General features: G+C 35.1%; 1 long non-coding RNA gene and 1 pseudogene across 1 annotated transcript; one reads left to right on the top strand and one right to left on the bottom strand.

Moving 5' to 3' along the window:
- Positions 1 to 19,382: 19,382 nt before the first annotated feature.
- LOC147911868 (uncharacterized) lies at positions 19,383 to 118,895 on the bottom strand. Its single transcript, XR_015550365.1, has 3 exons — positions 118,768 to 118,895; positions 115,853 to 115,952; positions 19,383 to 19,456 (listed from the first exon to the last, which is right to left on the bottom strand). It is a non-coding gene; the product is annotated as an uncharacterized LOC147911868 (long non-coding RNA).
- LOC101396127 (cytochrome b-c1 complex subunit 7 pseudogene) lies at positions 83,193 to 83,655 on the top strand (annotated as a pseudogene).
- Positions 118,896 to 144,179: the final 25,284 nt, after the last annotated feature.

Here is a 144,179-nt window from a genome sequence, read left to right on the forward strand (position 1 = left end):
GATGAGAACTTTTAAGATCTATTCCCTTAGCAATTTTCAAATTTACAATATAATATTATCAACTATAGTCACCATACTGTACATTACATTCCCAAGATTTATTTATTTTGCCACCATTCTTAATTAGCATTGAGTTCTGTAACTTATTGTTCGAAAGAAGCCATTTGAAATAAAGAAGTGCTGATATTTAATTAGAAAGAAAAGGCATGCACTGAGATCTGTATGAGAACTACTGGGCACCATGAAATTTGTCTTCCTGGGGGCAAAATCTATGGTTTTATAAATACTTATACCTAAACATCCTAGGTGTATACAATGTCCCAATTATATTTTAGACAGTTTCTGGGAGAGAGAGAGTGAAAGATTGTCTGGACTAGGGATCAATGAGATGAAATAGAGAAAGTATGGTTTAGTGATTAGGGTACAGGAGTACCAGAAGCAGTACAGGATGCTCAAAAAATTGGCTTGATTTTTGCCACTGACATGACAAAATTTACTGAATGAGATTTCCCCCTTTATTCTTGGTTTGCAAAATGGGCGGCAATAAGAAAAATAAGAACACCATTTGCTTGTTACTCAAGTCCTTGGTGTAAACAACTCTGCTGTTTTACTCTTAAAAATTTGATCTTGGGGCCAGCCCGGTGGCATAGTGGTTAAGTTCATGCACTCTGCTTCTGGTAGCCCCAGGGTTCACAGGTTCAGATCCTGGGCATGGAGCTACACACCGCTCATCAAGCCATGTTGTGGCAGGTGTCCCACATAAAGTAGAGGAAGATAGGTATGGATATTAGCCCAGGGCCAATCTTACTCAACAAAAAAGAGGAGGATTGGCAACAGGTGTTAGCTCAGGGCTACTCTTTCTCACAAAAAAAAAAAATTGATCTTGAACTGTACCACTCAATTCAAGAGTATTATCTCAAATATTTCCCCTGAGCTGGAAGGTACCTGAAGCCTAAGGAGGTGAAATTACTTGCCCCAGGTCACACTAGATTCCTTTTTATTCATCATAGCATGAAGAATTATCTTAAGATATTATCAATACAATAATCATTATGCTTAAATTCCTTATAAGAATGCTTTTAAATAATCCACCATCTATAACACTTCAATTTTATCTAAATACCAGGCATTTTTACTCTGGACACACATCAATTAATAAGAATGTATTGTCATTGTTTTTTTTTGTTGTTAATTTTTAGTTAAAGAGAAGAAATCTCTATGAAATTGTCCAAGTTCTAATTTTGTAAGGTTTTAATCTGGAATCACATGATTCCAGATTATTCTGGAAGTATTATTCCAGATTATTCAAGCAAGTATTCCCTATATTGCTTGGAATCTCTTGGAATAAGCTGTTTCACAAATTCCCATTTTAATTACATTGGAAGCCTTAATCTTAAGGATCAGTGACAGAAGTGGGACAAGACTACAATGAATGAAACCCTAGGTATATTTTAATAAGTTGATTATATTTACTTTTTTCCCTTAAATATATTGGCATTTGCATTCTCAAATTGCAAATATTATTAGAGTCCATTAAAAAATAAAATCACAGTTAATATATTTTGATTTTACATCAGTACTATGTGAACCAATCATAGCTCTTTAACTTCACAAAAAAAAATCTTCAAAATATTGCTATGAATGATATTTTATGCTCATAAAATACTTAACTTTAATAATACATAAAATACAGAATTTTTATTGACTCATTCCAGGTAAGTGTATCTTAATAAGAGATAACTTAAAGATTTTCATGCCCTTCAGAAACAAAAAATCAAAAGGACCATAAGTGCCATTTTTCATATTAGCATTCTTGGCAAAAAGAGGATTGCACCAAATATAACTATAAATTAGGGTAAGAAGTATTTTTATCAATTATATTGCAATTAACCCTCAATTGATTATGTCTAGCTCATTTTTCTCTGTCTCTAGGCAATCCTCTCCCACTATGACCCAGACAACATCATAAATGTCTCCCAACAGCAATTAGAGGAATAGCTTAAGCTGACTCAGAGTTTTCCAGTTCACAGTGTTCTAGAGTTTCACTTTCTGCATATTTTGTGGGGTTTCTCCATGCACTTTCACTTACTTACACATGGACTATGAGTATATTTCACCCAGTCCATTCACCTCCAGAGGACAATACAAGACTGGGACAAGGAAAGAGTCTGACCTGACTACATGTGCTTTTCTCCTCTGCAAAGAAGCAATCTTTTTAGATCTGGGATGACTCTATAAAGAGTGTTCATAAAGCATTCTGGATGTCAAATAGAGACAAAAAGTGCCTATGTAAAACCAGGAAGTCAGCTAAGTTGGTTTTCTGCTTCCTCACACCTTTATTTTAATCAAATCCTACTCCCCAACCCATCACTCAATGCTTTTTCTGTGCTTTCCACCTTCCCTTCCCCAAGTTACAGCTTGCATTAAATTTCCTGGTCCAGACCTCTTAGTTTTTTTCTTCGGTTTCAAACTGAATTTCCAAACCTCACCTAGCATGCTCCCTGTATTCTATTTAGTTACAAGATGCTGAAATTAAATCACAATGAGGTGAAAAGTTAGTCCATTGATACTCAGATTTTTTAATTTCATGGACCAGCAAAACAAAACAACAATAGCAGAAAAAAAAAATCAGGGTAACCAATACATGTTTGCAAACTTTTATTTTAAAATGCAAAGATATAAAAAACATGCACGCTTGTGCATGCACATACTGACACACATACACACACACTCAACCATATAAGTAACAGCTAATATTTATCATGCCATTATCCTGTGCAAGGCACTTCACATGTACTAACTCAGATTATCATCACAGTAATCTCATGAAAATGGTACCATTATTAACCACACTGTATAGTTGAGAAAAGTTTTGGAGAGGTTTGACCACTTGCATAAGGTTGCAGAGTTAGAAGTAAAATGGGTGCCCTACAACCAAGATAGCTTGAAGCCAGACCTCCACTTTTTAACTCTCATGCCAAACTGCTTCAGCCATGTTAGATGGAATATAGTATTTTACACTCAGATCATTATTTTATGAGAAACACACTTTAACACCAAATTAGTAAAAAGGATAATTTAGAATAATGAAGAATACTTCCAACCAACTAAATCTAACTTTATAAAAAACAACTGATTGATTACTTTTGCTTTGACAAGTAAAATTTTTGTTACAGACAAGTACTTACGGATCACTGTGTTAGCTCCTAGAAGGAGATTCTGAGTTGTTAGCACCTAGGAATGAATGTAATGGTACAATAGCAGGCCAGCAGAGTTCCTTAAGTGTACTTTCAATAGGCAAGTGCCTACTTAACTTATGAACATAGTGATGTTGAAACAGTAGTCTTTGAATCAAGGAACTTGGTTTTAATTCTGATTCTACTACCAAACTGCACTCCTATCTCATATGCTGTTTTAAGAATTGAGTGAGATGATAAAAGTGAAGTACTTAACAAAGGGCCTGGAATATAATAGTGTACTATTTTAAACATAACACTTAGGTTCAAGTCAATTAATCTCTCTGCACTTCAGTTTCCTAAAAGTTAAAGAGTCCATGATTTTGACTTTTGTTCACAAATGCCTCTCACAAACAGTAAATAAGTTTAAAAAAGAAAATAAAATTATTTTTTGATTGAGACAGTTTCCATTTGAGTCAAACGTAAGAGATTTTGAGAATTAATACTCAAATTCCAGGTAACCTGCAATGTCCAAATTGCAGATTAGAAGAGATTTCAGAAAAGATAGATTCCATCTCTTCCTCTTTATTGATGAAGAGACTGAGAACCAGAGAAGTTAATTGAGAGCTGGAAAGTGGCAGAGATAGGACTACTGAATCCCTATGATAATATTCTTTATGCTATATCACATCTGTTAATTTACCTGAATAGTGATATAAAATTCTGTCAGAAATTGAAGATAGTGAAAAATATTTTAGTCTGTAGACTTTTGGACCCCTGGATGATTCTAATTACTTTAAGGATAGATAAAGGTGGGTTGAAGTGTTTTCTTTTCCTTAAAAAACAATTTTATCTTTCATAGTATTTTAAGGATCTGTACCTGATTTATGTGGCTCTTATGTTTCATCCCAGAAAAATAAGCCTGGTACATTTACCTAAATACTTTGCCTCTTGATAGGTGTTTTAGTCAATTCCAGAGCACAATAACTACATATTATTGGAAAAATTGAATTGGACTGTGTGCATTTTAGCATCTTTTGAGTGTTTATATGGAAAATTTAAACAGCAATTAAAATAATTAAGGAGAGTGAAGAAATCTTTAGCATGCAACAAAGATTTCTGCAAAATGTTAATTTCTGTCAAATAAGTGAATCTATGCACAGATGCCTCCTGACAGAGGCTGTGATTTTGAAGTGCTTTGCATGCCAAATAACTTGTTTATCCCCTCAATGTTTGCCAAGTTTACTGTCAATTTACAAATAATTTCCATTTTGCTGTTTATTCCACTGTCTTTTGATGGATATGTCTTCCAGACTTATATCTTGCATATAGACAAACTAATTAATATTTTCCCTTTAGGCAAATATTTTTTTCTTAGATCTAAATGTGGGTTAGATTCGTCTACTTTTCCATATGCTTTGTTCTGTCAATCATCTATGTTCTGTGTTGCTAAAAATGTACCTCAGTGGATGTCAATTTCCATGTTTTACAGATTACACACACACACACACACACACACACACACACAGACACGGACCTTATCTAACAGTCTGACATACAGACGTATAGTGTGGCTTCAACTGGAAAAAAATACTTTTGTAATAACGTGGAAATTTGAGGAAAGAACTTTCAATTCATTTCAAAGTAGGAAAAACATATTTGAAATCGCCTTGTCGTCCCTATTATGACTCGATTTTGCTTGGATATTGACTTACTAAAACTCAAGTTTCCCCAATGTACTGAGGCTCCCAATCGAGATTATATAGTGTCTCTTAACACCTGTGTCTATTTTTAAACGTCTTTAAAAATAAAAATGAAAAAATAATTAGATGCAAACACAGACAAGGCACAGACCTATAGAGAAGAATATAGCAGACATCAGTAGAAAATATTTAGCCGAGCTTTAGAGGGTGAAATGAACACATTTTCTATGAGTAAAATTCTACTAGCTCCAAAACAGCTGTTATTTTAATGTCAAGAGCTTGTGTGTGTGTGCGTGTGTGTGTGTGTGTGTGTGTGTATGTATGTGCCTGCGCCCATGCCTGCAGTGGATTTTTATAAGTGATGGAAATGTCTAAGTGAGAGTGTTGCATACAAAACTATATAAGAAGAACAAATCTTAATATTCATACTTTTGGATCTAGAAAAATAATGACATATTTGTCCTGGTTATAGATTATGGGATTGCATCTTCTTTTAACATGCTATACAAACTGGTAAAAGAAATAAACCAAGAAAATATTGCTGATTTGTATTTTTGCTTATTTAGAATATTATGAAGAGATACAAGGTTATTAAAATAAAAAGAATGTCTGCTTAAGTGAAATTTATATAAATAGTAAAAGTGAAACACCTGAAGTTACTTTTTATGAAAATTTCCAGTTACCGTTGCCAGTTAAATTTCTGGAGATAGAACTACAACATTTTGAAAATTCAAACTTACCAGCTGCATAAATTAACAAATCTCTTTGGCAGGAGCCAGGAAATTTGCTGATCCATACAAGGAGGAATGCCAGTAAGACTTATAGCCAGACAGACTTGGGATACACTACGGTGAAAAGTAATCACTAGCTGATGACTAGCAAACAACCGTTCTTTCTCCTTTTACCTTTGCCCAGGTGGGCCTTTGCTCTTGGTTCTTGCATTGGTTATATCTAGATAACAAGGGGAAAATACATCTCTAATTATAGTAATGTATAGTACAGGTATGGTTCAGAGTGACAAAAGTTGTAGAGACTTGTAAGAAATGTAAGATTTTTAACATATTCTATCAGGATTTTGAAGTTTAAAAAGTCACTTCCTAGGTTGAAGAGAGGCCTTGTCAGAACTGCTTTAAAAGCACTGGGTAAAAGAACTAGGAAAGTAAAAAAATAAAATGAAATAAAATTAAGCCTCCTTTAATATATAACTTCTTTCTAGGGAATAGATTATTTTACCTCAAACATTAGAACAGATTATCTTAACTCCAGGCTATAAGAAAGAATATTGGGTGAAGACCCAAGAAATCAGGCAGCAAGCCTAATGGCCAATAGATAAGTGGTCTAACAGAAATGAATTATCCTAAATGAAATAAACTAGCTTTGTAATTTATGTTTGTCAGCTATTGAGTATGTAATGGCCTGAGATGCTGCTCCTACAGGCTCTCAAGATATCCTGTACCTATTCTGTCATGTTTGTTCTCATCTGTTTTCCTGCTATGATCAAATGACAGAGAGTTCTCATAGCACAATCATTTTTATGGGCCCATCCAGGATAATATGCAACCACCAACAAGCTGCACTGGACTCTGGACTCTGCCCTCTTGATAATTATCAATTTCTTGTAGAAAAAAACTTATATGATAATAAGAATAGCTAATGTTTATGTAACACTTACTACATGCCAGGACTGTTCCAAGCACTTTGTGTATATTAAGCACTTAATCCATACAGCACTTCCATGAAGTAGTACTATTATTATCCTTATTTTACAGATGAGGGAATTAAGACTCAGAGATTAATATATTTTTTTTTCTTATGGCTGCCTTTAATATTCTTTCTTTTTCATTGACTTTTGACAGTTTTATTATGCATCTTGGAAAAGGTCTTTTTGCATTGAGATAATTGGGTGTTCTATTAGCTTCATGGATTTGTATATCCAGTTCTTTCCCCAGGTTTGGGAAGTTGTCATCTATTGTTTCTTTAAATAAGCTCTCTGCTCCCTTTTTTCTCTCTTTTCCTTCTGGGATACCCCTTATCCTTATGTTGCCATTTCTCATGGAGTCAGATAATTCTTATAGAATTTCTACAATTTTTAAAAATCTTAGTTCTCTCTTTTCTTCTACCTTCACCATTTCTAGGTTTCTATCTTTGATCTCTCTAATTCTTTCTTCCATATGGTCTGCTCTATTTCCAATGCTTTCTAATGAATTCTTCATCTCATTTATTGAGTTTTTCACATCCAGAATATCTGTTTAGTTCTTGTTTAGAGTTTCAGTATCTTTGGTAAAATATTCCTTCTGTTTAATGATTTTTATTCCTGATCTCATTAAACATCATTTCTGTGGTTTTTTTTTGGAACTTTTTGAGTTTCTTCATGACAGTTATTTTGAATTTTTTATCAGTTAGATCACAATTTTCCATGATCTTATGTTTACTCTCTGGAGAATTGTTATTTTCTTTTTGTGATGCCATGTTACTGTGGCTTTTTGTGGTGCTTGCTGAGTTATTCTTCTTCTGGCACATTTGTCATAGCCAATACTTTTCTTATTTATGTATAGCTTTATTTGCTTTGTTTCAAACTTTTCAATTGGTTGGAGATTACAGGCCTTTCTTTTGTTTTTCAGTAGGTGGCACTATGGCACTAGATTTTAGTTTCTCTTACCGGAGCTGCCTCTGACTACATTTGAGGAGCTACATGTTCTACCCTCCCCTGTATCTATTCAGGGTATCACTGGCACTTTCATTGTTACCACCTCCACGTCTGGTCGTCACTAATGCCTTGTTGTTGCCAGCATCAGTGTGGCCACTGGCTTTGCTGACAGGGGTACAGGGATGGCTAATGCCTCTGCCACATCTGGAGTCAACTGGGTGAGAAGCTCTGCTGCTGTTGTGGGGGGAGGGTGAGGGTGAGGAGGGAGCTGGGGTCATGGTGCACTACTTCTGCTATTGCCCATTGCTTTGTGGTCAAAGACATCACTGCAGTTGAGATGTCAGAGTCCTATGTGTACCTCTGCTGCTGCTACCAGGCTCTGAGCCATGGCCAGTGGTCTGGGATCATGGGGCTCCACTTCTACTGCTGCTTCACTCCCTGTGGCTGCAGGTGCCACCACAGCTTCTTAGTCATAATTGCACATTGACCTCTACTGCTGCACACTTCATTCTCTGGGGCTAGGAGTAGCTGCCTCAGCTGGCATGACCAAGGGGCCATGGTCCTGGTCACTGCCTCTGCTGTTCCCCTGTGTAGCTTCCTCTATGTGTTCCAATCCACCCACCTTAATATGTACCCATGTGTAGATCTCTTCAGCATCCTAGTGTGTTGGGCAATGTAGCCTTTGTTGGGTTGTGGATGTTTTACTCACTGTAGATTGAAGGGGATAGACAAAGGGATCCTCTCAGGCTTCCATGTTGGTGATGTCTATCATGAAGAAACTTGAAGGAAGAAGAGGACTGGTGGAATAAACATTCGACAAGAAATTATAGTCAACTACAGCTACCAGGGAATTAGATATAGGCTCTTCGTCTTTTAATGTTTGTGGGCATAAGTGTAACAAAAATGCTGAAATTATATTATCCCTAATATCAAGAAAAGTTATTAATATCAAACACTGATTACAGATGCCCCCCAAAACATCATTTTATATTAGATTAATCTTTTTATAACATTCAGAATCTTTTACATGCAATAGCTTAGGAAAGTTAAAAAATTGGTTGAGCTTTCCTATGCTTGAATAAGAGTGAAGGGCAGTCATTATGTGGCCTATTTACCTTACAACTAACAGTCATGTCTCACAATAAAAATTTATACATTAAATGTGTGTCAGATCACTTTTCTTGCAAGTTTTATTTGGCTACAGAGTAAAATATATGCAAGTGTGCACATTTACAGTTTGATGCTTATTTCAGCATATGAAGTGACTTTTGATCTCTCAATGCAAAAAAAAGAGGAACAATTATTATTATTATTGTTATTACAGACACATTGTCTATAACCACTGAATCAAGTATTTTAAACAAGTAGCAAGGTACACCCTCCAAACTGTCCATTTTTTTTCTAAAAATTGATTAATGCTGCTTTGTTTTGGTTAAAAATATTTTTGACCAAAACTTTTGACCCAGTGGCCCTGGGCCAAATATCACTAATAATAGACTTCAAGTAAGTGAAGAATAGCAAATAGCTGTTGTTCATACCAGCAAAGAGGAAAAAATGTGAGTTTATCATGTAGCAGGAGACTTCCAACCTATGAAGAAGGAAAACCTTTCTTCTATCGGAATAAAATGCTTGGTGTGATTCAGGATCAATCATGTGCTGAGGCAGGGGATGGACTTAAAAATTACTTGAAGACTCTTCTAGTATCCTGATTTTACAATTTCCTAACATTTCAAACTAAGATATAAAATGCAATATACAACATAAATGTTCACTTTGAGAGAATAGTGGAAATAATTTCTTCTGAAGTTCATATGTGGATAAAGGTATAAATTCTAACAAATTTATTTAAGGCATGAATAATAATATATACATTCCTCATTAAGAGAAATATAGAATGAGTAATGACACTGATTACAGATGATGCTGAAGTTATGACAATGTTAAAAGCAGGGATTAGTTGGGGGCAAGGATAGAGATAAATTAGAGTATAACATTTTTCTATATTCTCCATATTTTAAATTAATTTTTATTGCATTAGAATTTTAAGTGTCTCTTCTAATTAGTTTTGATAAGCCAAAATCCATGGTGGTCTGTAAGTTAAATTTATGTGTGAAGTAGCAATTTTTTCTCACAAGTTCAATTAATAAACAGTAAAATGTAGCATTTTCTCTAGTAAATTTCAATGTCAGCCTCAAATTATTAAATATTACCATTGTGAAAATAGATTATACAATTTATCACTATAATGTCCTTCATTTCATGCATGGTTTTGTGAAATTACTTAAAACGTAATTATGGTATGGAAATTGCCAATTTTTATTTAATATAGCAAGTTTTAAAAGACTGATTTTTTTTAATTCACAATGTTATTTTCAACTGTCTCTTTCCATGTATTTCTATCACTGTTTCTGGCTCAGAGGAGGATGACTAAAACAGCCTCCTAACTGATCTTCCTGACTCGCATCTTTTTTTCCTTCTATCAACTATCCTATATATTATGGTGATCATGCCACTCCTCTCTTTAAAGAATGAGAGTGAATTCTGATTTTCTCTCACACCGTGTTAAAGCACTTTAACATGTTGATCAAGTGTCCTAAACCAACAGGAAACTTTTTTTTATCTAATTGCTTTTATTAAATATTCTTGGCCAGAGTAGACATTTGTCCTATTCCATTCCCTCTCGTTGCTTCCTTTTGTGGAATCAATGCCTATTACTCTTGCCTCAAAATCCTTCCATACCTCTGCATGCATAGATTTAATTCTCAATTTCATCAAATCATATACCCAGCCACCTCACAGAACTTAATATCACTCACAGCTGCTCCAACTCCAACATTTTAAAATATGAAAGCCCATATTTTACCATAGTTTTAGTCTTTCAACTTTATCCAAACCTTCACTCTCACTAAAGGTGCTCTTTGCTTTACCACAATCTGTTATTGGGACGATCAAGTCCTTCTTGCTTGAGCTTATGTGACTTCCTTCACTCCAAATATCTCTACCTTCACCTTTCTCTTCAACTTTCTTGTCTCAGGGAATGAAGTGTCCAATGTTGTTCCCAGGCTCAATCTCCCACTCCTTCATTTCCCTTCCCCTCCGGCAATTAGTCTTCTGAAGACTTAGATATCTTTATTTTGTTTTTCATTAACACATTTTCTTAGCCTAAAAAGCTGGTCAGATCTTTCCAAAACAACTAAAGAAATCTTCCTAAACTAATTGACAATGCCCAATCATGCCTTCCCTTCAGGGTACAGCTCTGTTTTTTCTTACTTTTAGTTGAATACCATCCAAAAAAGTGATCTGTATTCACTGTCTTCCTCCTCTTCTTCACCTACTGTGACCTTTCAACTGGTTTTACATTTCTTTCCTGTATCTTCCTTCTTCTTTTCCTTGAATGATAATAGTAATAACAGTGATACTCATAATAACAATTAAAATGTATTAAGTATTTACTAAGTGCTCCATGAGAATGCTATTATTATTATGCCAATTAATTGATGAGGAAACTGAGGTACAGAAAGGTTAAGTAATGTGGCCAAGCACATATATATTTTAAACAGTGGAACCCAAATTTTTGCTAAGTTAGTCTAGATTGATGCCTGCTTGTTTAACCATGACCTAAGGACTTCCTAGAATTCTACCTTTGTGACCTTTCTTATTTTATATTTCTTACCTGTTAGTCTCCTTCAATCTTGTCTCTTCAGTTGTATCCCCTGTGTATAATTACATGATTGTCAAACCCACATTATCAGCTGTGACTACTGTCTTAAAATCAAAACCCAAATTTTCAAATGACTATTAGAGATCTCCTTGTAGATATTTCATATACACATCAAATTCAGGGCCTAAAACAGAACTTATTTACTTCTCAACATCCATTGAAACCAATTCCTTTTTCTATGCTTCTTACTACAGTTAATAAAATTAAATTTAATTATCCAAGATGGAATTGTGGGGGTAGTTTCACCTACTCATTTTTTAGTCTCTTCTGCATCCGAGCCTTATAGATTAAAATTTTACATTTCTTGTTTTTGTTAACTCTATTCCATTCTGTCATTTTCCAAATTTAGGAACCCATCATTTGCTGCCTGAACTATTAAAATAGCTTTCCTAAGTTACCTTTGTTTCATCGGCTATCTTTATAAAGGGTAGTAAAACTGTCATTTTATGTCTTTTTAAGAAACTTTCAATCGTCAAGTAAATATTAAGTGAAATATGAAAACAAGTTCTCTTAACTTCTATTACTTGTTTCTTCTCATGCAAAAAGTTCTTATAAAAGTTAACATTGAGGCCTGACATTAGCATTATGGCAGGGTCTGCTATCCCCCTTAGACTCTCCACCCCTAAGATACAACAAAAAGGCCGTTCATATACCAACAGAGGATATTCACACAATTCAGAAGAGAGACAAATGCAGCCTTACATCTGAAGCTTGAGGTGCTGATACCCCGAGGAAGTGGAAGGAGGTAAAGAGAATTCCTCTCCTTCCCCAATGACAGTAACCCTGGGACTGGGACCATAAGGTTCTCTGAGAGAGAGGATGGAGGGGCAGCCCTCTGCAGGAAAACAGTCACTCTCCAAGTTCTCTCACAGCCTGTGGGAAATTCCAATATGGAGGGGACTGAACTATTGTGGGGGTGTTTTCTTCAATCTAGCACCCCAGGAGAGCAGATAGTGAGGGAAGAGCGAGAAGTCCCGAGGATCAGGCAGGTGAAACAAAGAGCCCCTCCCCTCTGGGACTGCATAGCTAACAGTAGAGAATGGGGAGGGGTGGCCCAATGTGGGAAAACCTTTGTTCTCCAAGTTTTCTCACAACCTGTGGCAAATTCCCATACAAAGGGAATAGAACTGTTGAGGGAGTTCCTTCATCAAGCTAGCACCACAGGAGTGCAGATAGTGAGGGAAGAGTGAGAAGCCCCCGGGATTAACTAGGTGAAAGAAAGAGCCCCTCCCCAACACCTGGAGCACCAGCACAATCAGTCAGCCAGAACACCCACAGATAATGGCAGGCTCATATTACACAGCTCTTCACCCCCACCCGATAGTGGCAGATGGAAGCTGCAACCAGATATTTTCAGAATGAGGAAAAATAAGCCCATGCCCACAAGCAGTATGCAAAAATATATTAAATCTCCAGACCAGAAGGAAAATGACAAACACCCAGAAATCGATCCTGAAGGCACAGAAATTTATAACCTAAATGACAGAGAATTTAAAATAGTTATCATAAAAAAGCTCAATGAACTACAGGAAAACAGATAGAGAATTCAATGAAATCAGAAACTTGTTCACAAAAGAGATTGAAACTATAAAGAAAAACCAATCATAAATATTGGAGATGAAAAACACAATGGAGGAGATAAAGAAAAACTGGAATCTTTAAAGAACAGAGCTGACAATATGGAAAAAAGAGTTATCAATATAGAGGATAGGAATGTAGAAATGCTCCAGATGGAGGAAGAGAGAGAACTAAGACTAAAAAGAAAGGAAGAAATTCTCCAAGAAATATGTGACTCAGTTAGCAAATGCAATATAAGGATTATAGGTATTCCAGAGGGAGAAGAGAGGGAAAAAGCAGCAGAGAGCTTGTTCAAAGAAATAATAGCTGAGAACTTCCAAAACCTGGGGAAGAAGCTGGAAATACAAGTGAATGAAATCAATAGCTCTCCTAAAATATCAACGTGAAAAGACCCTCTCCAAGGCACATAGTAGTAAAGCTGGAAAGAGTCAATGACAAAGAAAAAATATTAAGGACAGCAACACAAAATAAAATAATGTAGAAAGGAAGTCCTATCAGGCTCTCAGCCAATTTCTTGGCAGAAACTTTACAGGCTAGGAGAGAGTGGAATGATATACTCAAAATTCTGAAAGACAAAAACTTTCAACCAAAAATACTCTATCCAGTGAAAATATCCTTCAGATATGATGGATAAATAATAACTGTCCCAAATAAACAAAAGCTAAGGGAATTCATTGCCACAAGACCCCACTACAAGAAATGTACAAGAAGGCCCTCACACTTTGGGGTGAGATACAAAGCTTTGAGCAGGGATAAAAATAGGAAGAAAAAATCAGAAAAATTATAGCTCTCTATCAGACTAGGTGAGCAAATGATTATGACATCAGAGATTAAGGATTTATATCAGGGACACAGGGATGGTTCAACATCCGCAAATCAATCAATGTGATACACCACATTAACAGAATGAGAAATAAAAACCATACAATCATCTCAATAGATGCAGAGAAACATTTGACAAGATCCAACATCCATTTATGATAAAAACTCTCAACAAAATGAATATAGAAGTAAAATACCTCAGCATAATAATGGTCATATTTGACAAATCCACAGACAACATCATACTCAAGGGGAAAAAATTGAAAGCCATTCTTCTGAGAACAGGAACAAGACAAGGGGTGCCCACTCTCATCACTCTTATTCAACATAGTAGTGGAGGTTTTGGCCAGAGCAATTAGGCAAGAGAAAGGAATAAAAAGAATCCAAATAGGCAATGAACAAGTGAAACTCTCGCTGTTTGCAGACATAATTTTATATATAGAAAATCCTGAAGAATCCATTGAAAAACTATTAGTAATAATCAACAGCTACAGTGAAGTTGCGGGGTACAAAATCAACTTACAAAAATCAGTTGCATTTCTATACTCTAATAATGAATTAACAGAAGGAGAACTCAAGAAGACAATCCCATTTAATTGCAACAAAAATAATAAAATATCTAAGAATAAATTTAAGCAAGGGGGTGAAAGACCTATACAATGAAAACTATAAGACATTACTGAAGGAAATCGATGGTGACATAAAGAAATGGAAAGATATCCCATGCACATGGATTGGAAGAATAAACATAGTTAAAATGTCCATACTACAGAAATCAATCTACAGATTCAATGCAATCCCAATCAGAATCCCAAGGACATTCTTCATGGAAATAGAACAAAGAATCCTAAAATTCACATGGGGCAACAAAACACTCTGAATAGCTAAAGAAATCCTGAGAAAAAAGAACCAAGCTAGAGGCATGATAATCCCTGTCTTCACAATATACTACAGGGCCAGCCCCATGGTTTAGCAGTTAAGTGCGTGTGCTCCGCTACTGGCAGCCCAGGTTCGGATTCCAGGAACGCACCAACGCACTGCTTGTCCGGCCATGCTGAGGCCGCGTCCCATATTCAGCAACTAGAAGGATATGCAACTGTGACATACAACTATCTACTGGGGCTTTAGGGGGTAAAAGGGAAAAAAAGGAGGAGGATTGGCAATAGATGTTAGCTCAGGGACGGTCTTCCTCAGCAAAAAGAGGAGGATTGGCATGGATGTTATCTTAAGGTTGATCTTCCTCACACACACACACAAAATATATATATATACTACAAAGCTATAATAATTAAAACAGCATGGTACTGGTGCAAAAACAGGTACACAGAGCAGTGTAACAGAATTGAAAGCCCAGAAATAAAACCACACACCTACAGACAGCTCATCTTTGACAAAGGGGCTAAGAACATACAATGGAGAAAGGAATGTCTCTTCAATAATGGTGCTTGGATAACTGGACTGCCACATGCAAAAGAATGAAAGTGGACTATTTTCTTTCATCATACACAATCCTGAAACAATAAAACTCATAGAAGAACACATAGGCAATACTCTTTGACATTAGTCTTAGCAGTATATTTTTGAATACCATGTCTCCTCAGGCAAGGGAAATAAAAGAAAAAATAAACAAATGGGACTACATTAAATGAAAAAGCTTCTGCACAGCAAAGGGAACCATCAACAAAATGAAAAGACAATCCACCAACTGGGAGAAAATATTTGCAAATCATATATCCAACAAAGGCTTGATTTCCAAAATATATAAAGAACTCGTACAACTCAGCAACAAAAAAATGAACAACCCGATCAGAAAATGGGCAGAAGATCTGAATAGACATCTTTCCAAAGATGATATATAGATGTCCAACAGGTACATGAAAAGATGTTTAACATCACTAATTGTTAGGTAAATGCAAACCATAACCACAATGAGCTATCACCTCATGATCATCAGAACAGCTATACTTAACAAGACAAGAAATAATAAGTATTGGAGAGGATATGGAGAAAATGGGGCCCTCATACACTGCTGGTGGGAATGCAAACTGGCTCAGCCATTATGGAAAACAGCATGGAAATTTCTAAAAAAATAATAATAGGACTACCATATGATCCAGCTATCCCACTTCTGGATATTTATCCAAAGAACATGAAAGCACTAATTCAAAAAGATATATGCACCTTTGTGTTCATTGCATCATTATTCACATTAGCCAAGACTTGGAAGGAACCCAAGTGCCCATTGACAGATGAATGGATAAATAAGACATTGTATATATACACAGTGGAATACTACTCAGCCATAAAAAAGATGAAATTGCGCCATTTGTGACAACATGGATAGACCTTGAGGGTATTATGCTAAGTGAAATAGGTCAGACAGAGAAAAACAATAACCATATAATTTCACTGATATGTGGAAGATAAGCAAATAAACACATAATTAAGGAGAACAGATTAGTCGTTACAGAAGAGAAGGGGGTGGGGGGAAGGTGAAAGGGGTAAGGGGGCACATGTATGGTGATGAATGGAAACTAGACTTTTGGTGGTAAACATGAAGAAGTCTATACAGAAGCTGAAATATAATGATGAACACTTGAAATTTACACAATGTTATAGACCAATGTGACCGCATTAAAATTAAAATAAAGAAGAAAAAAAATAAAATGAATTATATAACATGACCAAGTGGGAATTAGCCCAGAAATTAAAAGTTGGCTTAATATATGAAATTCAACAAATGTAATGTATCATCTCAGTAGAATAAAAAAACAAACACCACATGATCATAACAATAGATGCAGAAAAATATTTTGACAAAAATCAAACACTTTTCATGCTAAAAACACTCAATGAACCTGAAATAGAAAGAAATGTCCATATCCTGTTCAAAGGCATCTATGAAAAGTTCACAGGTAACATTCTACTTAATGGCAAAAGACTGGATGCTTCACCCCTAAGATCAGGAATAAAACAAGAATACCTGCTTTTACAACTTCTATTCAACATCTTGCTTGAGGATCCAGTCAGTGCAATTAGGCAAGAAAATGAAACAAAAGACATCTATATTAAAAAGAATTAAGATGGTGAACATGATGTAATCTATGAAGAAATAGAAGTATAATGATGTACACCTGAAATTTATACAATGTTATAAACCAATGTTACTGCAATAAACAAAACATTTAAAAAAAATTAAATAAAAAAAATTTTTCTCTATTTGCAGATGACATGACTCTGTATATAGAAATCCTAAGATATTCACTAAAAATTATTCAAACCGATAAGTTTAACAAAGTGGCAGAATATGAGACCAATATAAAACTCAATGGTATATTTATATACTTAGAATGAACAATCAAAAAATAAAATTAAGAAAAGAATTTCATTTCCAATATTATCAAAAATCATCAAAAACTTAGGAATAAATTTAACAAAAAAAATGTAAAACTTATACTCTGAAAACTATAAAGCTTTTTTGGTAGAAATTAAAGAAGCCCTAAACAAATGGAAAGATATCCCATGCTCATGAATCATAAGACTTAGTATTGTCAACATGGCACTACTCCCCAAATTGATCTAAAGTTTCAACACGGTCATATTGGGATACCAGATGTCTCTATTGCAGAAATTGACAACCTGTTAGTAAAAATAATATGGAAATACAAGGAACATAGAAAAGCCAAAATGATCTTGAAAAAGAACAAAATTGAAGGACCCGTTCTTCTTGATTTCAAAACCTAAAGAAACTTTAATCAAGAGAAGGTGGTACTGGCCTAAGTGTAGACATGCAGATGAATGAAATACAATTAAGAGTCCAGAAATAAACCATTGTATCTGTGGTCAGTTAATTTTTGGCAAGGGCACCAAGACAATTCAATGAAGGAAGGAAAGGTATTAAATGTTGCTGGGGCAACTGGATAGCCACATGTAAAAGACTTAACTTCATACCATATACAAAATTAATTCAAATCAATCAAAGACTTCTTAAACATAAAAGCCAATACTATAAAACTCATAGAAGAAAATATAGGGGTAAATCGTCATGATCTTGGATAAGGCAGTGGATTCTTAGATATGACACCAAAAGCACAATTAGCAAAAAAGAGATAGATACATTGGACTTCATAAAAACTAAGAATGCTTGTGTTTCAAAGGACACCATCATACCATCAAGAAAGTGAAAAGACAACCTACAGAATGGGAAAAAATATTTGAAAATCTGACAAGAAAGCCATATCTAAAATATGTAAACGTCTCCTGACAGTAATAAAAAGACAAATAACTCATTTTTTAAAAAAATAGTCAAAGGACCCAAATTGATATTTCTTCAAATAAGATATACAAATGGCCAATAAGCACATGAAAATGTGCCAGCATCATTAGATTTCAGGAGAATACAAATCAAAACCACAAGGAGATTCTACTTCCCACTCACTAAGATGGCTATAATAAAAATTTTAGATAATAACAAATGTTGGCAAGGATGTGGAGAAATCAGAACCCTCATGTACTGCTGAAGTGAATTTAAAATGGAATAGCCACTTGAAAACAGTATGGTAGTATGGCTCCGATTTCCCTCTTAGGTATAGTCCCAAGAGAAATTAAAACATATGTCTGTAAAAAAAAATACTTGTATGCAGATGCTCCTAACAACATTATTTACACTATCCAAGATGAGAAAATAACTCAAATGTCCACCAATTGATAAATGGATAAAGAAAATGTGGTATATTTGGGCTGGCCCCCTGGCTTAGCGGTTAAGTGCGTGCGCTCTGCTACTGGCGGCCCGGGTTGGGATCCCAGGTGCACACCGAGACACCGCTTCTCGGGCCATGCTGAAACCATGTCCCACATACAGCAACTAGAGGGATGTGCAACTGTGACATACAACTATCTACTGGGGTTTTGGGGAAATAAAAGGAGGAAGATTGGCAATAGACGTTAGCTCAGAGCTGGTCTTCCTCAGCAAAAAGAGGAGGATTAGCATAGATGTTAGCACAGGGCTGATCTTCCTCACACACACACACAAAATATATGGTATATTTATACAATGGAATGCTATTCAGTAATTAAATGGAATGAAGTACTGATATATACTGCATCATGGAGGAACCTTGAAAACATTTTAAGTGAAAGCAGTTACAAAGACTATATTGTTTCTGATTCCATTTATATGAAATCTCCAGAATATGCTAATCTATAGAGCCAGAAAGTAACAATGATTGCATAGGGCTTATGAGTATTGGGATAGGAATGGGAGTGTGATAGTGGAAAAGATCAGGAATGACCACTAATGGATATGGAGCTCCTTTTGGGGGTAATGAAAATATTCTAAATTTGATTGTGGTGATTTTGCACAATTTTGTAAATAAAAACTATTGAATTGCACACTTTAAATGGGTGCATTTTATGCTATGTGAATTATATCTCAATAAAGTTATTTTAAAAATATGTTTTTCCTTTTTCTCAATTTGGGTATATTACAAGTGATATTTTTGCACTTGTCAGAATTTTAGTGTATAAATTAAACTGGAACAGGGTGTAGTGGTGAAAGAAGAGAAAACATTGAGTTCGAAGATAAGTAGGAAGAAGGTGTATAAGCAGAAAGCCTGTGCATGTGTTTACTTCTCCACTGAGAGTCAAGAAAATAATTGGAAAGGAATGAGGGTTCAAAGAGAAGTTTTACTAGACAGCATCAAAAAGAAGTGTTGGACGAAACAACATACCTATTGTTTGAAGTACTGTTGAGATGGATGGAATGAAGAAGAGAGACTGTGTTCATTTGTAGGTATACGAATCAGGGTCCCTGCAGAAAGAAGATAGCACACATAGATTAGGATAATTTGAAAGAGATTAATATAAAATTTTTCCCTAAAATACAGAGTGGATGTAGGGAAACAACAAGCGATAGTACCATAATAGCAAGATACCTGTCACCACCACCAGGTTTGAAATGATGAAGGGAAAAAGAAGTCATTGGAACTTTAAAAAGAGTCATGTAGAGAGATGTTACCTTCTGAGTACCAGTGCCCTTCTTTATTTTATTTCTTTCTAATTTTATTGAGATTATATAATTGACATATAACACTGTATAATTTTAAGGTGCACAACATAATTATTTGATATATGTATATATTATGAAATGATTACCACAATAAATTTAGTTTACATCCATCACCTCACATAGTTACAATATTTTTCCTTGTGATGAGAACTTTTAGAGGGTCACATTCCCATCAAAAAGACTCTGCAAGGAGGGAGCCAGGAGGAATACCTTCCCTGAATTCACTCTGTTTTCTCATTCTAATCTTGTACTGTGGCTCCCTGTTCGTAAAGGCTAACTTCAAGCCAGAGGGCAAGGGAACCCACAGATACAGTCTATGCAGGTAGACCTTGTGGAGAAGAAATGGTGAGAATGGATTTGGAAGAGTAAATGCAAGCTATCCAGCACAATAGTTATATGACAGTTTGTTATTCATAATTTAAAAAGTACAATATTTGCATTTCACCAGTGAAAGATTCTGATAGGTTAACTCTACTTTTGGTTGTATTTTCATTACAACCCTATCCACTCATTAACAGCTACAGCTCCCAAATCATAAGAGCATTGTTTCCAAAAAGGACAGATAATGAACTAATTGATAATTTTCACGTGCATAACATTGGTCAGTAAATATAACTCACCAAAATTACTGATCATATCTTAAAATCATCTCACATGCTTTCCTTATCTTTACATACAGAGCTTTCAACATCTTTCCAACACGCTTCTTGTATCTCTAATTCCTTCTTTCTAGACAAACTTTTCCTTTTTTATTTAAAATATTCCAGACTTTCGGTCTCTGTTAAAATAATAGGAATTATTCTAATGACTTTTTCATCCTATTCAGAAACTCCTATCTTCTCAGTTTTTTTAAAACTTCCACACAGGAAAGTTAATATTTCTCTAATGCTTCCCAACCTTTCTTGCCTTTACTCAAACAAAATAGCTGTACTTTACACCCTTCTAGTATTCTAGATCTTCCTTGTGTTCTCTTGGTGTCATCTCCTACTAAAATGTATACCAAGTTCCTAAAGACATCACAGTCTTTGATTTCTACTGAGGTGATTTTCAGATAAAAAAGAAAAACATTTTTAATATATGTTATGGTGGAAGAAATGAAATGCATATGTTCATTATGCTTGCTGTGCAAATCTCCAGCTGATAATTACAAATAGGTGAAAATATGCTATATATATTTTAGTTGAGGTATCTTATGTAAACAGTCGACTGTCTCTGATTGGAATCTTCTTACAAACACTATATTGTTAAAAGAATCTTACATATTACAAATTAAATTATTTTACTAACAAGACGTCCTGGGTAGTATTGAACATACAGCAATGGTCAATGTGTTTTAAGTGACCGATCATCTGCACTATATTCATTGGTGACTCTGATCTCTGATTCAGTGCTTTTTATGAAGTACCATGTTTAGACTGATAATTCAAAAGGAGCATCTTTTTAAAATTTCTTTTAAATTAAGAGTTTTGTGTTTGCCAAATATAATAAAATATTGTCAGATTTTGCCCAACCGTTGTATCTCAAAATTAAAATACTTGTAATGTCTGCTACTGAAGTCTTCATGCTAAACCATGGTTTATGGAGCAAGAGGCATGGAGTCTGAGGGGGAAACTCCTTGAGTTGACATCTTGAGATGATTAATCATGTTTACAATGCAATTCTGTAATAATTGTTTAAAACATTTATGCATAATGTGATGTCAGTTCAAAATAATAACTCATTCAACTATCAAACTTGTACACTTGAGTGTTCAGTTAATTGCTCTTTCTGTTACTCAGACACAGGAAATCTTCTTCCATAAAGAAATGTACTTTTCTCATAGCACTAGTATGTATAAATGAAGATATCCTTTCATAGTTGGCAATACTAATTCTTACCAAACACAAGTGATGTGACTCTTTAAGGGGGCAATATCCGATGCTAACATTCAACAAAGCCTCACAACAAGTTCTGACTTTTTCTTGGTACACTGTGATTTTGAATTTTTTAAAAGGAACAGCAAACTCTTTAAAAAGCCTTTTAAGGCTGAAAAAGGACCTAGTCAAAGCCAATCCCTAAAGCTCATGGTTAAGAGGGGATGCTAAAGTCTTTATGTCAGAAGAAATTTTCTTCTTTAATTAATTTTTATTTTCTTAGAGGGGGATTCAAATGGCAAGTGTTTTATATAAAGGTATGTGTGCCCTCCACAAAAATAAAAATTCCAAATTTTTTTCTCTACCTATTTGAACATTGTTTTTCCTTTATATCAGACACCTATTGCCCTTTCTCATTTATTGGTTAATTTTCTTGGCATGAGATTCAGTCATTGAAAAGGCACTTGTAGTTACGGAAAATGAGAGACTGTTACCAATTATATTGTACAATCCATTATTAAATTTTGCTTTGGACATAGCCATTGTGATTTGCATTCTTAATTATTCCTTTTCATCTATTTTTTTCCCAGGCAGTATGTTGGTCAGGATACAAGAGACATCAACCTATTTGCTACTTTAATTAAAGATACCAGGAAACTTCTGAAGGTTTGCCTGAGAAGAAACAGATTTACTTTCTTCTTTAATACACATTGTGGGATTTAGACATTTTGAGAGCTGCTTTAGTGATTTTTCCCATGAGATAAAGAGGATTAAGTAAAGTAGCTTCTAACTATAATTGGTTTGGTTTAAATACTTAAAATATACTTAAACAGCAGAGAGAGAGAGAGAGGTGAGGGAGAGAGAGGGAGAGAGAGAGGGAGGGAGACAGAGAGTACAAAAAAAGTAATGAAGTTTGATTTAACATTTTTGAATTCTGTTTATTTTAGTATTAATGTCACATTGTGATCTATAAAAGAATGTTGTACATAATATGTTTTTTAAAATGTATATTACTTGCTCTGAAAAAGCACTAGGAATGTAAAACAGATGCTCAAAAGAAAGAGAAAATCTAAAGAAGTGGGGGACAAGAGGGAAGAGACCAAGAAAATTGTTTCCATGATATTTCGATATGACATTTGTTCTTCTCAGATAAATTAATCCTCCTAGCATTTAAGGATTTCCAGAATGCCTGGCCAACTGTAGCATCTGGGGTGCTTGCACCAGAGAAATTTTCTGCCTCTCTCTCTTAGGTGTTACTGGCATAGGACCTCAGCAGCTGGCAGACTTGCTATTCTCTTTGTACTTGGTAAATCCTATGAGGAATATACATGAGGTAGGGCAGTAAAAGCTGTTCTATTTTCTAGTAAAACATATGAGGCCTCTTTTGGGTTTCTCTGTTTCTGAATATGTGGCAAGCAAAATTACCAGAACCAATGCCAAGTGCTTTATGTCATTCAGAATACCAGAGGAAATCTTGGCACATCTAACTCTATTCTCCTTAACCCAAACACACTCAAACCTAACATAATACTTCCTCCACCACCTCAATACCTTCCAACTTCTAAGCACTGTATTCTGATACTGTAGAAGTCTGTAATCATTACAGAAAATAAATACTTATGTTCTATTGTTAACAAAAATGAGATACCTCATGAGTTTGGTGAGTTTTCTGTTGAAGAACTTGCAAAATATAGAGTAGGAAAATACATACAAAACATGCACACAGCCTGTATAAGGAGCACTCAATTGAGTGAAAAACACTGAGTTCTTCTTTGTGCAGAAAAGATGTGAAAGATAGCATCTTGTCTATGTTTTACAAAGATGCAATAAGAAAAATGTATTACAACACTTCTATAAATTCAAGTGGTGTTAGTCATCAATAGAATTGGGTCATTTTGCTTTACCATATCACAAATTTATTTTCATCATGTAACATAACTTTTCTGTTCCTAATAACGGAGATCATTGAAGCAACATAATTTTCATGAAAAAAAATATCTCCATGCAGAGAGGAGGAAGTCAAGATGGCAGCATAGGCAGACTCTGAACTCACCTCCTCCCACGAACACAGACAATTTACAACTACTCGTGGAAAAATTACCCCTGAGACAGAATTGAAAACTGGATAAGAGGAACTCCTGCAACAACGGACAATCCTAACTGAGGTAGAAGACACAGAAACTCCCTTCTGGAGGGGAAAAATGCCACCTTCACAAGCTGCAGCACCTCATGGCCACCCGGGAACAGCCCACAGGTACGCAGCCATCCCTGGAGGCGAGGGGCCGTGAGCCAGGAGCACATTTTGTGGACCCAGCACAATTGAGACAAGTGGCATAATATCTGATGTTGCCTGCTACTAAAACATTGGGGAGTATCCCCTGAAATCTGGTTCACAAAGAAACTAAAACCAGCTCTAAAAGGGCCCTCACGCAAACTCACCTGTTTCAGAAAGCAACCTAAAATCACCAGAAAGAAAGGTGCACAGTGCTTTGCTGAAAAGAGACGCACCTAATAGGCCCTGTGTGCGTCTCAGTGACATGTGAGACCTCTCCAGGGACTGGGACATTGGCGGTGGCCATTGATGTTGCCTGGTGTGGGGGTGCTGACACAGACGCCATTGGAGTTCTCCCTGAGGCCTGCTAGCCCAGGGTCTACCCCACCCGCTAGAGCACAGATTTAATGCACCTCAGGCAGGGCAGGCAACCCACCCTAGAGACTGGCTCCACCCAACAACAAGCCCTCAGGCAACTTGTGGGCCTGCATAGATTGGTGACTGGATTCTCTGCAGCTTGGCAACTGAGCCGATTTCAGTGGGGCAGGGTGTGCACAAGGAACGGGTGGAAAGTGTGGGGCTGTGGTGGAGTGTGTGGGGCTCCAGCCGTGAAGAGACTAGGTCAGCTTCAGGAGGTCGGGGCGCTCACATGGGACAGGACTGTGTTGACTGTGTGTGTGGACCTGTGGGCAACAGGGCTTGTCAGCTACAGAAGACTTGTGCTTCTCAAAGGCACACATAAGGGGTTTGCCCCACCTTCCAAAATATGAAACTGTTGGGTGCTCCTGTGCCTGACGCCAGCCCCACCCAGCTGCAATCCTCAGAGAGCTGACAAGAGACCTAAAGGCTGGAGGCTTAGGCCCTGAGCCTAACAACCTGTCATGTTGGGGGCATACTCACTTAAAAGAAATACTGCAACACAAATGGGGTATTAGAACTTGCAACCAACTGTGCTGGGGCTCCCCACACCTGATAAAGAGAATGAAGGGTCCACAACAACTACAAACAGCTGAGCATTACAACAGCTGGCCAGGAGCATAGCTCAGCCTCACTGGGCACCTAAAGGGAGAGCAAACAGGCCACAAGAGAAGGACACATGTAGCCTACATAGGGGTCACCCCTGGAACATTGGGAACTGAGGGAAGCACACTGCAGGCCTCCTAAGCCATCACTTATATAAGGTCACCAATCCAAGAGCAGGAGACATAGCTGACCTAACTAATATGTAGACACAAGCACAGGGAAAGAGGCAAAATGAGGAGGCAAAGGAATAGATTCCAAGTAAGGGAACAGGACAAAACCCCAGAAAAGTAACTAAGTGAAACAGAAATGAGCAACCTACCCGACAGAGAGTTCAAACAAAGAGTGTTAAGGATGCTCACTGATCTGGGGAGAAGAATAGATGAACTCAGTGAGAATGTCAACAAAGAAATGGAAGATATAAAAATGAAACAATCAGAAATGAAGAATACAATACTGGAAATGAAAAATTCACTAGAGGGACTCAAAAGCAGAGTAGAGGATACAGAGGAATGGATCTGTGAGCTGGACGAAAGACTAGAAGAAATTACCCAAGCTGTTCAGGTAAAAGAGAAAAGAATTAAAGAGAGTGAGGACAGTCTAAGGGACCTCTGGGACAACATGCGCACTAACATCCGTGTTATAGGTGTCCCAGAAGGAGAAGAGTGAGACAAAGGAGCAGAGAATCTATTTCAAGAAATAATATATGAAAACTTTCCTAACCTAAGGGACGAAACAGACATCCAGGTACAGGAAGCACAGAGAGCCCCAAACAAGATAAACCCAAAGAGGCCCACACCAAGACACATCATAATCAAAATGTCCACAACTAAAGATAAAGAGAGAATCCTAAAAGCCGCAAGAGAAAGTCAAGTTACATACAAAGGAAACCCCATAAGGCCATCAGCTGACTTCTCAGCAGAAACCTTACAGGCTAGAAGAGAATGGCATGATATATTTAAAGTGCTAAAAGGAAAAAACTTACAGCCAAGAATACTCTACCCTGCAATGTTATCATTCAAAATGGAAGGAGAGATCAAAAATTTCCCAGACAAGCAAAAATTGAAGGAGATTGTCACCAAGAAACCAGTGCTACAAGAAATGTTCAAGGGACTGATTTAAGGGGAAAAGAGAAGACCACAAATAGGAAAAATTATCTATTTCCATGATAAGAGGCTAATGGATACAAATGCACAAAAAAGAGGTTAGATATGATATTAAAAACATAAAAGGATGGAGGAGGGGAGTTAAAGAGTAGAGCTTTCAGACAGAGGTCAAACTAAAGAGACCATCAATTTTGCATAGAAGAAAGGAACAGAGAAGGACTACTAAAACAATGAGAAAAAAAGTTAAAAAATGGCAGTAAGTACATACTTATCAATAACTACTTTAAACGTCAATGGACTAAATGCTCCAATTAAAAGGCATAGGGTGGCTCACTGGATAAAAAAACAAGACCCATATATATGAAGCATGCAAGTGACACACTTCAGACCTAAAGACACTCAAAAACTGAAAGTGAAGTGATGGAAAAAGATACTCCATGCAAATGGAAATGAAAAGAAAGCTGGGGTAGCAATAATCATATCAGACAAGATAGACTTTAAAACAAAAAGTATAAAAAGAGACAAAGAAGGGCATTACATAATGATCAGGGGAACAATCCAACAAGAAGATATAACACTTGTAAATATCTATGCACCCAATGTAGGTGCACCTAAATATATAAAGCAATTATTAACAAACATAAAAACAGAAATAGACAGTAAGGCAATAATAGTAGGGGACTCTAACACTCCACTTACACCAACAGATAGATCATCCAAACAGAAGATCAATAAGGAAACATTGGCTTTAAATGATACACTAGAACAGATGGACCTAATAGATATACACAAAACATTCCATCCAAAAACCGAAGACTACACGTTCTTTTCAAATGCACATGGAACCTTCTCCAGGATTGATCACATATTAGGCCACAAAACAAGTCCGTATAGATTTAAGAAGATTGAAATAATACAAAGCATCTTTTCTGACCACAATGGTATGAAACTAGAAATGAACTATAGGAAGAAAATCAGAAAAGCCACAAGTACGTGGAGATTAATCAAAATGCTACTGAACAACGACTGGGTCAATGAAGAAATCAAAAAAGAAATCAAATAATACCTGGAGACAAATAAAAATGAAAATACGACATACCAGAATTTATGTGATACAGCCAAAGCAGTTCTGAGAGGGAAGTTTATAGCAATACAGGTCTATCTCAACAAACAAGAAAAATCTCAAATAAACAATGTAACAATGCACCTAAAGGAACTGGAAAAAGAAGAACAAACAAAGCCCAAAATCAGTACAAGAAGGGAAATAATAAAAATCAGAGCAGAAATAAATGAAATAGAGACCAAAAAAAAAAATAGAACAAATTAATAAAATCAAGAGCTGATTCTTTGAAAAGATCAACAAAAGTGACAAACCTTTAGCTAGACTCACCAAGAAAAAAAGAGAGAAGGCATAAATAAGTAAAATTAGAAATGAAAAAGGAGAAATTACAACAGACACCTCAGAAATACAAAAGATTATAAGAGAATACTATGAAAAGCTATATGCCAACCAATTAGACAATCTGGAAGAAATAAATAAATTCTTAGAATCATACAACTTTCTAAAACTGGATGAAGAAGAAGTAGAGAATTTGAATAGACCAATCACCAGTAAGGAAATCGAAACAGTAATCAAAAACCTCCCCAAAAACAAAAGTCCAGGACCAGACGGCTTCCCTGGTGAATTCTACCAAACATTTAAAGAAGTCTTAATACATATCCTTCTCAAACTCTTCCGAAAAATTGACGGGGGGGGAAGCTCCCTAACTCATTTTATGAAGCCGACATTACCCTGATACCAAAACCAGACAAGGACAACACAAAAAAAGAAAATTACAGCCCAATATCACTGATGAATATCGATGCAAAAATCCTCTATAAAATACTAGCAAATCGCATACAACAATACGTTAAAAAGATTATACAACATGATCAAGTGGGATTTATTCCAGGTATACAGGGATGGTTCAATATTCACAAATCAATCAACGTGATACACCACATTAATAAAATGAAGAATAAAAATCACATGATCATCTCAATAGATGCAGAGAAAGCATTTGACAAGATACAGCATCCATTTCTGATAAAAACTCTGAATAAAATGGGTATAGACGGAAAGTACCTCAACATAATAAAGACCATATATGACAAAGCCACAACTAATATCATCCTCAATGGTGAAAAACTGAAAACTATCCCTCTAAGAAAAGGAACCAGACAGGGATGCACACTGTCACCACTCCTATTTAACATAGTACTGGAAGTCCTAGCCAGAGCAATCAGGCAAAAGAAAGAAATAATAGAGATCCAAATTGGAAATGAAGAAGTCAAACTGTTACTATTTGCAGATGACCTGATTTTATATATAGAAAACCCTAAAGAATCCATCAGAAAAGTTTTAGTAGTAATTAATGAATATGGTAAAGTTGCAGGATACAATATCAACATAAAAAATCAGGTGCATTTCTATACACTAACAACGAAGTAGCAGAAAGAGAAATTAAGAATACTATCCCATTTACAATTGCAACAAAAAGAATAAAATACTTAGGAATAAACTTAACCAAAGAGGTGAAAGAGCTGTACACGGAAAACTATAAAACATTGCTGAAAGAAATTGAAGAAGACACAAAGAAATGGAAAGATAGTCCATGCACTTGGATTGGAGAATTAACATAGTTAAGATGTCCATCCTTCCTAAAGACATCTATAGACTCAATGCAGTTCTTATCAAAGTTCCAACAACACTTTTCACAGAAATAGAACAAAGAATCATAAAATTTATATGGAACAACAAAAGACCCCAAATAGCTAAAGGAATTCTGAGAAAAAAGAACAAAGCTGGAGGTATCACAATCCCTGGCTTCAAAATATACTAGGAAGCTATTGTAACCAAAACAGCATGGTACTGGCACAAAAACAGACACACAGATCAATGGAATAGCATCGAAAGCCCAGAAATAAACCCACACATCTATGGACAGCTAATCTTTGACAAAGGAGCCAAGAACACACAATGGAGAAAAGAAAGTCTCTTCAACAAATGATATTGGGAAAACTGGACAGCCACATGCAAAAAAATGAAAGTAGACCATTACCTTACACCATACACAGAAATTAACTCCAAATGGATTAAAGACTTGAATGTAAGACCTGAAACTATGAAAATTCTAGAAGAAAACATAGGCAGTATGCTCTTCGACATCGGTCTTAGCAACATATTTTCAAACCCCATGTCTGACCGGGTAAGTGAAACAATAGAAAAAATAAACCAATGGGACTACATCAAACTAAAAAGCTTCTGCACAACTAAGGAAACCATCAACAAAACGAAAAGACAACATAACAATTGGGAGAAGATATTTGCAAACCATACATCCGATATGGGCTTAATCTCCAAAATACATAAAGAACTCATGCGTCTCAACAACAAAAAAACTAACATCCCAATTAAAAAATGGGCAAAAGACTTGAACAGACATTTCTCCAAAGAAGATATACAGATGGCCAACAGACACATGAAAAGATGTTCAAAATCATTAACTATCAGGTAAATGCAAATTAAAACTACAATGAGATGTCACCTCATGCCCGTCAGAATGGCTATAATTAACAAGACAGGAAACAACATGTGTTGGAGAGGATGTGGAGAGAAGGGAACTCTCATACACTGCTGGTGGGAGTGCAAACTGGTGCAGACACTATGGAAAACAATATGGAGATTCCTCAAAAAATCAAGGATAGAACTACCATATGATCCAGCTATTCTGCTGCTGGGTATTTATCCAAAGAACTTGAAAACACCAGTGTATAACGATACATGCACCCCTGTGTTCATTGCAGCGTTATTCACAATAGCCAAGACTCAGATGCAACCTAAGTGCCCATCAAGGGACGAATGGATAAAGAAGATGTGGTATATATACACAATGGAATACTACTCAGCCATAAGAAAAGATGAAATCCAGCCATTTGTGACAACATGGATGCACATTGAGGGCATTATGCAAAGTGAAATACGTCAGAGGGAGAAGGTCATATACCGTCTGATTTCCTTCATTAAGTAGTAGATAATAGCAACAATAAACAAACAAATAGAGACAGAGATTGGATTGGTGGTTACCAGAGGGGAAAGGGGTAGGGAGGAGGGCGAAAGGGATAATTCAGCACATGTGTGTGGCGATGGGTTATAATTAGTATTTGGGTGGTGAACATGATGTAATCTATGCAGAAATAGAAGTATAATGATGTACACCTGAAATTTATACAATGTTATAAACCAATGTTATCACAATAACAAAACAAAACAAAAGTTTAAAATAAAATAAATTAAAAACGTGAAATAGAAATAACAAGAAACAAATAATAAAATGAATACTTCAGCACTAATGTAGCAGTAATTATCTTAAATAGTTATGATTAAATAATAAAATATTTAATCATAAATCTTAATTACCTTATTAATCACTTTAATCCTACTGACTGTATTAAAATTTTTAATTATATTATTATTATCTTAATAATGTAAATGGTATAAATACACAAATTAAAAGATGGAGATTGGCAGAGTGGTTGAAAAAAGGATCCAAAAATGTGCCGTCTACAAGAACCTTACTTCACATACGATGTTATAGGTAAGTAGGTTCAAAGAAAAGGATGAAAAAATATATACTGTGCAAGCATTAATTAAAAAAACAGGAGTGTTTATATTAATATCTCATAAAGTAGAGTTCAGAACAAATAAAAACAATAGAGACAAAATGGATTATTACACAATGATTAAACAATCAATCCACCAGGAAATTATAATATTCCTCGTAGTTTGTGTACCAAAAAGAGCCTCAAAATATATGTAGCAAAAACTGACAGATCCGAAAGAAAAGATAGACAACACCACAAATATAGTTAGGGACTTCAACGCCCCAACCTCAGCAATTTATATAACTATTAGACAGAGAATCCGCAATGAGTTAGAAGAATGAAGTAATGTTATAAACCAACAGGGTCTAATTGACGTGTAGAACACTCCAGCCAACAACAGAACTCCTTTATTTTTTTTTCATTTGTCTATGAATCATTCATCTGTATGCTGAAAATTACAAAATAATGATTAAAGAAATCATAGAAGATCTAAATAAATAGAAACACATATCATATACATAAATTGGAAGATTGGACATAGTAAAGATTTTAATTCTTCCCATATTGATCTATAAGTTTAAAGAAATTCCTATCAAAATCCCAGTAAGGTGTTTTGAAAGTACATGTAGCTTTTTCAAAAATTTACATAAAGTTCATGTCTTAGGATAGCTAAAACAATCCTGAAAAAGAAAAATACAGTACAAGGAATCACTCTACCTGACACTGAGGCTTACTCTTGCTACAGGAATCAAGAAAGTGTAGTATTGGCATAGAGATAAACATATAGATCAATGAACAGAGTAGAGAATCCAGAAAAAGATCCACATAAACATGCTCAACTGATTTTCAAAAAGGTGCAAAGCAATTCAATGGAGGAAGAATAACCTTTTCAAGAAATGGTGCTGAAGCATGTGGACATCCAAAGGCAAAAGGAAAGACAAACTCAACCAGTTCACACACCTTATACAAAAATTAATTCAAAATGGATCATGGACTTGAGTGCAAATTGTAAAAATGCAGATCTTTTAGAATAAACTACTTAGGAGAAAACCTTTAATGTCTAGGGCTAGGCAAAGAGTTCTCAGAATTGCCAACAAGAGTGCAATCCATAAAAGAAAAAAAATGGTAAATTGGACCTCATCAAAATTAAAAACTTTTGCTTTATTAAAGAACATTTTAAGAAGATTAAAAAAAAAACAAAGCAAAGATTGAGAGAAAATACTTTCACAGCACATATCTGACAAAAGACTATTATCTATAACCTATATAAGAATTCCCCAAACTCAACAAGTAGAAAATGTGTAAAGGTCATGGATGTACATTTCACTGAAGAGGATATACAAATGGCAAATAAGCATATGAAAATATTTTCAAAATAATCAGCCATTAAAGAGATACAAATTAAAACCACAGTGAGATATCACTACTCAGCAATCAGATTGACTAAAAAAAATAGTGACAATATCAAGTCCTGGTGAAGATGTAGAGAAAGTAAATCACGCATATTGCTATTGGGAATGTATAATGATACAGGTCCTCTGGAAACAGTTTGGCAGTTTGGTAAAAATCTAAACATGCACATACCATATAACCTAGCAATTGCTCTCTTGGACATTGATCCCAGAGAAATGAAACTTTCTTTTACAGAAAAACCTATACATGAATATTCATAGCAGCTTTATTCATAATTGACAAAAAGTGGAAACAACTCAGATGCCCTCAAAAGGTGAATTGTTAAACAAACTATGGTTCATCTATACATGAAATTACTACTAAGCAATAAAAAGGTATGAATGATTGATACTTGGCTGAATTTGCAAGGAGTTAGGCTGAGTTAAAAATGACAATCCAAAAACTCACATACTTTAATATTCAATTTATATAAATTTCTTTAAATGATAATACAGAATTGGAGAAGAGATTAGCAGTTGCAAGGTATTAGGTAGGAGAATGGATGAAAGGAATTACATGTGCTTATAAAAGGGCAAGAAGTAGTACCTTTGTGGGGATTGAAGTGTTCTGTAGTTTAACTTTGTCAATGTCAATAGCATGGTTGTGATATTGTAGTACAGTTTTTTTTTTCTCCCATTCACTCATATAACAGCTTTACTTAGGTATATTTCACAAGCCATCAAATTCATCTATTCAAACTGAATATGATTTAAGAAACGTACTTACAGAAATGTGCAACCATCACAACAATCAATTTTAGAACAATGTCATCACACCTCAATTAAAACACCATATCCATTAGTTGTCATTCCCCATTTTTTCTCCAACTCCTCTAGCTCTAGACAAAAACTAATCTACTTTAGGTCTGTTGATAGATTTCCCTATTCTGGTTCTGTCTGATAAACTGAACTATTTATTTTTTCTTATTAATTTCATGGAGCTACCAGCCTCCTCTCAATTGCTTACCATCAAAATCTCCATTGTTTTTGAAAGGTTCCTTAGACTTGAACTTTCTCATACTCTGTTCCAAATAATGTCAGTTTCCTTAGGGAGAGTTTTGGATCTGTCTGATTGGCCTGCTTCTCTCCCTGGGTAGAATCTCTTCACCAATGCTTTCAGAGCTTGAGACAGGGACATGGCCTGTTCCTCTCAAAATGACACTCGTCTTATGCGGAGGGTCCTGGCAAGGGCGGTAACGTTTGGCCTTGGCATGGCCTTCTGGTGTGGAAACTGCCCAAATGAGCTTGGGTGAGGGCAATTAAGACCACAAGATTTTCTAACTGCTGCACCTGGGAGAGAACCCCTTCATATGGTTGTGGGCTGAGTGGACTTAAGGAGCCCCCAAACTCTTAGCCTCACTCATTTGTAATTTAACATCTGCTATACCGAGCAGTGTGTGAGGATGAGAAATGTTGGTGACCTCTCTCTCCTTGGGATATACCATTGCTCATGACTGAGTGTCGGGGGTTTAGGAAGTCCTGTTTTCTTGACCACACACATCTGGAGTGGAACTTACATACACTGAGCTGGGATGGGAGGTTTGGGAGGAAATATTTTGAGGGTAACGTACTACAGACTTGCTGTTTTAACTGAGATTTAGTGGTTTTTGTTGAATAGTTCTTCATTTGATGTATACCCTTAGGATAATTTCTAAAGATTGTAAATGGCTGAATTTATATGCATATAATTTTCACAAGTCATGGTTATTTCACTAGATACAAGGTCTGCATAGCTCCTCGCACTGCGAATTTGGAAGTCTTCTCTTGTTCTATAGTTTTGCAAGATATTAACATTTGTGGAGAGACATTATCATCGTGGTGGTGTGAGAGGATCCCTTTGTCTCTCCCTTTCTATCTGTAGAGAGTAAAACATCTATAATTCAACAAAGGCTACATTGCACAACACACCAGGACACCAGAGAGATCCATATATCAGTACGTACAAAGGTGGGAGGATTAGAGCACATAGAGGTGGCTAAACAGAGACACAGCAGAGGCAGAGCCGAGGATCCTGGATACCATACACCTTACACAAAAATTAACTCAAAATGGATTAAAGACTTAAATGTAAGATCTGAAACCATAAACTCCTAGAAGAAAACACAGGCAGTACTCTCTTTGACATTGGTCTTAGCAGTATCTTTTTTAATATGTCTGCTCAGGAAAGGGAAGCAAAAGAAAAAATAAACAAATGAGACTACATCAAATTAAAAAGTTTCTGCATGGCAAGAGATATCATCATCAAAACAAAAAGACAGCTTACCAGTTGGGAGAAGATATTTGCAAATCATATATCTGATAAAGAGTTAATATCCAAAATATATAAAGAAAACACACATCTCAACAAAAAAAGAAACAACCAGATCAAAAAATGGGAAGAGGATTTTAACAGACATTTTTCCAAAGAAGATATACAGATGGCCAACAGACATATGAAAAGATGTTCAACATCACTAATTATTAGGGAAATGCAAATAAAAACCACGAGATGTCACTTCATACCTATCAGAATGGCTATTACTAAAAAGACAAGAAATAACAATGGTTGAAGAGGATGTGGAGAAAAGGGAACCCTCATACACTGCTGGTGGGAACGTAAATTGGTGCAGCCAATTTGGAACCGTGGAAAGCAGTATGGAGATTCTTCAAAAATTAAACATAGAATTACTATATGATCTGGCTATTCCACTTCTAAGTATTTATCCAAAGAATATGAAAACAATAATTAGATAAGATATATGCACCCCTATGTTCATTGCAGCATTATTCACAATAGTCTAGACTTGGAAACAACCTAATTGCCCATAGACAGTTGAATGGATAAAGAAGATGTAGCATATATACACAACAGAATACTACTCAGCCATAAAAAAGATGAAAGCTTTCAATTTGGAACATGGATGGTCCTTGAGGGTATTATGCTAAGTGAAATAAGTCAGACAGATAAAGACAAATACCATACGATTTTACTCATATGTGGAAGATAAACAAATGAACAAACTCATAGATGCAGAGAACAGATTGGTGGTAGAGGGAAAGTGGGGTGGGGGAGGTTGAAAGGAGTAAAGGGGTACATCTGTATGATGACGGATGGAAGCTAGACTTTTGGTGGTGAATATGATGTAATCTATACAGAAAGCAAAATATAATGATGTATACCTGAAATTGATATGATGTTATATATCAAGGTTACCTCAATAAATAAAAGATATTACTATTGAGGGATATTAGCTAAAGGGTATAAAGGACCTTTTTGTATTATTTTTTACAACTGTATGTAAGTCTACATTTTTTTCTAAAAAGATCTTTAATTAAAAATACCTTTTCAATATCATAGAAATATGAAATAATTATGGATTAATTTATCAAAATACATACATGGCACGTACTTTGAATATTACCAATTTTGTAAAGATGGAAATTTTTCCCAAATTGATTTGTAGACTCAATACAATCCCACTCAAAATCCCAAAAGCCTTTTTCAAAGAACATGACAAGCACATTCTAAAATGTATAATTAGGAGCAAAGAAAAAAAGATAGAAAAGAAGAAGAAATTTAGAGAATTTATACTACCTGATTTGAAGATTTACTCTAAAGCTACAGTATTCAAGTGTGTGATATTAACAAATGTATGGACTTATATGTCAATAGAACAGAATAAAGTGTCCAGAAATGGACCACTCATATGTAGTAAGTTGTTTTATTTTATTTATTTTACAATTAATTAGAACAAAATAGACTTAATTTATGTATAAGGTGTACAGTTTAAGAAAACTTAACACTTGTATAGATTCAGGTAACAACCAGCACAATAAGGATATAGAACATTTCTATCACCCCAAAAAACTTCCTTGTGTTGTGTCTTTGTAGTTGCACTCTACCCCCAACACTAACCCTTGGAAACAATTGACCTTTCATCCATCACTACAGGTTTATCTTCATGAGATTGTTAAATAAATAAAGACATACTGCACTTCACCTTTTGAGACTGTCTTTTTTCATCTACGATAATTCATCATGCAAGTTGTGTGTACAACAGAATGTTTCTTTTTTATTTCTGAGTATTGTTCCATTGTATGGATATGCCAATGCTTATTCACTCATTGAAAGTAATTGAGGTTTTTTCAAGTCTTAGTGGAAATAAATAGAGTTGCTATAAACACCCATATGCATTTTTTATGTGAACATAAGTTTTCATTTCTCTGGGGTAGGTATCCAGGAGTAGGATTGCTGGGTGATATGGCCAGTGTGTGTTTAACTTCATAAAAGACTGCCAAACAATTTACCAGAGCAGCTGTATCATTTTAAATACCCACCAGCCATATATGAGAGTTGTAATTTTTCTACATCCTTTTCAGCATTTGATATTTTCTGATTTTTTATATTAGCCATTCTAATATTCATACAGGGGTATTTCATCATTGTTTTATTTTGAATTTTCTTTTTTTGTGAGGAGGACCAGCCCTGAGCTAACATCCAATGCCCATCGTCCTCTTTTTTTGCTGAGGAAGACTGGCCTTGGGCTAATGTCTATGCCCATCTTCCTCTACTTTATATGGGACACCGCCACAGAATGGCTTAACAAGTTGTGCATTGGTGTGCGCCCGAGATCTGAACTGGCAAACCCCGGGCCTCCGCAGCAAAGTGTGTGCACCCAACTGCTTGCACCACCGGGCCGGCCCCTATTTTGCATTTTCTTACTAGCTAATAATATTGAACATCTTTTCATGTGTTTATCTCCTATCTCCTTTGGTGAAGTGTCTAAGTCTTTTGCTTACTTTTTAAAAACTTTTTAAAGATAATTTTAAATTCACAGGAAGTTGCAGAAATAGTACATAAAAGTTTTGTGTACTCTTCACCCAATTTCTCACAATGCTTACAAACTACATAACTATAGTACAATATTAAAACTAGAAAATTGACTCGGGCCATAACGTATGTGTATCATTCTGTGCTATTTTATAACTTGTGTAGATTCATTTAAACATCACCACAATTAAGTGAGGAACTATTCAATCACCGTATATATTTTCCTCCTTTGACACCATTAAAATCACCCCAACCTTACCCACCCATCACACTTTCCCTAACACTTCAACATTATTAATCTGTTTTCCCTGTTAATGTCTTTGTCATTTTGAGACTGCTATAGAAAAGGATTCATATAGCATATAGTATTTTGAAGTTGCTTTTTAATCCAGCACATTTCCCTTGAGATCCTCCAAATTGTTGCATGTATCAATAGTCTATTCCTTTTTTTCTGGTGAGTAGTATTCTATGGTATGTACCAAAGTTTGTTTAATCATTTACTTTTTGAAGGATATTTTGGTTGTTTCAAGTTTGGGGCTATTGCAAATAAAGCTGCTATAAATAATAATATATGGGTTTTTGGGTGGACATAAATTTTCATATCTCTAGTATAAGTGCTCATGAGTACAATTGTTGGAGTGAATGGTAAATGCACCATTGTTTTGTTAAGAAACTGGTAACTATTTTCCATGATGGCTGTACCGTTTTATATGCCACCAGTGATGCATTAGAGATCCAGTCTCTGTACATCCTCACATAATTTAGTATTATCACTACTTTTTATTTTTGCTATTCTAACAGGTGTGTTGTGGTATTGGTATAATATTTTGCACTTGCCCAATAGTCAGTGATATTGAACAGCTGTTCATGTGTTTATTTGTGATCTGTATATCTCATCCAGTGAAATGCCTCTTTATGCCTTTGCCCAATTACTAATTGGATTTTTTAACTCTTGAATTTGGGATTTTGAAAATTTATTTTAGATGAATCATTTTCCACATATGTGGTTTCCAAATAATTTATTGCAGCCTTTAGCACAGCTAACATTTTTCATTTTGATAAAGTCCAACATACTGATTTTCTTTTTAATTTCATGGACTGTGTCCTTGTTTTCATGTCTAAGAACATTTTAACAAGTCCTAGGTACAGAAATTTTTTTCCTATGTTTTCTGGATGAGTTTTGTATTTTTACATTTCACATTTATATATATGATATATTTTGAATTAGATTTTGTGTAGAGTGTGAGGCTTAAGTTGAGGGTCTTTTTTTTCACCTGTGGATATCTGATTGCTCTAGCATAATTTCCTAAAAAGGATATGCTTTTACCATTGAATAGCTTTTATGCCTTTGTCCAAAATCACTTGTCTATAATTGTGAGAGACTATAGCTGTAATCTCTGTTATTACATTGATTTATGCATCTATGCCTCCACCAATACCACACAGACTTCATTTATGTAGCTATATAATAATATAAAAATTGGGTAGCCAGAGCAATTAAGGAAGAAAAAGAAACAAAAGACATCTAATTGAAAAGTAAGCAGTAAGATTGTTACTGCTTGCAGATGACATGATATTATATATAGAAAACCCTAGATTCCACCAAAATACTGTCAGAACTAATAAATGAATTCAGCAAAGTTGTAGGATACAAGAGCAATATACAGACATCTATTGCATTTCTATATGTTAATAAAATAACAGAAAAAGAAATTGAGAAAACTATCTCATTTACAATTTATAATTGTATAAAAAAGAATAAAATACCTAGGAATAAATTTAACGAAAGATGCAAAAGACATATATACAGAAAACTATAAGACGTTGATGAAAGAAATTGAAGAAGACATAAATAAATGGAAAGATATTCCTTGTTCATGAATTGGGAGAATTACTTTTGTTAAAATGTCCTTACTACTCAAAGTAATCTATGGATTCAATGTTATTCCAATCAAAATTCCAATGGAATTTTTCACAGAAATAGAACAAACAATCCTAATACTTGAATGGAAGCACAAAAGACCGAATGGTCAAAACAATCATGAAAAAGAAGAACAGAGCTGGAGACATCATGCTCCCTGACTTCAAACTATATTAAAAAGCTATAGTAACCAAACCAACATGGTATTGTCATACAAACAGACATATAGATCAATGGAACAGAATAGAGAGCCCAGAAATAAACCCACGCATATATAATCAATTTATGACAAAGGAGCCAAGAATATGCAATGAGGAAAAGAAAGTTTCTTCTTTTTTCACCTGTGGTGTTAGGGAAACTGGAAAGCCACATGGAAATGAATAAAACTGGACCTCTATCTTATATCATTCCCAAAAGTAAATTCAAAATGTATTAAAGACCTTGAATGTAAGACTGGAAATCACCATATTCCTAGAAGAAAACAGGCAGTAAACTCCTTAACATCAGTCTTGGTGATGATTTTTTAGATTTTCCACTAGGGCAACAAAGCAAGGGTAACAAAAGCAAAAATAAACAAGTGGTATGACACAAAACTAAAAAGCCTCTGTACAGCAAAGGAAATAAGCAAAACAATAAGACAACTTACCAGTTGGGAGAAGATATTTGGAAATCATATATCTGATAAGTGGTTAATATCCAAAATATATAAAAAATACATACTATTCAATAGCAAAAAACACAAAAACCCCTATTTAAATATTGGCAGAGGATCTGAATAGACATTTTTCCAAAGAAGACATATAGATAGCCAACAGGTATATGAAAAGATGCTCAAAATCACTAATCATCAGAGAAACGCAAATCGAAACCACAATGAGATATCACCTCACACCTGTTAGAATGGCTATTATCAAAAACATGAGAGATAACAAATGCTGGGGAGGATGTGGATAAAAAGGACTCGTGTGTGCTATTGATAGGAATGTTAATTGGTGCGGCCACTATAGAAAACAGTATGGAAGTCCTCCAAAAATTATAAATAGGTGACCAGATCAAGCTAGTGGAGTAGGAAGATTCTTGTCTCATATCATTCCATGGACACAACAAAACTATAACTACATATAGAACAACCATCACTGAGAACAACCTGAAGACTAGCAGAACAGATTTTTCACAACTAAGGATATAAAGTAAAAGCCATATTGAGATGGATTAGAGTGACATAGATTCAGTCTACTCAAGATTCACACACACAGCATGGCAATCCACAAGTGGGAGGGATGTTACAATTGTGGAGGTCCTCCATGATGAGCGAGGGGTCCAAGTCATACATCAATCTCCCCAGCCTGATGGACCTACACCACGAAGACAAGCTTCTATAATGTCTGGCTTTGAAAGCCAGTGGTGCTTGCATGCAGGAGAGCTGGAGGGCTTTAGGAAACTGAGACTCTGCTCTTAAAGGGCACATGCACAAACTCACTAGCTCTAAGTCCCAGTGCAGAGGCAGTGGTTTGAAAAGTGCCTGGATTACACATAAAGGAGATTCATTGACAATTGATAATTTGATGGTGTGTGCCACAGGGGCAGGAATCTGTTGATACTTTCTCTGGGGACAGAAGAGATAGCAGGTGCCATTTATTTTACTCTCCTTCTACCTAGCTGATCTGGCTTCTGTGGGTGCCATTTCTGATACTCTCCATCTACCTTACTAGCACTGCTTGCCCCACCCTGGTGTTTCCCTGCAGACCTTCCCCAGCTGACCACTTCCAAAGCAGCTCCCACCCCACCCCATCTGGCAGGCAGACTTGGTTAGCCCCAGAGGCCCCCAAAGCAGCCCACTCCCTGCCCTACCAGGTGGATGGTCCTGGCCAGCACCAAAGCCCCTCTGAAGTGATGCTTACTCCACTCCCACACGGTGGGTGGCCCAGGACAGCACCAAAGCCCCTCAAAAGCAGCATCCACCCTGCCCCACCTGGGAGATAGCCCCAGCCAACACTCGAGCCCCTCCAAAGTGATGTTCACCCCAGGGGACCAGTCCCACACAACAGCAAGCCTGCAGCAATTGCAGCCCAGGCACAGAAACAGGGTGCACACAGCCTACACAGGGGACAAACCTGGAGAACCTGGCTCTGTTGATCAGGGGGGATTGTGCTACTAGGCCCCACAGGATGCCTGTTACATAAGGCCATGCCTTCAAGACCAGAAGATGCAGCTGATCTACATAATACATAGAAACCTACACAAAGGGTTAGGCAAAATGAGTATATAAATGAATATGTTCTTAACAAAAGAACAAGACAAAACCTCAAAAAAAGAACTAAAAAAACAGAGCTAAGCAATCAACAAGATAAAAGGTTCAAAGCAACAATCATAAAGATGTTTACTGAACTTGAAAAAAGAATGAATGAACACAGTGAGTACTTCAACAAAGAGATAGAAAATATAAAAAAGAAACAATCAGAGCTGAAAAATACAATAATTGAAATAAAAAATACACTAGAGGAGAGCAAGAGCAGATTGGATAATGCAGAAGAACAGGTTAGTGATCTGGAAGACAGGGTAGTGGAAATCACACAGTCAGAATAGCAAAAAAAAAAAAAAAAGAAAAAAAATAAGAATAGTTCAGGGGATCTCTGGGACAACATCAACCATACTAACATTCACATTATAGGGGTCCCAGAAGGAAAAGAGAGACAGTAAGGGACAGAAAACCTATTTGAAGAAATAATGGTTGAAAACTTCCCCAATTTGGCAATGGAAACAGACAGCCAAATTCAAGAAGCACAGAGATTCCCCAAAAAGATAAACCCAGAGAGGCAAACACCAAGACACATTGTAATTGAAATATCAAAAGTTAAAGACAAAAAGAAAATCTTAAAAGAACCAAGAGAAAAACAACTGTGGTCATGTACCACCTAATGACGACTTATTCAATGATGGAATACATATAGGACAATGGTCCCATAAGATTAGTACCATATAGCTTAAGTGTAGAAGGCTATACCATCTAGTTTGTGAAAGTACCCATCTATGATGTTCGCACAATGACGAAATCTCCTAACAATACATTTCTCAGAATGTATCCCCATCATTAAGTGACACATGACTATAGTTACATACAAGGGAACCCCCAAAAGACTACTAGCCAGTTTTCAGCAGAAAATTACAGGCTAGAAGCGAGTGGCACAATATATTCAAAGTGCTGAAACTTACAACCAAGAATATTCTACTCAGCAGGGTTATAATTCAAAATTGAAGGAGAGATAAAGAGTTTCTCAGACAAGAAAACACTGAAGGAGTTCATTGCCATTAAACTGGCCTTATAAGAAATGTTAACAGAACTTCTTTAAGTGGAAAAGAAAAGGCTATACCTACAAATAAGAAAATTAGGAAAGAAAAAAATCTCACTGGAAATGGCAAACATGTAGTAAAGGTTGTATATCAATCATCTGTATAGCTAGTTTAAAGGTTAAAAGACAAAAGAAGTAAAATTGTCTATAACTGCAATAATTAATTGAGAGATACAAAAAATCTAAAGATGTAAAATTTGATGACAAACACATGAAACATGGGAGAGGAGTAAAAATGTAGTGTTTTTAGAATGAACTCAAACTTAAGCAACCATCAACTTAAAATAGACGCTATGCATAAAGGGTGTTATATATGAACCTCATGGTAACCACAAATCAAAAACTTAAAATGGATACACAGAATATAAAGAGAAAGCAATACTAAAGTAATACTAAATAATGTCATCATATCACAAGAGAAGAGAGCAAAAGAAGAGGAAAGAAACACAAAAGAACTATAAAAACCAGAAAACAATTAGCAAAATGGCAATAAACATATACTTATCAATAATTAATTTAAATGTAAATAGGCTAAATGCTCCAATCAAAAGACATAGGATGGCTGAATGGATTAAAAAACAAGACCCATATATATGCTGCCTACAAGAGATTCACTTGAGATCTAAGACAGACACAGACCAAAGTGAAGGGATGAAAAAACATACTTTATGCAAATGGAAAAAAAAATAAAGCTGGAGTAACAATACTTATATCAGAAAAAATAAATAAATAAGCAAATAGATAAATGAATGAAACAGAAACTGCAATCAGAGATAAAAAACAGCATTACACAATGATAAAAAGATCAAGCCAACAAAAGGATATAACACTAGTAAATATCTATGCACCCAACATAAGAGCACCTAAATACATAAAGCAAATATTAACAGATATAAAAGGAGAAAGTGATGGTAAGGCAATAATAGTAGGGGACTTTAACACCCTAGTTACATCAATGGATAGATCATCCAGACAGAAAATCAATAAGAAAACATTGGCCTTAAACTACACAATAGACCAGAAGGCCTTAATAGGTATGTATAGAACATTCCATCCCAAAACTGCAGAATACACATTGCTTTGAAGTGCACATGGAACATTCTCCAGGATAGGTCACATGTTAGGCCACAAAATGAGTCTCAATAAATTTAAGAAGATTGCAATTATATCAAGCATCTTTCTGTGGTCACAACACTATAAAAGTAGAAAGCAATTACAAGAAGTAAACTAGAAAAAATACGAACATGTGGAGACTGAACAATATGCTACTCAACAACTAATGAGTCAATGAAGAAATCAAAGAGGAATGTAAAAAGTACCTAGAGACAAACGAAAAGGAAAACAACTTTCAAAAATTTATGGAATGCAGCAAAAGAAGTTTTAAGAGGACAGTTTATAGTGATACAGGCCTATTATTTTGGGGAAGATGGGTAGATAGGGAGGAAGCATCAATATATTATTTCCTTCCCTCTATTCTTGGTAAATAATATATGTATATATATATTTTTAGAAATCTCTAATTCTTCTTGGCAATAAATATCTCTCTCTATTTCCTCTATAGACCATCATTCTTTTCTTTGTTCTTGCAATACTTATTATTTATAGTTACATTTTTGACAATGATCCCTTCTATCTCAGAGTTCAAAGAGACAAAATTGACAAACATTTAGCTAGATGAACTAAGAAAAAAGTGAGAAGACTCAAATGAAATCAGAAATGAAAGAAGAGACATTACACGTTATATCACAGAAATACAAAGAATCATGATACTACAATGAACAATTATATGCCAACAAATTAGATAACCTAGAAAAAATGCATAAATACTTAGAAACATGCAACCTACCTAGACTGAATCAGAAAGTAGAAAAATCTGACCAATCCAATAATGAGTAAAGAGATTGAATCAGTATCCAAAAACCTCCCAACTCAGAGAAACCCAGGACAAGATGGTTTCACTGGTGAATTCTGCCAAACATTTAAATAATAATTAACACTGGAGTGACATCAGCATCATGGCAGAGTGAATATTTCCCTTTGTCTCTTCCCTTTAAGTTACAACCAGTAGGACAACCATTGACCAGCAAAGGACTTTCCTGCACAGCACACCATAATGACTGAGAGATCCATACATCTATACATCTGAAAGTGGATAGACTGGACCTCCAGGAGGCAATGGAACTAGGGAAGCAGCCCCCTCTCCCTTCCCCTGTGGTGGCAACCCAAAACACAAATACATACAGTGGTGGTGTTGACCTGAGGTTTTGAAAAGCATTCTAGCTTGCACCAGCAACCAGATGCTGCAGGAGCATTAACAGCACTCATAGCTTAGCCCCTCCACCCTCCCAGCTGTGGTGAGTGGTGCCTATGACCTGAGGCTTTAGGAGACACAGTGGTGCCAGCAGCCCAGCTCCCTTTCCTTCCCCCAGCAGTGGTGCCAGTCTTTGCAGCAGTGGGGACAGCAGTCAAAACATGGAAACCAGGCAATGGTGGCAGTGCCCTGACCTTATGCTTCAGAAAGCAATCTGAGGTGTGCCAGAAACCAGAGTCTGCAGGAGCAGCAAGGACACTAGCAGCTTAGCCCCTGGCCCTCCCTCAGTGGTGTCAAGTGGTGCCTGTGACCTAATGCTTCAGAGAACACAGAAGTGTTGATGACCCAGCACTGTCCCCCTCCCCAGGCAGTGGTGACTCTGACCTAGGTCTTTCCAGTAGCAAAGGTTGCATCCAAAATGTGGATACCCCAAAAGGGGTAGAGATGCCCTGACCTGAGATTTTAAAAAGTGCACCAGAGCCAGAGACCAGAGGCTGCAGGAGTAGCATTAGCACTCATGGCTCAGCCCCTCCCCATCCCCCAGAAAAGGCAGGTGAAACCAGTGACCTGAGGTTTCAGGAGACACAGCAGAACCTGTGATCCAGCTCACAGTGGCACCACCTCTGACAAAGGCCATACCAGCAGTAGGGGCTGTGTACCACATCCCCAGTCCCTGGCAGTGGCAGCAACACCTGTAATCCCAGTACCACAGCAGCACTTGAAGCTGCCAGCACCTTCAGATAATGCAGGAGCAGTAGTGCAGATGGTACACAGAGAAGTAGCACCCTAACCCAGGGAGATCCCACAGGGAGCCAGTGGGGGGTTATGAGACCCAGGTGACCCCAAAAGAAGCAAAATTGCTCTCAGCCTGGTCACCCCACTTGTGGTACCTGAGACTACAGTGACATAATAAGCAGCAAGGCACCAGAAACCTCAAAGGCACAAGTAGCACAAGGAGGGCACTGACAACGCCTCTGGCAGAGGCAGTGGAGGGCAAAAGGGACAGGCTCTCGAATATAACCAGAAGCAGCTCAGAATCAAATTAACTAAAGCATTACCCAAATAAGAAAAGTGTTTACTACCACAAATGCACCACCAGAAGATAAACGCACCAAGCATGATGAAGAACTACAATAACACAGCAGAACAGAAAGAAAATGACAACTCTCCAGAAACCAGACTTGAAGTCACAGATGACTGTGATCTAACTGACAGAGAATCCAAAATAGCTGTCATGAAGGAACTCAATGAGTTACAAGAAAGCACAGAAAGACAGTTCATTCAAGTCAGGAATAAAATTAATGAACAGAAGAGATGAATTTCTAAAAAAGAACAAAACAGAAATTCTGGAGTTGAAGAACACAAAAAGTGAGATGAAGAATAAAATACAAAGCATTGGAAATAGAGCAGATCATATAGAAGAGGAAATTAGTGAGCTTGAAGATAGAAATCTAGAAATGATTCAGGTGGAAGAGGACAGAGAACTAAGATGTTTTTAAAGAAATGGAGAAATTCTACAGGAAATTTACAACTCAATTAGGAAAAGCAACATAAGGATAATGGGTATCCCAGAATGAAATAGAGGGAGAAAGGAGTAGAGAACTTATTCTAAGGAATAATAGTGAAGAACTTTCCAAACCTGGGAAGGAAATGGATGTACAAGTACATGAAGCTAATAGAACTCCTAATTATGTCAACACAAAAACACTTTCTCCAAGGAACATTACATTAAAACTAGCAAAAGTTAATGACAAAGAAAGAATATTAAGGGTGACCAGAAAGAAGAAAATAATTTACAAAGGAACCCCCATCAGGTTCTCAGTGGATTTGGTTACAGAAACTCTACAGGCTAGGAGAGAGTGGAATGTGATATTCAAAATATTGAAAGACAAAAACTATCAGCCAAGAATACTCTATCCAGCAAATTCATACTTCACATATGAAAGAGAAATAAAAGTTTTCCCAGATAAAAGTTGAGGGAGTTCATTGCCACTAGACCACCCTCCCGAGAAATGCTGAAATGAGCCTTCCTACCTGAAACAAAAAGTCAAAGGGTTAGAAAGCTTTGAGCAAGGAGATAAATATACAGACAGAATCAGAAAATTACAACTGTCTATTAGAATAGGTTAGAAAACACTTAATTATAATGTAAAGGCTAAAGGAAAAGAAAGCATCAAAAATCATTATAACCAATTCAATTTGGTTATGAACTCACAACACAAAAACGATAATTTGTGACAACAAAAACATAGAAGAAGAAGAAGAAAAGGGTGGAACCTGCATAGGCTAATGGAGATAAGATGCTATCAGCAGCAAACGGACTATCTCATCTATGAGATCTTTCATACAAACCTCACAGTAACCACAAAAAGAAAAAATTAGAGCAGAGTCACAAACCATAAATAAATAATAAGCTTAGAAAAATATCACAGAAAACCACCAAACAGGAATGGAAGACAGAAAAACAAGGAAAAACAAACAATGGAAATACAGAACAACTAGAAAACAAAAGATAAAATGGCAGTATTAATCATATATCAATAATCGCTCTTAAAGTAAATGGATTGAATTCAACAACCAAAAGACCTGGATGGGTGGATGGATTAAAAACAACATCCAAAAATATGCTGCCTGTAGGAGATCCATCTTAACTATGAAGACAAACATAGGCTCAGAGAGAAGGGATGGAAGACGATACTCCGAGCAAAAGGCAAGCAAAAGAAAGCAGATGTACTATACTCATATCAGCCTAAATAGACTTCAAGCCAAAAAATATAATAGGAGACAGAGGTAGACATTATATAATGATAAACGGGACAATACATCAAGAAATAACACATTGATATACATGCATCTAACATAGGAGCACCAAAGTATATAAAGCAACTATTAACAGACCTAATGGGAGAAATTGACAGCAACAAAATGATACTAGGGAACTTTACACACTACTTACATCAATGAAGAGATCATCAGAAAGTCCACAAGGAAACAGTGGCCTTAAATGAAACATTAGACCAGATGGACTTAATATATATATAAAACATTCCATCAAAAAGCAGCAGAATATATCTTCTTCTGAAGTGCACAGGTAACATTCTCAAAGAGAGACTACATGTTAGGAAACAAAACAAGTCTCAATAAATTTAAGAAGATTGAAATCACATCAAGCATCTTTTCTAAGCACAATGGCATAAAACTAGAAATCAATTGCAAGAAGAAAGCTGGAAAAGTCACATATATGTGGAGACTAAACAACATGCTACTGAACAACTATTGGATCAAGGAAGAAATCAAAGGAGAACTGAAAAAGTATCTGGAAACAGATGAAAATGAAAACACAACATACCAAAACTTATGGGATGCAGTAAAAATGTTACTAAGAGGGAAGTATATGGTAATACAGGCCTACTTTAAGCAAAAAAGAAAAAAATTACAAATAGATAATGTAACATTACACCTAAAAGAACTAGAAAAAGAAGAACAAATAAAGCCTAGAGTTAGTAGAAGGAAGAAAAATGTTAAAAATTAGAGCAAATATAAAATAAATAGAGACTAAAAAGACAATAAAGGATCAATGAAAATAAGATCTGGTTCTTTGAAGAGATAAAAAATTGACAAACCCTTAGGTAGACTCACTAAGAAAAACAGGGAAGGCTCAAATAAAATCAGAAATGAAAGAGGAGAAATTACAACAAACACCACAGAAATACAAAGGATTATAAGAGAATACTGTGAAAAGCTATAACAACAAATTGGGTAACCTAGAATTAATGGATAAATTCTTAGAATCCTACAAACTCCCAAAATTGAATCAAGAACATATAGACAATCTGAATAGACGAATCACAAGTAAAGAGATTGAAATAGTATTCAAAACTTCCCAAAAAACAAAAGTCCAGGACCAGAAGGCTTTTCTGATGAATTCTTCCAAACACTCAAAGAAGATTTAATAGCTATCCTTCTCAAACTTTTCCAAAAAATTGAAGAGGATGAGTGGCTTGCTCCCTCATTTGATGAGGTGAACACTACTCTGATACCAAAACCAGACAAGGAAAATACAAAAAAGGTAAATTATAGGCCAATATCACTGATGAACATAGAGGCAAAAATCCACAACAATGTTAACAAATCAAATACAGCAATACAATAAAAATATCATATACCATCATCAAGTTGGATTTATTCCAGCGATGCAGGGCTGTTTCATCATCCACAAATCAATCAATGTGATATACTGCATTAATGAAATGTAGAATAGAAATCACATGGTCATCAATAGATGCAGAGATAGCATTTAAACTAGATTCAACATCCATTTATAATATATACTCTCAATAAAATGTGTATAGAAGGAAAGTACTTCAACATTATACAGGTCATATATCACAAACCCACAGCCAACATCATACTTAACAGGAAAAATCTCAAAGCTATTCCTCTAAGAACATGAAGAAAGAAAGGATGCCCACTCTCACCACCCTTAGTCAACATAGTATTGTAAGTCCTAGCCAGAGCTATTGGGCAAGGAAAAGAAATAAATGTTATCTGAATTGGAAAGGAAGAAGTAAAACTATCACTAATTGTGGATGACAGGATTCTGTATATAAGAAACCTTAAAGAATCTACCAAAAAACTATTAGAAATAATTAAAAAATACAGTAAGTTACAGGGTTACAAAATCAACATACAAAAATCAGTTGTATTTCTATGTACTAGTACCAACTAGCAGAAAGGGAAATAAGAACACTATCCCATTTACTATTGTAACAAAAAGAATAAAATACCCAGGAATAAATTTTACCAAGGAGGTGAAAGACTTTTATTCTGAAAACTACAAGAAATTTTTGAAAGTAATTGAAGAAGATGTAAATAAATGGCAATATATCCTGTGCTCATAAACTGAAGGAATTAACATAGTTAAAATGTCCATATTACCTAAAGAAATCTACAGATTCAATGCAATCACAATCAGAATTCCAGTGACATTTTTCACGACAACAGAACAAAGAACCCTAAAATTTATATGGAGCAACAAAATGCTCCAAATAACCAAACCCATCAAAAAAAGAATGAACCTAGAGGTATCACACACCATGATTTCAAAATATACTACAAAGCTATAGTAATCAGAACAGAATAGTACAGGAGGAAAAACAGACACACCAGTCAATGGAACTGAATTAAGAGCCCAGAAATAAACCCACACATTTATGAACACTTAATTTTTGACAAAGGAACCAAGAACATACAATTGAGAAAGGAATGTCTCTTCAAGAAATTGTTTTTGGAAAACTGGATAGCCACATGCAAAAGAATGAAAGTAGACCATCATTTTACACCATACAGAAAAATTAGCTCAAAATGTATTAAAGAATTGAATGTAGGACCTGAAGTCATAAAACTCCTAGAAGAAAATGTAGGCAGTACACTCTTTGTCATCAGTCTTAGCAGTATCTTTTTGAATATCATGTCTCCTATGGCAAGAAAAACAAAAGAAAAAACAAACAAGTGGGACTACATCAATCTAAAAAGCTTCTGCCCAGCAAAGGAAACCACCAACATAACAAAAAGACAACCCAATAATTGGGAGTAAATATTTGTAAATCACATATCCCATGAAGCATTTATATCCAAAATATATAAAGATCTCATAGAATTCAACAAAAAAATGGAGAACCCAATCAAAAAATGGGCAGAATATCTGAACAGACATTTTTCCAAAGATAGACAGATGGTCAACCGTCACATGAAAAAATGTTCAACATCACTAATTATTAGGGAAATGCAAATCAAAACCACAATGAGGTATCACCTCATGCCCATCAGAATGGCTATTATTATAAAGACAATAAATAACAAGTTTTGGAGAGGATGTGGAGAGAAGGGAACCCTCATACGCTACTGGTGGGAATATAAATTGGTGCAGCCACTATTGAAAATAGTATGGAGGTTTCTCATAAAATTAAAAATAGCAATACCATATGATCCATCTAGTCCACTTCTGGATATTTATCCAAATAACATAAACATACTAATTTTAAAAGATATATGCACTCTTATGTTCATTGCAGCAATGTTTGCAATAGCAAAGACTTGGAGGCAAACTAAGTGCACCTCAATGGATGACTGGATAATGAAGACGTGGTATATATATAACATGGAATACTGCTCAGCCATAAAAACAATGCAATCTTGACTTTTGCAACAGCATGAATGGAACTTTTGATTATTATGCTAAGTGAAATAAGACACAGGGTGAAAGACAATTACCATATGACTTCACTCATATGTGGAAGATAAACAAACAAACAAACACATAGATGTAGAGAACAGATTGGTGGTTACCAGAAAGGGAGATGGTGGAGGGAGGCGAAACGTGGTAAAGAGGCACATGTGTGTGGTGACAGATGGAAACCAGACTTTTGGTGATGAGAACGATGCAGTCTATACAGAAGCTGAAATATAATGCTGTACACCTGAAATTTGCATAAAGTTATAAACCAATGTCATCTCAATAAATAAAAAAACATTAACACCAATCTTTCTCAAACTCTTCCAAAAAAATTGAAGAGGATGGTATACTACCATACTCTTTTTTGTGAGGACATTACCTTGTTAGCAAAGCAAGATAAGGACACTAAAAGAAAAGAAAACTGTAGACAAATATCTCTGATGAATATAGATGCAAAAATTCTCAACAAAATATTAGTTAATGAAATTCAAGCACACATTAAAAGGATTACGAATCATGACCAAGTAGGATCCCTGGAATGCAAAGATGGTTCGACATATGCAAATAAATAAATGTGATATGCTACATTAATAGAGTGAAAAAAAATCATATGACTATATCAATAGATGCATAAAAAGCATTTTACAAAATACAACATACATTTAAAATAAAAACTCAAGAAATTGATATGGGAGGAACATAACTCAACATCATAAAGGCCATACACAACAAAACCTGAGGCTAACATCATACTCAACACTGAAAGAAAGCTTTTCCTTTAAGAACAGGAACAAAACAAGGGCACGTGTTCTCACCACTTATTCAACATAGTACTGGAAGTTTGAATACCAGCAAGTAGGCAAGACAAAGAAATAAATAGAATCCAAATTGGAAAGGAAGCAGTGAACTTGTTGTTATTTGCATTTGGTATGATTTTGTGTATAGAGAATATCAAAGATTCAACCAAAAAACTGCTGGAACTAATTAACAAATTCAGTCAAGTTGCTGAATATAAAATCAACATTCAAAACTCATTTGCATTTCTGTACATTAACAAAGAAACGTTTAAAAAATTTTTAAAAAGTTATCCCATTCACAGTAGCATCAAAAACAGTAAAATACTTAGGAATAAATTTAACCAAGGAAGTGAAAAATCTGTACAATGAAAATTACAAGACTTTGACGAAATAAATTGAAGACACAAATAAATGGAAAGATATTCCATTTCAATGGATTGGAAAAATCAATATTGTTAAATTGTCTATTTTAGCCAAGCCATCTATAGATTTAATGTAATCCCTATCTAAATCCCAAAGACATTTTTCACAGAAATAGAAAGAACAATACTAAAAATTGTATGGAATCACAAAAGAGGCCAAATAGCCAAAATAATCCTCAAAAAGAAGAACAAAGCTGGAGAAATCACTCTTCCTTATTTCAAACTATACTAAAAGCTATAGTAATCAAAACATTATAGTACTGGCATAAACATAGACATATAGACCAATGAAAAAGAAGAGAGAGCCCAGAAATAAACTCCCACATATACAGTCAACTAATATTTGACAAGAGAACCAAGAATATTCAATGGGTAAAGATAATCTCTTCAACAAATGGTGATGGGAAAATTGGATAACCACATGCAGAAAAATAAAATTGGACTCCTAATTTACACCACTTACAAAAATTAACTGAAAATCGATTAAAAACTTAAACATAAGACCTGATACCATAAAATTTCTAGAAGAAAACACAGGAAAGAAGATATTTGACATTGGTCTAGGCAATGGTTTTTTAGATATGACACCAAATCACAGGCAACAAAAGCAAAAATCAAGTGTGACTACACCAAAATACAAAATGGAATACTACTCAGCCATAAGAAACGATGAAATCCAGCCATTTGTGACAACATGGATGGACATTGACGGTATCATGCAAAGTGAAATAAGTCAGAGGGAGAAGGTCAAATACCGTATAATTTCCTTCATTAAGTAGTAGATGATAACAACAATAAACAAACACATAGAGACAGAGATTGGATTGGTGGTTACCAGAGGGGAAGTGGGGAGGGAGGAGGGCGAAAGGGATAATTCGGCACATGTGTGTGGTGATGGGTTGTAATTAGTATTTGGGTGGTGAACATGATGTAATCTATGCAGAAGTAGAAGTACAATGATGTACACCTGAAATTTATACAATGTTATAAACCAATGTTACTGCAATAAACAAAAAATTTAAAAAAAACTTCTGCACAGCAAAAGAAATAATCAACAAAGTACACCCTAAAAAATGGGAGAAAATATTTGCAAACCATATATTAGATAAGAGGTTAATATCCAAAATATATAAAGTACTCATACAACTCAATTAAAAAAAACAACCTGATTAAAAAATGGTCAGAGGAACTAAATAGACATTTTTTCAATAAAGACATCCAAATGACCAACAAGTACAGGAAAAGATGCTCAACATCACTAATCACCTGAAAAATGCAAGTCAAAACCACAATGCGATATCAGCTCACACCTACTAGAATGGCTATCATCAAAATGACAAGAGATAAGTGTTGGTGAGGATGTGGAGAAAAGGGAACACTTGTTCACCATTGGTAGGAATGTCAATTGGTTCAGCCACTATGGAAAACAGCATAGGTTCCTCAAAAAAAAAAAAAAAAAAATAGAACTACCATATGATTCAGCAATCCCACTCTTGGGTATATGTCCAAAGGAAATGAAAACAGGATTTTGAAAACATATCTGCACTTTCATGTTTATTGTAGCATTATTCACAATAGCCAAGACATGGAAACAACCTACATGTCCTTCAAGAGATGAATAGATAAAGAAGATGTAGTATGTATATACAATGAAATATTATTCAGCCATGAGCAAAAAGGAAATCCTGCCATTTGCAACACCATGGATGGACCTTGAGTCCATTATGCTAAGTGAGATAAGTCAGACAGAGAAAGAAAGCTACTGTGTGGTATCACTTATTTGTGGAGTCTACAAAAGCCAAACTTGTAAAAACAGAGAGTAGAAGGGTGATTACCAGGGCCTAGGGGGTAAGGTGCAGGAATCAGGGAGATGATATTTAATTGTACAGCTTGCAACTAATAGATAAATAAGTCCTGGAGATCTAACATATATTATAGTAATTACAGTCAACAATACAACAAACTTCAAAGTTCCTAAGACACTAGATCTTAACTTTTCTCAACACACAAAAAAATGATAAATATCTGATGTGATAGAGGTATTAGCTAATGTTACAACGGAAAGGTGGTAATCACATTGCAATATATAAATGTATCCAAACAACATGTTCACATTAAACTTACACAATATTTTATGTCAATTAGGTTTCAATAAAAAAAGACTCATGAAATTGTACAATTATAATATGTGCATTTCACAGTATGTAATTTTTACGTCAATAAAAAAACATCAAATTGCAAGAAAAAAGGGAAATCATTTCCACTTTAACAGATTCATGTGATTAAACTGGTGCTAGCCAAATAATGCAGGGATAATTATTTCATCTTGATACCAGCTTGACACAAGGTCGACATAAGGGAAGCCATGTTGCAGAAAAGAAACCCTATTGTAACTTTGACCTCTGATTAACTAAGCCAGACATGCTCTGTAGATTTTATGTCCCCTCCCAGCTGCTATAAGTTGATAATTTTATTCTTTTGATTTCCTTATGAAAGTGATGACCCCTGGGCAGAGAGTCTATGCTGATAGCCATCATCAATGACAATTGAAAGATCAGGGTATGGAGCAATGCTCTTTTCTCTGATGCATGTCCAATAAAAAAAAGACTATTAGGAACTAAGACCAGATGTCTGCTCCCACCCGGAGATCAGATGGATGCCCCCACCCAGAGACCAGCTGCTTCCTCCACCCAGAGACCAGCCCCATGTATAACTAGCTTGTAGTCTTTGTTCTGTAAGATGGTTCTTTTGGACATTAGTAGGCCATCTTACCCCTTGCTAGCCAGCTGTAATGAAAATCCTTTCTCTCCTACATCCTTGCCTCTTGACTACTGGCATGTCTTGCGGCAAGCAGATGACCCCCCGGAAGGGCTGTAACAAATTTTGTATTCCAGGTGGGAGATTAAGTCCTGCTCATGGCAAGTCGACCTCAGATGGACAACTTGTTGGGTAAGTCCCTTGTGGCTGCTGAGGCTCTCTTTGTCTCAGGAAACTGCCCTTCCTGCTTTCCCATACTGACGCCAGCTGCCTCCTAACACTGATTGTGGTAGGAAGAGAAAGGGCTATATCAGGTGAGTGAACGGGCTCAATCTGGAATAGGGTAAGTCACCTCAAGGACACACGAGAACTCCCTTCCCCTCCATCTGGGCTCCTTCCATTTATGGCAGGGCCCTCTGGGGTCAATAGGACCATCTGGGCATGCACTTGGAATGGGAACAGTGGTAAGACTTTATACCCTAAATCTGAGAACTAGCTCATTATTGTCTGTTTTTTCTCTGTCTGTGTCTGTGTTGGTAAATAGCTTAAAATTGGCTGTTTGAGGACTGAGTTACTCAGTGATTGTAACAAACTCTCTTTAGAATTACCTTGTTTGTTATGGCCACCTTGAGAAAAGCCCCCTAAAATGGGGATAACTGTAAACAGTTGGCAAGATAATCTGGGATAATTTAATATTACAGTGGCCACTATGGGCTCCTTTTGAGCTTTTGAACTGAGAAACAAAGAAATCTTTAAAGAGTCAAAGGCTCCACCCCTGGGAGCTCTCCTCTGGTTTCCAGGCCTGATCATCCCAGTAACCCCATGTGAAGTGCTCTCCCTTGGCAGTTCTGGTTCTGTTAATCTTTCTGGGTACCTGGGGTGATTCCAGATTGGCCACAGGGTTAGTTATTTGACTGACAATATGGAACCTTGTTTTGTCTCCTGTCAAGAACCTGTTGAGTATTTTAGGTGCCTACTGAGTCAGTTATGTGGACAGGAGACCTGTAATTTATTCTGTAAACCGTCCTTCAGTGTTATGTGCCCCAGCATGGGAACTGTTGTGTGTGTGATCCTTATCTGGGTAATCCTTAGGAAGAGGCCAGGAGGAGGAGGCCTGATCACATATTTCCCTTCTTTGTCTCATTCATCACCTCCTCTTTTGTTAGCAACTCGAGGTTAAGTTCAGGCTGGACGTGAGCAGACCCTGGACCTTCTGTAAAATTGAAAACTTGAAAACCTTTTGCCAGGTACTTAACTCTCAACCTTGGCATTGGGAGCCCCAATCCCTGGCCCACTCCAGGCCTTTACATCTTGCCTCCCTGACTTGCCTTGTGCTCACTCAGGGACTAAGTGCTCAGGCTGAGTGGGACTTGACTAAATCTTATAACAATATTGATGCCTGCAGTCAGAATCTGCACCCTTCTCTGTGCCTACTGTCAGTCAGACACTGGCTTTACCACCAAGCATCCTTGGAGACTCACCCCTCGGGTACATTTTAACTGATTGGAAACACCTTTAATTATATGAATTATGCCCCAGAAACTCCATCTTGGAGAAAACTTGAGTGGATTCTCTGTGCCTGTATGATGTAAATTTTGTTTCCATCTTCTCTAGGACTTAAGAGACATTGTTTGAAATGCAAAAGTTTCTCATAAACTAGTGTTTTGTATTACACCTGATTCATAAAAATTTAATGGAAGTTATAAGGTCTCTGTGTCTATCTGTGTGCTCATGTATGTGTCCATATGTATCTGTTGTAAATGTGAGATCTCTTTTCTACCTCTGGATGGTATGGCCAAAATTAAGAGTTCTGCTTAATTTGCTTAAAGTAAGCACTTACATAAATTCTAAATGTAATAGAAATCAAACCAGATATATTTTAAGTTAACAAGATATAAATTAATCTTTGGTAACTAAAATCTTATTTAAGTTTGTTGGTTTTATTGAAATAGACATGTCCTCAGAGTTGTCAGTATTTGGATATGATGCACACATGAAACCTGGGTTTACTAGTCAAATAAGCTCATGTTATCTGTTACAAATTTGTCAGCAAAAATAGCTTTATATGATAGCTAATTTTGTGTCATGTCTCATGAAGTTTTAGTGGCCAATCAAAACACAACTTTTGGAAACAAATGATTGAGATAGGTGAAAATGGGTAAGAGTTTCTGGGTACAATAATTATGTTTTATCATCTGTATACTTAAAACAGCTTCCAAATTCTTTGTGGTGACTGAAAATTTTAGAGTTTTGCTAAATTAAATTAAATGATAAAAATTTGTTGAATATCTGGGTCATTTTCAAATAAGATAAAATACTGAAACATTATTGATAAACATATCTAAGTTTATCTACTTTTGGCTTCTTATTACAGAGAAACTAAAAAGTGTTTGGGTCTATTAGTAAACATGTCTTGTGTTTTATTAAAAAAATTGTACTATGAAGTAGCATTTTTCCAGAAATTATGAAAAGTGTTTAGAATGCTGATATAAAAGACAGTTCATGGTTGCTTACTTTTTAGTTTTAACTAAGTTCTGTAAGGGTTAAGAAATTCTAATTAATATATGTAATTAAAGCTACTAAAAATGAATAAGGAAAACAGCTCTATATACAAGGAAAGTAAGATATATTTTTTCAGTAAAGAAGATATAAGGAAAGGAAATATTTTTGTTTGTTTTATTAAAAAAAAGATAATTTTGTCCTAAAGTACTAGGAAAGAAAAAAGAAAAATAACTTGGGACAAATTCTGAATGTAAAAAGTAAGTGACAGAAAGTTTGTGACAGTAAAACCCTGAGAAGTTTTATTCCTGATCAAGTTGGCTAAGATTAAAGTAAATCCAATTAAGTAAATGAGTTTTAATGTCAAAAGTAAACTGGTACAAAATTAGAATTTTGTCTTCTCGCTCTTAAAAGGATAATTTTCTTGAACTTTTTGTCTGCTCTTGATAAAGAGGTTATAAAATGTTTTTCTTTACCTTTGAGTAAGTCTAACTAAAAGACAGAAAAACTGTTTTGCTAAAATAATTTCCAATTAAATTTAATAAAGACTGAGGACTCTCTATTAAGTTTTTTTTTCTAACTTTTTGGCTCTCTTTGCCTTCAATATCTTTGGTTGTCACCATGGTTAAATGAACAGTTAGGCATTGTTTCATGGGGACCTATGATATTGTGTTGGTGAATGCTGTTGATATAAGTGTTTTGCTTTTTTTTTAATTTTTTTGTTTATTGCAGTAACATGGGTTTATAACATTGTATAAATTTCAGGTGTACATCATTATACTTCTATTTCTGTATAGATTACATCATGTTCACCACCCAAATACTAATTACAACCCATCACCACACACATGTGCCAAATTATCCCTTTCACCCTCCTCCCTCCCCCCTTCCCCTCTGGTAACCACCAATCCAATCTCTGTCTCTATGTGTTTGTTTATTGTTGTTATCATCTGCTACTTAATGAAGGAAATCATATGGTATTTGACCTTCTTCCTCTGACTTATTTCACTTTGCATAATACCCTCAATGTTTTGAAATTGTATAACATTACTAAAATTCTGATCTGTCCTGGTTATCAGTCATAATTCTGGTTATTATTTTAAAGTGTTGTATACCACAAAATTAACCAAGTTTCTTTGTCAATTGCCATTTTTGGGTCTTGTTGTCTACAGAAAGTTATTATTTCACTCTGATGCTTTTGAAAAATATGTTTCATCTTCAGAGAAATTCATGGAAAGGACTCTGGCACTTATGCTAGGATACAGGTTTGTGACGAACTTTCAGATTGTAAAGCTGAACTGGGTAAGAAATTACAGAATTCTAACTGAGAAATTGATGACTTCATGAAATTACTAACAGAAGATGAAGATCAAGAACCTATTACACAGGACTGAATGAACTAATGAGGATGACCATAATTTTTATGACTTTTGTTTGAAACATTGTTGATTTTTTTAATGTTTTTTTTCAGATTTAAGGAAATCTTTTTCTCTTTTCTCAAGCTAACTGTGACTCATAGCAATTTACTAAATTATATTTTTTTAATCAGAATTGAAACATTTATCTTTTTGTCTCTACCTGATCCCCCCAGAATTTGGAAACTCTTAGTAAGTATTGTTATTTTCATGGCAATATAGTTTTTTGCATAAGTTCATTAGGAATCTGTTCTCCTCATAACAAGACATGATTGGAAACATTGGCTATATAGCCAAAGCTTTTACTGGAATGTCATATTTGAGAGAAAAATACATAGACTCAGATATGACCAGGTAGCTTTGGAGAGACAAAGATTGGACTTTATGGAATAAAGGCATTTGGAAATATTGGTCTGGTGCCTTGTTTACAGCATTCCCAGCAACCCTACTGGGTAAGTAAGGAAGGTCACTTATCTGGCAGTTGCCTGGAACCTCATTATTTTGGTGATCCTCAAGAGAAGATAGGAATTCATCCAAATCTGTAGGTATTATAGGCAAGTCTGATGACAAAGTCCTTGGCTTGGCTTTACTGGCCTTGAGAGGCCTTTAAAGTTCAATCTGAGATTCCTTATAAAAAGTTCCAGCAAAGCAGATTTAAAAGAGCCTATGTAATAAATTGCTATTCTTGCTACACTTATATAAATAATTGGGATAAGTTTTATTGAAACCAGTCTTATTTTGCAAGCCAGTTAATCTTAATTTGGCTAGCTTTGGTAAAAGTGAGGGTGATTTTAGACAGAAAAATTATGTTTCTATAGAAACTATAGTACACGTTCATGGATATTAGACTCTAGTTCTTTTAATTTTCTTTGAAGTTTTTGTTTTACATCTGTTAACTGGACTGAATCCCGAATTCTAGTCTCCTGAAATAACAGGCTACAAATCTCCAAACTAACATTTTCAATTTTTTCCATCATTTTCATTTGGAATCACTGAGAACTAAATCTTCCCTTTTTCCTGAAGCTTTGCAAACTGAAGCTGGAAGACTTGATATAAACTTAAGAGAGATTCATGTCTGCTGCTGTGTAAGCCACTCAGAAAAATACCTGAACACCTGTAGACATCATCAGAGATATTTCAAACTGCAAAAGATGCTTTGACTCTGACACCTAGAAATCTTTTTGACTGGCTGCTGCTTGGGCTCAGAAACTGGTTTATAATTTTCTCCCACCATTAACCTTGTTTTTCTTTTTGTCTCTCTAGAAATACTTCTTATTAAATACCTGGTTACTTGCTTATACAACATAGGCCTAATTTTTGGAGCCCATCTGCGTCACCGTCTTACTAAGAGACTGGATCAATGAGATGGAAAAACCTATGCCCCTCATCAACAGGATATCCCTCAAGATTGAGGGATTGAACAACAAAAGTGGGGAATTGATACCAGCTTAACACAAGGTTGACATAAGGGATTCCATATTGTAGAAAAGAAACTCTATTGTACCTTTGAATGACCTCTGATTAACTAAAACAGACATGCTCTGTAGATTTTATGGCCCCTCCCAGCTGCTATAAGTTGATAACATTTTTCTTTTAAGTTCTTTAGAAATGTGATGACCCTTGGGTGACTGTCTATGCTGATAGCCACCTCCAATGACAACTGAAAGATCAGGGTAGAGGGCATTGCTCCAGTCTCTGATGCATATCCAGTAAAACAAAAGACTATCAGGAAATAAGACCAGATGTCTGCTCCCACCTAGAGATCAGATGCATGCCCCTACTCAGAGAACAGCTTTCTCCTCCACCCAGACAGCAGCCCCATATATAACTGGCCTGTAGTCTTTGTTCTGCAAGACGGTTCTTTTGGACATTAGTTGGCCATCTTCTCCTGTGCTAGAAAGTTGTAATAAAAAGTCCTTTCTCTCCTACCTCCTTGCCTCTTAACTAGTGGCATGTCTTTCAGGGGCAAATGACTCCCTCACTTGGGCTGTGACAATCTCAAAGTCCTTAAATTTAATCATGTCAGCAAAGATGCTTTTGCTAAGTGGCAGTTTGCAGGTTGTAGGCATAGGAAATGCATAACTAGGTGGTTATTTTTCTATATACCATAGTTCACCCTTTGTGCTCCACATGCATTTCCATATACAAAATACATTCACCACATGGCAAATTCTACAAGAGTCTCATCTCTTTATAGCATCAGCTCAATGCCCAAGACCTCATTCAAATATTATTAGTTCAAAAGTCCAGAACCTCATATTCTAAATAATATAAATTAGGTATGGGCAAGACAATATAATCATCCTGGAGAACAATTTCTTCCCATATACGTATCTGTAAACTAAAGAAACATATTATATGCTCCCAAAATACCATGCTGGGGAAAGCATCGACCAGCAGTTATAAACAGTCTGGTTCAAAAAGGAAGAAAATGGAAGAAAGAAATCACCAGTACAAAGCAATTTTGATATCCAAGCAGGAAAATTTCTTTAGGTATCAAAGCTTGAAAAAAATCATCTGTGTTTTGTGACTCCATTCTCTGGGCTTGTACCTCTTTCATTTGGGCTGATAGTTCCATCCACTGAGTCATCCTTCCTATTTTATGAAAAGTAAGCACATGTTGCAACTAAATAGATTTATCAGCTTGTTTCCAGCCAACAGAATTTTGCAGGCCCAACAGACTTCTTTTTTTTCTTAAATTTTCTATCTCTTTCCTTCCAACCTGGAAGTGTTTCTGAAGATATTATATTCTCATGAAACTTGTAGGTCTCTCCTGTATGTCACAGGGATTCATTGTCCTGGACAGATTAGTCTACACATTTTTCCTAGATAATCCTCTCTGTCTCTCTCTTTTTTTTTTTAAGTTAGTAGAGATGGCTGAGAGGACACAACTTTAAGCTTTTGAGATGTTTTCTACTTTGATTGGAGGGAATCTATGAGTCACACCCTCCATGTCTTCGAAGAGTGTTTGTGACTGAATACTATGAACTTAACTCTTTCTAAAGTATTAACAAAAAGTTAGAGAGTCACATCCTCAGCCTTTTCTCTAAAGCACTCTTTCCTGACAGTGTATCTCTTAATTTCAGAATCTTCTATAATTAGAATAGGCTGTGATTTTCCAAGTCTTAATTACCTTTTATTTAACAGTTCTTCTTTCACTTTGTCTCTCATATCACATTTTGCTATACGATGTAAGAATAAAGCAAACAACACTTTCAACATTTTGCAAGGAAAATTTCTAATCTAAATATTTAAACTCATGGTGTAAAGTTTCTTTTTTCCATATAACTGTTGGACACAACTACAGTAAGATTTCTCTAACTATATAAAACAGATCCTTTTTCCTCTGGTTTCTGCCTGAGCCCTCACTAGTAGAATCATTGACATCCTTATTTCTATTAACACTTTGTTAAAGGCAAACTAAATTTTTTTCTATCAGGCTCTTCAAAATCCTTCCAGGGTCTTCCCACTGCCTAATTTCTCAATCACTTCCACATTTTTAGGTATTTAGTACAGCACTATTCCACTACCACATACAAAAACCTGTATTAGTTTTCTTTTTTAATAGTTTTATTCAGAAAAATTACACATACCATATGATTCACACATTTCAAATGTACAATTTTATGGATTTTTGTATATTCATAGTTATGCAACCATCACCATAATCAATATTAGAATGTTTTTATCACTCAAAAAAACCCCCAAAACCATTAGTAGTCATTTGCCATTTTCCCCCAAACTCTTCCCCTAGCCCTAGGCAACTACTAATCTACTATCCATTTGTACAGATTGACCTATTCTGGATATTTCATATAAATAGAATCATACAGTATGTGGTTGTTTGTGACTGACTTCTTGTCCTTAGCATAATGTTTTCAAAACTCAAAATTCATCCATGTTGTAACATGTATCAGTGTTTTGTTCCTTTTTGCGGTTAAATGAAATTCCATTAATGAATATAAGCCATTTTATTTATTCATGCATCAGTTGATGGCAGTTTCTAATGTTTCCACTTTTTAACTACTGTAAATAGCATTGCTATGAATATTCATGTAAAAGTGTCAGTGTGAACATAGGTGTCCAATATTCTTGGTTATATACCTAGGAGTGTAATTGTGGGATGATATGGTATCTTTATATTCAACTTCATGGAGGCACTGCCATACTGCTTTCCGCAGTGACTGCACCATTTTATGTTGCCACTAGCAACATATGATATTTCTAATTTTTCCACATCCTCACCAACACTTGTTATTAATCACTTAAAAAATTGTATTATTATAGCCATCCTAGTGTTTGTGAAGTGGTGTCTCGTAGTTTGGGTTTGTATTCCTTAATGGCCAATGATGTTTAGCATTTTATTAATGTGTTTAATTGTTTAGATTTATATCTTCTCTGGAGAAACGTGTATTCAGACTTCTTGCTCATTTTATAATTTAGATATTTGCCTTTTCATTATTAAGTTGAAATCGTTATTTGCATATTCTAGATATAAGTCCTTTATTAGATATGTGATTCACAAATATTTTCTCCCATAGTATGATTTATCTTTTCACTTCGTTGATGGTATCTTTTAAAGCACAAAAGTTTTTAACTATGGTGAAGTCTAATTTATCTCTTTTTTTCCTGCTTGTACTTTGGCTCTCATACCTAAGAAAGTTTTGTCTAACTTAAGGTCACAAAGATTTACTTCTATATTTTCTTCTAATAATTTTGTAGTTTTAGCTCTTACATCCTAGTATATGACTGATTTTGATTTAAGTTTTATGCATGTTGCAGGGAAGGAGTTCAACTTTATTTTTTGGCACATAGATTACTTGTTGTTCCAGTATCTTTGTTGAAAAGATTATTTTTGCTCATTAAATTATCTTGATGCTCTTGTTAAACTTGTAAATATTAGAGTTTGTTTATGGACTGTCAATTCTCTTCCATTGATCTAAATGTGTAGCCTTTTGTCAGTACCACATTGCCTTCATTAATGTAGCTTTGAAGTAAGTTTTGAAATTGGGAGGTGAAATTCCTTTGAATTGGCTCTTATTTTTAAGATAATTTGATTATTTTGGGTCCTTTGGATATTGCTATGAATTTTAGGATCAACTTGTCATATCTAAAAAAAGCTAGCTAGGGTTTTCATAGGGAATATGTTGCGTCTTTAGATCAATTTAAGGAGTATTTTAACAATATTAAGTTTTTGGATCCATGAACATGGGATGTTTGTCCATTTTTAAGATCTTCTTTACTTTCTTTCCAAAATGTTTTGAAATTTTTATAGTATAATTTTTGGAATTCTTCTGTTAAATTTATTCCCAATCATATTTTTCTTTTTGATGCTATTATAACAGGACTTGATTTATTAGTTTAATTTTATGACTTTGTACTACTTCTGTAAGAGATACAATAAATATTTTTATATTAATTTTGAACCCTGTTAAGTTGCTTAAATTTTTATTAGTTCATATAAACTTTTAGTAGATTCCTTAGGATTATTTGACAGACAAGGTCATGTCATCTTCAAATAGATTTTATTTTTTTCCTTTTGAATCTGGATGCTTTATGTGCATCTTCTTGCCTAATTGTTCCGTTTGGAACTTCCAGTACAGTGTGGAATAGAAGTAGGGAGAGTTATACATCCTTTTCTTGTTCCTGATCAGAGTAGGAAGGATTAAGACTTTCAAAATTAAGTAGGATATTTGCCGTGTTTTTTTTTTTTTTTTTTTTTGTAGATGCTCTATTAGATTACAGAAGTTCCCTTATATTCCCAGTTTATTGAGAGTTTATGTCAAGAAAAAATGCTGGATATTTTCAAATTATTTTTCCATATTTATTAAGAAGATCATGTGGTTTTCATCCTTTCTTTCTAATTATATGGTGTGCTACATTGATTGATGTTTGGATGTAAAACCTATCTTTCATTTGGGGGATAAATCCTACTTGGTTATGTTGGATAATCATTTTTATATGTTGCTGCATTCAGTTCACTAGTATTTTATTGAGTATTTTTGCAGCTGTATTCCTAAGAAATGTTGGTCCCCAGTTTTGTGTTCTTGTGATGTCTTTGATTTCATTAACTGAGTAATACTGACCTTATAGAATGAGTTTGGAAGTGTTCTCTCCTACTATATATTTGGAATAATTTTTGAAGAATTAGTATGTACATTTAAAAATATTTGGTAGAAGTCACCAACAAAGCCATCTGGGCCTATGCTTTTCTTTATGAGAAGCTTTTAATTATTATTCAATCTCTTTACTTTTTGTTGGTCTATTCAGTTTTTATAATTTTCTTTAGTCAGATTTGGTAATTTGTGTCTTTTTAACAGTCTGCCCATTTCATCTAAGTCAAGTAAATTTTTAATATACTGTTACTTATAATATTCCTTTATAATCTATTTCTGTAAGTTTCATAGTATTGTTCCCGATTTTGATAATTTGATTCTTCTGTCTTTTTTGTTTGTCAGTTTCTATAAATATTTGTCAATTTTGTTGCTCTTTCAGAGAACTATCTTTTGATTTTGTGGATTTTCTCTACTGTTTTTCTATTCTTTATTTTACTTTTCTCTCTAATTTTGATTTTTTTTCCACTTCTTTTGCTTGCTCTTGGTTCAGTTTCCTCTTTTCTAGTTTCTTCATGTGGGAGGTTAGGTTGTGTATTTGAGATTGTCTTTTTTATTATAGACATTTCCCACTATAAATTCCCTCTAAGCATTGTGTTAGCTTCATCCTAGGCATTTTCATTTGTTATATTTTTGTGACTCCCTTTCTCCATTTTCAAAGGCAGCAATGTTGCATCTGTCTTACCATTCTTCATTAGTCACACCTTCCTCTGACAAAAGCCAAAAATAATTCTCCATTTTCAAGGACCCTTTTTATTCAATTGAGTCCAACCAGGAATCCCAACTGATAGCCTCATTTTAATGTCCTTAACTTAATTGAATCTGCAAAGTCCATTTTGCCATGTAAGCTAATGTATGTGCAGATTCTGGGGATTTGAACATGATCAGCATTGGGACTGCATTATTCTGGCTACCACAAATGGTTTGTTCCTGAAAAATTGAGCTTTTAATGAGATCACAATGGAGGGTAAGTACTATAAACTGAATCCTTTCACCAAATTCACATGTTGAAGCCCTAATCCCCAACGTAATGGTATTTGCAGGTGGGGTCTTCTGGAGGTAATTAGGTTTAGACAAGGTCATGAAAGTAGAGCCTCCATGATGTGATGAGTATTTTATAAGAAAAGGAAGAGACAAGAGCCCCCTCTCTCTCTCTGCCATATGTGGACACAGCATGATATTGGCCATCTGCAAACCAGGAAGAGACCTCTCACCAGACACCAAATCAGCCAGCCTCTTGATTGTGGACTTCCTAACATCGAGAAATATGTGAAATAAATATTTGCAGTTTAAGCCACCCAGTTTATGATATTTTGTTGTAGCAGCCTGAACTAAGACAGAAATTGGGGAGGGGGCGGAATCAAGATGGTGGCGTAGGCAGACTCTGAACTCACCTCCTCCTGTGGACACAGCCAATTTACAACTACTCGTGGAAAAATTACCCCTGAGACAGAACTGAAAACTGGATAAGAGGAACTCCTGCAACAACGGACAATCCTAACTGGGGTAGAAGAGGCCGAGACTCCCTTCCAGAGAGGAAAAATGCCGCCTTCACAAGCCGCCAGCTTCACGGCCGCCAGGAGCAGCTCACAGGTACGCACCCTCCCTGGAGGCGCGGGGTCCTGAGGCGGGGAGCGCCCCCGCTGTGGGCATTTTGTGCACCCAGCATAATCGGGATGAGTGGCATAATATCTGACTTTGCCTGCTATTAAAACATTGGGGAGCACCCCCAGAAAACCCGGTTCACAAAGAAAGTAAAACTGGCTCTTAAAGGGCCCGTGCACAAACTCACCTACTCCAGAAAGCATCCTAAAATCACCAGAAAGAAAGGTGCACAGTGCTTTGGTGACAAGACACTCACCTACTAGGCCCTGAGTGCATCTCGGTGAGACGTGAGACCTCTCCAGGGACTAGGACATTGGCGGAAGCCACTGTTGTGGCCTGGTATGAGCGTGTTGACACAGACGCCATTGGAGTTCTCCCTGAGGCCAGCTAGCCCAGGATCTGCTCCACCCGCTAGAGCATGGATTTAATCCAGCTCAGCCAGGGCAGGCAGCCCACCCTAGAGACTGGCACCACCCAACAACAAGCCCTCAGGCAACTTGTGGACCTGCACAGATTGGTGACTGGATTCTCTTCAGCTTGGCAACTGAGCCGACTTGAGTGGGGCAGAGTGTGTACAAGGAGTGGGTGGAGAGTGTGGGGCGGTGGCGGAGTGTGTGGGGCACCCGCCGTGGAGAGACTGGGTCTCCTTGGGGAGGTCGGGGGGCTCACACGGGGCAGGACTGTGTTGACTGTGTGTGTGGAGCTGTGGGCAACAGGGCTTGTCAGCTGCAGAAGACTTGTGCTTCTTAAAGACCCACATAGGAGGTTTGCCCCACCTTCCAAAGCCTGAAAAAATTGGGTGTTCATGTGCATGAGGCCAGCACCACCCAGCTGCAATCCTCAGAGGGCTGACAAGAGACATAATAAGCTAGAGGCTTGCAGCAATTGTAAGGCCCTGAGCCTAACAACGTGCCACGCTGGGGGCCTACTCAGCTAAAAGAAATACTGCAACACAAATGTGGTATTAGAACTTGCAGCCAACTGTGCTGGGGTGCCCCACACCTAATAAAGAGACTGAAGGGCCAACAACAACTACAAGCAGCTGAGCATTACAACAGCTGGCCAGGAGCATAACTCAGAATCCCTGGGCGCCTATAGAGAGAGCTAACAGGCCACAATAGAAGGACACACGTAGCCCACATAGGGGCCACCCCTGGAACATTGAGAACTGAGGGAAGCACACTGGAAGCCTCCTAAGGCATCACTTACATAAGGTCACCTATCCAAGAGCAGGAGACGTAGCTGACCTACCTAATACGTAGACACAAGCACAGGGAAAGAGGCAAAATGAGGAGGCAAAAGAATACATTCAGAGTAAGGGAACAGGACAAAACCCCAGAAAAGGAACTAAGTGAAACAGAAATGAGCAACATACCCGACAGAGAGTTCAAGCAAAGAGTGTTAAGGATGCTCACTGATCTGGGGAGAAGAATAGAGGAACTCAGTGAGAATGTCAACAAAGAAATGGAAGATATAAAAAAGAACCAATCAAAAATGAAGAATACAATACTGGAAATGAAAAATTCATTAGAGGGACTCAAAAGCAGAGTAGAGGATACAGAAGAACGGATCTGTGAGCTGGAAGAAAGACTAGAAGAAATTACCCAAGGTGAACAGGTAAAAGAAAAAAGAATTAAAAAGAGTGAGGACAGTCTAAGGGACCTCTGGGACAACATCAAGCGCACTAACATCCGTGTTATAGGTGACCCGGAAGGAGAAGAGCGAGACAAGGGGGCAGAGAATCTATTTCAAGAAATAATACATGAAAACTTCCCTAACCTAAGGAAGGAAACAGACATCCAGGTACAGGAAGCACAGAGAGCCCCAAACAAGATAAACCAAAAGAGGCCCACACCAAGACACATCATAATCAAAATGTCCAAAACTAAAGATAAAGAGAGAATCCTAAAAGCCGCAAGAGAATGACAAGTTACGTACAAAGGAAACCCCATAAGGCTATCAGCTGACTTCTCAGCAGAAACATTACAGGCTAGAAGAGAATGGCATGATATATTTAAAGTGCTAAAAGGAAGAAACTTACAGCCAAGAATACTCTACCCAGCAAGGTTATCATTCAGAATGGAAGGAGAGATCAAAATTTTCCAAGATAAGCAAAAATTAAAGGAGTTTGTCACCAAGAAACCAGTGCTACAAGAAATGTTAAAGAGACTGATTTAAGGGGAAAAGAGAAGACCACAAATAGGAAAAATTATCTATTTCCATGATTAGAACGTAATGGATACAAATGCACAAAAAAGAGGTTAGATATGATATTAAAAACATAAAAGGAGGGAGGAGGGGAGTTAAAGAGTAGAGCTTTCAGACACAGGTCAAACTAAAGTGACCATCAATTCTGTATAGAAGAAGTAAGGAACAAAGAAGGACTACTAAAACACTGAGAAAAAAAAAAAGTTAAAAAATGGCAGTAAGTACATACTTATCAATAGCTACTTTAAACGTCAATGGACTAAATGCTCCAATTAAAAGGCATAGGGTGGCTGACTGGATAAAAAAACAAGACCCATATATATGTTGCATACAAGAGACACACTTCAGACCTAAAGACACTCACAAACTGAAAGTGAAGGGATGGAAAAAGATACTCCATGCAAATGGCAGTGAAAAGAAAGCTGGGGTAGCAGTACTCATATCACAAAAAATAGACTTTAAAACAAAAACTGTAAAAAGAGACAAAGAAGGACATTACATAATGATCAAGGGAACAATCCAACCAGAGGATGTAACACTTGTAAATATCTATGCACCCAATGTAGGTGTACCCAAATATATAAAGCAATTATTAACATACATAAAAATAGAAATAGACAGTAACACAATAATAGTAGGGGACTTTAACACTCTGCTTACACCAACGGATAGATCATCCAAACAGAAGATCAATAAGGAAACATTGACCTTAAACGACATGCTAGAACAGATGGACCTAGTAGATATATACAGAGCATTCCATCCAAAAACCGAAGAATACATGTTCCTTTCAAATGCACATGGAACATTCTCCAGGATTGATCACATATTAGGCCACAAAACAAGTCTCCATAAATGTAAGAAATGAAATAATACCAAGCATCATTTCTGACCACAACGGTATGAAACTAGAAATCAACTATAGGAAGAAAATCAGAAAAGCCACAGATACATGGAGATTAAACAAAATGCTACTGAACAACGACTGGGTTAACGAAGAAATCAAAGAAGAAATCAAAAAATACCTGGAGACAAATGAAAATGAAAATACGACAGGCCAGAATTTATGGGATACAGCAAAAGCGGTTCTAAGAGGGAAGTTTATAGCGATACAGGCCTATCTCAACAAACAAGAAAAATCTCAAATAAACAATCTAACAATGCACCTAAAGGAACTGGTAAAAGAAGAACAAACAAAGCCCAAAATGAGTAGAAGAAGGGAAATCATAAAAATCAGAGCAGAAATAAATAAAATAGAGACCAAAAAAACAATAGAAAAAATTAATAAAACCAAGAGCTGGTTCTTTGAAAAGATCAACAAAATTGACAAACCTTTAGCTAGACTCACCAAGAAAAAAAGAGAGAAGGCACAAATAAGTAAAATCAGAAATGAAAGAGGAGAGGTTACAACAGACACTTGGGAAATACAAAAGATTATAAGAGAATACTATGAAAAGCTATATGCCAACCAATTCGACAATCTGGAAGAAATGGATAAATTCTTAGAATCCTACAACCTTCCAAAATTGGATCAAGAAGAAGCAGAGAATTTGAATAGACCAATCACCAGTAAGGAAATCGAAACAGTAATCAAAAACCTCCCCAAAAATAAAAGTCCAGGACCAGACGGCTTTCCTGGTGAATTCTACCAAACATTCAAAGAAGACTTAATACCAATACTTCTCAAACTCTTCCAAAAAATTGAGAAGGAGGGGAAGCTCCCTAACTCATTCTACGAAGCTGACATTACCCTGATACCAAAACCAGACAAGGACAACAAAAAAAAAAGAAAATTACAGGCCAATATCACTGATGAACATCGATGCAAAAATCCTCAACAAAATACTAGCAAATCGCATACAACAATACGTTAAAAAGATTATACACCATGATCAAGTGGGATTTATTCCAGGTATGCAGGGATGGTTTAACATTCGCAAATCAATCAACGTAATACACCACATTAATAAAATGAAGAACAAAAATCACATGATCATCTCAATAGCTGCAGAGAAAGCATTTGACAAGATACAACATCCAGTTATGATGAAAACTCTGAATAAAATGGGGATAGAAGGAAAGTACCTCAACATAATAAAGACCATATATGAGAAACCCACAGCTAATATCATCCTCAATGGTGAAAAACTGAAAGCTATCCCTCTAAGAACAGGAACCAGACAAGGATGCCCACTGTCACCACTCCTATTTAACATAGTATTGGAAGTCCTAGCCAGAGCAATCAGGCAAGAGAAAGAAATAAAAGGGATCCAAATTGGAAAGGAAGAAGTGAAATTGTCACTATTTGCAGATGACATGATTTTATATATAGGAAACCCTAAAGAATCCACCATAAAACTTTTAGAAGTAATAAATGAATATGGTAAAGTTGCAGGACACACAATCAACATACAAAAATCAGTTGCATTTCTGTACACTAACAACGAAGTAGCAGAAAGAGAAATTAAGAATACCATCCCGTTTACAATTGCAACAAAAAGAATAAAATACCTAGGAATAAACTTAACCAAAGAGGTGAAAGATCTGTACACCGAAAAGTATAAAACAATTCTGAAAGAAATTGAAGAAGACACAAAGAAAGGGAAAGATATTCCGTGCTCTTGCATTGGAAGAATTAACATAGTTAAGATGTCCATACTTCCTAAAGCCATCTATAGATTCAATGCAATCCCTATCAAAGTTCCAACAACATTTTTCACAGAAATAGAACAAAGAATCCTATAATTTATATGGAACAACAAAAGACCCCGAATAGCTAAAGGAATCCTGAGAAAAAAGAACAAAGCTGGAGGTATCACACTCCCTGATTTCAAAATATACTACAAAGCTATAGTAACCAAAACAGCATGGTACTGGCACAAAAACAGACAAACAGATCAATAGAATAGAATCGAAAGCCCAGAAATAAACCCACACATCTATGGACAGCTAATCTTCGACAAAAAAGCCAAGAACATACAATGGGGAAAAGAAAGTCTCTTCAACAAATGGTTTTGTCAAAACTGGACAGCCACATGCAAAAAAATGAAAGTAGACCCTTACCTTACACCATACACAAAAATTAACTCCAAATGGATGAAAGACTTGAATGTAAGACCTGAAACTATGAAACTTCTAGAAGAAAACATAGGCAGTACGCTCTTCGACATCGGTCTTAGCAACATCTTTTCAAACACCACATCTGACCGGGCAAGAGAAACAATAGAAAAAATAAACAAATGGGACTACATCAAACTAAAAAGCTTCTGCACAGCAAAGGAAACCATCAACAAAACGAAAAGACAACCTAACAATTGCCAGAAGATATTTGCAAACCATACATCTGATAAGGGCTTAATCTCCAAAATATATAAAGAACTCATGCATCTCAACAACAAAAAAACTAACAACCCAATTAAAAAATGGGCAAAAGACCTGAACAGACATTTCTCCAAAGAAGATATACAGATGGCCAACAGACACATGAAAAGATGTTCAAAATCACTAACTATCTGGGAAATGCAAATCAAAACTACAATGAGATATCACCTCACGACTGTCAGAATGGCTATAATTAACAAGACAGGAAACAACATGTGTTGGAGAGGATGTGGAGAGAAGGGAACTGTCATACACTGCTGGTGGGAGTGCAAACTGGCGCAGGCTCTATGGAAAACAGGATGGAGATTCCTCAAAAAATCAAGGATAGAACTACCATATGATCCAGCTATTCCACTGCTGGGTATTTATCCAAAGAACTTGAAAACACCAATTTGCAAGTGTACATGCACCCCTGTGTTCATTGCAGCGTTATTCACAATAGCCAAGACTTGGAAGCAACCTAAGTGCCCATCAAGGGACAAATGGTTAAAGAAGCTGTGGTATATATACACAATGGAATACTACTCAGCCATAAGAAATGATGAAATCCAGCCATTTGTGACAACGTGGCTGGACATTGAGGGTATAATGCAAAGTGAAATAAGTCAGAAGGAGAAGGTCAAATACCGTATGATATCCTTCATTAAGTAGTAGATAATAACGACAATAAACAAACACATAGGGACAGAGATTGGATTGGTGGTTATCAGAGGGGAAAGGGGGAGGGAGGAGGGTGAAAGTGTTAATTCGGTACATGTGTGTGGTGATAGGTTGTAACTAGTATTTTGGTGGTGAACATGATGTAATCTATGCAGAAATAGAAGTACAATGATGTACACCTGAAACTTTTACAATGTTATAAACCAATGTTACTGCAATAAACAAAAAATTAAAAAAAAAACACAGAAATTGTTATTAGAAGTGGAGTGCTGCATTAACAAATACCTCAAAATATGGAGGCAGCTTTGGAACTGCATAATGAGTAAAAGACGGAAGAATTCGGGGGGGGGTGCATGCTAGAACATCCAATATTGCCATGAAGGTACTATTAAGGGTGATTCTGGTGACAGCTCAGAAAGCAAAATTAGACCTGTAGAGAAAGCTTCCATTTTCTTAAGGAATTTATAATCTTGTACAGAATATCGGTAGGAATATGGACAGTAATGGCCATTCTGATGAGATTTCAGATGAAAATAAGGAATATATTATTGGACAATGGAGAACAGGTCATCCTTATAATAAAGTGGCAAAGAACTTGGCCTGAATTTTGTTCATCCTCTAGCACTTTGTGGAAGGTAGTATTTGTGAGCAATGAAATTAGAAATTTAGGTGAGGAAAAATTTTTTTCTGGTGAGGAAGATTAGCCCTGAGCTAACATCTGTGCCAATATTCCTCTATTTTGTATGTGGGTTGCTGCCTTTGTATGGCTGAAGAGTTGTGTAGGTCTGTGCCCAGGATCTGGGCTGTGAACCTGGGCCACTGAAGTGGAATACACTGAACTTAACCACTATGCCATGGGGCTGCTCCCTAGCTGAGGAAATTTTTAAGCAAAATGTGAAGGAGTTGCTTGATTTCTTCTGACTGCTAATAGTAAAATGCAAGAAGGGAGAAATGAATTGAAGAATTGTTAAGCAAAAATCTCTGAACTTTAAGATTTGGAAAATTGTCAACCTATCCAAATTTCAAAAGATGAGAAAATGTGTTCTGAAAGGAACACTACATGTGTGGTCAAGCAACATTTGATAAGGTTATTAGTATGGGTGTTAAGCACAGAGCTGCTCAGCCACTCCAGCATGAACACTAACAGCTTGATCTGAAGAGGAATGAGATGGGATGTAGTAAAAGAAAGCTGATGGACTTCTTAGAATCTATTAGACAGGATGACAAAACTATTCAACTCTGAACTTGCATATTCTTCAATAAAAGGGAAGAGTGGCTTCAAAGGACATTCAGAGATCACAAGGGCCACCACCTCAGTTTCAACAGATCAGACAGCTTCCAACCAAAGCCTTCCTTCCTCAGGCCATAGGAGTCATGGTGGTAAGGCCACCCAGAGCCCCGGTGGCATGACCCTTGCCTGGCAGAGCCCTGGAGGCATGACCCCTGACCAGCAAAGCCACAGAGTGGACAGGAGCCCTGAAAGAAGTCATGATGCCCCCTTGATATCTGAGATGATGTTGTCACCCCAGTGGGCCTGCAGGGCAGAGCATCAAACCAAAGAGTATTAGTCTCAAATCTCACAATCTGATGGAATTTACTTTGCTAGGTTTTAGACTTGCTTGGGACCCATAACCCCGTCCTTCCCTCCTATTTCTCCCCTTTTGAATGGGAATGTCTATCTTATGCCTGTCACACCACTGTATTTTGGAATTACACAATTTGTGATTCCAAATTTGTTTGGTTTCACATATTCATAGGTGGAGAGGAATTTTGCCTCAGAATGAATCATACCTCGAGTCTCACCCATATCCGATTTACATGACATTTAAGTGAGATTTTGGACTTCAGATTTTAGAGTTGATACTGGAACTAGTGAAGATTTTTAAGACTGTTAGGGTGGAATGAATGTATTTAGCATGTAAGAAGGACATGCATTTTGTGGGCCAAGGGTGAAATACTATGGACTTAATGTTTATGTCCCTCCAAATTTCTTTTTCTGAAGACTTACCCACCAGTGTGATGGTATTTGGAGGTGGGGCCTTTGGAAGATAATTAGCCTTAGATGAAGTCATGAAGGTGGGCCTTCATGATGGGATGGGTGCCTTTATATGAAGTGAAGGAGATCAGAGCCCTCTCTTTTTCTGTCACATGAGGATACAGCAAGAAGGCAGTCATTTGCAAACTAAGAGGAGACCCCTCACCAGACGCCAAATCTGGCAGCACCTTGAACTTGGACTTGCAATTCTCTACAACTGTGGGAAATATATGTTTGTTGTTTAAGCCACCCAGTCTAGGTTATTTTGTTAGAGCAGCCTACATTGCCTAACACAATGAGGAAGATGATAGCTTGATATTTTCTATATTTCCAATCATAGCTACATTTGTGTGTAATGTTTTATATTCAATCTCCTATCACCCTTAATAGTTTTGTTTATTATTTTTACTGTCACTTTCTAAGCTATTGAGGGATTGGAGTAAGACAGTGAGCCAGCTAAGGATGTGTGTAGCTAAACAACAGGAGGTATTCAATGAATTTTGGATAGTGGTTGTTACTTCAAATATCCATATTAACAAGATAAAGTTTTTAGTAGCTACTGATGTCTTACTGAACTTTCTAGGGAAGATGAATTTGAGACAGTCATGAAACAAGGAGGCAAATATGATAATATTGCTATGATGATGTTTTATATCCATGCAAAGATTGCCATTATTTACATTTCCTTTGAAATTGATAATGATAGCCAGGAGTATTGTGTTGTATCCAGGCATAAATTCAGATAAAATATAGTTGCTACTTTGATATATTTGTATCAACTCTGATGCTGTATGATCATTATTGGACCTATAGTTTGAAGCTGTTAGAGAGTGCGAGGGAAAAAAAAAGTAATGAGGCCACTACACACTTATTAGAATGGCCAAAATCCAGAACACTGTCAACATCAATTGCTGAAAAGGATGTGAAGCAACAAGAACTCTCATTCATTGCCAGTGGAAACCAATGGTATAGCCATTTTGTAAGATCGGGAGATTTTTTACAAAACTAAACATACTCTTACCATATGAACCAGCAATTGTGCTCCTTAGCATTAACCCAAATGAACTAAAAGCTTATGTCCATACAAAGACCTGCAAATGGATGTTTATAGAAGCTTTACTCATAACTGCAAAAATGTGGAAGCAAGCATGTCCTTTAGTAGGTGAATGGATAAATAAACTGTGGTACATCCAGACAATGGAATATTATTCAGCACTAAAAAGAAATGAGCTATAAAGTCACAAAAAGACATGGAGGAAACTTAAATGCATATTACTAAGTGAAAGAAGCCAGTCTGAAAAGGCTATGTACTATATGTTTCCAACAATACAACATCTGGAAAATGCAAAACTATAGAGACAAATGGATCAGTTGTTGCAAGGGGTTAAGGGGGAGGGAGGGTTGAATAAGCAGAACACAGAGAACTTTTATGGCCATGAAATTACTCTATATGATATTATAATGGTGGATACATTTTTCCAAACCCATAGAATGTACAACACCAAGAGTGAACTCTAATGTAAACTATGGACTGTAGATGATAATGATGTGGCAACGTAGCCTCATCAATTCTAACAAATGTACCACTTTAATGGGGGATGTTGATAATGGGTGAGGCTATGCATGTGAGGAGGCAAGGGTTATATGGGAAATCTCTATGCCTTCGACTCAATTTTGCTGTGAACCTAAAACTGCTCTAAAAATGGTCTTTTAAAAAAGAAAAGAAAAAATACACAAACAGTAACATGTGCTTGTATATTTTAAATTGGTTTTATATAAAAATAAAATTCTGGTTGGTGAAAAAAAGTAATGATGACACATTGACCACTGGAAATGTGACATAAAGCAGAAGTACTTGCAATAATTCTTTTTACAACAAGTATTTTCCTAGCTAAGTAAAATAGCCAAAATTGGCTTATTTGCATTGTATATCTTGTAATCATTAGAACAGTGCTTCCCACTTGTCAATGAATGTAAGAAACTCCAGAGGAGCTTGTTCAAGTGCTTATTCTTGGATCTGCTCCTCTCAGAAATTCTGATTCCACACCTGAGAGATACTTTCCTAGGCTACTAGGAATACTGGCATTTGGAATTTCTACCAAAAACATGCCATCTAGGAAAAAAATACATAGTTTGAAGATACCTTTGAAAAACTGTTCTTAAAGACCAAAAGGAAATTTTAAAGCACTTTAAAGCTTTTATGACATTTTAAAGCAAATAGATAAATATCCTAATAGTCTCTTCCTCATGAGAATAATTGTATTATCTGCAACTGTCAACTGTGCTACATTTAGAGTTCCATACACTAGTTTATGTGCTACATATTTTTGTTTTTGCTTTTGTTGTAAAAGAAGAATTAATCATGGCAATTTTAATATAGATTTTTAGCAAAGGAAAGTGGGAAGACAAACATGAGTTTGATAAGCTGACATTTTAAAATGAAAACCTCTAAAGTCTGTTAACACTTAGCTGACTCCTTAAGCCTCTGAGATGCGGTAGGAAATATAGCAGGAACCTGCCCTTTCAACTTGCACAAGCTTACCTAAAAATTGTGTCCAATAGTTTCTTAATGACAACCTCAAGAAAACAAATGCTTGTGTATATGAATTAATTATGTTTTACTGAATATCTCCCTGAAGTTAATTGAGAGTGATTTGATTATCTACAGATGATGATTTTACTGAAGTTTTATTAGCCTAAGAATATTGATACTTGGCCACATAATACTGAAGCATCATAGGATAAACATAGATGTAAAATAAAGCAGTTTTTTTTTTTTTTTTTTACTATCTTATCACCTATTTTTTCTGGTAAGATAACAAGAAAGTGGTTATAATTACACTACCACTTCAGAATCAGAACTCTATTTCCTTTATACTTCCTTTTTGTTGGCTTTTTGAGCTATTTACTGTTTAGCACTGGTCTACTTTTATAAAAAATAGCAATAATTTTTGTTCATTAAAATTATTAAACACTCATGTTATTGTTTTATGGTTTGTCTAGTTCTTTTCTATTGGCATTGTATAGAATCTACAAAAGCAAAATTTAGTCTTTTCAGAGAGTTGAAAGGAAGCAATCTCTTACATGACAAATCCAACATTATCATATGTAAACCTCATTTGCTATGGAATGTCTTCCTGTTTCCAGCTCATTAATTGAGTGAAACCTATTTTCACATTCTGGTAGGCAGCACTGCTTTCCAACTAGTGGAATGGTGTCTTTAGAAAAAAAAAACAAAAAAAAGATATTATGTGATGAAATAATTCCCCAAAGGAATAGAATGAAAATATGCTGCTAGAAACATCAGGCACCACAATATTATGCTATATTAAGAAAGATGAAATTGAGAAGTGGGTATTCTTAAGATACTAAATCATTTTACTAAAATCTACCAGCTATTTAATAGGCAATCTAGATTGTTTTTTCCACCTTAATTAAATCACCCTAAAATAAAAATAAAATGGTTTTCTATTGAAATTAAGTAACCAACCAGAGTACTCTTTCTGCCTTTTTCTGTGTGATGGGAAACTTAAATAATTCATTTCATTCTTTACAAAGAAGTATCTGCCAATCTATAAATAGAGTGAATATTTTCAAAGACATAGTATCTAACTATGAGGCACTCTGATGCATCATCCAAATTCACACTCATTCATTTTATTCTAAGCCTTCCTAACAAAGCCCCAGCAGCCCTGTGTGTGTAATAAAAGTGGCCAAAGGACTCTGGACTAGCCCAAACTTAAAAAGACAGACAACCAAGCATTATCTCCATTTGCCCACAGTGATTGTACTTCTTTACTAAAGGCTCTTTGACAACCTGTTGAAATCTATTAAAAACACAATGAAAACAAAAATAAAAACTGATTCCTAGGAGAATGAGCAAAAACACACACAGAGGGAATAAGTTGATGCATAGAGCAAGAGGTCTTGGTTCCACCACTTGATGATAATTATTATAACAATAATCCTTTACATTTGCATAGCACACAGTGCTTTTGCATACATTATCTCAATTGCAATGCAAGTAGAAACCACTCCATACCTTTTCTATTCCAGGATTGACCTGTTTATGGAAACAAAACTGCCTGAAACAACGAACCATATTAAGCATTAACATAAGAAGCACATATTGAGTTAGACTCTATGTCTGTATAGCCTCTGTCTCTGAGAGTGAAAGCAAAAGCTCTGTTAGAGCGAAACAAGGCCACTACTGTATACCAAACATCCCAGCTTTCCTTTGATAATCTATTATGCCTCTGCTATCCATAAATTTATTTAAAGTCTTTATGAAGCTAATTATATTTTAAGCCTGTACACTCACTTGGTATCCAGTTTTAAAAGATTTTCCCCACTGGGTAGAGAAGTAGTTTTTGTATTTGTCTTTTTTTATTGCTGGTACAGTCACACAGTTCAAATTCAAAAAGTACAAAATGGTGTAGAGTGAAAAGAAGTCTTCCTCCTTCCCAGTCCCTGTGCTGCAGCCATCTAGGTCTCCTCCAAGGCAGCCACTGTAATCTGTTTCTCATGTCACTTCACAGAGATGATCTGTGTATATTTAAATAAACATATAGGCATAATTTTTTTAGTACAAATACTAGCAGCCTCACTGCTCTACTCCTTATCTTTTTCACTTAACAATATATCTTTGAGATAATTCCACATAAGTAGAAAAAAACTACCTTAGCTTTTTAAATATCTGTATGTTGTTTCCTATAAAGAGCTACACTGTCCAATATGGTAGCCACTAGACACATGTGGATATTAAACACTTGAGATTTGGCTTATTTGTACTGAATTGTGCTATAAGCATAAAGTATACCGGGTTTCAAAGAATTTACATGAAAAAATGTAAAATATCTCAATATTTTTATGTTGACATGTTGAAACAATAATATTTTGAATGTGTTTGATTAATAAAATATATTATTAAATTTTATTTCTCTTTTGTCTTTTCATTCTTTTAATGCGACTACAAGAAAAATTTAAATTATGTATGTAATTTGCGTTACATGTCTATTGGAAAGCATTGATACAGACGGATCATCATTTATTTAACCAGTTTCCTATTAATGGACATTTAGGTTGTTTCTATTCATTTGCTATTACAAGCAATACTGAAATTAATAACATTTTAAATTATTATTTTGTTGGGCAGATAGACTTTCTCCAACAAAACATATTCATATTTTATATTTTGCTAATTATTACTAAATTGTCATTTATAGAGGTTATAATAATTTACCCTCTCACCAGCAATGTATGTGGGTATGTTTTTTCCACACATTGACAAAAATGATGTCAACAAATTTTTTCATCTTCGTCTATCTGATAGGTGACATTTGTATTTTTTGTGATATTAAGTTGCATTTCTCTTATTTTGAGTGACTGAACATTTTCCTAAGTTTTTTCAATATTTCATTTTCTATAAATTCATGCATTCATCAAGTATTTGCTGAGTGCATACTATATTCCAAGTATTTTTCTAGATGTTTGGGACATATGAGCAAACAAAACAAAGAAAAATCTTTCATACTGTTTAAATTCTAGGGGGAAAAACAAACAAAATATACATAGTATCTTAGAAGGAGAAAAATGGTATGAAAAAAGAAAAAGCAGGTAGATAAAGGGGATTGCAAGTGCAGAGTTTCCATGAGGTAAGAACTTTCTCTTAATCTTTCTTTTTAAATTTTTAAATATTTGTTTAAGTCTTTACAATTACTTCTTTCTAACACTACCCCTGTCACAAACACAAACATTCGTGTACATAAGAATCCTCTACCCAATACACACACACACACACACACACACACACACACACACATCTGCCCTGGTGGCATGTAACAAAGTAATTAAGAGCATGTAATATGACATCAGCCAGATCCATATTCAAATCCAGTCTCTCCCACATGGCTGTGAGATGATGTGCAAGTTATTTAATCCCACTGAGCCTAAAGCCTGGTATCAAAAATAGGTAAAATATAATATTTGTATCATAGGTATGCTATGAATATTCAATGAGATAATGCATGTTAAATGTTTAGCATAGTGTCTGGTACATAATAAACGTTCAATAAATATTAACTGTTATCTGAAGAAGAACTCAGTCAGCAAGTCCCATATTTCTCCTTCACCACCTCTTTCATAAATTATAGACTGTTACATCTCCCTTTATACAAAAAGGAACCTTAAGCTTTTAAGTATTTTCTTATACAACAGACTCCATTACCTCAATCATTTTAGTTGCTCTTCTCTGCGCTATAGATTCTGATGATGCCTGATCCTCCAGAAACACTTCATATTTACAATTTTTTTCTGTTTAATACTCTTAGTGTGTTTTTTAAAAATTAATTATTTTATTGAGATCATATTGGTTTATAACATTGTGTAATTTCAGGTATACATTATTATATGTCAGTTTCTGTATAGACTGTATCATGCTCACCCCCAACAGTCTAGTTTTTAACCATCACCATACATATGTGCCCCTTCACCCCTTTCACCCTCCCCCTGACCCCCTTTCCCTCTGGTAACCACTAATCTGTTCTCTTTATGCATGTGTTTGTTTATCTTCCACATACGAGTGAAATCATATGTTGTTTGTCTCTCTCTGTTTGGCTTATTTCACTTAACTTAATACCATCAAGGTCCATCCATGTTGTTACAAATGGCACAATTTTGTCTTTTTTATGGCTAAGTAGTATTCCATTGTATGTGTGTGTATATATATATATATATATATATATATATATATATATATACATACATACATATATATACACCACATCTTCTTTATCCAGTCATCAGTTGATGGGCACTTATGTTGCTTCCACATCTTGGCTATTGTGAATACTGCTACAATGAACACAGGGAGCATAAATCTCTTTGCATTTTTGACTTCATGTTCTTTGGATAAATACCCAGTAGTGGGATAGCTGGATCATATGGTATTTCTATTTTTAATACTCTTAATGTCTTAACATTCTTTTTGTTGTTAAAAATTACAGAGAGAATTTTCCAGTCAGGTGTGTATGCAGGCATGCAGTCTTATATACACATTCACCAATATGTTTATAGAAATTGGCAGATTAAAATATTTCTATATCTATGTATACATATACATACACACTCATGCAAATACCTTTCACATTACTTAGATCCTTTAACTTTCTTGAGAAAAAAGATTAATGATTAATAGCTTACCTTATATCACTTTTCTCTTTTTAATTCACTGTTAAATTATTTCCTCTTGAATTTTTTGGCTTTCCTAGCTTTCCATCTCATGAAAAAATGCATATATCTGTAGTTTTAATGTTTTATGTTAATTGTAGCTTTTACGTTTTTCTGGAAGAATATACTAATCGAACATGTCTGTTTCCCAGGAACAACTATATCAGATGATTTGCTTGAAGTATCAAAGTTATTTTGTCTCCTGACTACTTGCTCAGATGTTCCAATATACTTGAAGCAAATTCATAACTCTGTTTCTAACACAAAGTTGGAAGATGCAATGAGTGCTTGATATATTTGAAATGAGGTTACACTGTTTCCAAAATACTATGTTGCCTTCTTAATTATGTATTTTTTCAAATATTTATTAAGTGCCTGATATGCCCCAGGCATTGTGTGAGATTCTGAGTATATAATAGTATAACAACAAAAAAAGTGATTTAAAAAAGAATAAACAAAATATTAGCCAGAGAAGAGAGATTGTGTTTTCTTCATTTCTTTATCTAGACAACCCCCTCACTCTGATAGTACCTTAAACATTGCCCAACATAGAAATGCTCTGCCTATTATATATCTAAAAGAATGATCTTTGCCATGATTAAAAACTGTCAACTGTATAATATGAGATAATTTTCTACATCTTAAATATATTGAATCACATAAGCTGTGGTAGCTAGCAAAATTAACTACTTAAATTAACTATTATATTTTCCGTTTCCATATTGCAGTCAGTTGTAGCAACAGAGAATCTTTAATCCTGTTTTCTGGATTAATATTCTCCTTATTGGTAAGGTCAAGGCATTTATTGCCCTGTAAAATTTTTATTTTTCTTTCTCAACTATTCCCAATTTTCTCATGTGTAGTAAATTGCATATAGCTTGATTAAAGAGGTAGTGTCACCCTAGAAATATCTGTATTTGATATAAATAATGATTTAGAGTGAGTGCAAATGCTTTAAAATATGAGCATTAGGATATCAGAGATGTTTATAATATTTTATGTTGGATTTGGCAATGCTGTTTTAGATGATAATGGAAATATATAACTCAGTAGAAAGGTAGCAAAGATATTTATTTGAACTTAATTCAATCATGTATTGAGTACCAGGAATGAACCTAAATGTGTTAAGTGTTTTGAGGTGTAAAAAAAAAATGTAGAGCAGCAAAACAAAACATAGATAAATTGGACTTCATCAAAATTAAAAAAAAATTGTGCATGAAAAGACAATATCAACAGAGTGAAAAGGCAATCCACAAAATAGGAGAACGTATTTGCAAATTATCTATCTGATCAAGGATTAATATCAAGAATATATAAAGAAGTCTTACAACTCAACAACAACAAGAACAACAAAAAGTTAACAAATGGACAGGATCTCAGGCTAAAATGGCAATCAGGCCTGCCATTGCAGCATCAAGCTGGTGACTGGAGGGTATTCAAACTTGTGTTACAATGCTGCTGGATTCAATAAACTGGGGTTAATGTGAGATGATACTAAATATGAGGATGATGACATTAAAGAAGCCATAAGAAATCTTCCTGACAACCTTTATAATGATAGGGTCTTTTGCATTAAGAGAGCACTGAACCTGACCAGAAAGCAGCAGATCTTGCCTAAAGAGTAGTGGACAAAATATAAGAAGGATAAATTCTACCTTGAACCATATCTGAAAGAGGTTATTTGGGAAAGAAAAGAGAGAGAAGAATGAGCAAAGAAATAATCATGTAGTTGAAATCTGCAGGTGCAGCTGTCCTCAAAGTATTTTTATAAAGTTGGTTAAGACTGAAATGTACAATTTAGAACTATTTTGGCTGCAAATGTATTAATTTAAATAAATGTCTATTGTAATCATTGTTGGGAAAAAAAGGACAAAGGACATGAGTAAACATTTCTTTAAAGATGATATGCAGATGATCAATAAGCACATGAAAAGATGCTGAATATTGCTAATCAATGGGAAGTGAAATAAATATGACAATCAGATATCACTTCACACTTATTAGGATGGTTATTATTTAAAAACAACAGAACATAACAAGTGTTGACAAGAATACGGAGAAATTACAACATGTGCATTGTTGGTGGGAATGTAAAGTGGTGCAGCCACTGTAGAAAACAGTATGGCAGTTCCTCAAAATCTTAAACACAGAATTACCATATGATCTAGCTATTAACTTTGGGTGTATACCTAAAAGAATTGAAAGCAGAAAGTCGAACGGATATTTGTACACCAATGCTCTATAGCAGCATTACTCACACTAGCCAAAAGGTGGAAACAACTCAAATGCCCAGTGACATATGAATGGATTATCAAAATGCAGTATACATGTACAATGGAATATTATTTAGCTTTTAAAAAGGAATAAAATTTTGGCACATGCTACAATATGGATGGATCTCAAAAACGTTATGCTAAGTATAGTAGGTCAGTCATAAGAGAACAAATATTGTATTTGTTCTTCCACTTATATGAGTTACCTTGAACAGTCAAATTCATAGAGACAGAAAGTAGAAAGGTGGTTTCCTGAGGTTAAGGAGAGACAATAGGGAGTTATTGTTTAATGGAAACAGAATTTCAATTTTGAAGATGAAAAAGTTCTAACGATGGATGCTGGTGATTGTTGCACAACAACGTGAATGTACTTAATGCCACTGGACTATACACTTAAAAATTGTTAAAATGGTAAATTTTATGTTCCACATATTTACCACAAAAAAAAAGAAATGTGGTCCTGAACATTTCCCCCCAAAAGCTTAAATTTTGCTGCCAAGAGGAGACAAGTGCATGAATTGTTAAAAAAAAAAAAAAAATTAGAAACATTATCAATGGTTAAGCTGAGTGTGATTCATGTAGGAAATGGTTTGAGAGTTTGGTGGAAAGTTAGAGCCATCTGAGTGGAATTTACCCGATAATTCTTCAGCCAGGAAGAACTTGAGCTAGATTCTGAAGGATGTATATGATTTGAATAGATGGAAAAGAGCATGGATAGTAATGCAGATGTTAAAAGGAACCTCACATTTTGAAAGAAGACAAGTCTAAGATGAAGTGAGAATTTTGGAGAACAGTGAAAGGAGATTGGTTAGAAAGAGCTGGGCAAGAATGTGGAAGGTCTTATGTCTGAGGAACTGAGACTATCTCTGACAGGCAATGGAGATGCACTGAGAGTTTGTGTGCTGAAGGATGACACAATGAAAACATTACTTTAGAATATTTATTTTAGCCTTTCCTTTATTTATCATTTATAAACATTCTAATAAGTCCTTGATTTTTTATTTTCTAAACTGTTTGACAGTCTTGTATGTCTCCTAATGCAGAATTCCAAACAGAGCTTTCAGGTCTCTCATATTCTGATATCCTGAGATAGCAGTGTTAAATGTTTTAAAATCCATGTTTTGAGACTGAACAGTTCACATTTCAATTTCAGGAAGATAGAGCTTCTTAAGTATTCTAGAAAGTGAGTTTAATGCCTTTATCAGTTGCAACTATCAGAGAGGTTTTCTTCTTCAGCAGTAATTATGTCTATAAAATATTTATTAATCAAAGAGATTGGAGAAAAGATGTATTTGAAGGAAATTAATTAATTAAAGAATTTAAATTGTTATGACTAAAATATTGTGTACAAAGCCCTTTCAAAGAACATAGAGATGGAAGCCAAAGTAACTTACTCAGATTTGCAAGATGCCATCTTTATTTTCTGATACTTCTTCAATTCTTATTTTGCACAGTTGACTTTTTGTTTGGATTATGAAATAACTGAGTTATATTCTAGTTTTATAATATTCTTCTGTATTCATATTCCAATTTTTGTGCATATTCTACATGCAAACTGTTAGGTTCCTCTTGCAAGGTATAGTTAACAATATCTACCTATCAATATTTAATGAGCTATTAACAGAGGGAGGGTGTCAAATAGTTAACAGGAGACTAGGTAGGGCCCTCCCACCAAAATAACTACAAATAGCAACTTGCCTTTTCATTGAACCAGTCTTACATAAAAGTAGAATAAAGATTTCCTATGTTTGTGGTTTGATGGCCATGGAATATATGAGCTGAATTAGACTTCCTCCACTTTCCTTAAACAGAACTTAAATTTTACTTTCCTTCTCTTGGCCACTACTGTAAAAGCTGTGAAAATAGATCAAGTCCTTCCCAGCTGTCAAAGTCTATGATCCCTGTTAACATGACAACCCTCTGCTCTAAAAGATTATAGATAAACTGAGTTGTTATTAGTCTTGAGCTCTAAATAAAGGAGATGATGGCAGGATTGGATAAACCAGGCATAGTGAGGAAAGGTAGAAGAAATACATAAGAAACGATGAAATCCAGCCATTTGTGACAACATGGATGGACATTGAGGGCATTATGCAAAGTGAAATAAGTCAGAGGGAGAAGGTCAAATACCGTATGATTTCCTTTATTAAGTAGTAGATAATAACAACAATAAACAAACACATAGAGACAGAGATTGGATTGGTGGTTACCAGAGGGGAAGGGGGGAGGGAGGAGGGCGAAAGGGATAATTCGGCACGTGTGTGTGGTGATGGGTTGTAATTAGTATTTGGGTGGTGAACATGATGTAATCTATGCAGAAATAGAAGTATAATGATGTACACCTGAAATTTATACAATGTTATAAACCAATGTTACTGCAATAAACAAAAAATAAAAAAAAAAAAGAAATACATTGGGTCAGTGACTGAAGTTTAAATATACCTACAGGAGAAAACTTGGAATTTAGCCAGCCAGAAAGACACACATGCTAAAGTTAATATCTTAATGTAGCTCTGCACCAAAAACCACATGGATCTGATGTAGGAATGCTCAGATCAAGTTCTCTGAGAAACCACATAGCTGGGCAGGAGTACCTTCTCCCTGGACTGGGGGAAAGTGGCTGCCTTACATTTTAAATCTTTGCACACTATTCGTGAGATTGCAAATTGATGTGACCATTGTTGAAAACAGTATGGATGTTCCTTTAAAAATTAAAAATAGAGCGGCCATCCTGGTGGCATAGCAGTTAAGTGCACATGCTCCACTTTGGGGGCCTGGGGGTTTCGCAGGTTTGGATCCTGGGCACACATCGATGTACCACTTGTCAAGCCATGCTGTGGCAGTGTCCCATATAAAGTAGAGGAAGATGGGCATGGATGTTAGCCCAGGGCCAATCATCCTCAGCAAAAAGAGGAGGATTGGCATTGGATGTTAGCTCAGGGCTAATCTTCCTCACACAAAAACAATTATAAATAGAACTAACATAGGATCCAGAAATCTCACCTCTGAGTATGTATCAAAAAAATTGAAAGCAAGTTGTTGATGAGATATTTGCTCATCCATGTTCATAGAAGCACTATTCCTAATTGCCAAAATGTGTAAGCAAACTAAATGTCCATCAATTGATGAATGTATAAAGAAAATGTGGCATATATATATACATATACAATGAAATACTTTTTGGCCTTAAAACAGAAGGAAATCTTGCCATTTGTGACAACATTGATGAATCAAGAGGACATTATCCTAAGTGAAATAAGTCAGACAGAGTAAGAGATTGTATAAGCTCACTTGTATGTCGAATCTAAAAAAGTTGAACTTATAAAAGCAGAGTAGAACAGTGGTTGCCAGGTGCTCAGAGGTGGGGAACATGGGAAGATGTTAGCCACAGGGTACAAACTTTCAGTTATAAAATGAGTAAATTCTAGAGATCTAATTACAGCATGGTGACTATAGTTAATAATAATCATCATATACTTGAAATTTACCAAGAGAGTAGATCTTAAGTGTTTTCACCACAAAAAAGGTAAATAAATGAGATGATGGATATGTTAATTAGCTTGGTGGTAGTAATCATTTCTTGATGTATATCAAAACATCACACTGTACACCTTAAATATGTACAATGTTTATTTGTCAATCATATCTCAATAAAGCTAGAAAAAAATGAAATAAAACTCTTCCTTCTTCCTTCTCTTCTTTGCTCCATCTTTTCCCAGGAATCCACACCTTTGAGAATATTTTCCCTAACTCTGAAGGTGAAGACCAATGATCTCAATAAATATAAGAACTTTGTTCTAAAATTTGTAGCCATATTAATTATTCAGGCTTTTATCCAAGGACCAAATGTCACTATAGACACAGATTGTGTATTCTGACCACGAAATAAGTTGACTAAGCCATAGATTTCATGTGCAGGAGTACCAATGTGATTAAGCAAAATATATTGTGAATGTAGTCTTCCTTCAAGATCCTCACTCCCGAAGACATGCTGCTTACATCTGTTCTATATTTTAGTATTTTTTTATTGATATACTGAAACGTATTCACTATTATTTCTTAAATGCAACTGAAGTTTCTTTCTAGATTTTTAAAATAAAACATTGGAATTTATGATAGTAGAATACTACATTGAATGAAGGATGTAACTGTGCATTTAAATCACATGCTGCTCTTTTTTTATGCTACGGTTGTCAATTATGATTCAGCACTTATAATTTATATTTTAAAGTAATTTTGAAGGGACTTAACATGATGCAGAGTTCTGTGTCTGAGTGTGTGCATGCGTACATGCACATGTGCCTGCATGAGAGAGAGAGAGAAAGAAAAAGAAGAGAAATATAATGTACTATGAAAGAAGCAAGAGCAATACATATTCCTATCCACACAAAACCAGCACTTAAGTAATAAAAATAGATCCTAAGTGTTTTATATTCTATAAACAGTTTTCCAGATTATTCTTGTTATTTTACTTCTATGTTTTTGTACCAAACCTTGTTCTAAGTAAGCATTTTATCTGCAGACCCTAATTTATTTCTAATAATACGTTTGTAATACACAATATTATTTCCTCCAATTTAAAGATAAGGAACCTGAAAAATAAGGTTATGTAGTTTGTCCAAGACTAAGTACCTAGAAATCAGTGGAGCCAGGATTTGAACTCAGGCAGTTTCAGTCCAGGGTTCTCTGGTGCTTCTCCGGTGCTGATCCCTCACCCATTTGTTTTCTGTTATTGAATTGGGCAAATTTTCTTTATGTTCTTTTCTTTATACAAGTGTGGAAATTTTCCATTCTATTTCTTTTATTTTAGTGGTTATCTTACAGTTTTGAATGAGCATTTTCCTTAAGAAACCCAAATTAATTTAGATCTTAATTCTCATTTTCAACATAAGGAATTTAGAGCACTTTATTCTGATGACCCTTTCCTTCTTAACTTCACATGTTATAATTGTCTAACATTTCAGTATCACTTTATTTTTAAATCTCACATATTAGTCACTGTTATTCTCATAGCCAATGTTTATATAAATTTAACCACATGTTTAGCAATTTCTTTTGTCATCATTGCTTCTTTTTATAAAATAGACTTATAGCGATGTGATTCACATATGATATAGTTCATCAATTTAAAATGTATAATACAGTAGTTTTGGTATATTCACAAGTTAGTGCAATCATGACCACAATCTAATGTGAGAATATTTCTGATACCTTGAAAAAGTATATGGTAAACATTGTTTTTCAACACCCATTCTCACCACACTCCTGAGCTCCTAAGCAATCAATAATCTACTTTCTCTATGTAAAAATTGGCCTATTCTGGACACTTCATAGTAAGTGTAATGATACAATATATAGTTTTTGTTACTGACTTCTTTTACTAAGCATAATATTTTCAAGGTTCATCCGTGGTGTAGCAAGTATAAGTATTTAATTTCCCTTTATTGTGGAATTCCCTTTTATTTATAAATTTCATTACATTCCCAGTTATCAGCTGATGCACATTGAAGTTGTTGACACTGTTGGCTATTGTGAATAATCTACTATGAATATTTATGTACAAATTTTTATGTGGACTTATGCTTTTATTTCTCCTAGGTAGATACTTAGGAGTGGAAATTCTCACTCATACGGGGACTCTATGATAAACTTTTTGAGGAGCTGCCAAATGTTTTCTCAGGTTCTATTTTTGGAAGAGTTTGTGAATGATTGGTGTTATTCTTTCAAAGTTTGGTAGACTTCACCAGTGAAGGCACCCAAGAATTCATGTACAGTTTTGGATTACTCATTCAATCTCTTTACTGGTTATGGGCTATTTGTTATTCTATTTCTCCCTGGGCCAGTTTCAATATTTTTGTTTCTTTGTAGAAATCTGTCCATTTCCTGAATGTTTTCTAATTTGTTACCATATCGTTGCTCATAATATTCAGTTAAAATCTGTTATGTTTGTAAACTTTGTCGTGATGGCCACTGTTTTTTTTTCCAGACTTTAGTAATTTTAGCTTTTCATTTCATGGCCAGTCTAGAGATTTGTCAATTTATCAATCATTTCAGAGAACTAACTTTTTGTTTTATTTATTTCCTCGATGGTTTTTCTAGTCTCTATTCCATTTATTTCCACTCTAGTCTTTATAATTTCCTTCCTTCTGCTTGCTTTGGATTTAGTGTTCTCTTCTCACATAGGGTGGAAGGTCAAGTTTTTGATTTGCTATCTTCTTTTTAATTATAACTTCTAACTTTTTAAATGTAGCTATAAATTTTCCTATAAGCATTACTTTAGCTGCATCTCATACGCTATTATATATTTTGTCTATCTTTTTATTCATTTCAATATATTTTCTAATTTCTCTTAGTAAATTCTTCTTCAACCCATGGGTTAGTTATGATTGTCTGGCTTATTTTCAACATATTTGTGCTTTTCCCAAATATTTCTCTAATTAATTTCTAATTTCACTCCATTGTGGTTTCAGAACATATTTCATATGATTTCAATCAATTTAAATTAATGGAGACTTTTTTATTGTCCACTGTGTAATCTATTCTAAAATATGTTCATGTGCACTTGAGAAGAATGTGTATCCTACTCTTGTTAGTAGGAGTGTTCCCTACTTGTCTGTTAGGTATAATTGCTTTCTAGTGTTTTTCAAGTCTGTTTTCTTGCTGATCTTCTGCCAGTTCTTCTATTTATTAATGAAAGTGAGGTATTGAAATCTCCAACTATTATTTTTGAATTGTCTACTTCTCCTTTCAATTCTAACAGTTTTTGCTTTGTGTATTTTGCAGCTCTGTTGTTATGTGTTTATTAGTTTGCTAGGACTGGTGTAACAAAGTATCACAGACTAGGTAGCTTAAACAACAGAAACTTATTTTATTTTGGAGGCAGTATTTGTTCATTCTAAAGGCCATGAGGGATGGATCTGTTCCAGGCCTCTCTCTTTGGCTTGTAGATGGATGTCTTCTCCATGTATCTTTCCTCTGTCTGTGTCTGAGTCCAAATTTTCTCTTATTGTAAGGACATCAGTAATATGGGATTACAACCAACCCTAATGACATAATTTTAATTTAATTACTTCTTTAAAAAAGATTTGTTCATGGGGCCAGCCCCATGGCACAGTGGTTGAGTTTGGCTTGCTCTGCTTTGGTGGCCTGGGTTTGCAGGTTTGCATTCCTGGGCACAGACCTACACCACTCATCAGCCATGCTGTGGCAGTGACCTACATACAAAAAAGAGGAAGATGTGCACAGATGTTAGTCCAAGGCTAACCTTCCTCAAGCAAAAAAAAAGAGTTTTCCATATATGGTTACATTCTGAAGTATTGGGAGTTAGGACTTGAACATATGAACTTTCGAAGGGATGCAATTCAGCTCATAATAGGTGCATATGTGTTTATAATTTTTATATACTCAATGAACTCACCCTTTATAATTATAAAATATTTTTCTTTGTCTCTAGTAACTTGTGTATTAAAGTCCATTTTGTTTGATATTACTATAGCTACTCCTACTCTCTTATGGATACTGTTTGCATGGTAAATCATTTTCCAACTCTTCTTACATCAAACCTATTTGTGTCTTTGTGTCTTGTATACAGCATATGGGTGGATCATTAGTTTTTTCTAATTTACTCTGTCAATCTATGCCTTTAGGTTGGAGTTTTAAATGCATTTGCATTTATTGTAATTCCTGATAAGGTAAGTTTATGTCTACTATTTTGTTATTTGTTTTCTAAATATCATGTCTTTTTGTTCCTCTGTTTCTCTATTATACCTTCTTTTTATGTTAATAGATATTTTCTAGTATACCATTTTAATTCCGTGGTGGTTTTTAAACATATTTTTGGAGTTATTTTCTTAGTGTTTGCTCTAGAGATTACAGTTAATATCTTTCCTTATAGCAATCTATGTTTTTGATGAATAACAACTTAAATTAAAAGATATACATAAAGTTTTCTCCCATAGATATTCATTCATTTCTCTCTTCTTTGTGTTATTATGATCATAAAATTGCATGTTTATACACTGCATGAACAACACAGGTTAATAATTATTGCTTTATACAGTTATCTCATAAATCACGTAGGAAACAAAAACATTACAAACAAAATGTATGTTGATGTTATCTTTTATATTTAGCTATGGACTTACTTTTACTCATGCTGTATGTTTTCATGTGGATGCAAGCAACTGTCTAGTGACCTTTATTTCCATCCTGAAGAGCTACTTCTCATCATTCTTGGCGAAGATGTCCTAGTGATGAATCCTCTGTTTTTGTTTATCTGAGAATGTCTTAATTTCTTCTTAAAATATAATTTTGCAGGATGAAGAATTTTTGATGGATTGTCTTTTTCTTTTCTCATGTTAAATTCTACTGCCTTTGGCCTCCATTGTTTCTAATAACAGTCAATTGTTAAATTCCATCCAAAAACTAAAGAACACACATTCTTTTCAAATGCACATGGAACTTTCTCCAGGATAGATCACATATTAGGCCACAAAACAAGTCTCCATAAATTTAAGAAGTCTGAAATAATACCAAACATCTTTTCTGACAACAACTGTATGAAACTAGAAATCAACTATGGGAAGAAAATCAGAAAAGCCACAAATATGTGGAGATTAAACAAAATGCTACTGAACAATGGTTGGGTCAAAGAAGAAATCAAAGGAGAAATCAAAAAATACCTGGAGACAAATAAAAATGAAAATACGACATGCCAGAATATATGGGATACATCAAAAGCGGTTCTAAGAGGGAGGTTTATAGCAATACAGGCCTATCTCAACAAAGAACAAAAATCTCAAATAAACAATCTAACAATGTATCTAAAGGAACTGGAAAAAGGAGAACAGACAAATACCCAAATCAGTAGAAGAAGGGAAATAATAAAAATCAGAGCAGAAATAAATGAAATAGAGAATTAAAAAATAGAAAAAATTTAATAAAACCAAGAGCTGGTTCTTTGAAAAGATAAAAGAAATTGACAAACCTTTAGCTATACTCACCAAGAAAAAAAGAGAGAAGGCTCAAGTAGGTAAAATCAGAAATGAAACAGGTGAAATTACAACGGACACCTTAGAAATACAAAAGATTATAAGGGAATACTATGAAAAGCTATATGCCAACAAATTGGACAATTTGGAAGAAATCGATAAATTCCTAGAATCAGACAACCTTCCAAAACTGGACCAAGAAGAAATAGAGAATGTGAATAGACCAATCATCTTTAAGGAGATCGAAACTGTAATCAAAAACCTCACCAAAAATAAAAGTCCAGGACCAGACGGCTTCCCTGCTGAATTCTACTAAACATTCAAAGAAGACTTAATACCTATCCTTCCCAAACTCTTCCAAAAAATTGAGGAGGGGAGGAAGCTCCCTAACTCATTCTACGAAGCTGACATTACCCTGATACCAAAACCAGACAAGGACAACGCAAAAAAAGAAAATTACAGGCCAATATCACTGAGGGACTCGAAGCAAAAATTCTCAACAAAATACTAGTAAATTGCATACAACAATACATTAGAAAGATTATACACCGTGATCGGGTGGGATTTATTCCAGGGATGCAGGGATGGATCAACATTTGCAAATAAATCAATGTGATACACCACATTAATAAAATGAATAATAAGAATCACATGATCCTCTGAATAGTTGCAGAGAATGCATTTGACAAGATACAGCATCCATTTATGATAAAAACTCTGAATGAAATGGGTATAGAAGGAAAATACCTCAACGTAATAAAGGCCATATATGACAATGGTGAAAAACTGAAAGCTATCCCTCTAAGAACAGGAACCAGACAAGGATGCCCACTGTCACCACTCCTATTTAACATAGTATTGGAAGTCCTAGCCAGAGAAATCATTCAAGAAAAAGAAATAAAAGGGATCCAAATTGGAAACGAAGAAGTGAAACTCTCACTATTTGCAGATGACATGATTTTATATGTAGAAAAGCCTAAATATTCCACCAAAAAATTTTTGGAAGTAATAAACCAATACAGTAAAGTTGCAGGATGCAAAATCAACATACAAAAATGTGTTGCCTTTCTATACACTAACAACGAAGTACCAGAAAGAGAAATTAAGAATACAATCCCATTTACAATGGCAACAAAAAGAATAAAATACCTAGGAATAAACTTAACCAAAGAGGTGAAAGAACTGTACACTCAAAACTATAAAACATTGTTGAAAGAAACTGAAGAAGACACATAGAAATGGAAAGATATTCCGTGCTCTTGGATTTTGAAGAATTAACATAATTAAGATGTCCATACTTCCTAAAGCAATCTATAGATTCAATGAAATCCCTATCAGAGTTCAAACAACATTTTTCACAGAAATAGGACAAAGAATCCTAAAATTTATATGGAACAACAAAAGACCCTGAATAGCCAAAGGAATCCTGAGAAAAAAGAACAAAGCTAGAGGTATCACATTCCCTGACTTCAAAATATACTACAGAGGTATAGTAACCAAAACAGTGTGGTACTGGCACAAAAACAGATACACAGATCAGTGGAATTGAATTGAAAGCGCAGAAGTAAACCCACACATCTATGGACAGCTAATCTTCGACAATGGAGCCAAGAGTATACAATGGAGAAAGGAAAGTCTCTTCAACAAATGTTGTTGGGAAAACTGGACAACCACATGAAAAAAAAGAATATAGACCATTACCTTACACCATACACAACAATTAATTCAAAATGGATTAAAGACTTGAATGTAAGACTTGACACCATGAAACTTCTAGAAGAAAACAAAGGCAGTATGCTCTTCGACAGTGGTCTTAGCAACATATTTTCAAGCCCCATGTCTGACCGGGCAAGAGAAAAGATAGAAAAAATAAACAAATGGGACTACATCAAACTAAAAATCTTCTGCACAGCAAAGGAAATCATCAACAAAACAAAAAGACAAGCTATCAATTGGGAGAATATATTTGCAAACCATATGTCTGATAAGGGGTTGATCTCCAAAATATATAAAGAACGCATGCATCTCAACAACAAAAAAACTAACAACCCAATTAAAAAATGGACAAAAGACCCAAACAGACATTTCTCCAAAGAAGATATACAGAGGGCCAACAGGCAAATGAAAAGATGTTCAGCATCATTAATTATCAGGGAAATACAAATCAAAACTACAATTAGATATCACCTCATACCCGTCAGAATGGCTATAATTAACAAGACAGGAAACAACAAGTGTTGGAGAGGATGTGGAGAGAAGGGAACTCTCATATACTACTGGTGGGAGTGCAAATTGGTGAAGCCACTATGCAAAACAGAATGGAGATTCCTCAAAAAATTAAGGATATAACTACCATATGACCCAGTTATTCCACTGCTGGGTATTTATCCAAAGAACTTGAAAACACCAATGCGTAAAGATACATGCACCCCTGTGTTCATTGCAGCATTATTCACAATAGCCATGGAAGCAACCTAAGTGTCCATCAAGGGAAGAATGGATTAAGAAGATGCGGTATTTATACACAATGGAATACTACTCAGCCATAAGAAACAATGAAATCCAGGCATTTGTGACAACATGGATGGACATTGAGGGTATTATGCAAAGTGAAATAAGTCAGAGGGAGAAGGTCAAATACCATATGATCTCACTCATTAAGTGGTAGATAATAACAACAAACACATAGAGACGGAGATTGGATTGGTGGTCTCCAGAGGGGAAGGGGAGAGGGCGGAGGGTGAAAGGTATAATTAGGCTCATGTGTGTGATGATGGATTGTAATTAGTATTTGGGTGGTGAACGTGAGAACATGATGTAATCCATGTTGAAATAGAAGTATAATGATGTACACCTGAAATTTATAGAATGTTATAAACCACTGTTACCACAGTAAACCAAAAGAAAAAAAAATAGTCAATTGTCAATTTTATTGAGAACCCCTTTTATATGATTATTTGGTTCTCTAGTGCAGCTTCCAAAATTGTTTCTTTGTTTTAGCCTTCAAAATTTGGATATTATGTATCTGGGTGTGGTTGTCTTTGATTTTATCCTACTTGTAGTTCATTCAATTTCTTGAATGTGTAGATGAATTTTTTTCATTAAGTTTGGGGATCTTCAAGCTATTATTTTTTAAGGGGATTTTTTTCTTTCCCTTTATCTTCTCTTCTGATGAGTCTTCCATTACGCATATGTTGGTAACCTTGATGGTGTCCCACAAGTCTCTGAGATTCTGTTCATTTTTCTTTCTGTTCTTTTTGTTTGTTTCTGTTCTTCACATTCACTGATTATTTCTTCTGCCTGTTCTAATTTGATGTTGAGGCCCTTTAATAAATTTTTATAAATTTTAAAGTGGTATCATATTGTTTTAATTTGCATTTCCCTAATCATATATGACGTGGAGAATCTTTTCATGTGCTCATTTGCCATCTGAGGTGAGGTGCTTGGTAAGGTCTTTAACTCATTTTTTATGGGATTGTTTTTTTCCTTATTTTTGAGTTTTAAGACTTCTTTGTACATTTTAGATGACAGTCCTTTCTCATGTGTGTCTTTTGTCCTTTTCCCAGTCTTTGGCTGGTATTCTCATTCTCTTGACTTTGTCTTTTGCAGAGTAGAACTTTTAATTTTAATTAAGTCCAGATTATCAATACTTCCTTTCATGGATAGTGACTTTGTTATTGTATCAAAAAGTTACCACCATGTCCCAGGTCATCTAGGTTGTTTCCTATGTCATCTGTTAGGAGTTTTATAATTATGTGTTCCACATTTAGGTCTATGATCTATTTTGAGTTAACTTTTTGTTAAGAGTGTAAGTTTTGTGTCTTTATTATTTTTGTTTGCATGTAGATGTCCCATTGCTCCAATACCATTTGTTGAAAAGACTCTTGGCTCCATTTTATTGCCTTTGCTCCTTTGTCAAAAATCATTGACTATATTTATGTGAGTGTATTTCTGGGTTCTCTATTCTGTTCCATTGATCTATTGGAAATTCTTTTGCCAGTACCACACTGTCTTGATTACTGTAGCTTCATAGTAAGTCTGAAGTCAAGTAGCATCAGTTCTCCAACTTTATTCTTTTCCTCTAATGTGTTGGCTATTCTAGGTCCTTTGCATCTCCATGTAAAGTGTAGAATCAGTGTGTTCTTATCCATAAAATGACTTGCTGGGATTTTGTTTAGGAATTGATTTTGAATCTGTAGATCAATTAGAGAAGAACAGGTAACTTGGCAACACTGAGTCTTCTTATCCATGAACATGGCATATATCTCCTTCTATTTAATTGTTTGATTGCTTGTATCAGAATTTGTAATTTTTCTCATATTTATTGTAGATATTTTGTTAAATTTATACCTAAACATTTTATTTTTATGGCTGCTAATATGAGTGGTATTGTTCTTTAATCTCAATTTTCACTTCTTCATTGCTTACATTTACTTTTTGGCTCATTTTTCTACTTCTTAAGTTACATAAATAAGCAGTTATTTTTTTTTAATTGTTTGTTTATTGCAGTAACATTGGTTTATAACATTGCATAAATTTCAGGTATACATCATTATACTTCTATTTCTGCATAGATTACATCATGTTCACCACCAAAATACTAATTACAACCCATCACCAGACACATATGCCGAATTATCCCTGCCACCATCCTCCCTCCCCCCTTCCCCTCTGGTAACCACCAATCCAATCTCTGTCTCTATGTGTTTGTTTATTGTTGTTATTATCTACTAATTAATGAAGGAAATCATAAGGTATTTGACCTTCTCCCTCTGACTTATTTCACTTTGCATAATACCCTCAATGTCTATCCAAGGTGTCACAAATGCCTGGATTTCATTGTTTCTTATGGCTGAGTAGTATTCCATTGTGTATATATACCACATCTTCTTTATCCATTCGTCCCTTGATGGGCACTTAGGTTGCTTCCAAGTCTTGGCTATTGTGAATAACGCTGCAAAGAACACAAGGGTGCGTGTATCTTTACGCATTGGTGTTTTCAAGTTCTTTGGATAAATACCCATCAGTGGAATAGCTGGATCATATGGTAGTTCTATCCTTGATTTTTTGAGGAATCTCCATCCTGTTTTCCATAGTGGCTGCACCAGTTTGCACTCCCACCAGCAGTGTATGAGAGTTCCCTTCTCTCCACATCCTCCCCAACACTTGTTGTTTCCTGTCTTGTTAATTATAGCCATTCGGACGGGCGTGAGGTGATATCTCATTGTAGTATTGATTTGCCTTTCCCTGATAGTTAATGATTTTGAACATCTTTTCATGTGTCTGTCAGCCATCTGTATATCTTCTTTGGAGAAATGTCTGTTCAGGTCATTTGCCCATTTTTTTATTGGGTTGTTAGAATTTTGTTGTTGAGATGCATGAGTTCTTTATATATTTTGGAGATTAAGCCCTTATCAGATGTATGGTTTGCAAATATCTTCTCCCAATTGTTAGGTTGTCTTTTCATTTTGTGGATGGTTTCCTTTGCTGTGCAGAAGCTTTTTAGTTTGATGTAGTCCCATTTGTTTATTTTTTCTTTTGTTTCTCTTGACCAGTCAGACATGGTGCTTGAAAATATGTTGCTAAGTCTGACGTCGAAGAGCGTACTGCCTTTGTTTTCTTCTAGAAGTTTCATATTTTCAGGTCTTACATTCAAGTCTTTAATCCATTTGGAGTTAATTTTTGTGTATGGTGTAAGGTAAGGGTCTACTTTCATTTTTTTTCATGTGGCTATCCAGTTTTCCCAATATCATTTGCTGAAGAGACTTTCTTTTCCCCATTGTAGGTTCTTGGCTTTTTTGTCAAAGATTAGCTGTCCAGAGATGTGTGGGTTTATTTCTGGGCTTTCGATTCTATTTCATTGATCTGTGTGTCTGTTTTTGTGCCAGTACCATGCTGTTTTGGTTACTATAGCTTTGCAGTATATTTTGAAATCAGGGAGTGTGATACCTCCAGCTTTGTTCTTTTTTCTCAGGATTCCTTTAGCTATCCGGGGTTTTTTGTTGTTCCATATAAATTTTAGGATTCTTTGCTCTATTTCTGTGAAAAACATTTTTGGAACTTTGATAGGGATTGCATTGAATCTATAAATTGCTTTAGGAAGTATGGACATCTTAACTATGTTAATTCTTCCAATCCAAGAGCACGGAATATCTTTCCATTTCTTTGTGTCTTCTTCAATTTCTTTCAGCAATGTTTTATAGTTTTCGGTGTAAAGACCTTTCACCTCTTTGGTTAAGTTTATTCCTAGGTATTTTATTCTTTTTGTTGCAATTGTAAATGGGATGGTATTCTTAATTTCTCTTTCTGCTACTTCGTTGTTAGTGTACAGAAATGCAACTGATTTTTGTATGTTGATTGTGTGTCCTGCAACTTTACCATATTCGTTTATTACTTCTAAAAGTTTTCTGGTGGATTCTTTAGGGTTTTCTATATATATAATCATGTCATCTGCAAATAGTGACAGTTTCACTTCTTACTTTCCAATTTGGATCCCTTTTATTTCTTTCTCTTGCATGATAGCTCTGGCTAGGACTTCCAGTACTATGTTAAATAGGAGTGGTGACAGTGGGCATCCTTGTCTGGCTCCTGTTCTTAGAGGGATAGCTTTCAGTTTTTCACCATTGAGGATAATATTACCTGTGGGTTTATCATATATGGCCTTTATTATGGTGATGTACTTTCCTTCTATACACATTTTATTCAGAGTTTTTATCATAAATGGATGCTGTATCTTGTCAAATGTTTTCTCTGAATCTATTGAGATGATCATGTGATTTTTATTCTTCATTTTATTAATGTGGTTTATTACGTTGATTGATTTGTGAACGTTAAACCATCCATGCATACCTGGAATTTCTTCCTATAGTTGATTTCTAGTTTCATATCGTTGTGGTCAGAATAGATGTTTGGTATTATTTAAATCTTAAATTTATGGAGACTTGTTTTGTGGCCTAATATGTGATCAATCCTGGAGAATGTTCCATGTGCGTTTGAAAAGAACGTGTATTCTTCGGTTTTTGGATGGAATGCCCTGTATATATCTACTAGGTCCATGTGTTCTAGTGTGTCGTTTAAGGCCAATGATTTCTTATTGATCTTTTGTTTGGATGATCTTTCCGTTGGTGTAAGTGGAGTGTTAAAGTCCCCTACTATTATTGTGTTACTGTCTATTTCCGTTTTTATGTCTGTTAATAATTGCTTTATATATTTAGGTGCACCTACATTGGGTGCATAGATATTTACAAGTGCTATATCCTCTTGTTGGATTTTTCCCTTGATCGTTATATAATGCCCTTCTTTGTTTCTTTTTACAGTTTTTGTTTTAAAGTCTATTTTGTCTGATATGAGTACTGCTACCCCAGTTTTCTTTTCCTTGCAATTTGCGTGGAATATGTTTTTCCATCCCTTCACTTTCAGTTTGTGAGCGTCTTTAGGTCTGAAGTGTGTCTCTTGTATGCAGCATATATATGGGTCTTGTTTTTTTATCCAATCAGCCACCCTATGCCTTTTAATTGGAGCATTTAGTCCATTGACGTTTAAAGTAACTATTGATAAGTATGTACTTACTGCCATTTATTAACTTTTATTCTTCTCAGTGTTTTAGTAGTCCTTCTCTGTTCCTTTCTTCTTCTATACAGAATTGATGGTCTCTTTAGTTTGACCTCTGTCTACTCTTTAATTCTTCTCCTGCCTCCTTTTATGTTTTTGATATCATATCTAACCTCTTTTTTGTGCATTTGTATCCATTACATTCTTATCATGGAAATTGATAATTTTTCCTATTTGTGGTCTTCTCTTTTTCCCTTAAATCAGTCCCTTTAACATTTCTTTTAGCACTGGTTTCTTTTTAGCAAACTCCTTTAATTTTTGCTTGTCTGGGAAATTTTTGATCTCTCCTTCCATTTTGAATGGTAACCTTGCTGGGTAGAGTATTCTTGGCTATATGTTTTTTCCTTTTAGCACTTTAAATATATCGTGCCATTCTCTTCTAGCCTGTAAGTTTTCTGCTGAGAAGTCAGCTGATGGCTTTAGGGGTTTCCTTTGTATGTAACTTGACTTTCTCTTGCGGCTTTTAGGATTCTCTCTTTATCTTTAATTCTGGACATTTTGATTATGATGTGTCTTGGTGTGGGCCTCTTTGTGTTTATCTTGTCTGGGGCTCTCTGTGCTTCCTGTACCTGGATGTCTGTTTTGTTCCTTAGGTTAGGGAAGTTTTCATCTATTATTTCTTGAAATCGATTCTCTACCCCTTTGTCTCACTCTTCTCCTTCCGGGACACCTATAACATGGATGTTAGTGAGCTTGATGTTGTCCCAGAGGTCCCTTAGACTGTCCTCACTCTTTTTAATTCTTTTCTCTTTTATCTGTTCAGTTTGGGTAATTTCTTCTAGTCTTTCTTCCAGCTCACAGATCCGTTCTTCTGTATCCTCTACTCTGCTTTTGAGTCCCTCTAGTGAATTTTTCATTTCCAGTATTGTATTCTTCATTTCTGATTGGTTCTTTTTTATATCTTTCATTTTTTTGTTGACATTCTCATTGAGTTCATCTATTCTTCTCCCAAGATCAGTGAGCATCCTTAACACTCTTTGCTTGAACTCTCTGTCGGGTAGGTTGCTCATTTCTGTTTCACTTAGTTCCTTTTCTGGGGTTTTGTCCTGTACCCTTACTTGCAATGTATTCTTTTGCCTCCCCATTTTGCCTCCTTCCCTGTGCTTGTGTGTACGTATTAGGTAGGTCAGCTACGTCCCCTGCTCTTGGATAGGTGACCTTATGTAGGTGATGCCTTAGGAGGCTTCCAGTGTGCTTAGCTCAGTTCTCAATGTTCCTGGGGAGACCCCTATGTGGGCTCGTGTGTCCTGTTTGCTCTCCCTGTAGGTGCCCAGGGAGGCCGAGTTATTCTCCTGGCCAGCTGTTGTAATGCTCAGCTGCTTGTAGTTGTTGTGGGCCCTTCAGTCACTTTATCAGGTGTGGGGAGCCCCAGCACTGTTGGCTTCAAGTTCTAATACCACATTTGTGTTGCTGTATTTCTTTTAAGTGAGTAGGCCCCCAGAATGGCAGGTTGTTAGGGTCAGGGGCTTAAAATTGCTATAAGCCTCCAGCCTATTAGGTCTCTTGTCAGCTCTCTGAGGATTGCAGCTCGGTGGGGCTGGCCTCAGGCACAGGAGCACCCAATTATTTCAGGCTTTGGAAGGTGGGGCAAACCCCCTATGTGGGTCTTTGAAAAGCACAAGTCTTCTTCAGACTGACAAGCCCTGCCGCCCACTGGTCCACACACACAGTGAACAGAGTCCTGCCCTGTGTGAGTGCCCTGACCTCCCAAAGCGGACCCAGTCTCTCCACGGTGACAGCCCCACACACTCCGTCAGCACCTCACACTCTCCACCCACTCCTTGTGCACGCCCTGGCCCACTGAAGTTGGCTCAGTTGCCAGGCTGCAGAGAATCCAGTCACCAATCTATACAGGCCCACAAGTTGCCTGAGGGCTTGTTGTTGGGTGGGGCCAGTCTCTAGGGTGGGCTGCCCGCCCTGGCTGAGCTGGATTAAATCAGTGTTCTAGTGGGTGGGGCATACCTGGGCTAGCAGGCCCCAGGGAGAACTCCAATGGTGTCTGTGTCAACACGCCCACACCAGGCCACAACAATGGCCGCCGCCAATGTCCCAGTCCCTGGAGAGGCCTCACCTCTCACTGAGATGCACTCAGGACCTTTTAGGTGATTCTCTTTTCACCACAGCACTGTGCACCTTTCTTTCTGGTGATTTTAGTATGCTTTCTGAGACCGGTGAGTTTGTGTGCGGGCCCTTTAAGAGCTGGTTTTAGTTTCTTTGTGAACCGGGTTTTCTGGTTGTACCCCCCAATGCTTTAGTAGCAGGCAAAGTCAGATATTATGCCACTCATCTCAATTTTGCTGGGTCCACAAAATGCCCACAGTGGGGGCGCTCCCCGGCTCAGGGCCCTGTGCCTCCAGGCACGGCTGCATACCTGTGTGCTGCTTCCAGGCGGCCGTGAAGCTGGCGGCTTGTGTAGGTGGCATTTTTCCTCTCCAGAAGGGAGTTTCTGCCTCTTCTACCTCAATTAGGATTGTCTGTTGTTGCAAGAGTTCCTCTTATCCAGTTTTTAGTTCTGTCTCAGGTGTAATTTTTCCACGAGTAGTTGTAAATTGGCTGTGTCCAAGGGAGGAGGTGAGTTCAGAGTCTGCTTACACGGCCGTCTTGACTTCTGAGTCCATAAGCAGTTCTTTTAGTGATAGTTTTTGAGGTTTAAACTATTTGAATTTCTTGCTCTGAATTTTTTTTATTCCCGACTTATTTTGAATAATCTTTTAGTTATGTATAGTTGCATATAGAATTTTAAAATGACTGGTAATGTCCCTCAACACTTTAAATTTATTAGTGTGTTATTTCCTGTTCTTTATTTTTGCTACTCAGACATCTTCTGCCATTTTAATGGTTGTTTTTCCATAAATAATCAAATTCCTTCTAAGATTTTCTTTTTGTAGTATGTAATTTGTAATTTAGTTATGAGATGTCTAAGTATCAGTTTAGTTATATTAATTCTTTTTAGCATTTGTTACTTTTCAAATTTAAGTTTTCCAATTTTTTTTTTTTGTGAGGAAGATCAGCTCTGAGCTAACATCCATGCCAATCCTCCTCTTTTTGCTGAGGAAGACTGGCCCTGGGCTAACATCTGTGCCCATCTTCCTCCACTTTATATGGGATGCCACCACAGAATGGCCTGACAAGTGGTGCCTCAGTGCATGCCCGGAATCCAAACCGGGCTACCAGAAGTGGAACGTGTACACTTCAACGCTAAGCCACGGGGCCAGCCCCCTAAGTTTTCTATTATTAGTCAATATTGTAAAGAATTATCTGTTGAAGCATTACATTCAATATTCCATAATACTTTGCCATTTTTTTCAAATTTTCTATCAGTTGAATTATTGAATCAGTTTTGTATTGTATTTTGACTCAAGTAACAATTACTTTTCCTTCAAAAATTGCATTCTATCACTTTCTGTGATTTTAGAGATTTGATACTCTCTTCCATACACTGGCTTTTGGTGGGAGAGGAGCTTGAAACATCTTTGATTCTGATTGTACTCCTTTTTAATCCCTCATCATCAAATCCTGCCAGTTATTTCTATATCACATCTCTATAATCTCTTCCTCCCACTCCATTCCTACTGGGACTATGCTCATCTAGGCCTAGTAGCTTTATAACTGCACTCGTGTTAAAATAGATTTGTTGCTGATCATCCTCACTTCATTTTATTTATCTCATTCATTATAAATTGCATGCCAGTAGAAATTATTATTATAAAGCATTTGTAATATGTCATGCTCAAGTTCAGGTATGATCCTTCATTTTGATATAATTGTTCTCAAGGGCCTCATTAATAGAATTTAATCTACTCAACAAGTACTTTAAGAACACTCCCTAACATGTTTTTTCACACTTAAAATAATTAATTTCTTTTTTTTACTTTGAGGTTGACATCTGTTGATGTTTCTTGGGCTAATTTAATCTTCTTTCTTAAAAACTATACTGATAGGCAGAGGAGGGAAATGGAGTTATGAAGACCTTGTACAACTGTGGTAACTATAGTACCACTTGGATCTACCTTAAAGTAAGAACTCACTGCCCAGATACAAGGAATATAGTTAATTATCATCCTCCAGATGTTAACAGTTTCATGTTCCACCTTCACTTTAGCAATGAGATGTGGTTCTTTCCAAACAGTCACAGCCAATGACTGAGCATGGCAGAGGTACCCAATTTGGAATTCTCTAACAGATAATTTTGCTCTGGATATCTCCCTTGAATTGGCCAAGCTGTCAGATCTGCATCATGGTCTGATGGTCTCCCTGTCCAAACATGCCCCTTCCCCTTCCCCTTCCCCAAGATAAATCTCTTGGACTGCTAGCTTCATAACAACATCTAGGGTTTCTTAAGGCCCCAACTAACACAGAAGTTAATCTTGAAAACATGGTCTTATAATGGAAGAACGGGCAGTTTTGATCATAAAAAATAATTGTGCAAAAAAAGAAGAGCAAGGAAAGCAGTATAAGTCAAGCCCAAGAGCCAGACAGTTAAGTAGGTATCTTTTAGGAGAATAATTTTGACTTAAGGTCAACAGGAAGTGAGCCTGCTTCTATACGGCCTGAAATTACTAATCAAATTAAATATGGATCTGGTAGTTATTAGCATAAGCTGTGACTTTAAGAATTGCTGCTAAGAGAATGACTTAACGAAAATATAATGTTGAGGCATCCAGGGTAGGTGGTTTAATGACTTTAAACAAGTATACAGAATGCATATAAGACTTTGTGTTTATAACTGCAATCTGTTAAACATCATTAAACACTTGCAATTCTTTCATATAGGAGGAAAGACCTAGTGCCATGTACCTATAGAAAGCCTAGAGATGGTAGACTGCATTCATTAAAAAAAAATCATAAAAGAGCATGAGTCTGATTTTTTTAAATGATTGATATAGGAAGTACTGGTAATGGGAAGTTATCCAAGGCAAGTGAAGATCAAAACTTGACTTGGGGAAATTTAACCAGACAGGTATAGTTATAGTGGATGCAAAATTAAAATATGAGTCAGAAAAGTTGTGCTACTGAGTCCCTGTGGTACCTTGGGCAAGATGTTAATCTTTCTCAGCCTCATTTCCTCATCTGTAAAGTTACACAATTATCATTGTCATGCTTATGTTGTATGATTGTTGTGATGATCAAATGAAATCATGGGTATGGACATACTATGTAAACCCAAAAGATGATATAGCATTGCTTGAGGTATTCCTGGGATTGCCCTTTGTGGCCATCTTTATGTTCTATAAATTCACCTTGTTTTTATAAATTTCTTGGTTATTTTCTTCCTTTCTATATATAGTTTTGATTTACAGACTGTGCAAATTAAAGTAAACTGTGACACTGAAGACAATTTTTGCTTTGGAAACTTGAAGTTGTTGGAAATATCACAGTATTAAGTAACTATTGGTGATACATTGGTATGTAGGCAGCTGTATACATATGTGATTTGAAGGACACAAAGGGGCTTGCCTTTCTGCCAACTGTCTTTCCCACTAGCATGTTTCTATCAAAACTTTTTATGTTTAAAATATTTGACTTGTGAACATTTTGTTTAAATTCAAATATTTTAACCTGCCACCAATTATATTATCATACAGTAGTTGAATGAGTTTATCAAATTAACTATTAAAGATTGGAGCAGAAAGAGAACACAGACAAATGAAATTTGGAAGGCAATTGAAGGAGCAAAAAGTCCACAATACAAATTTTTTGCGTGTTTTTTGATAAAGAAAGCTTAGGAGACTGTGCCGTGAGAAAGCCTGGACTGTTGGAAGGCAGTGTGAAGACTTTGAGTACTTAGTGGGTTGAGGGTGGTTGGGAAAAGGCAAGACAGGTCATTGAAAGATGAAATGGAAGCCAGCAAAAACAAAAGTTTTCTATTCACAATTTTGTTCATGCTAAACCTGCTTCTGAAATTCCTGAAAGTGGACAATTGCACCAACAAAGCTTTATTAGCCAAAACAGGTTATATCCCATGTTCAACCTATTGAGAAATCCAAAGAATTCAGCAAGTATCTCCACCTACAAAGCTCCTTTAAATGTAATGCTTTTCTACAATCCTAATCTGATCATGCAACTTTAGCTAGAAATAGCAGGGAGAAAAAGCCAATAAAACTACTTTTGTAAACCGAACAATACAAGATCCACTTAAGGTAGTGCTGATCTCATAACCTACAAATTCCCATTTCATTAGTCTACTAGAGAAAACAGTGCCAAAGTGCCCTTTCAGTGACACTGGAGCTGTGAGAGGTTTTCCTGACTTGATTGCAGTCCTTTCTGTTAATTATTAGTGAAGAGCTCTCCTCACAAAGGCTGCTGTCCAGCTGCCCAGGCTTAGGGGCTTAGGCATTTTGGATGCAAGATCTCTCACCCATTGGAAGTACTTACTTCAAACATCTCATTCAAGGTTTAGAATTCTTTTGTTGGTAGGTAGGGTCTTTGAGATCAATGTGGAAAGACTATCATGAACACAAGGGCATGGGACTTTTTGAAGCTTAGAGATTCCATTTGACTCACATCTGAGTGGGCAATTTCTTGTAACCCTCCTTCTATCTTCCAAAATCAGTTTGGCAAAATCTTCTCACTTATAATGACGTATTTAATCTATTGTATATTTGGCATTATTTGATTATATTGTGAAAATTATAGCTAAAGTAAAATGCTATACAATTTACTTTTTATTCAACACAACTCAGAAGATGATAATATGGCTTTTCTTAACAAATTTTAAGCTTGGGTGTGAGAAGCTACCTTCTATAGGCTAATTTTTCTTCTAGATACTATCTCTGTAATTTGCATGAATCACTACCAGGTGGATAGTAATGTCTGGAGCTATGGCCTTAAGCTCTGAGCAACTAAGTTTTTTACAGTTTTATTTTATGTGAAAACCATAAACCAATATGTCATTGCCAATTGATTTAAAAAAATAATACACATATTTAAAGAGCTAAATATTTATTTACCAGTGGCAAATAATTATATTTTTACAAGTTGATTTTAGTCTTTAATACATGATGTGATGGAGGTTTACTAAAAACAGTATAGATGACCTCTGGTTTGCATAATTTTCTTTCCTACCCTGAAGAATTTTGTTTCCTTCCTTTATGAGTATTGCAAATTTGTTACTACTGGGCTGGTATTTTCTTCTATAGATTCATACTTTTTCTTTCAGGTAAAAGTGACTTTTAAGGAAAGCACTCATGGCTCACTCTAAAGCACTCCTTGGTGCTAGGAGACCTGTCTCAAGTGAAAGAATCTTATAGTTAAATTATTTTAGGATCGCTTGGAAGTGGTCCAAAATTAATATGTGTGGTGCTACTTTCAAGTCCTTAGAAAATAATATTTTACAGTAAGAAACCAGGGTACCCTAACATACTTTCTCCAAACCAATTAGAGTTGCAAGTTTTCTTTCTTTTTTTTTTTTTTGGTCTTTGTAACACCCTCTTCAGGAAAGTACGTGTTCATAACTTTTGCCTATTTTGTAATTAGATTGTTTATTTTTATACTGCTGATTTTTGACAGTTCTTTATATCTTCCAAATACTCATCTTATGTTGGATATGTGGTTTACAAATATTTTTTCTCAGTCTGCATCTTCTCTTTTTATCTTCTTCACAGTGTCTTTTGCAGAGCAAAATTTTTAATTTTCATGAAGTTACAATATATCAATTTTTCATTTCATGGATTGTGCTTTGGGTATTAAGTCTAACTTCTTTTCCTAGCCCTAGAAACTGAAGATTTTCTTCTATGTTTTTTTCTGAAAGTTTTACAGTTTACACTTATCTATGATTCATTTTGAGTTAATTTTTGTAAAAGATGTGAGACTTAGGTCCAGCTTCTTCTTTTTTTTTTGCCTATGGATACCCAATTACTTCAGCCTCATTTGTTAAAAAGTCTATCCTTCCTTTATTGAGTTGCTTTTGAACCTTTGTAAAAAATCAGTTGACCAATTTGTTGTGGCTCTATTTCTGGGTCTTCTACACTGTTCCATTGATCTATGTGTCTATCTCTCCACCAATATCACACATCTTAACTAGCGTAGATATAAAGAAAACCTTACTATTGGGTAGAGTAATTCCTCCCACTGTATTAGTTTTTAATGTTATTTTAGCTAGTCTAGGGCCTTTCCTTATACATTTTAGAAAACTCTTGTCTAACTTGATAAAAATCTTTTCTGATTTTGATAAAAATTTATTAAACCTGTATTTAAACTTGAGGATAATTGACATCTTTCCTAGATTGAGTCTTCTAATCCATGAACATGACACATCTGGCTTTTTATTTAGGTCTTTGATTCCTTTCATCATCATTTTGAAATTTTTAAGCATACAAAACTTGTACATATTTTGCTATGTTTATATGTAACACTTTCATATGTTTGGAGTGATTGTAAATGATATTGTCTTTTTAATTTTGGTTTTTACATGTTAATTGTTAGTATGTAGAAATACAATTGATTTTTGTGTTTTAATTTTATATCTTGCAACTTCGCTGAACTTATTATTTACCATAGGTATTCGTAAATTATTTGGGATTTTCTAAGCAGATAATCATATCATTTGCAAATAAGGAGGGTTTTAGTTCTTCCTTTTCAATTTCTATGCTGTTTGTTTATTTATTTATTTACTTACATAGTTATGCCTTATCATAGTCAGTAGAACTTCCAATCACATCATTTGCAAATAGGGAGAGTTTTATTTCTTCCTTTCCAATCTCTCTGTAATTTATTTATTTATTTACTTAGTTATGCATATCACAGTCAGTAGAACATTCAATACTATGTTAAATAGCATTGGTGGACATTCGTGACTTGTGCTCAATCTTAGGGGGAAACCACTCCATCTTTCACCTTTAAGTGTGATGTTACCTATCAGTTTTTCATAGATGGTATTTGTTAGTTTTAGGAAGTTCCCTTCTATTCTGAATTTTTTTTTTTTAATCACAAAAGGGTATTGAGTTTGGTCAAATGATTTTTCTATATCAATTTATATGGTCATATGATTTTTCTTATTCAGTGTCCTGTTATGGTTGGTGACATTGATTGATTTCTGAATGTTGAACCAATCTTGCATATCTGAAATAAATCTCACTTGTCCATGGTGTATGATTCTTTTTATGCATTATTGAATTTCATTTGCTAATATTTTGTGGAGGATTTCTGTGTTAAATCTTATGGGAAACATTGGTCTTTAGCTTTCTTTTTTATACTGTCTTTGTCTGGTTTTGGTAGGTAACACTGGCCTCATGAAATTAATTTGAAAGGATCTTCCTTTTCTATTTTCTGAAAAAGATTGTATAAAACTGACGTAAATTCTTCTTTAAATATTTATCATAGTTTTCCAATGAAGCCAACTCTGCCAAGAGTATTTTTTATGAGAGCTTGTTAATTATGAACTAAATTTATTTAATATTATAGGCTATTCAGGTTATCTTGGTTGGATTTTAGTACTTTGTGTTTTTCCAAAAATTGTTCTATGTCTTCTAAATTGTAAAATTTATTAGTATAAAGTTATTATCCTTTTAATTGCTATAAGAGAAGCACTGTTATCCTATCTCAATCTTGATATTTGTAATTTTTGTCTTCTCTCTTTTTTTTTGTGAGGAAGATTGGCTCTGAGCTAACATCTGTGCCAATCTTCCTCTACCTTGTATGTTGGATGCTGCCACAGCATGGCTTGACAAGCAGTGCATAGGTCTGTGCCAGGGATCCAAACCCACAAACCATGGGCCGCCCAAGTGGAGCACACAAACTTAACCACTACACCACCGGGCCACCCCTCTGCTCTTCTTTATTTGTCAGTCTTGCTGAAAGTTTATCATATTTAATAATTTTTTGAAGAACAATTGGTATTTATTTTATAGAAGAAATTGTATACTTCTTCCTTCTTCCCTCCCTTTTATAACTGGTTTGTATTTTTCTGTTCTGATCAGGAGAAGCAAATTTTAATATTAGGGAAATGATGTCGCACAGTACAGTCATACTCTATAGTTGTGATTTGGCTGACATTTTGGGTTTTATTGTTCCCTGTTTCTTGTAAGTCTAGCCTGGGCCAAAATCTCTACCTCCTATGGGTCGTCAGTAATGGCTCACAATTCACCACTCATTCAAGCTGATTAGGATACAGTACATTCTAATTCTATGGCATGGAAGGTCTTCAGTATTTGGACTTTGTTTTACCTAATGATTCAATCTCTATATGATTAAAAAAATATATTTCATGACCTTGACTGCATCTAGGTGAATTATAATGACTCAAAAATAATCAGAAATTCAGAGATCCTACTTTCTGTTTACAAAAGTATTATGACAGTTCATTTGCCTGGCCATGTTACAACTGCAATGTTCTTCCACATGTGGATTTTACAGATAACTGAAGTGTTTCTCTACAAGCAACTTATATTTTTTATTTTAACCTTTGTGGATGGATTTTTTAATTACATGTTTCACTGCTTTCTCAAATATAAAACACAAAATGTAATTGAACATTTTTATTGATTGCTTAATGTCACCACCATTAAGGGTATTTTTATTGGAAAATGTAGGAAGATCATTCTCTGCTTTCATTTCTTTCTGTCATTTCTCACAACATCAGCAGTTCGGCCATTGCTTCTCTTGCTCTTACCATGCTGCCTCTAATCAGTCTCACCTCCCTTTTCAAAATGGAGCTTATTAAAATGGTATATTAAATAAGAGCCAGGGCTATGAGAAAGTGCAGGATTTATGATAGTCATTTCAGATCCATGGAAGAGTTTGATACATTCTCAGATAGAGATTGTGTTTTAGATGCTTGAGGTAACTGAGTTAAGTGAGGTAGTTCTCTAATATATGTTGAAAATCCAGAGTAACATTGTCACTCTTAACACTCATATTAATATACACTATGTTGTATCACACTTTAGGAATTTGTGAGCTCCATGAATTCTAAAGAAAGGTACATTATATGAAGGACAAGATTTTCTGCAGTGTTTCATCTGGAGATCTTATTATTAAAAATAATGACACATTTTCATAGAATGATTTAAGAAATCTTCCTAAATATTATATAAATAATAATGGTGATGATGTAGACATTGAAAAATTCTTGAATGTGTGATTTAAATGACTGAAAGCTGGAAAAACTGCTCTGGCATATGGGACAGCCTATTTTTCTAAATTTGCTAATGTACACATGGGCAAATTTCCACTAGCTAAAGTTATAAAGTGACTAGAAGAAATCTTGGCTGTTCTGTCTGCTAAAAGAATCATTAAAAATTTTTGTTTGTTTGCTAATCAGGATCCATGTAACCTTTCATTTTTTTCTCCCTAGCATATGGAGTCAATTCTATATACAACCTTATCAAAGTAATGGTGAGGATAAGCAATGCCAAAAAAAAATCCCAAATCACCTGTAAATATTTTATATATGTTTAGGTATTTATGTGCATAAATATGAATCACATTACCACTGTTAATGGCAGAATAAGAAGAATATCAAAAAGCTTATTATTAGCATTGTGCCTTGGTTAAGATGATTATCATTATAAAATTGTAGAGAAAGAAAACTAGTTGAACTCTTATGTGACCACTCAGACTTTCAACTTGGTGAGAGCTCTCCACCATTTGATGACTATATCATGAACTTACCTGGATATGTAAATTAGATTTACATTTGTAGTATATTCAGTTACATAGTCATCCTTTCATTAAAAGTTACCAGATCTAGGATCTATCCATTTAAATTTAAGTCAAAGTATTAAAGGAAATGATGGATTCATTCATAATGACATCCATCATAATAATACCAAGTATCAGACTAAAAATATTAAATCTTCTCTTTTCTTTGTACTTTCCCTTCTTCATTCTACCTCTCAGGTACCTAACTACTCTTCATACTGCCTATAGTACAAAGCCTCTCTGGCAATTCTGTTAAAGGTCCCAGTTTAAATGGTTGAATTCTACAAAGTATTGCATTTGAAACTATATTGATATCTTCTGAAGAAGTCCTCTAATAATTTGGTAGGGATTGGAGACTCAGGAAAACTATGATATAGTGTCAGTTTTGTCACTGGCTCTCCTGTGACCATCACAAGGTAAAGCATAGCAAAACGAAAATTGTTTGCAAAGAGAAGTAAATTTAATCCCTAGTTTTCACTAGCTGTATGACCTTGAGCAAGTTATGAAACCATTCTGTTCTATCAATATCATCAAATATTATATCTAGAAATGGCCTTAGAATAACACAGTAATCACTCCCAAATGAGAGTCCTTGAATGTAATTGTAATGGAAGTTCCACAAGTTTTAAAAAAAAAGCATTTTCAATCTCTCAAATAGTCCAATGAATGGATTATATTTAGGGTTGATAAAGTACATTGGCTAAATTATCCTTTTAAGTTGACTTTTTACAAGAATTCAATGAACCTGGAGATATGTCTTAAATCAAAGAATGAAAATTTTTACAATATTTCAGGATAAGGGATCTATAGGGGAAAATGAAATAATAAAAAGGATTCTTTAGTAGTAAAATATTGGACATGACTGATTTAAATTTATCCAGATACAAGATAGCACAGGCATTCAGAATCAAGGCTTTGTAATTAGATCAACCTAAATCCAATCCTAACTGTCCTTGAGTAAGCTATTTAATTTCTGTAAGCCTCATTCTTTTAAAAATAACACTAATAATATCTATTAATGATTAAATAAAATAATATGCAGGGAGGTATTTTGAAAACTATAAAATATTACATAAATGTTGAGCAGGATTATGTTTTGATCTTTCATAAGTCTTTTCCACTACTCTGAATCTTCTCTACAGATATGACACCAGAATTTTTTGATTTGTCTTGATCTTGAACCACAATAAATTCTATTATATCCTTTGACATTGCTGGAAGTTGAGATCTTTCCAAAACTAGCATAATATTTACAGTAGCTTTGTACCTTCATATCTTTTGTGTTGATCCAACTTTGTCATTTTAATTAAATTTCTATTCAACATTAGCTAATAGAATTTGGCTAAATTCTATAGGTAACTTTCCCCACAGTTCTTATATCTCTTTTATAGAATTTGATAGTTTTTTTGTAAAAATGTCTTTTTAATTCAGGAGCTTCTATTGAAAACAATCTTTACAGAAGCCCATTAGGATTTGGTGATCTAAAGGATTAGGCCCTTCTTATAGGCCTGAAGTGGCTGAGGGAACTGCTTATATCTATTTCAATGATGACTTGCATAAATTATGAGAAAGGGCTTTTGCAATTGGGTTTTGTTGATTAAAAATACCTTGATGTTCTAATTGTCAAAGTTCCTAGGCAATGCTGATGAGGTCTGTAAACAGAACAAGCTTTGATAGCTCAACCACTTCATGGAAAGTGATTTTTATCATTACTGACTGGTTCTGAGAGCCATTGGAGCCAAATGGGCAGGGGTTGTCAGGGCTTTAATGATAGGACACTGGCCTCTCAACGACATAGTTTCAGGGACTTGTGATCACTCATAGAAAGTGGAGGTTTTTAAACTTGCATTAGAGCTCATTAAAAAGAACAAAAATTTTTGGAAGGATGTGCACCACAATGTTAACAAGAGCTATGTTTCAACAATAGGATTAGATTGATTTTTGTTTTATTCTTAGAGCTTTTCTAAATATTTCAAATATTTTGTGTCAAGCATAGATTATTTTAATAACAGGATAAAATAATAAATACTATCCTTTAGTGCAAAATGACCTACGAGACCAGGTCTCCTGCTCATTTTTGTAAGCCTCAGGATGGGGAGTATTATCTTATTCCTAATTGTAAATTATACAGGAACTTTAGATGCTGCCTTTGCAGTTGGTATTTTCTTCCTGTATTAATTCAGGGGAACAACTCCCTGCCTTTGACTATTATCATAATTCAACTGAAATTTAAATGTGCAAACTGTTTGATTGTATAATGATCTTGGCTTCCTATGCACACAGTTTTCTAACCTTCCTAGCTGGAGACACTTAACCCTCACTCAGGCACCCAGACTCAAGTTCTTCCTCTAGGGGAGGGTTGCCTTAGGTCAACAGCTCACTGTCTCACTATCAAGTCAAACATTGTAAATTTTACTTCTATCTATGGGGTGTTGTGTAGAAGAAATTGTAAGAAATTTGGAACAAGAAAAGCTTGGGTGTATAAATCTGGCTTCCCAATTTTGTAGTTGTTTGAACTCTTGCAAGATGCTTAGAATATTGCACAGCAGTTTTTTTCCCCTGTTTGATGAGAATAATAACACTTATCTCACTGGTTTTTAAGGAACAAATGGAATAATATTTACATAGTATTTTGCCTGGTCCTTTGCACACAGTAGGTGCTTGGCAATGGTAAATTTTAATTTATAATACAATAATAAATAAGAATAATAATTGTGATTAATATTATTAATATTATCCTCATACTATGAGAACAAATGCTAATTAAAAATAAGAGGCATCCTTCTCGTTTTTGAAAATGAGGATAGAGATTTTTATCCCTTCTTTTTTCTTAGATAATTTACCTTAGAGCATTTGTAAGTACTTTCCCATATCTTTAAAATACAAACACCTCAAGAGCCATCTTTTAAAAATGCAATATCAGGGGAGATAGCTCCACTATATCTCAGTTCCCATGGGAGGGTAAGAGCCTAACTTTTGTGGGTGCCTTGCTCCAATTTTCAGACTACCTCCAGTCATAAAGACATGAGGAGTTTGTTTTTCCTCTGGATAAAGCCAATAAGTTAACACAGATGGTCACTCAAATTACCAGGTAAAGTTAGGATGAGCAACATGTGACAAAAGTTGTCATTACTCTATTAATGGTATATTTCAGTAAATCAGAAAAGAGTTATGGAGAGAAACTTATAGTTTTACAAGAGGAAAAGAGTTCTGGAGATGCAGATGATGGTAGCACAATATGAATGCATTTAATATCATCAAATTGTACTTTTAAAAATGGGTAAGATGGTAAATTTTATGTTATGTGTATGTTACTAAAAAGATTGGAAGAAAAAAAGCATGAACTTACTCTACTAATTAATAACAGAGACATTGTGGTGAGGGCACATATACCACCAGGGGGAGACCAACCAGATCTGTCACAATCCTGAAAATTATTCCTTCCTTGATATAATAATTAGGGTCAAGGCACACAGGACCAACCCAACAAAGAACACAAAATTTTATTTGTTTGATGAATCAGAGTACTCACAGGTGGGCCAAGTTTAGTGCAGAAGAAATGGCTTACTCTTGGACAAAGAATTGTGGAAAGGAATGGGAAGCTCTACCATGTTTCTTTCTGTCCATGGTACCTGAAATAAAGAGTTTCATGTTTTAAAAAACCTGTGGGAAAATAAAGCTCAAAAAGGAGAATGTTATTTAAAGTCATAAGACAAATTTCTGGAAAAACTAAGACTAAAACTAATGTCTCTTAATGTATGCCATATGCTAACTGCAAACTCATTCTTCCTCTAGCATCTTTCTTACAAGTTTTAGATGGTGATTTACAGACCACTGAATTTATTAATATTAGAGCTTTGTTAAAGAGCTCAATTAGTACATGATGAGAATTTATTTCTGAATTTAGTATGGAGAGATACATTAGCCTTTTACACCCAAGAGGAAAAATATGTATTTTAATATTTCAGACAAATATTCATATCTGCATTATTTTAGCCACATCTTAAAACACATGTAGCTATCTTCCTTTATAAAAAACCTATTCACTAACTTCAAAAACTAAAACATGATCAAATAGTCAAATATAATAATAATATAATAATAATAATAATGGAGCAATATCCTGTGGCTTTTCCATTTATGAGCTGCAGCCCACTCATCCTCTTAGAATTAGAAAAGTTTGCTGACCGTCTCATTTGGGATATCACAGAGCATCCACTATCATTTTTATGTGGATTATGCAGAAATTTCTATCTCTGGCATATTCATGTTCTTCTTCTGACTATACTTAGTCTTTTTCAAATATCTCTTGGAAACAGATATATGAAATTGTATATTTAAGTGTAACTTTGAAGCCACCTAATGCAACTTGATATCCTATCAATACTTCAAAGTCACGGTTACATATGTCTTTTCTAATCTCCCAAAAAAATGGGCTCCAGTAACTGAGTACAGCCAACTCCCTTAATGACGCTGATAAAAAACTGAAAAGCAACAGGATATATTGGAGTATATGAGGAAGTCCTTTGGCTTAAAATGAATACAGCCTGACCTTGTTTTTCCAAAAGGGCCTGACATGGCCTGTTGAGCATGCATTGCATATCTGCTTTAAATATTTACTATGTCCCAAAGACAAGAATGATAACCTTAAAGATAAGGATGTAACTTCCCCCATATCAGCATTTCTTTAAGGATAAGCATCTCTCCCTAAACTAAGGATTAATTCCTGGGCCGGCCCTGTGGCTTAGTGGTTAAGTGCGCACGCTCCGCTACTGGCGGCCTGGGTTCAGATCCTGGGCGTGCACTGACGCACCCCTTCTCTGGCCGTGCTGATGCCGCGTCCCACATACAGCAACTAGAAGGATATGCAACTATGACTTACAACTATCTACTGGGGCTTTGGGGTTGGGGAGAAGGAGGATTGGCAATAGATGTTAGCTCAGAGCCAGTCTTCCTCAGCGAAAAATAGGGGGATTAGCATGGATGTTAGCTCAGGGCTGATCTTCCTCACACACACAAAAAAAGGATTAATTCCTAACCTGCTGTGCTCATCTTGCAACCACCCACCTTGTGACTACTGACATGTTGTGTTCACTGAATTGCTGGGCTAGCAAAGCAATTTCATGACTATTGTAAAAAGGACATTCCTATCATATGTGATGTATGCTCTTTGTTCCAAGATTGTATATAACCACTCTGCACATCCCACTTCTTTAGAGTGTTCCTTTACTTTGTGAAAGGACTCTCCTGGGCTATATGGTCCTCAGGGTTGTCTCATAATAAACACACCTCAATTTTGATTTATAGTTTGGCACAGATTATTTGTTTCAAAATTTATTGGTGTAGTCATGGTAGATTTCAGAGAAACCCACAAGAGACCACTTCGAATCTACACTGAACCAGTGTTTGGTAACAGTAGGGTTCCATTGAGCCCCTCAGATCACTGCATTCTTCAGGTGACCCTGGTGAGTTCTCATGAAATCCAGACCTCCTTATTTTAAGTTGATTGTCCAGAGTTTATATGAGCTTTTTCAAACCTAAGACTAGGTGTCTTAAAGGGGTACTGGTACATACCTTAGGTAAGAGGAACCTAGGAGGAGACGTCCTAGGAAAGATAAACCTAGGGGGAATTTCCTAGGATAGGGGAGCCTAGGGGGAACTTTGGAGTGAATGGGGCAGGCTGGCCTTTTAAATTTGGCATTAAATTGGAAAGAATTGTGTTTATAAAGTCTGAACATACTGCTTCATAGAGAAATGAGAGTCTGAATTTGTTCAGCTCTGAAGAGAAGGGATATCAGATCCTTCCAGCCAAAAGACACTCTCAGGTCACTAAGAACCTCATAGGAGTGTCAGAGGATCAATTCTCCTAATGAGTCGTGATCCTATTAGGAACTCCACTATCATTCATGTTAATTAAAGACTCATCCAGGGAAGTGCATGTGAGGGTTGGTTTCCCAAGTGCTCCAAGCCCCTACAGTAATTTTAAACTGTCAGAGAGAGAAACTGAGGCACATAAGAGAGTGTTTATGACCTTTCTTTATGGAGTAGCACTCACAAACAGCACATTTCCAACCCACTACACTGTCCCTAGAAATTGTTCAGACTTTATAGTAAAATGAAACTAAGAAAAGAATGGGAAATCAAGCTTCTAAAAACAACCAGTTCCCAAATGGGCACCTTCCCCTTGGCACTCCAGCTGGCTTCATGCTGAAACTTGCAAGTGCTTAACAAAATGGGGATAACTGTAAATTGCTGGCAAGATAACCCAGGATAATTGAAAATTACAGTGCCACTGTGGGGCTCCTTTTTAAGAGCCAGATAATAGAGAAATTTTTAAAGAGCCCAGCTCAGCACCTGCTGACATAATTGCTCAAACTAAAAGCTCTGGAAGCTGTAAATATTTACAGAGAACAACAAACAAACAAAAACAAAAGAAGATAATCTTACCAAACTTGTTTCACATCCTGAGGGTTTATCTTCATAATCTTCAGTTTGGGATCCCAAAATATGTTCAGACAAAAATGAGGTTGCACTCCATTTTTTGGTCAGAGGTGGTCAGAAAGACATTCGAGTTGCACTCCATTGGAGGCTTAGGGTCCTACCAAACTGCCTCCAGCCTCAAGGAAATTACATTGACCACCTCAAGATGAATGTCTTTGGCATGAGGATTATTTTGACCCAGTTATTTAAAAAAAAAAATGCATATATGAGAGAAGCTCTGTAAACCAAATAGAAGTTACCCTTTGTAAGAGAGATTTACATTTGTAAGGGAAATCTCCATTTGTAAAGCTGTCTTCCTCTCTGTTCCAGGAAGAGGGGTTGACCTTATCTCTAAAAACTCTTACCAATGTGGAAGTCACGGAATTAAATCTGCATTATAAGCTTACTCTTGTTTACTGTGCTTTTTCTGGTAATCTCCTATAACTGACTCCCCCCACCCCAAACACCCTCCTTTGTCTTTAGCTGAAGATGCTGTTTAAGGTGGCAACCTTGGCCATTCTGGTGAGTTACTCAGTTTCCTGGGTTTCTCTCATGTATACATGTTATTAAACTTTCTTTGATTTTCTCCTGTTATTCTGTCTGATGTCAATTTAATTCTTAGACCAACCAGAAGGACCTAGAGGGTAAAGGAATTGTCTTCCTCCCCTACAGTTTGGTGACCTGGATGGGATAAAAATTCACCAGCTGTACTCTGCTCATTCTTGGACTACTGCAGCTGAGAGATCCTGGACCCCTGACAAGAACTGGCAGGAGGTAACAGTTCTTACAGTGTCAGTCTCCGGGATCTCTGCTTGCAAGGTCCAGTGGAAGTAAGAGTGGTGAGATTTTTCCTTTTCTAAATTTAGATTAGCAAGAGAAAATATTGATGAAGCTAGCTTCTTGGACTCAGTGACTATGGGAAATTTGATTTGAGTACTCATTGGTTTACTGATGAGTCCCCTCCCACAGATAGTTGTATTTTTCCTTATCTCTGCCTTTGTGTCCTTTGTCATAAAAAAGAAAAAAAAAACCCACAGGGCAAGATGCAGGCATCTCTATAAGCCTGTGGTCTGAGAATATGTGCATGAGGTTAAACTTGTTGCTAAGGGCATCTTGGAAGCCAAAAGTGCCACAAATTTGGTGGGCATGGGTCAAACAGTTAAGAGCCATTAGGGGGCTCACCACCTCAAGAAGACCACTGTGACAGGGTAAGTTGGTCATGGAACAGGGCATATGACACTTGTCCCCTACCAATGTCAAGAAAATGTCTGTACAACGAGGTACTCTGTAAAGTACACATGATCCCCAACGCCGTGGCATCTCACTCCTAGGTGTTAATTTGGCTCTGAGAGACCCAAGGCTTTGCTGAAGCTGCTAATGTGTATATAAGATGAGGTTTTTATCTTTTGTCTTGTTCTATGTCTTGAGAGCTGCTTTGTGACCTTTCTGGTCTCCACCCCCTGGAGGATGCACATACAGGCATGCATCTTGGTGGCCAAATACACTGTGGTTCTGAGGTGCATTCTCTTTGTCTAGCTGTGTCAGCTCTCAGGGGAGTTTATCATAAGGGATCTCAGTTTCTTTCATAAGGGGTCTTTGTCATCTCAACCTTTGTTACTTGTACCGCCTGTGCAATGAAGGCCTTTGCTTTCTTGAATTATTTTTGGGAATGAATTTTCTGGATCTTGTGAGGGCTGCTTCTTTTGCATTCTCTTTTGGGGACAACTCTTGTATGCATGGTTAAGCCATAAAGGCTTATTAGTTTGAGTCACTATTAAGATCCTACTTGTAAATGGCTAGACAATGGATAATTTAAATTTGAAAAACTTAAAAAAATTAACAAAATTAAAAAAAATTTTGAGAGCTCTCATCATAATTATTTTATTCTATGAAAAGGCCAAATTAAAAAGGAAATACAAAAAAATAATACCGACTAGCCTTAAGACCCTGACTCAGGCTAAAATTAAAATGAGAAAATGCAAAAGTATAAGTATTGGTAACATTATAAGGGTTAAAATGTTTGAGATAATTTTACATAAAGAGGTTATATCAACTTTGTCTAAATGTGCTATATTTGGCTGGGAATGCCAATATTATAAGACCTATTGATAAAGTCGTAATGAAAGCTATGATTAAGGATATAAGAGTTGATGGACTTCAGATGAAATTTTGTAGGAAAAATGATACATTTACAGGCTTTATATGAAGTGATTGCATCTATTTTGCATGATTGTATTATAGATTGTATTATGGGGATTCACATGTGTCTCACTGGGGAACGTTTCTTCTGCCTGATTGTAAGACAGCATATAAATATGCTCTTCAGACAATCTTAATTAAACATACTAATGGGAAGTCAATAGGGTTGCCTGAGCCCATCCAGTATGAGATAAAAACTAGAGGTTAATATCAGGTGCTAATAAAAAAGATAATAAAAGCCCTCCCCTCCAAGGCAAATTGATCTAGGGTTAAATTGTACACTTAGAAAGAGGGTCTTTGTTAAATGCTTTGCGCAGACTTTTAAAAGTATGGTACATTGTCCTAAAGTTTTAAAGCAATAGCTGTGGAGTCTTTGTCTATATGTCTATATATATGTTATAAATGTGAGATATTTTTCTACCTCTGGATGCTATGGCCAAAATTAAGAGCTCTGTTTAGTTGGTTTAAAGTAAACACTTATATAATCTATTTCCAAATGCAATTAACCCAAATGTCTTTCAAGTTAACATGATATAAATTAATCTTTGGTAACTGAAAGCTTATTTAAGATTGTTGGTTTGATTAAAATGGACATGTTCTCAGAGTTATCAGCATTGGATATGATATAGACATGCAACCTTTATTCTACATTTATTGGCCAAATAAGCTGATGTTACCTCTATTACAAAACTGATTAGCGAAAATAATGACTTAAAATGATGGTTAATTTTGCCCAATGTCTCATGAATTTTTGTATGAAATCTAAATAATTGTTGGGAACAATAAACTAAATAGATATGAAAAAGATAAAAGTGTTGGGTGAAATTTTTAACAATAATTATGTGTTATGGCAGGTATGTTCAGGATAACTTCCAAAATCTCCCTGGTAACTTGAAGCTTTGAAGTTTTGCTAGGTAAAATTAAATGATAAAAAGTTTATTGAGTATCTGGGTCATTCAAATAAGATAAAATTCTGAAACATTATTGCCAAACATGTTTAAGTTTATCTACTTTTGGCTTCTTATTGCAGAGAAACCAAAAGGTGCTTGGGTCTATTAGTAAATATGCCTTGTATTTTATTAAAAGATTGTATTATGAAGTAGTGTGTTTCTAGAAATTATGAAAAGTGTTTATAAACCTGCCAAGCCACAGAATGCCAATGTAAAGGACAGTTTATGATTACTTACTTCCTAGATTTCACTAAAATTAAAGTCTGTAAGGATTAGGATTCTTAAAACTACTAAAATTAATAGGGAAAACATCTTTGTATACAAGGAAAATAAGATACATGTTTTCAGTAAAGAAGGTATAAAGAATGGAAAAATTTTTGTTTGTTTTGTTAAGAAAGATAAATTTGTCCCAAAGTACTAGAAGGAAAAAGAAGAAGGCATGGGGCAAATCATGAATGTAAAAAAAAAGCTACAGAATGTTTACGGAAAAAGAACTTTGAGGAAAGAGTTTTATGCATGGTCAAATTGGCTAAGATTAAAGTAGATCTAATTAAGTAAATAAGTTTTAATATTAGAAGTAAGCTGGTGCAAAATTAGAATTTAGCTTTCTCTCTTAAAAATATAATTTTCTTGAACTTTTAGTCTGCTCCTGATAAAGAGATCATAAAAGGTATTTCTTTACCTTTGAGTAAGTCTACCTGAAAGACAGAAAAATCTATGTTTTGTTAAAATAATTTCCTATGTTCAAAAAGACTGAGGTCTCTCTATTAAGGTTTTTTTTTTTTGACAGTTTCTGTTGTCACCTTGATTAAATGGATAACTAAGCATTGTTTCTTGTTTGACCAAGTATTATAAAACTTTTTCAATATTTTTGACAAGCTTTCCCAAAAATTCAGATCCTAAATGAAGTCTTTCTTTCTTTTGACCAGGAATTTTTTTTTTCTTTGAGAATTTTCAGAGGGCCCCTGGGACTTCTCAAAGAAATTTGTTCTTCCTATAAAGGAGAGAGATACTGAACTATATAAAGGGAGAGATGCTGAACTGATTAAACTTGTTTGGTATGCTTAATTGCATGGGAAGTGTTGTCAAGTAAATGATGATAAAAATTCTTAAGTTATGTTGTGTAGGTAAATATTAGTCATTATCTTAACCTTGCACCTTGTTTCCAGCACCAGATAAAGAAAGTGACCATGACTGCATTCTATTATCTAATTTGGGTTACCAATGGGTCTTACTTAAATGGTAAGCAAGGACATTATCAAGCTGGATATGCTGTCTAGCCTGGAGAATATCCACTACTTTCTACTAACTCTGCTGACCCAGCAAAATATTTCCTTCTACAGGCTCAAGAAATTGCCATGGAAGAAGAGAAACAAAGGTGAAAACAAAAGGGGGAATTTTTGATACTACCATTGGACTTTGTCCAAATGCCACCATCTCAAGGATATAAATGTATTTTGGTATTTATCTGTATGTTCTCACATTGGTTGAGGCCTTTTCTTACAGAAGAGTGATGACTTTAGGTAAACTATTATTGGAAAGGATGATTCCTGCTTGAGAAATTCCTACCGAGTTACACAGTGATCAGGGAACTCATTTCACTGGATAAATAATTAAATCTATTTGTAACATTTGGCCAGTAATGCAACATTTCCACTGTGCTTACCTTCTCCAACTCTCAAGATTGGTGGAAAGAACTAAGGGCACAATCAAAACTCAATTGCCAAAGCTTTAAGAAATATTTAATCTCTCATGACCAAAAGATCTTCCACTAGTGTTCCTCAATCTTGGAGCTACACACTTTAGTAAACGTAGGCTGTACACTTTTGAGATAATAACTGTACTACCTATGCAATTAGATGAAGGAATGTATGAACCAACTTTGCTTAAAAGAGATATCTTAATTATTGTCAAGATCTCATTGAGACACTTAAAAGCAATGAAATGTTGGTAGCTGATTCTTTTTGCAGTCAGCTCCCAGGAGATGTAGACCTTTAGAATCGTGGACTTAAACCTGGAGACTTTGTTTATTAGAAAATACATCGGGGGGCCAGGCCCATGGCTTAGCGGTTAAGTGCGCGTGCTCTGTTACTGGAGACCTGGGTTCGGATCCCAGGCACACACTGAAACACCACTTCTCCGGCCATTCTGAGTCCGTGTCCCACATACAGCAACTAGAAGGATGTGCAATTATAACATACAACTATATACTGCGGCTTTGGGGCAGGGGGAAGGAAGAGGATTGGCAATAGATGTTAGCTCAGAGCTGGTCTTTCTCAGCAAAAAGAGAAGGATTAGCATGGATGTTAGCTCAGGGCTGATCTTCCTCACAAATAAATAAATAAATAAATAAATAAATAAATAAATAAATAAATAAATAAAACTGTTAAAAAAATACAGCAGATAAAATACTCTTTGCAGCATAGACTCATGAATTCACATTTCTCATTTAAAAAAAAAAAGACTTCTCCACCTGAGTGAATTTCAGTGTCTATTTCTGATACCTGACTTCCACTGACCAATGCAAATATCTCCAAACCAGGATGAGAAGAAGATGACACCTATTGTAGACAGCTGTCCCAGGACTCTACCAGGCCTATATTCCCAACATTGTATCTCTGCATTTAAACCCTTGTAATGCTTAAACTCTATACATATTTTATAATTGTTCCACTTAAGGTTTTCAGAATCTTATCATACTTAAAGAAAGTGATTGGTTTGGAACAGACTGGTCTTGAAGGTCAGGTATTTATTGCGTGGCTCCTAATGGAAATCAATTGTTATGTGGAACAAATCTCTGGCCTTTGCTACTGCCTGGATGGCTAAAACACTGCAGCCTGAGCTTCCCTTGGATGCAGGGAAGGATTCACCAATTCACCTGTTGCCAATCTCCTTTTCTTTAAGGCCAGATGGGCTCCTTTAGTGTTCCACTGGTATGGCCACCTAGCAGCTATATTTGTTCCTTCCTTGGGACTAGAAGATTTCATGTCACATATAGAAGCCCTGACTAAATTTAGTCAACAAGCCTTCAACAATAGTCAAGCAGGAATAGCATTATTAAATATGGAAATGTCTTTAATGAGACAGGCTCTCCTTCAAAATAAAATGACCTTAGATATTTTAACTGCATCTCAAGTTGGTACATGTACAGTCATTCAAACTCAATACTGTGCTTTTATACCTGATTAATCTTCCAATGTATCATCTTTGCTAAAGCACATAAAAAGGAGGTGAATGTCTTAAATGAATCTTTTTTAATTGTAAACAATGTAAACATAATTAGTCATAGAAAAACACATGTATAATGTTTGTGCAACAACCTAAAGTTAATCAAAAAACCTGTGAAATGCTTCCTCTGTTTATATATATATGCCCCTATGCTTGTCCACTATATCCAATTATTTCCCCTCGATGCAGACAACTGGACAAATAAATGAGAAAAAAGCCTGGCACCGAAGGACATGATAGATCCAGGGCAGGCATCAACCACCCTGGTGCTGAGGGACAATATTTTGATTACCAGTGCTTTCTATTGAAATATTATAGGTCAAAAGGGGGAAAATGATAAATAAATGAAAGACAATAGGATATATTGGAGTATATGAGGAAGCTGTTTTGTTTAAAAGTAACTTGGACTGACTCTGTTTTTCCAAAAGGGCCTGATGAGTATGCACTGTATATCTGCTTTAAATATTTACTATGTCTCAAAGACAAGAACAATGTCCTTAAAGATAAGGATGAAACTTCCCCCAAATTGGCATTTCTTTAAGGATAAGCATTTCTCCCTAAACTAAGGATTAATTACTGACCTTCCATGCTCACCTTGTGACCACCCACTTTGTGACCACCAACCTGCTGTGTTCACCAAATTGCTGTGCCAGCAAAGCAATCTCATGCTATTGTAAAAGGGATATTGTTATCATATGTGATGTATGCTCTTTGTTTTAAGATGGTATATAACCACTCTGTGCACAACACTTCTTTGGAGTGCTCCTTTCCTTTGTGAAAGAACTCTCCCAGGCTATATGGTTCTCAGGTTGTCTCATAATAAACTCACCCCAATTTTGATTTATAGACTGGTTATGTATTATTTGTGTTTACAACACTGTCATCTCCTCAGCTCCTCTGGATCAAAGTTGTAAATTATCTTTGAATTCTCCTTTTATCCTATGCTCCACATTCATTTCTGAAGCCTTGTGAATTTTTTTGCGTAGTGTTTCTTTCCTTATATCCAGCCTCTCACTTCTATAACTGATAAGAAGGAATTTGGGACACACACCGTGGTGGACCTTAAATGACAGCCTAAGGATCATAGATTACTTTTGTAAGAGATTGGAAGCTAGTAAATGTTATAATCAGAAGAATAGGGCTGTCTAAATGCATGTGACCAGTGCCATCACCCAAGGACTCATGCTCATAAGAGCCTGTGCTTGAGAATAATAGTCTGTGGTCATAATTTTAAAATTCCTAACAATTTTATCCTTGAATTTGTTTTTTTGTAACTGAAGTCCATGGGACAATACAACATGTGTCTGGAGAATTGGAGCCTCAGCTCATGCATGGTCCAGCCTCCTACAGCCTCGTCATCTCCCCAAGACAATGCACTTAGAGGTCAACCACCCATCACATGTTGGTATAGTGGGTCTGTGGGAAGAAGAAATTCCTGGGTCCACTTCTCAACTTCTAGCTGAGGCAGGGCAGTAACCACCAGGAGGAGAAACTCAGCAGCAGGTGGGCCACACAAATGTGTTGAGTTGTAGGTTATGTTCTTTGGGCACATGTGAGGGTGTATACTTGCATCTTGAGTATCCCTAGACCCAAGAGACCAAGACCTTAAATATAAGATTAAAAAAATCATGCCATAACAATAGAGAGACTGCAGAAGAAAGAAAAAAAGTTTTATATTTTAGTAACTCAAATGTCATTTTCCTGCTTTTTGAACATTTTCAAGTGGAAAGTATGGCCAATAATGTCTAAAGCTTCATAGATTCATAGCCTCACAAAAGTTAAAACAATTTTTTCTATATTCAACAGTTTTACTAATTAGGAAGACAAGTCCCAGAGAGGTTATGTGACATGCTTGAGATTACTTAACTAGTTAAAGGCAGATCTGGCACATGAATTCAAGTCTCTTGGGTCAGTGACCACAGAGTACTGCTTAGAGAAGTTTCATTGCAATAATAATGGAGATGGGTGTTATGAGAAGGACCATGATTGAAGTTAGGAGCCATTTCTTTTTCTTCTAAGATATAGGGGAGCTAAGAAACTTTATACTTTGAGAGAAAAAAATATTTGGAAAGGAAAAGTTGAATATATAAGAGAAAATGAGCTATTTAATAAAACAAAATTCTAAAAGAGAAAGAAGTGCATGGGATCAGTGGAACATGTATAGATATTGCTGAGTAGTGGAGGAATTATTTGAAAGGCCAACATAAATGAAATAAAAGCATTAAAACAAAGATTTAAAAGTTATTTTTGAACTTCTGCTTTAGGAAAAATGTAGTAGACATATTTTTCCATATTCCTCCCAATAGGCATAGGTGAAAATCATGGACATCATTATATGCAAAACCAATATAAGAAAAATCTGAAGGTTAGAAAGAAATCAGACCTACTAGGGACCTCAGGACCTGAGGACGAACATAGTGGTAAATTTCTTAATTGTTTTTTGCCTCATATATCCCACATTTGACAATGAGAATTCTAGTGACCTGGAAATACCAGTAAACTGATATCTCTTCTCTTTAGATAAAATGTTGTGCTACTTCCTTTCAGCGTTTATATTTTCTGAGGGGAAGTCTGTAGTCATTAGAATTGTCTATCCCCTATAGGTAAGGTGTCATTTATCTCTTGCTGCTTTTAAGAGGTTTTCCTTTGCTTTCAGTTTTTGTGAGTTGAACTTTGATGTGCCTTGGCATGGATTTATTACACTTTATCCTGTTTGGAGTTTTCTCAAATTTTAAAATGTGTAGGCTTATGCCTTTTGCCAAATTTGGGAAATTTCAGATCTTATTTTTTGAATATTTGCCAGGCCCACCCTCTTTCTCCTCTCATTTTGGGAGATAAGCTCAAAAACAGTATAGATAAAATCAAATGGAATTCTAAAAAATTATTCAAGTAATCAACAGGAAGCAGGAAAAATAAATGAAAAAGAAACAATAAATTGAAATGTCAGACTTGAGACGTAAAATATCAATAATTTTATTGAGGATAAATTGTCTAAATATACCAATTAAAAGACAGAGATTGGCAGAATGGATAAAAGTTAATGATCCAACTCTATGCTGTCTATAATAAACTCACTTCAAATATGACCATATAGGCACATAGAAAGAAAAAGGATAAAAATAACATATAATATAATTAAAAGAAAGCAAGAATGGCTATATGAATTTCTGATGAAGTAGAATTTAGAGAAAAGAAAATTACCAGGACACACACAGAGAAACACTGCAAAATGATAAAAGTGTTAATCCTCCAAGAAAACATAGCAAATCTAAATGTGTACTCAACAAAAAAAACAGAGCTGAAAAAGGTGTGAAGCAAAAAATGATAAAACTTCTTAAAGGAGAAATAGACAAATCAATGATTATAGTTGGAGACTTTGACACCCTTCTTGCACCAATTGATAGAACAACTGAACAGAAAATGATCAAGGGTACAAAAAACTCAATAACAACATCAACCAAAAGCATCTAATTTACATTTACAGAACATTTCACAGAAACAACAGCAGAATACATATTCTTTTCCAGTACTCATAGAACACTCACCAAAATAAACTATATCTTGAAACAAACAAAAAACCTCCCAAACATTTAAAAGACTTAAAGTCATATAAAGTATGTTCTCTGATGACAATGGACTCAAACTAGAAATCAATAGCAGGGAAATTTCTATACAGTAGGAAGCTAAAAGAACATTTCTAAAAAAATCCGTGGGAAAATAAGAAATCTCAAGATAAATAAAAATATATTGAACTGAGTGAAAATAAAAATACACCGTAACAAAATTTGTGGGACAGAGCTAAAACAGTACTGAGAGCTTATATTAGAAAAACAAAAACAAAACAAAAAAAACCATCAAATCTATAATCTAAACTGTCATCTTAAGAAACTAGGGGGAAAAAAGCAAAATAAACAAAAAGCAAAGAGAAGAAAGAAAATAATGGATATAATCACAGAGTTCAATGACATTGGAAACAGAAAAAAATAGAGAAATATTACTGAATGAAAAAGCTGATTCTTTGAAAAGACCAGTAAATTGACTAACTTCTTGCTGGACTGACCAAAATATACCCCACAAATTATCAATATCAAGGATGGAACAGAAGATATCAGTATAGATGCTACGGTGAGCAAAAGGATCATTAAAGAATGATATGAAAATCCATACAAACATAAATTTGACAACTTTTTGATTAAATGGTCCAATTTCTCAAAAAGTACAATCTACCACAATTCATCCAATATGAAAGAGATAACTTGAATTCCCCTTTAACGATTAAGGAAACTGATTTCATAATTTAAGAAACCTCCTCCCAAAAAAGTTTGTAGGCCCAGATTGTTTCACTGGGGAATTCTACCTAATATTTAAAGAAAAATTAACAGTCATTCTGCACAATCTCTTCCAGAAAATAGAGGATGGAAGTCATCCCAAATCATTTTATGAAGCCAGTGTTATCCTGATACCAAAATCAGACAGAGACATTAAAAAGAAGTGAAAACTATAGACCAATATCTCTCATGAACATTGATGCAAAAGTTGTTAACCAAATAATAGTAGAGCTAATTCAGTAATATACAAAAATAATTACACATCATGATCAAGTAAAATTTATTCCAGGCATATAAGGGTGGTTCAACATTTGAAAATCAACCAATACAGTCCACCATATAAACAGAGTAAAGTAGAAAAAACACAGGATGTTATAAATTTATGTGGAAAAAAATTATGACAAAATTCAACAAATATTCATTACAAAGGTTTACAGAAAATTAGGAATAGAAGAGAACTTCTTCAACTTGATAAGAAACAAATGTAAAGGACCCGGAAAATCCCACAAAAACATAAAACTACAGCTAATGTCATACTTAATTGTAAAAGACTAAATGCTTTCTCCCCACAAACAAGGAAAGGATGTCCACTCTTATCACTGCAGTTTAACATTTCAATGGAAGTCCTAGCCAGCATAATAAGGAAATAAAAGAAATAAAAGTTATATAGATATTGTAAAAAAAGAAGTAAAACTGTCCTTATTTGCAAATGATATGGTGGTCTATGTGGAAAACACAAGAAATTCACAAAAAAAGTGTTGGAAAAAATAGATTGTATTTGTATGTATTAGCAATAAATATGTGGAAAAAATTGAAATATAATATCTAAAATTTCTCAAAAATGAAATTGTTAGGTGTAAATATAACAAAACATGAACTACAGAATAGGGCTCCTACTCTGAAAACTATGAAATGTTGATGAAAGAAATCAAAGAAGTTGTAAATAAATGGAGAGAGAAAGCATGTTCATAGATTGGAAGAACCAACATAGTAAAATGTTAATTCTCCACAAGTTAATATATAGGTTTAATACAATTCCTTTAAAAATCTCAGCAAGATTTTTTTTTTAGAAATAGAAGAGAGGAAAATATTCTAAAGTGTACATTGAAAGGCAAAGGAACTAGAATAAGTAAAACAATTTTGAAAAAGAAGAATCAATTGGGAATACATTGTTTAACTGACTTCAAGTCCTATTATGTAGCTAGACTTATCCTGACTGTGTAGTAGTAGTAGAAGGACAGATACATAGATAAATGGAAGAGAGAGAGAACTTAGAAGTAGACCCACAGAAATATGCTCAACTAATTTTTGACAAAGGTACAAAAGCAATTCACAAGAGGAAGGACAAACTTTTCAATAAATGATGCTGAAGCAATAGAAGATACATCAGCAAAAAAGCGAGCCTTGACCTAAGTGTCATACTTTTTACAAAAATTAACTCAAAATAGGTCATGGATTTAAATGTAAAATGCTAAATTTTTAGAAGAAAGCATGGGAGAAAAATTTTGGCAACTTGAGCTTAGAAAGGAGTTCTCAGACATGACATCAATAGCAGTTCTCCATAAAATAAATAGCAATACATTAGACTTCCTCAAAATTAAACACTTATTGTGTGCAGTACCTTATGAATATGATAAAAAGACATGCTACACAGTTAGAAAATATTTGAAAACCACATATCTAACAAATGACTCACATCTAGAGTATGTAAAAGACTCTAAAAACTCAATGGTAAGAAAACAAACAATTCAGTAAGAAAATGGACAAAAGACAGGAAGAGCTATTTCATTGAAGTGAATATCAGATGACAAATAATCACATAAAAAGACATTCTACATAATTAGCCATTAGGGAAATGCAAACCAAAAACTATGATATAGTCTCCTATCAGAATGGCTAAAATAAAAAAGTAGTGATAGCACCAATTACTGGTGAGGATATAGAGAAACTGAATCATGCAAACATTGCTGATGGGAATGTAAAAAGGTACACACTCTCTGGAAAACAATTTGGCAATTTCTTACAAAACTAAGCATATAATTACCGTACAACCCAGCAATCGGACTCCTAGACATTTATCTCAGATAAATAAAAACTTATGTTCACACAGAAACCTGTACAGGAATGTTCATACCAGTTTTATTATAGTAGTCAAAAAACTGCAAAAAATCCAGATGTCAATAGATGAGTGGTTAAACAAACTGTAGTCCATCCAAACCATGGATTACTACTCAACAATAAAAAGGAACAAACTATCCACGCACAACAACTTGGGAAGATCTGAAAGACATTAATGCTTTTTTTTTTAACCAATCTTTAAAGGTCATATATTGTCTATTCCACTTATATAACATTCTTGAAATGATGAAACATACAAATGAAAAACAGGTTGGTTAAGTTGTCAGGAGTTAGGGAAGGTGGGAGGTTGATAAGTGTGAGTGTGAATATAAAGGGATGTCATGAGGGAGACCTTTGTGGTAATAGAATAGTTCTGTATTTTTTCTTTTTTTGGTGAGGAAGATTGGCCCTGAGCTAACATCTGTGTCCATCTTCCTCCATTTTTTGTATATGGGATGCCACCACAGCATGGCTTGATAAGCAATGTGTCAGTCAATGCCTGGGAATCGAACCTGCGAATCCTGGGCCGCTGAAGCAGAGTGTGCAAACTTCACTGCCATGTCACCGGGTCAGCCTCAAATAGTTCTTTTGATGGCAGTGGTGGTTACACAAATCTACACATTCGATAAAATGACATAGAACCATATATGCACTCATTACACCAATGTAAATTACTTTGTTTTGATATCGTACTATAATTATGGAAGACATAACCATTGGGGAAAACTGGATGAAGGATACAAGAGAACTCTCTGTACCATCTTTGCAACTTCCTGTGAAGTTATAATTATTTTATTTAAAATAAAATTTCAAAAATACCTATTATAAATACATTTTTTTTCAGAATTATTAGGAAAATATTATTAATTTACTATTATTAATTCAACAGTTATTAAAATGATCCTTGTAGGACACATCCAAAAACAATGTGACTATATCTCTTTGGGTTGGCCATTGGTAAAAGAATGCAAGTTTTTGACCCAAAGTGAATCTTAATCAACATAATCTGTAAAATATGGATTATCTAGTAATGTGTATGTCATGGGTAGTTATGCAGAATACCTCTCAACTTATTCCTGAAAATCAAATGATCCCTGCCCATACAAGGTTTAGAGTAGAATCCTTCCTAAAACTTGAGTGATCAAAAAGCTCCACATTAATTTTGCAGTTTTAAACTTTAACTCTGGTCATTAATATAGTTATATAGATATTTCATTTAGAAAAGGATATGCATACATATTTCACCAACTGTATATGACTCACAAAATAAGTTTAAAACAGGAAAGAGAAGGATAGATGCAACTTAAAATAGTTATTGCCCAGATCTACTTTAAAACCAAACTTTTTAATGTCCATAGATTGGTTAGTTTTCTGTTCCTTTTTTTAAACCCTGAAGCCTTTAAAGAATATCAAGAATCAAAGTCTAATATATTGAACACAAAATAAAACTTAAGTAAAAAGGACAAGAATATGACATAAAGGAAATCACTGTCATACAGGAAGAAAAAATCTCCTCCATTATGGGGAAGAGGTAACTAAAATACAAGAATGGAAGGACAGACTTGAGTTTCCTTTAAGTGGAAAGAAATGTTGAGGGTATGAGAGAAATACTCAGAAAGGGGAAATATCAGAGCAGAAGAATTCCTACTTGATTCGTCCAACATAGTCTTCATGGATTTTAATCCACATTCAACATGGTGTCTGAATAAAGAGTAGAAATAGTTATATACATTTTCTAAGGAAATGTGTCTAAGATTATACATGTTCCATCAGAGCCCATAATTTATGTGTAACAGACCCAGACATTCTCACAACTCCTAGAGTTGGGAACATGAAAGTTAGTTGGGGTAATAGTAATCAATCTTTGAGTCAGGTAGGTAGATGATCATCACGAGGGAGAAATGTGATGTGTTGCAGAAGACCAGAGGGCAAATTGTCCAAATCAGAACTCCAAAGGAAGTTATAGCCAGGGATAAGAGGATGCAACAGGACCAGAAGGATCCAAGACAGTGGCCAAGTCAGCAAGAATTTGAGCATGATGAAAAAACAAGTTCACAGTTGTCACCAGTAGTGAATACTTCAGCAACAGTTGAAGCAAGAATAAAGGTTGATGCCTACAGAATTTAAAATAAAGAATATGGAATTTGATTCCATAAACCAAATGCTCATATATTTATTGCTAGGCTTTATTAAAAAAGAAAAACTCACCGTCTTCTACATATATGTGTTATTAAGGAACTGTGGCTAAAGTTTATTTGTTGATCAAGTTTCTGTAATACACTCAGTAATCTTGTCACATATATTAGTTTTCTAATCCATCACCAGATTTAACACATAGAGAAATCTATATGAATACTGCTTGTAAAATGTGACAAATATACTTTCATATGATATAAGAAAAAAACCCTCCAAATATACATACAAAACATTGATCTATTAACTCCAGCAAGCAGTCAGTAGAGTTTATGCAAACTATTTTGTTTAAATTGGTGGAGGTCATTCTTGAAGAGTGTTTCAGATTAGGAAGACATCTGTTCTATGGAGGGTAATATAATAGAGCTTTTTCATCTTCTCTTTAATTCATAGCTTAAAAGATGTCAAAAGCTGGCATCAAGGAGCACCATTTGCTAAGTTCAAAGGTCATTGTATTCACAGTGATTAATCATACTTATATACGTCATATGAGAGTTATACTTCCCTCTTGAGGGGGTAAAATATAGGCAGTCATTTTGGCTAATATATGTTAGAAGATAGAAGTTAGAGTCATGGAGCTTTCAAATAAGAATTTTTTCTGACCACTTCAACAGTTTACTTCTCTGATCTCTACTAGGTGTAGTTAGAACTTAGATTAATATACTTTCTTCAGAAACTAAGGTAGGCTATTCAATGAGAAAATTTCCACTTGGGATGGATGCATTAAAATGCTTAGTAAGCTCTTTTCTTCTCAGGATGTGAAACTTCAAAAAAAAAAAAAAAGAGAGACTGAAATGCTGGTGATCTATTCTGTAGCATAATAAGCCACAAGATGCATGGCGTCTCTTTAACACTAAGCCTTAGGTCATTAATTTATGTGAAAGAGTGCATAGCTGGCCCTGGGTTTTATGTATCCAAAAATTCCTTTTACAATGGGGTAGATTATCTTGAAAGCCAGATAAAGACAGTTTGTGTGTGTGAGGGAAGGGAATTACTGGAAAAGTAATGAATAGTAAATGATTTTAGAATGTCTACTTCAATTCCAATCAGTTTCACTTCCTGATTCTCATTGCCTCTGATCTTGAATTTTCTTGTGGCTAGAACACTTTCTCCCTTCTTTTCTATCCACTACCTCAAATTTAAAATCTATCTAAACCAAATTAACTCAAACCACTACCTCGTATGTTGTTTTCCTGATGCCTACAGCCAAAAACATCACTTCACTTCCTGTGAACATCCATACTAAAAGCTCTGCACCTCTCTTGAGCCACATCTCATATATAATCTTGTATTGTGATTTTGTTCATGTTTAGCTACTCTATTAAACTATAACTCCTGAAAGAAAGAATTTAAGGAATGTGTATTAGAGCCAGCCCTGATGGCCTATTGGTTAAAGTACTCTCACTACTTCCATGGCCTGGGTTCATTTCCCAGTCACAGAACCACACCAGTTGCCTGTCAATTGCCATGCTGTGGTTGTGGCTCACATAGAAGAACTAGAAGGACTTACAATTAGAATATACAACCATGCACTGGGGATTTGAGGAGGGAAAAAAAAATGTGTATTACAATCCACAGTGTGGCAAATAGTGGTTGCCAACATATATTGAAGTAAACTAATTGCTGTGTGTGCAAATGTTTTTTCTATATGTCTTTATTTATTTTTTAAAAATAAAAATTGTGTACATTTTAAGTGTATAGTGTAATGTTTGATACATGTAAATTATGAAGTGGTTATCAGAATCAAAATAAATAACAGAAACATCTCCTCTCATAGTTACCGTTTTTTTTGGGGGGTGTGAGAACACTTGAGATCTCTCTTAGCAAGATTCAAGTATATGAAACATTAGTATTATAGTTCCCATGCTATACATTAGGTTTCCAGAATTTGTTCAACTTATAACTGAAAATTTGTACATTTTGATCAATAATTTCCCTTTTCCTCCACTCCCCAGATTCTTGTAACTACCCTTCTCCTCTCTGTTACTATGAGTTTGACTGATTTTTTCTTTTTTAGATTCCACATGAGTGAGATCATGCAATATTTACTTTTTGGAATCTGGCTTATTTCACTTACCATAATGTCCTTCAAGTTCATCCATGTTGCTGCAAATGACAGAATTTCCTTCTTTTTAAATGTTGAATAATATTTATTTAATAAATAATATTAAAGTTGAATATATATATATCACATTTTCTTTATCTATTCATTGATTGATGAAAACTTCAGTTGTTTCCATATCTCGTCCATGGTGAGTAACGCTGCAATGAACATGGGAGTGCAGACATCTCTTTGAGATAGTGATTTTATTTCCTTTGGATGTATACACATAACTGGAATTGCTGAGTCATATGATAGTTTGATTTTTAATTTTTTGAGGAATCTTTATAAAGCATTTCCATAATGGCTGTGCTGATTTACATTTCAACCAACAGTGTACAAGGGTTCCCTTTTCTCCACATACTGGCCAACAATTCTTATCTTTTGATTTTTTTGATAAAAAATCCATCTTAACAAGTATAAGATGATATATCATTGTGATTTTGATTTGCATTTCCCTGATGACTAGTGATGTTGAGCATCTTTTCATGTATCCGTTGGCTACCCACATGTCTTTGGAAAAATATCTGTTCAGGTCCTCTGCCCATTTTTAAATTGGGTTATTGTTTTTTTTGCTACTGTGTTGAATCAATTCCTTATATATTTTGGATATTCACCCCTTATCAGACAGATGGTTTGCAAACATATCCTCCCATTATATAGGTTGCCTTTTCATTTTGTTGATTGTTTTTTTTTGCTATGCAGAAGCTTTTTAATTTGATGTAGTCTCACTCATTGATTTTTGCTTTTGTTCCTTGTGCTTTTGGCATCATATCCAAAAAATCATTGCCAAGACCAATGTCAGGGAGATTTCCTTCTATGTTTTCTTCTAGGAGTTTTGTGGTTTTAGATCTCTTTTTAAGTCTTTAAGCCATTTTTACATTTTGAATTGATTTTTGTGTACTGTGTAAAATAATGGTCCAATTTCATTTTTTTGCATATGAATATCCATTTTTCCCCACCCCATTTATTGAAGAGACTATCATTTCTCCATTGTGTATTCCTGGTAACTTTACTGAAAATTAGTTGACTGTACATGTGTGGATTTATTTCTGAATGCTTTATTCTGTTCCATTGGCCTACATATCTGTTTTTATGCCAACACTATACAGTTTTGATTACAATAGCTTTCTAATATAGTTTGAAGTCAGAAAGAGTGATGCCTTCAGCTTTGCTCATCTTGCTCAAAATTGCTTTAGCTATTTGGGGTCTTTTGTGGTTCCATATGAATTTTAGGAATGACCTATCTATTTCTGTTAAAAACGCTATTGAAATTTTGATAGGTATTTCATTGAATCTATTGATCACTTTTGGTAGAATGGATATTTTAACAATATTAATTGTTTCAATCTGTGAACATCATGAACATGGGTTATTTTTCCATTTATCTGGGTATTCCTCAGTCTCTTTTATCAATATCTCACAGTTTTCCACATTCAAGTTTTTCACCTCCTTGGTTAAATTTATTCCTAATTCCTAAGTATTTTATTGTTTTTGATGTTATTGTAAATGGGATTGTTTTCCTAATTTCCCTTTCAGATAGACTGTTGTTAGTGTATAGAAATGCAACTGATTTCTCTATGTTGATTTCTATCCTGCAACTTTACTGAATTCATTTATTAGTTCTAACTGTTTATTAGTGAAGTCTTTAGGGTTTTATATATATAATATCATGTCATCTGTGAACAGAGATAATTTTATTTCTTCCTTTTTGATATGCACGTTTTTAATTTATTTTTATTGCATAATTGCTATGGCTAGCCTTTCCAGTACTATGTTCAATAGAAATGACAAGAGGGAACATCTCCATCTTGTTCCTAATCTTAGAGGAAAGGATTTTAACTTCTCACCATTGAGTATGGTGTTAGCTGTGGGCTTGTCATACATGGCCTTTATTACAGTGAGAAACATTTCTTCTATACCCAATTTTTTGAGCACTTTTAACATGAAAGGATGTGGTGTTTCGTCAAATGCTTTTTCTGCATCTATTGAGATGATTATACAATTTTTATCCTTAATTCTATTAATGTGGTATATCACATCTATTGATTTGCATATGTTGACCCATCCTTGCAACTCAGGGATAAATCCCACTTGATCGTGATAAATCCCACTTGATCGTGATAAATGACCCTTTTAATATGTTGTTCAATTTGCTTTGCTAATATTTTGTTGCAAAATTTTACATCTATATTCATCAGGGATAGTGTGGTCTGTAATTTTCTTTCCTTGTAGTGTCTTTTTCTGGCTTTAGTATGAGGGTAATGCTAGCCTCGTGAAATGAGTTTGGAAATGTTCCTTCCTCTTTAAAGTTTGGAAGAATTTGAGAAGGATTTTGACTAAATCTTCTTTAAATCTTTGGTAGAATTCACCTGTGAAACCATCTGGTCCTGGGGTTTTCTGTGTTGGGAGGTTTTTGATTAAAGATTCAATCTTCTTACTTATTATTGGTCTATTCATATTTTCCATTTCTTTCTGAACAAGTCTTGGTAGGTTGTATGTTTCTAGGCATTTATCTTAGGTTATCCAATTTGTTGACAGAATTTTTCATAGCAATTTCTCATAATTCTTTGTAGTTCTGTAGTATCAGTTGTAATATATTTTCTTTCATTTATGATTATATTTACTTGAGTCTTCTCTTCTTTTTTTTCTTAGTCTAGCTAGAGGCTTGCCAATTTTGTTTACTTTTTCAAAGAACCAGCTCTTAGTTTCATTGATCTTTTCTACTGTTTTTCTGAATGCTATTTCATTTATTTTGGGTCTGATTTTTCTTCCTTCTCCTAATTTTGGGCTTAGTTTGTTCTATTTCTAGTTCCTTGAGGTGTAAATTAAGGGTGCTTTTTATTTTTTAATGTAGGCCTTTATCACTGCAAACATCCCTCTGCAATATTTCCTTTTTGATTTTCTCTTTGTATGATCTACCCATTGTTGAAAGTGAGATATCGAAGTTCTCTATTATTATTGTATTGCTCTGTATTTCTCCTTTCAGATATGCTAATAATTGCTTTACATATTTAGGTGCTTTCATATTGGTTGCATGTATCTATATATTTATATCTACATATCTATAGCTAATTTAAATATCTACTATTGTCATTTTCTCTTGATTAATTGACACCTTTATCAATATATAATGACCATCTTTGTCTTTTGTTACAGTTTTTGACTTAAAATCTATTTTGTTTAAGTACAGCCATCTCATCTCTCTTTTGATTTCCATTTGCAAGGAATATCTTTTCATGCCTTTGCTTTCAGCCTATTTGTGTCCTTAAAGCTGAAGCAACCCATATAGTTTTTTTTATACATTTGGATACTCTTTGTCTTTTGATTGGAGAACTTAATTCATTTAAATTTAAAATAATTACTGATAAAGAATTACTATTGCCATTTGTGAATTGTGTTCTGGGAGTTTTATACATTCTTCATTCCTTCCTTTCTCCCTTGCTGTCTTCTTTTGTGATATGGTGATTTTCTATAATGGTATGCTTTGATTCCATTTTATTTATCTTTTTTGTATCTGATATATGTTTTGGCTGTTTTGTTACCATGAGGCTTACATAAAAGCTCTTATAGTTAAAACAGTCTATTTTAAGTGACAACCACTTAACATTGTTCACATACGAAAGCTCAACAATTTTATTCCCTTTCCACACTTTGTTTCTTTGGCATTACAATTTACATCTTTTTATATTATGTATCCATTAATAAATTATTGTAGCCATAGTTATTTTTAGTTATTTTTTCTTTTAACCTTTATATTAACATTACAAATGACTTATACACCAGTGATTTACAATATTAATGTATTCTGAATTTGACTGTATATTTACCTTTACAATTGAGTTTTATACTTCCATATATTTTCATGTTACTAGTTATCATCTTTCTGTCTGCTTGAAGAACTCTCTTTAACATTTCTTATAAGGCAGGTCTAGTAGTGATGAACTACTTCAACTTTTGTTTGTCTGGGAATGTTACTAAGCAATGGGCTCATTCTGCTTGCCGTGAGACCAGCCAGTAGGTCCAGAGGCAAGTAGGTAGAATAGAAAATGTATATTCATTTTTGCTGGCAAAGTTGGAAGATGGTGGACTAGCATCCTCCAAGCCCATCTTCCAAGAACAAAGATTACAGGCCAGTTATATATGTGGTAGGATGTGCAGGCATACATGTAACTATTTTTGGAATGCGGTTTCTTCAGACATCTGGGTGGGCCTCAAGGTCTGGTCTCAGTTCCCGATAATCTTCCATTTATCCTCCCTTGTGACGTAATTTCCTGCTTTCCCAGAGACTGGACATGCATCAGTGACTGTTTCAAGGCCCTATACCCTGAATTAGCTTAAATATAATAAGAAAAAAGCTTAATACCTATGTATAACATAAAGATTATTGTTTAAGTTGTTCTGCTTACTTGAGTGGTGCCAACAGGAATGTCTCTAATTCTCCTTCAATTCTGAAGGGTAGCTTTGCCAAGTAAAAATATTCTTAGTTGGACATTTTTTCTTTCAGTACTTTGAATATATATTTCCACTCTATTCTTAACTGCAAAGTATCTGCTGAGAAATCTGCTTATAGTCTTATGAGGGTTCCCTTTAATGTGATGAACTTTTTTCTCTTGCTGCTTTCAAGATTCTCTCTTTGTCTTTGATTTTTGACAGTTTTATTTAAATGTCTCTTGGTGTAGTCTTCTTTAGGTTGAACCTAACTGGGGACTTTTGAGATTCATACACCTGGATGTTGATATCACTTCTTAGATTTGGAAAGTTTTCAGCCATTATTTTTTTAAATAAGCTTTCTGCCTCTTTCTCTCTCTTCTTTCCTTCTAGAATTCCCATAAGTCAAAATGTTGTTTCCTGATGGTATTCCCATGAGTACCATAGGGTTTCTTAATTCTCTTTTCTTTTTTCTCCTCGGACTAGATAAGTTCAAATGACTTGTCTTCAAGTCTGCTAATGCTATCTTCTGCTTGATCAAATCTGCAATTGAAGTCTCTATTGTATTTTTTAGTTCAGTCATTGTATTCTTCAGCTCAACATTTCTGCTTTTTTTTATTGAAATGTATTTGACATATAACATTGTGTAAATTTAAGATGTACAACATATTGATTTGATACATTTATATATTGCAATATGATTGTCATTGTAGTGATAATTAGCACCTCTATCATGTCAAAAAATACCATTTCTTTCTAGTGGTGGGAAAAATTAAGATCTGATATCTTAGCAAGTTTGCTGATTATTATAAAATAACGTTTTCTATATTCACTATACTGTGCATTAGATTTCTAGGACTTATTTACTTCTTGTTGCAAGTTTGTACCTTTAAAAATCATCTATCTTGTCCCCCAGCCTCCAGCACCTGGTAATCACCATTTTATTCACTGTTTGTATGAGTTTGACATTTTTTAGTTTCCACATATAAGTGATATCATACAGTATATGTCTTTCTCTGTCTGATTTATCTCATCTAGCATAATGTGTTCAAGGTCCATCTATGTTGTCACAGAAGGCAGGATGTCCTTCTTTCTCACAGCTGATTAATATTCTGTTGTATATATCTAGCACGTCTTCTTTATCCATTCTTCTTCTTTTTTTTTTTTGTGAGGAAGATCAGCCCTGAGCTAACATCTGCCAATCCTCCTCTTTTTGCTGATGAAGATTGCCCTGGGCTAACATCTGTGCCCATCTTCCCCTACTTTATATGGGACACTGCCACAGCATGGCTTGACAAGCGGTGCATCGGTCCAGTGCCCGGGATCTGAACCCCGGCCGCCACAGCGGAGCATGCGCAATTAACTGCTATGCCACTGAGCCAGGCCCTATCTGTTCTTCTTTTGAAAGGCACTTAGGTTGTTTTCATACCTTGATTATTGTGTATAATTCTACAATGAACAAGTAAGTGCATATATGTCTTTGATATACTTTTTCATTTCCTTTGGGTATATACTCAAGAGTGGATTGCTGTATCATATGTTAGCCCTATTTTTAATTTATGAGGATCCTCCATACTGTTTTCCATAGTGACTGAACCAATTTACATTCTCATCTACAGCATACATGGGTTCCTTCTCCTCCACATTCTTGCCAACATTTATCTCTTTTCTTCTTGTTGATGGTCATTCTAATAGTTGTGAGGTGATAGCTCATTGTGGTTTTGATTTGCATTTTCCTGATGATTAGTGATATTGAGCATTTTTACATGTTCCTGTTGTCCATTTGCATATCTTCTTTGGAAAAATGTCTATTTAGTTCTTCTGTCAATTTTTCAATTGGATTTTTTGTTTTTTTGTTATTAAATTGTATGAGTTCTTTATATATTTTGGATATTAACCCCTTATCTTATATATTCGTACAAATATTTTTTCCCATTCTATAGGTTTTCTTTTCATTTTGTTGGTTGTTTCTTATACTGTGCATAAGCTTTTAAGTTTGATGTAGTCTCACTTATTGATTTTTGCTTTTGTCGTTTGTGCTTTCTGTATCAGATCTAAAAAATCATTGCCTAGACCAATGTCAAGAAGCTTATTCTGTATGTTTTCTTCTAGGAGCTTAAATGTTTCAAGTTTTATGATTAAGCCTTTGATTCATTATGAGTTAATTTTTGTTACTGGTGTAAGATAGGGGTCCAATTTCATTGTTCTGCATGTGTTCACCCAGTTTTACAAACACTATATATATATATATATTTGCTTTTTTGCTGAGGAAGATCAGCCTTGAGCTAATATCTGTGCCAATCTTCCTCTACTGTATAAGTGAGTTGCCACCACAGCATGGTTGATGAGTGGTGTAGGTCCATGCCTGGGATCCAAACCCACAAATCCAGGCTGCTGAAGTGGAACGTGCTGAAATTAACCACTATACCATGGGTCCAGCCCCCCAACACCATATTTTGAAAAGATTATTCTTTATCCATTGGGTGTTCTTGGCTTCCTTTTTGAATATTAGTTGCCCATATATGTGGGAGTTTATTTCTGGCTCTTTATTCTGCTCCATTGGTTATGTGTCTGTTTTCACACCAGCACCATACTGTTTTAATTACTATAGCTGTACAGTACACTTTTAAATCAGGAAATGTGGTGCCTGATTTTGTTTTCCTCTCTCAGGTTTACTTCGTCTATTTGGAGTCTTTTTTGGTTCCATATAAATTTCAGAATTGTTTATTTCTGAGAAAATTGTCATTGGTATTTTTGATACAGATTGATATTTTGATAAGGCTTGTGTTGAACCTATACATGGTTTTGAGTAGTATGGACATTCTAACAATATTAATTCTTCTGACCCATGAATATGAAATATCTTTCTGTTTGTGTCTGTTTTGATTTTTTCAACAAATTCTTGTAATTTTTATTATACAGCTCTTTCACTTACTTTGTTAAATTTATTTGTAGGTATTTTATTGGTTTTGATGCTATTATGAATGAGATAGGTTTTATTATTTTTCAGATGCTTCACTATTAGTGTATAAAAATGTAACTGATTTCTCTATGTTGATCTTATATCTTGCAACTTCACTTAATTTATTAATTAGTTCCAACAGCTTTTGGTTGAGTCTTTGGAATTTTTTTATATACAAAATCACACCTTTAAATAATGACAATCTTATTTCTTTTTTTCTGATTTAAGTGCCTTTTATTACTTTGTCTTGCCTAATTGAAGTAGCTAGGACTTCTTTTTTACCTTCTGTTGTTTGTGCTTCTGTTATCATATCTAAAAACTCATTGCCAAGGCTAATGTCAAGAAGCTTCTTCCCTATGTTTTCTTCTAGGAGCTTTAAGGTTTCAGGTCTTATGTTCAAGTCTTTGACCCATGTTGAGTTAATTTTTGTGAGTGGTGTAAGACAGGATTCCAATTTCATTTTTCTCTATGTGTTTATCTAGTTTTCCCTGTCTTGTTCTTGATCCTAGAGAAAAAGCTTTCAGTTTTTTACTGTTGAGTATAATGCTAGCTGGTTGTTTGTTGTATATGATGTTTATTATGTTGAGCTATGTTCCTTCTATGCACAATCAGTTGAGGGTTTTTAATCATGAAAAGATGTATTTTGTCAAATGCTTTTTCTGCATCTATTGTAATGATCATGTGATTTTTATCTTTTACCATATTAATGTTGTGTATCACATTTATTGATTTGCATATGTTGAACCATCTTTGCATCCCAGGGATAAATCTTACTTGATAATGGTGTATAATCATTTTAAATTTGTTCTTGAATTTGGTTTGCTAATATTTTCTTGAGTATTTTTGCATCTATATTCATCAGGGATTTT

The sequence above is a fragment of the Ceratotherium simum genome, chromosome X (assembly GCF_057802395.1).
Source record: "Ceratotherium simum simum isolate JZ-2026a chromosome X, ASM5780239v1, whole genome shotgun sequence".
In the NCBI taxonomy this organism is placed as follows: Eukaryota; Metazoa; Chordata; class Mammalia; order Perissodactyla; family Rhinocerotidae; genus Ceratotherium; species Ceratotherium simum.